General features: G+C 35.7%; 9 protein-coding genes across 10 annotated transcripts in view; 7 read left to right on the top strand and 2 right to left on the bottom strand.

The window, feature by feature from the left end:
* Window positions 1-23,167, top strand: part of LOC144433585 (deleted in lung and esophageal cancer protein 1-like) — a 23,343-nt gene extending 176 nt beyond the window's left edge. Inside the window, exons 2-30 of the mRNA XM_078121903.1 lie at window positions 1,192-1,410; window positions 1,555-1,708; window positions 1,993-2,103; window positions 2,784-2,893; window positions 3,432-3,655; window positions 4,066-4,235; window positions 4,922-5,095; window positions 5,781-5,914; window positions 6,458-6,544; window positions 7,044-7,134; window positions 7,769-7,931; window positions 8,653-8,845; window positions 9,834-10,175; window positions 10,766-10,990; window positions 11,575-11,739; window positions 12,306-12,448; window positions 13,108-13,261; window positions 13,913-14,023; window positions 14,534-14,664; window positions 15,377-15,577; window positions 16,198-16,426; window positions 17,006-17,183; window positions 18,069-18,409; window positions 19,035-19,252; window positions 19,784-20,084; window positions 20,443-20,607; window positions 21,039-21,192; window positions 21,823-21,946; window positions 22,650-23,167. Coding sequence (XP_077978029.1) covers window positions 1,192-1,410; window positions 1,555-1,708; window positions 1,993-2,103; window positions 2,784-2,893; window positions 3,432-3,655; window positions 4,066-4,235; window positions 4,922-5,095; window positions 5,781-5,914; window positions 6,458-6,544; window positions 7,044-7,134; window positions 7,769-7,931; window positions 8,653-8,845; window positions 9,834-10,175; window positions 10,766-10,990; window positions 11,575-11,739; window positions 12,306-12,448; window positions 13,108-13,261; window positions 13,913-14,023; window positions 14,534-14,664; window positions 15,377-15,577; window positions 16,198-16,426; window positions 17,006-17,183; window positions 18,069-18,409; window positions 19,035-19,252; window positions 19,784-20,084; window positions 20,443-20,607; window positions 21,039-21,192; window positions 21,823-21,946; window positions 22,650-22,773 — 5,136 coding nt within the window. The 3' untranslated portion in view covers window positions 22,774-23,167. The remainder of the gene's footprint in view (window positions 1-1,191; window positions 1,411-1,554; window positions 1,709-1,992; window positions 2,104-2,783; window positions 2,894-3,431; window positions 3,656-4,065; window positions 4,236-4,921; window positions 5,096-5,780; window positions 5,915-6,457; window positions 6,545-7,043; window positions 7,135-7,768; window positions 7,932-8,652; window positions 8,846-9,833; window positions 10,176-10,765; window positions 10,991-11,574; window positions 11,740-12,305; window positions 12,449-13,107; window positions 13,262-13,912; window positions 14,024-14,533; window positions 14,665-15,376; window positions 15,578-16,197; window positions 16,427-17,005; window positions 17,184-18,068; window positions 18,410-19,034; window positions 19,253-19,783; window positions 20,085-20,442; window positions 20,608-21,038; window positions 21,193-21,822; window positions 21,947-22,649) is intronic.
* A 3,435-nt stretch (window positions 23,168-26,602) lies between these two features.
* On the bottom strand, window positions 26,603-46,672 carry LOC144434181 (uncharacterized). Its single transcript, XM_078122635.1, has 10 exons — window positions 46,495-46,672; window positions 45,122-45,226; window positions 43,035-43,247; window positions 40,038-41,350; window positions 38,697-38,988; window positions 37,995-38,042; window positions 34,690-34,847; window positions 33,398-33,584; window positions 32,104-32,193; window positions 26,603-31,881 (listed from the first exon to the last, which is right to left on the bottom strand). Exons 1-10 carry the CDS (start codon window positions 46,670-46,672, stop codon window positions 31,682-31,684), a joined length of 2,784 nt encoding a protein of 927 aa, XP_077978761.1. The 3' UTR covers window positions 26,603-31,681.
* Window positions 46,673-48,923: 2,251 nt separating this feature from the next.
* LOC144433816 (tRNA N(3)-cytidine methyltransferase METTL2-like) lies at window positions 48,924-66,665 on the top strand. Of its 2 annotated transcripts, none has more exons than XM_078122183.1 (8): window positions 48,924-49,190; window positions 50,784-50,875; window positions 52,006-52,324; window positions 53,773-53,833; window positions 55,009-55,148; window positions 56,029-56,135; window positions 56,750-56,815; window positions 66,510-66,665. In XM_078122183.1, the coding sequence occupies exons 1-8, from the start codon at window positions 48,946-48,948 to the stop codon at window positions 66,653-66,655; spliced, it is 1,176 nt and encodes a 391-aa protein (XP_077978309.1). In that variant the 5' UTR covers window positions 48,924-48,945; the 3' UTR covers window positions 66,656-66,665. The 2 variants fall into 2 exon arrangements, with proteins under 2 accessions (XP_077978309.1, XP_077978310.1); XM_078122184.1 differs by lacking the exon at window positions 66,510-66,665 and adding an exon at window positions 63,075-63,121.
* Window positions 66,666-67,653: 988 nt separating this feature from the next.
* LOC144433964 (uncharacterized) lies at window positions 67,654-75,419 on the bottom strand. Its single transcript, XM_078122382.1, has 7 exons — window positions 75,354-75,419; window positions 74,671-74,776; window positions 74,190-74,285; window positions 72,706-73,503; window positions 71,478-71,621; window positions 70,465-70,615; window positions 67,654-69,594 (listed from the first exon to the last, which is right to left on the bottom strand). Exons 1-7 carry the CDS (start codon window positions 75,398-75,400, stop codon window positions 69,242-69,244), a joined length of 1,695 nt encoding a protein of 564 aa, XP_077978508.1. The 5' UTR covers window positions 75,401-75,419; the 3' UTR covers window positions 67,654-69,241.
* Window positions 75,420-80,683: 5,264 nt separating this feature from the next.
* LOC144433539 (serine/threonine-protein kinase tousled-like 2) lies at window positions 80,684-103,155 on the top strand. The gene is made up of 18 exons (XM_078121848.1): window positions 80,684-80,727; window positions 82,839-83,010; window positions 85,491-85,560; window positions 86,330-86,367; window positions 86,562-86,639; window positions 87,341-87,436; window positions 88,237-88,329; window positions 88,813-88,923; window positions 89,547-89,683; window positions 90,743-90,971; window positions 92,414-92,593; window positions 94,053-94,144; window positions 96,993-97,082; window positions 98,686-98,855; window positions 101,039-101,180; window positions 101,584-101,695; window positions 102,128-102,235; window positions 102,802-103,155. The coding sequence occupies exons 2-18, from the start codon at window positions 82,840-82,842 to the stop codon at window positions 102,928-102,930; spliced, it is 2,046 nt and encodes a 681-aa protein (XP_077977974.1). The 5' UTR covers window positions 80,684-80,727; window position 82,839; the 3' UTR covers window positions 102,931-103,155.
* A 10,100-nt stretch (window positions 103,156-113,255) lies between these two features.
* Window positions 113,256-125,389, top strand: LOC144434180 (uncharacterized). Its single transcript, XM_078122634.1, has 4 exons — window positions 113,256-113,530; window positions 124,418-124,552; window positions 125,019-125,333; window positions 125,375-125,389. The coding sequence occupies exons 2-4, from the start codon at window positions 124,418-124,420 to the stop codon at window positions 125,387-125,389; spliced, it is 465 nt and encodes a 154-aa protein (XP_077978760.1). The 5' UTR covers window positions 113,256-113,530.
* Window positions 125,390-125,397: 8 nt separating this feature from the next.
* On the top strand, window positions 125,398-138,967 carry LOC144434019 (uncharacterized). The gene is made up of 3 exons (XM_078122461.1): window positions 125,398-126,121; window positions 126,253-126,339; window positions 136,767-138,967. The coding sequence occupies exons 1-3, from the start codon at window positions 125,415-125,417 to the stop codon at window positions 137,668-137,670; spliced, it is 1,698 nt and encodes a 565-aa protein (XP_077978587.1). The 5' UTR covers window positions 125,398-125,414; the 3' UTR covers window positions 137,671-138,967.
* LOC144434657 (histone H4) lies at window positions 130,281-130,592 on the top strand. The gene has a single exon (XM_078123163.1). It carries the CDS (start codon window positions 130,281-130,283, stop codon window positions 130,590-130,592), a length of 312 nt encoding a protein of 103 aa, XP_077979289.1.
* On the top strand, window positions 134,725-135,135 carry LOC144434477 (histone H3). Its single transcript, XM_078122931.1, has one exon. The coding sequence runs from the start codon at window positions 134,725-134,727 to the stop codon at window positions 135,133-135,135; it is 411 nt and encodes a 136-aa protein (XP_077979057.1).
* Window positions 138,968-144,179: the final 5,212 nt, after the last annotated feature.

Here is a 144,179-nt window from a genome sequence, read left to right as displayed (position 1 = left end):
TATGTATGCACTGTCAGTTTAGTCCGTTGTAGTTGTACACAACGTTGGTCGACGGATAGTCATGAATTTCATGGCTCTAGTCTAATGCCCCATCCACCTGGGGAAATCAGTTGTTATATGAATAGTAATCGGAAGATAATTACAACGTATTAGTATGCAAAATTATATAACGAATAAGAACACATCTGTATTACATTTCATACTTCTGGGCTGGAGGGGTAAATCACAATAAATTATTATGGACTATGAATGGGGGGGGGGGGACCTGATAGTTTTCAATGGGCTATACATTAGATGATTACGGTTTCAAATATCTACTAATCTACTCCAAATATCTGGAGATTTCTATAAGGGATATTGTCTGAAATGGGACAATGCAATGTTGTGTACATTGCTTCATTATTTAATTTATGGTCAAATATATTTATAGTATATGATTAATCTTAAGTTGTTGTAGATTTCCCTAAATTTCCTTGGACATTTTTTTTTTCATTGGGAGAATATGATAATGTAATTATAATACTATTTGAAATTAATGAAGAACAAAGAAAACTCATAAATTTTACAAAAAATATAACAAATTTAATTTGAAAATTATAAATAACAACAAAGGTGTGTGTGGGGGTTAAATCATGAAAATACATTAGACATCAGATAACAAAGCTAATAATTCAACAGTGGGTGATTGAATTCGGTTCAATTTGAGGAAATATCAATATAATATAATTTTATTATCATATTACAAATTTATTTAGCGGGCACAGGTATAATTATGTTACCCTTCAATACTTTCTTCATCCATCAAGAAAATAAAAAAAAAATGCCTGAAGGTTTTGGCACAACTAGTCAAAGACTCATAGTGACAAGACCCCTCATGTGACTTGTGTTTTCCTCAGTTGAATGAAAAAAAAATACTGGGAATAATACATGTATGGACAAGTTGTGTTGTACAGCACTCTAAGGACATCATGAATACCATGTGTATGTATTTATGGTCACATGTCATATACAGTGGTTTCCTAAGGTGGAGCCCTGGTAAAATTACAAGGGAACTCGGTAGATTTTTACCTGCTTACTACATTAACAAACACAACAATGCATACCATTTTGAAGAAGAAAATTTCAAAAAAAAACCTGGACTGATATCATAGTACATGTACTTATAAGCAATATTATGTCCTTTCTGTCTAGATGTCAGCTAAAGTAACACGCCTCCCAGAGTCGGAGCCTCCCATGTACTTACAGAGACCATCATCTGGCAAGTCACAAGACATATCTCATGTACTGGCAAGTACATTCAGGGAGTTGTTCACAAGGGACTTTGTAGAACAAGAAAGAGTGAAAAATCTCAACATTTCCAGGAGTACAGATGATGAATATCATGAAAGATATGTGGAACAGCTCAGAAAAGTAAGTATTACCAAATAAATACTAAAGAAGGATCAACACAACAAAATAAAAATTTGATTTTTGTAAGAGACTCGATAACTCTCTTTTCATTGATGTAATACCATAGGGTAGTTTAAATTATAATGTACATGTTGTATACTACAGGTCCAAGCTGAGAGAGAACGCAGGATGGCGGAGGCAGCCATGTTGGAACGTCACATCATGCAAGCCCGTGCCCGAGCCATGACAGCAGATGAAAGAGACTTAAACAGAGCAGCAGAAGGATGTAACATGTATCATGATCTAGGTTTACCTCCAGGTGGGTTCTCATATTTTTTATAGTCCCTGTGCCTCCACTTTCTGGAAAAACCCAGATTATTTTACTTGAATATGGTAACAAATTTAGTACAACATGATAGACAATTATTGTCACTGTGATCCAATTCTAAAATAAAGATGTGAATTCAGTAAAAGTATCAAAAACTAGAATTTTGTACAAAATTTACCACAAGTACATTGTAAGTGTGTACATGTCCCAATTTTCCATCTGGAATTACAAGTTTTATTTTTTCCCCCCAATTTTATCTTTTTTAACATTTCCAGTGGACTCCAACTATAAGCACTGCCTTGATAGTGAAATGTTGAAGAAGCATCATTTGATAGTACCTGAAGATTTCTCTACAGCTGAGAGACCACGAGCACCACCACCAAGAGGTTAGTACCCCCTCTACAGGCAGAAATTAGTGTAATGTGAGGATGTACCTTCTCTATGGGCTGACACTGATATACCATGCGGAGTTAAAATTGCATGTAAAAATATTCAATGAAATAAGTGTGTAAATATCAGTATGTTTTCACAAGAGCTAGTTGTGTTTGGCAATGTAGTATAAAGTAACTAAGTTCCCCCAAATTTTTAGTGGGTTTCCCCACAATAATGTGGTGCAAGGTATATGTAAATCTATGTCATTTTCACCCGATTTTCCTCCCTATTATTAGAGTACACCATCAAAATTATGGTATGATTTATGGAAATCTGTACAGCTTTTACTAAAGTAACCCTCTCTTTTAGTACTGAGATTCACAAACCTTTAATAGCAAAACGCTAAGAATTGAATAACCAGTAAAGAGTTCTGGACATGTTCTGTATAAAAGAACGTTAATGTGTATTTCTTACCAAACAACAAGAGTAAATATTGTAGTCAGTAAAATGTACTGGTAGTTACTTTTGAATGGTAAATTAGAAACAATTACGACACTTCAGTCCAAATACTGCTGCTGCAGACCTTTGTCATGCAATGATTTAATTATTATCATTCATGTCTCAGAGACTCCAAAATTTTGTATATTTTATTTATGTTTGACGTTAATTTCAATTCTTTTTTTCTCATAACCAGCTGCTTCAAGACCTCACTATGCACAGCAAACTGAGACGTCAATCAAACATGTGGAGGAGGGGTCACCTAGATTAGAACCATCTCAATCAGGGAGTGGTAAAAGTAGATCTGTAAGTACACCATTTATCAAACAAACAGATCAATATTGCATTTTGCAAACAGGAAATCTATCCTGCATACAGTGAGATATTGGGCGAGTTCAGGATTCAGTTTATCCTGAATTCACCTGATGTTGATATGTTCAGACTCCTTAGGTAACAGGTAATTCTTGTTACCTGAAATAGAGTTTTATCACCTAGGTGCATCATAAAAATTACAATTTGATTTCTTGGTTGACACCATGACATCCACACTATTTGCTAAACATGTACTACAGTAGGTGTGTGTGAGAATAAGCCAACTCTCTTCAATTTTTACCCACTAGCATGAGGTAAAGTGCTATTGCAGTTACCAAGAATTGATTGAACACCAGAAGAAGGACAAATTTCAGGATGTTTTCTCTATGTAATCATGATAATACAAAAGAAAATAAAGCAAAGTTTGAGAGATTTTAGAACTTTGGTATTGAGGGAAATTGGTCTCATACACATTCTACCTAACCAAGTACGAATCACAACAAAATGACAAACTTCTTTTATTGCATTACAGAAAGGAGAAAGGAGAAGTGTTGACAAATGGCAAGAAAATATGACCCCAAAGAAAAGAGAAGTTGATAGAACTGATTTAGCTCTGCTCCATCGCAGATCCAACTTTTTACGAAACCCAAGGCACAGACCTCCCTCTGCACCAGAAGGTTCCAAAACATTAATAAAACCAGACAAAGTAGTCAAAGAACTAGGAGGTGCAAAGGCAAAGGTTATCGATACAGAAAAGTAAGTTTTCAAGTATTTTCTTTTAAACCGGAAATGTATGTGTAATTTAAGCCTTACAAGGCCATGTCTGCATATACACATATATGCAGACATATATGCAGACAGTCCCTTCCAGATTCCCAGGCCACATCTGCATATATGCAAACAGTCCCTTCCAGGTTCCCAGGCCTCATCTGCAGGTTAATCATTTGCATAAGCCCAATTTTCACCTCTTCACCTTATATCTGGGTAAATTAATATTCATTTGACAATATAAATATATATGTAATGGGTGGATAAGCAAAAAATGCAAATTAATTGTATATTTTATTATTTCTTTCAAGTTAAAGTTGATATCGTAGAGTAGGTAAGATTCTACTCTGTAGTGGAAAAAAGTTTTATATTTGTTATTTTATTTGACTTCATTTCAGACCCAAGGAACCATCCATTGTTTTCCTAGCATCTCCGGAAGCCGTGGTCTTTACGTCTTACCAAGTAGGACAGGTCTACGAAATGACTCTGGATCTAAAAAATGTTTCAGCTGCAAGTCGTCAGCTACGTGTTATTCCTCCAAAAAGTCAGTATTTTTCAGTTGGACTTGGTAAGTACACCCCAAACCCAATGTTTGACATCAAAGTGAAACTGCTGCAAAAAAAAATGATGTCGTATAAAGTTATTGGTGTAGTTTATCTTGAAGTTGATATGTTCCAAGCATGTGATGGCGAGTTAATCAATGCCATGTTTGACAAAATTGTTCTAACAGTTCTGCTTTTCCAGTTTTTGATGATATATTTTTAGCTGACGAGAACTTTATACTGTAGGATACATCGTGTCATTCCACCCTCACCATTTGACCAATGTGTGAGGGCATCCTGTCACTTCATACCTTACAGACTACCGGGAACTTCTACTGTTCTTGTACACACATTTTAGTGCTGCTTTATGTACTGCCATGGACTGGTTGATCTTCAAAATAGAAATGTTAACCTTCACTGTCCCAAACCTGGCATACTCTGGTGTGATTTCAAAAATCATGGCTGTTATAATTTGGCATCCCAAATATGGCAAATTATACATTGTGTTCAGTACAATTAGAAACTTCCGATATCATGTATAGTGAAGGCTATAAATCGTGGTAAATGTTATGAATATTCATTATTACCATTGACACTTTTTTTTAGGAGAAGGTGAATCCTTGTTTAGACCAGCTAATTAGCAATACCCTACCAACATATAATGTACTTTGATATTAACTTTTCTTTCTCATTCTCATTTAATCAATTTCAGGTAAATTTCCAGGTGAACAGGGCATAGTAGCACCTGGTATGAGTGTACAGTATAACATTCGATTTGTACCAGACTCTCTGATGGACTTTGATGATTTTATTACTGTACAAACACAGTCCAGTCAACCTCTTATTGTTAAATTATTAGGAAGAAGAAGTCCACCAGTTTTAACATGTAAGTATTCGATCAAATAAAAACCATATTGGTGCAAAATGTAGTTGGTAATACCAAACAGTCAGAAAAATCCTTTTTTTTTTCTTTTTTTTTTAAAACTTTGTATCACTTTAATTGTAAGCCTTGATAAATATTGTCTCAGTATCCAGTTGAAATGTCACTTGTTAATGGCACTCTGTCATACTATCAATTTGTATTGAGATAATAACTATTTTGCCACAAGTGTCTTGTTCTGCTTATGCATGTACTAATATGAGTAGTATTTCAGAAGGGTGCAAAAATTGTCTATATTGCAAACACTTCTTGAAAAGTTTCCCATTTCTAAGATGGAGGTTTGGCGGCTATGTGTATGAAATGACACTGTAAACCTGGACATTTTCACTAAAGACTTATTTTCATGTATTTCGCCAGAAACAAAAAACACAAAAATAAGTAGTCACTAAAATGCCTTCTTATACATGAATATGATGTACCAGTCTGGTAATTAGTAAAATTAGTCTTTGAGAACTAGCTGAAGACAGTCAAATTGCAAAAAAAAATTATATTGGCTAAAACATCTATAGGTTTTTACAGGATATATGTATAATATAATTATATATTCAATTAATTTGAGAAAAATGTTTTTAGTGTATGTATGATTTAGTGTGAATGTCTCTGATGTTTTCTTTTGTTTTCTATTTTTCAGTACCACAAGAGATTGACTGTGGGCACTGTCTTGTTGGTGGTTTAAGAATTACTCATTTTATTGTAAAAAATTTAGGAGGTGATGGCAGATTTTGTATCATGCCAAGAAAAAGTTGGCCAACAGCAAAATTTCAGGTGAGACATCATTCCTGTTGAGTAATGCATTCATACTGTACTGCAATCACTTTATTAACTTAATCTGAAAACAGAAAAATATAAGTTTTGAAAGTCAAATCAAGACTAGAAAATTCAAAAAAAAAAATGTAGTGGTTGTATGACTTGATATATTGTATATGTTTGGAAACAGTGAGAAATGATGACTTCATAATCATCACATTTTTGTGAATTTTAAAATGAGAGGAAAAGTACAACATTTTATAGATAGTTGATACTAGTAGTTGATTTTGAAGTTTTTAATTGCAATATGACAGGAAAACAGTGACTTGTTTTCAAATCTATTTATCTGTATAGTTGTCTCGTTATTTTGTTTAAAAACAAAGTAAGCAAGAAGAGAATCCCACTTGTTTTCAAATTTCTCTCTCAGAAATGTTTAATATTTGTCAATGATACAGACAAAATAGGAAACAAAGTAAATAGTAATCCAAGGATTCAAACTTTGTTTAGTGTTCAATTTTGTCGTTAAACTAACTATACATAAATTGTTTGTATATTTTACAGTCAGTATCCCAGGTAGTTGATACACAACCATTTGAAGTCAGACCTGCTGTATTTGAGCTACCAGGAAACCAAGCCATTATTATTGAAGTGAGTATACATTTATATCTAAACATTTCATGTGTTTTAGGGACAAGGTTAATAGTTCAGTGTAGGATAAAAAACTCAATTCTGTTAGTTTGAGAGTGGGGTTGGATCATATTTGTTCTCATCCTACAAAAAAATGATTGTAAAAATATTTCTAGCAATTGTCGTCAAATTGAGAAATAGAAGAATTTTTGCCATAATAGTAAATGCATAGAGCTATTTATACTTTGTTGCATACTGGCTTTGTATTCATCGAATCATAGCACTACATACTATTACTTACTGATTTGAAATTTACTGTGTTGTCTGAGACAGTTTTCAATTTTGGCTAAAATGAGGGGGGAAGGGATCTGAGGCCTGACTAAAAGAATTAAGTTTTTTATCCTACATTGAACTATTGATCTCAACCCTTAAATACGATACAAAATCAACTGTTATATTGTACACCAACTTTATCAATCTTCTTGTCATTTCTAAATCTTTTATTTTCTTCTTTCTACAGGTTGCCTTTAGTCCTACATGTATAGAAACATTTACACAAGAAATAACAGTAATCTGTGATAATTGTCAAGTCAAACATTTTACACTCAAAGGTAGGTTCTTTTACACTTTGCAATGTGTTGAATTTTGTCTTTTTTAATTTTTTTGGTGAAATTTGGTTAAAATGATAGAAATTAACACTATATTGTCTAATTTAGGGTATAATTTATAGGCTTTCAAGAAATTAAGGGTTTCTATAGTTCAACAATGTCAACAGTAGATAATTGTTTTGTTTTTTCTCCAACGTTAGCCATTTACATTGAAAGTTATATGCTAAAGTAAAGGTTTGTATTTCAAAATGACACAGGGAAAATGTAAACAAAGTTGTTTTAAAAATCCTATGAAATTCAAAATATACAAATAGAGAGAGAACTATCTGAGCTTTGTAAACTCAACACTATGATGTACAATCTTAAAATCTCAAAGCATTTTAGCAAAAGTACAGATAGACTTTAAAAAGTTATTATCACTTCGTGATAGGATTGTTGAACGTGAATCTTCAAAGTTACATCAAGGTGTTGTTTTATTTTAATTTAGTGATGATCTGTAATGAAATTGCTCACCTGATGATGCTCTGTTAAAAGGTTGAAAGCTAATCACAACTTTTGGAAATATTTTGAGTTCGACTTTTGTTGAAACCACCCAGTTTTCATTTATGTCGTTGTACTGGTGATTTCTGTACTGTAGGCATAGGACAGAATGCCGGTGTAGAGTTGGCCTCTGTGAGTGAGGGTGAAAGTTTTGCCTTGCCTGGTGAATTATGTGATGTCACAGCACAACACCAAGTGAAATTTGATACTCTGAACCCAATGACATACACTCAGAAGAAACTAGTCATCAAAAACACCACGTAAGTTATGTAATTTAGAAGTACCCGCTAGTCAATATTTTATGCCTTGTGTTGTAGACACAAGTATTATTTCACATGTTTGGAAAATAAATATGAACAGAAACATATTACGAAATCATTCAGAATTATTTGTGTGATTTGATGTTTGTATAATATGTATTGTTTTTCTGTTTTGTATTTGTATGTTTTTATATCTTTATGGAACATCTTGATGGCCTGAAATAAAGCCATAATAATAATTATAATAATAATAAATGCCAGTCACTTTGACTTTGTGAATATGAACTCAAGCACAATGAAAACTTTTCTCAGTATTCTTGAATAAATTATATTCAGCAGATTTAAATAGGAACATTGGAGATGGACTGATTTTATCTTGCTTGCATTTCTGTATAATTAAAGGAACCAGAGAAGTCATTTCTACCATGCTTGCATTATGCGAATTCTTTAAAACAGGGTTATAAAACTTGGCAAAATTGCCTTTAGGAGTGATCTGCCGAACACTGGGAAATAAAACAATGTTAGAAGCTTCTCCTTTGTTCTTACAGCTGAACTCAGCATTGTGTAGGCATTGTTTCAAGAGGTTTGTAGCTCCTAACTTTGTTCATTTCCCATCATGCCTCACCTTAGTGAGTTTTGAAAACATGGCATACAGGAAAGCAGGCATAGATTAGTCCTAATTAACTTAAGTTGAATAACATTTTGCCAATTTCTATTCCAGAGATGTAGAGTTACCTTTCCAATGGCAAATATTCAAACCACATATTGACAGCCTAATGTCTGAGGATACAGAAACTTCTAGTGTGATAGAACGCATTGCGAATAAAGAAAGCATGTTTTATGTCACACCTGAAAGTGGTGCCTTACCACCAAGTCAAACACAAGAATACACCTTAACATTTGCTCCTATGACTGTAAGTATCTACAGGTTTTCTTTAACTGATTGCTGGATGATGCATTTGCAGTGTTCTCCCCTACTATAGAGTAATCATTGTGCTGTGACTGTCCTCGCCACCAAGGTCGCTGGTTTCTACCATTGCATCCTTCAAAAGTGTTCTACCATCCTTGAGCTTTAGTAATCTCTGAATGACAATATGATGTTGTCACATGAAGTAAATGGCTGATCCCAATGTCTATTTGTGTGTGTGTGTTAAATACTACCGGTAGTATAAACATGTCGGAGTGTGCTTCAGTCTTGAAAACACGTACCCTCATGAAAATCATTGTGCAAATTTTAGTTGTGATTTGGAAACCGTTATGTAAATTAGCCACAGTCCTTGTGACCTACCCAGGGGAGAACACTGCATTTGACTGACACGTTGGCCAGCGTTACAAGCAATAAAATTATGTGTATTACGTAAGGCTAGTACTGGTTATGACCATTTTATCAATCTAGCCAGTAAACTGTAACATGTCATTGGTCTTGTTCACTTAGTTTGATTTTGTAAAACTGATTTATGTAATGCAATATATCGAATTAAATAACTGCATATCTTTCTGTTCATTCAGTAAAACATCTTGTCAGTAAATATTCATTGTATGGTACAACTAGTACATATAAATGACACTCACTGTACAGAATCTAGTACTGTAATCTAGTCTTTGGGGATAAGGTCACTGAAAGTTTTTCTCTTAATTCCTGAAATTATTTATAGCCTTAATTGATAAATAAAATTTACCTGATGTTGCCATGGCAAAATCATCGGTCACCCTGGGAGAATAAAAATAGAGCCCCATCATATATAAGGGCTATGGGGAGGCAACTAATTCTGATTTCCCCCTATAATGCTGATACAAGAGCCTATGGGTAGAGCCCTGTAGGAGATAGCAAACACATTACCGTCTCAGTTTACTAGCTGGGAAGATTGGTACTCACTTCACTTTGTATACTTCGCCCATCAGGTTGGTACATACCATGATGTCATACACCTCATCCTCCAACAAATCCCAGAGGTGTCGTGTCAACCAGATCAAGATTCAGCTGAGCAACAAGGAGATGGAGTTATGAGGACAGAAAAAGTACCCGGTCAAGAAAGTCGTCCTCAGTCAAGTAGCAACAAACCTAAAACAGCTGATTCAACTACTAAAACTCCTGAGGATGTGACTATACCAGTGAAGGATGTGACAGGGTTGGAGATTGAACTGAAAGGAGCATGTGATCCATTGAATGTGGAAGTCAAACCCTATGCTATCTTTGTACCAGGACAGTTATTGGTGACGACAACCATCAGAAGACAGTTTCTGGTGAGTTTCCTTACACAAAACTTAGAGTCCAAAAGTATACAGTAATTTATCACTTATAAAAGCAAATGTCAATTTCATAAGCTTCTCTTGTACTAGAAATAGTAGAATGAACATTAATATCATGTAATCATGAACTTTGATTTGATCAACCCTATTCTGTATGACCTAGCTGTCCATATTAGACAAACTTTCTCTTGAAAATGTATGTGTGTATGCGAGTATGTGTGATGGTGTACATGAGGATATACAATGTATATGTGTATAGAGTGTGTGTGTATGTGTATGCTTGTGTCTGCAGTGTGTGTTTGGGTATGTGTATGTATTTGTGGGAGGAGGTGGTGTATATGGAGATTATACATGTGTATGAATGGTGTGTGTATATATGCAAGAGTGTCTGTTTGACGGCATGCATGAAAGTGTACACATGCACATGTAAGTGAGAGAGTGATTTAGAGAGAGATAGAGAGTCACTGGGAGGGAAGGGAGAGGAAGATTTCATATTCTAGCTGCAGGCATAGTTTGCTGAGAAAATGTCTTTTTTTGTCGTCCTTTCACTAATTCATTCATACATGTATTATTTTTTGCATCAGATGGAAAACCACAGTATGGTTGCTGTATGTTATCGCTGGTCTTCGTTACAAGATTGTCATATTATTGAAGTAGAGGAACCTGAAGGTGAAATACTGGGTGGTGAAACACGAGAAATGAACATGACAATAACTGGTGGTATACCTGGTAAAATTGACCACACTTTAATATGTGAAATAGAACATCTAAGTGAACCACTGACTCTGAAAGTACAGGCTGAAATCAAGGTATGTCGGGGAACTATACTCCAGGAAATAAAGTCATTTTCGTAAACTATGGGTTCTTTAGAGTCATTTCATGATTTTGTATCAACTACAATTTCTTGCAATTTCAGAGTTCATAACTTCAATTTGATCTTGTGCCTTTATAGGGTATCTTTGCTGTGGGCCATTGAATGATGGGAGTCAGTAGAAATTATACATTCATGGGTGCACAATGAATATTCATGAGAGATGTTTTACACTGAAGGGAATATGCACTTAGGAGTCATGAATATTCATTGTGGAACCATGGATATATTATTTCTGCTAGTTAATTTATGGTACAGTGTTTGGAAAGCTATACCAATTTTACCAGATTGTCCCTCTCAGCTTTAAAAAAGGTTCCAAAACCTTGGCAAAAATGCTGACAAATTTATGAACATTGTCCATCTTCCTTTTATGCACAAAGTGTGAAAAAAGGAAAAAAATCAAGGCATTTTTTGGCCATCCACTTCATATTGACTGAATGTTATTTTGTTGTTGCTTATTTCACCACAAACCAGTAAATATCTACAAGTTTGTGACCTTATTACTATTTCCGAACGTTTCAGGGTCCTGAGGTTGCCGTAAGAACACCATCATTAGACTTTGGTCTGGTCAGGTCCAGTGAGAGTGCTTCACAAGAAATTGTTCTTGAAAACACATCTCAAGTTTCAGCTAAATGGACGATACAAGAAAGTCAGGAATATCTAGCAAGAGACCCATCAGGTCCAATGGTAAGATACGATTAAAAACTGATTGTTCCTGGTGTGTTTTGCCTTCTCAAAATAACTGCTTATAATGTAACACTCAAGTTCATGTTAGTTACCTGCATGCTGTAACTTTGTCTTATTTATTGTTAAATCATTGCGGTGTACCAAACCTTTACATGGAAGGGTTGAATCTTTACTACGCTGAATTAAATCTCCACACGTCATTGATGGTACCATATACACTGGCTTGATGTCCATGTGTAAACAGTCATAAAATAGGTATAGAGCATGTACTTGTTTGTCAACAAATTGTTTGTAAATATTATTGGATGCTTACAAGGCAGTCACCTGTACCTCAACAAGTACAACAGCACATTGAATACTAGTCGATTGCAAATGTAAAAATAAAATTCGGGGAACAGCTGCATGCATTATTGCTACATCATTAGTTACTTGTAAAATATCATGTATAGCATACTTTCACATGAATCAGGGCCTGACTTCATTTTCATTTCCCAAGATGGAGAACTTCCACCTCTTGGATCAGCCATAATCTCATGCTACCCTTCTATTTTTTTTTGTGTCACTAGGCTTTGTCAGACTTTGTTTTCACTCCATGTGGTGGAGAACTGCCACCTCTAGGATCAGTCACCATATCTGTGTTATTCCAACCAACAATGTGTAAACGCTATGAGACTGTGTTTGAAATCGGAGTTGAAGATGGCGTTGATAGGTAAGAAAATTACAGAAACTTAGAAAGAAACTAAGGTACAACAACATCTGTTATTTCTACTAAATGTTGTCCAGTAGAACTATTACAAAATGTTTTACCAATAATTTTAAATCATAGTAGCTGTTCACTTTGACACATTTTTAGTATATGGTTCAATAAAATCTCCTCAGTAACTGACTCTGTTTAAAAACTCTTTTAAAAAAAAAAAAAATGATAATAGACAGATGCAATAATCACATTTATATCTTTGGAATTAGCATGGATACATGATTTTGTAATTTGATAACTATTTTATGGTCTTTTTAGTTTTGAAAAGGAGAACAATTTGACATTGTTGTAAACCACAGCCTCTTTTTTACGGCACCGTCCAAAACGTGCTGCCAAGAGGTCCCAAGTACTTGTTATTTCGCAGTGTCACAGAAGAAATAACAAATCTTTTTTGCGAGAATGCAATTTGATGGCCATCTATTCATTTGATTTTTCTCACAGTCTATCTATCACATGAAACAGAGACATTATTTCTCTCTCAATTTGCAAAATTGTGCAAGTTTTCTTTTTCTACGTATCCTTTCAGCATAAAATGGTTTTTTTTCTTTCTAAAACATCAAGTTTTACTTTTACTAAAATGTATGTTTGTTTTCACTTTTTTGTGGTTATAGTTTTTTATCAGCATGTGGAGAAGTACAGCATCCACAGGCTTGTTTGTTGTCGTGTCAGTTAGAAATGCCAGAAGTCTACGTTGGTGTGTCAGTCACAAATACCATTACACTGCTCAACCAGACATTGTTGGATACCATGTATGAATGGGGAGAGGTAGGTTGGCAGGGTATCTCAGATTCAATACATGGCTTGTAAGAATGAAAATGTTGGCTACGTCTCTCAGAATTTATAAAGACTTTGCAAGGCTGAACAAGATGAGAGTATGTCTCCGATTCAAAACAGATCAATACAAAATGGAGAGAGTAGACTGCCTGTCTCAAATTCAAAACAGATCTTATACATGATGGTCAAACAGTTAGAGTGACAGGCTTGTAATGTACATGCTGCTGTTTGAACCTTGTTGCTGCCATTTGTTTCTGAATGACTTACATCAGTGGGCATGATTTGAACTACAATTGTAGTAATTGTATAGTGCCTTTAAACACAGGGTGGGAAATTCTATATGAAAATGTACCTACATTGAAATAGTTGGTAGGGTTACTCAGATTCAGTTTAGATTTTGCATGATGAAAGAATGTATGGAATTTAAATCATTCAGGGTATATATGAAAATAAAACATTTCTCTACAGTACTAATTATTTTTTGCTTGATGCATATTTCTAAGTATATATGCAAAATGTAGGTAGTACTATGCTTTTTGTCACAATGTGGAAATTTTCAGTTTTCATAATTATGATGGAATTTTGGCACACTATTAAAATGTATTGGTATCTTTATTAATTGCTCATTTATCATATTCACAGCTGGAGGGCAGCAACGCCTCAGATTGCAGCATCTCTGTTGAACCAAAGTGTGGTAGACTTGGAGAGAGGGAGAAACTAGATATACAGGTGACATTCACAGCACATCAACAGGTGAGTGTTTGACTAGTTAGTTTCTTGATTTTGTTATAAGTACAGACCATTGATGTATTAAATGTACTTGTGACCACTTCCCTTCCCTGTGATTGTGAAATGACCAATTGATGAGGTCACAATGGGACGAGCTGTTAGTTTTACAGCTTGCCCAGATTCTTTATATCTATCCCTCGCTGTTTTGGGGAAACTTACTTTAATACCATGTTATGATGTAACACTTTTGTAGCAAATTAGTAGTATGTGGGAGTAATCTATGAGAATGTTAAACTCCTCAAAGTTTCCAAGCTATTAAAATCATAGAAACATATGAGATATGTTATTTTATATGAAAGGTCTCCCATTTTTAGATATAGAAAAATTACAGTTGTCAGTGAGATTGTTCAATACCCATTATACTAGTATTTTACAGGAGGAAGTATCGTATGTAAAGATAAGTTTTACATGAAGAATTGTTTTTAAAAAGGAATGATCACTGATTCAATAACCCCTGCTATGTTTTCTTTACAGGGCCTAGTAACTGACTGTAAATTACCATGTTACATCAAAGGTATGGAGAATCCCATCTACTTGGCATTACTCTGTGATGTTTTAGGTCTGTCTGTCACTTACAGAACACCGAGGGATATCTCTGACATAAGGTAGGTAGACTATGCTGTAGTACAACAGAATCCCAAAATGCGTATATAAGTGTCAGTGTAACAATGCTCGGGATACTAGCATGAGTAGTTGTGGTGTTATCTATGCCTGTACTCCAAATATTGAAGTGAGTGAAAGTACAGCAGACACAAGAGTTAGTGCAAATACCCCAAGTACACAGAATGGTATCCTCATGTCATAGGTTATCCAAAATAGTCAAATTTCATTTTAAAAATATAACTGTACGTTCACCTTATTTCTATTAGAAGGAACACTTGCATGCTCAAGTATGTATTGTGATGTTTTTTTGTAGTGCACTGTCAGATCACACCAACATGCTAGAAATTTGACAGTTCAATGACTTCACCAAATATGATTGAACTTGAAGATATTCTTTACGTGTGTTTGGAAAATTTGCAGTCTTGTCATTTTATTCAACTGTTGTAAATTTGATGTACTCATCATTTTCATTTGCAAAGTACAGTTAAACTCATTGAAACCTGTTTGATTGTCTGGAATTATATACAGACAATGTGTTGTTTAGATACTCACTCAAACAAACATTTATTTATAGTTCCCTTCATATTTCTTACCCTTTGCAATAACATAATATGCTTTTCGTTTTTCTTAATTGTTCATCACTCGTACAAACTAAATACAGATCTGTCAACATATGCTTACTTCTGTCAACATCTGCTTACTTTTGATTTACAGATCTGAGCTTTCTGATGACACATTGATTCTTGACTATGGTCAGAATGTGGAGCTAGGCACCACTCCCAAACGATATGTCCACATAACCAACAACACAGCCATTGCAGCGCCATTCAATATGTCAGTGGACTACTTCATAGCAGGCAAACCACCTACACCACCTGAATTAAAGAAGGATGGCATCAATACAAAAACTAACGGGTAAATGATTTTGTCATCATCCCTGCTTTATGTACTCTATAATCTGTTCCTGTTCACTATGTTTCCAACAGAAGTGGACTGTCCGATACATTTGATAGATTCATAAGTGCTTCAGTTAATATAGCAAACATTAATCCATCAATGTTGCAACCAAATAGAGTAATGTTGATACACCATAAGAATCCAAATGAATTATGATAAAGGATAGATAGGTAGCGTAATGCTGAACAATTCAACTACTGCTAAGATCATCATTGATATAAATATCCATAGACAATGTGATAATTGTATGTAGTCCTTACAACACTAAATGCAGGTGAAAGCCCTTCCTCTGACATTGTTAAGCAACCTGATAATCTACTATGTATAGACTGTGAAATGTAGTACATATATGATTTTGACATTTGACCTTGAAGCAGAAGGTCAAGGTCAAATGGCATATTTTCAACACAAAGACATACCCAAATCATATCAATGATGCTGAAGTCATGTATAGTAGATTCAGTACTGCATTGACTAGTTACTAGATGATAGAAATATAATAACCTCATTAAAACTACAAAATTTCTACAAAATACCGCAGAAATTAATGTATGCCAAACCTACCATTTGATTTACAGACAACGGAGACCAATGTTGGGACGTACAGCAAACTTGTCGGACCCATCAAGTAAAACAGCTACCAGAGCACATGCAGACTATTCCAAGGCTGTACTGCGTGAGGGACATGGTGCAGCATTTGTCATTCAACCAGAAACTGGTATACTGCCCCCATTTGGTGAGCAGGTCTTAGAGGTGACAGCATACACAGATATGTGGGGACAATACAACGATACTCTCATTTGCAAGGTAAAGGTCAATTATTGTATCCACATGGAAAGCTGTAGATTGTCTTTGCTAGTCCATCTAGATATATAACCCTGTTTACTGTACCCATGTTTACCACGTATTAAATTATAGACTCTTGTCTTGTAATGTTTTAAGATAAAGTAAAACCAGAAAAATGACACACACTCTTTAATTTTGTTGTGCAAATATGACATCTGTAATATTGTTTATATATAAAAAAGTATATTTTGAGTGTTTGCTTCAATATTTGCCCTGTATCATTTATACAGTTTAAATGCTATCAAGTTTTATTGCTCATGGGCTAGGATAGATTAGTTCTCCTCCCTGTAGTTTACCAACCCCTTCTTCTAGGACTTAGCAAAAATGTATCTTCTTGAGCAATTCTAGTAGGTCATTCCTTTCCAATGCCCATCTTGTCAAAGACCATTACACCCCAAGCTCAATGCCACTACCGATGGAAGTGATACTTATGGGTATGGGTGTTTGGGAGCTTACGTTACTCCCGTGTATACATCTACATACATTATTATGCCTTATATTGACCTCTGACCTAAGATATTTGACCTTTGATCTCAATAGATTGATGAATTGGATCCAGTGACCATACCCATTGAAATGACAGTTGAGGGATGTCCACTAAACTTCCAGATGATGGCAGCGCTGAAAGACCAGATGCCAATTGTCAGGTTTGGTACCCATGTGTCTGGTGTACCACCTGTCAGTCGACCAATGAGAGTTAATAATACAAGTCCTTATGGTAAGTTAGCTAGAAATTTGAATATCTGTCATGAAATGAACACAACCATAGTATAAGCTGGTATTATCTTCAAGTTGGCAATACGCCATACTCTCTGTTCGAGGAAAGATAAAAGATTTCATGGTTTAGCCACTAGGAGTGCTGTTCACAGGCCGTTTGGTGACAGGAGTGAGGGCCAGATTAGTAGAGTATTGTAGCATAAAGACAGCATCACTTAGTCTCTATGTTGTTCCCACAGTACTGCTTTATTAGTGACTACCAGTAGCAAAATATATCTAACCACTACTGTAATCCTCTTTTTAATAAGAACATTCAGAGTTCTTTCACACACATTTCATTCACTGTTTCATGCAACCAGTGGACATGAGAAAATTTTCAAGCCCTCACTTTGCTAAATCTAGTGCACCCTCTTGTGGTGATTACCAGAGAAATGACTGGATCTTCAGTAACTGGAATATGACATATTGGGTGTATGTAGTTTTCTCAAAGGACCATAAACATTTTTCTATTCTAGCAAATTCTCTTCCTGTGGTAAAAGGGTCAAAGGGGGAGGTATTTCATAATATTGCAACACAAATATTATTTACTTAAAAACTGCAATTGATGGAAATGATATGTTCATAAATGAACAAATATTTTCTGTTTCATGGCCCTTGTACACTTCCTCCTGTAGGCTACAACAGACTTATTAATAATAATTCTTTGCTTGTATCAACTAATAGATAAACTTGAAAGTCTGTGATATGGTTGTTATAAATTGTATAGGCTACAGCTTTGTATTACTTTACTCATATGACAATCTCTGTTATGTCTTGGTTGTATGATAGTTAGAGATAACAAGACCACAAAGACATGTCATGTAACTGTTGTCAATTTCCTTCTCAGATATCCGTGTTGATTGGGAGACATTTAACCTTGCCGAAAACGACACCAAACTGATTGACTTACTGGTCAACATTGGTGATCCATTCCCTCTCCGAGATGCAAACGGTGATGAAATCATACCACCTGAAGTCAAGGAACCTGTACCAGTAATAGAACCACCTAGAGATAAGTTTTATGCCGAGACACCAGACACAGATCTGACTGTACTGGCACCACGTAGTGTCCCTACAACACATACTACAGACGACGGCCAACAACTGCCAAGACTGATCTCAGTGAAAATGAGAGAACATGAAGGCAAACCCGGCATTGAACCATTTGATGTCCAACCAAGACAAGTGGTATGTGTGTATGTGTTATGTAGATGCAATCATGGTTAACATATAGAAAGGGTTTAAACCTTGGAATACTGTTAATCAGAATTGAAGAAGCATTCACTAGTTTGTGCTCTTCATTTACTTGAAATCATAATCCTGTTTAAATGTCAAAATATGCATCATTAATTCACTACCAATATCCACATTATTTTTGCAAATTTTTTTTATGAAACCATGTATTAAATTATTACTGGTACAACGACGGTGTTCATGATGGTTTTAGAGTGGTACCATCACAGTTGTGATCATCTATACCTGTTTTTTTTTACTTCATACCAGCATAGACAGTGGGTAGTTCATCTTCAGGGAATACATTTTGGATGTACATACTGACAGATGTAGAATCCAATTTTTTTAAAAATTTACAAACCAAAGTTTCCGCTACTTTGTATGCAGTAACAGTAGGGAGATATCATAGACAAACACTTACTTTAGTGATGGTTTGGGGCATACAGGCTATGCAGCAAGAAATATATAAACTGCTATATCAACCATGTTCTGATAGACAAACCCACCTAGCTGCTATAGTAACCAAACCTGAATATAACTGGAGAAATACTAATATCTGTACTATTTTCCTGTTCACCAGGTTATACCAGCTCGTAGTCACATCATGTTGACAGCAAATTATACCCCATTTACTAATTCTATGGTGGAAAGTGGTATTGATTGTGTGGGCTATGGTTTAGGCTTTATGAGTCTGGATAACAAAAGGGTTCAGAGAATTGGTGGAAATGTTTCCAGAGAACAAGCCCTGGATGTGCCACCACTGAGACTTGATTTCACTGCACACGTCAAGCCGGCTTTGTAAGTACACTGTTAATCATACTCTCTTTATCGAATACAGAGTCTAGTAAGGATATGTTATATGACATCACAAAATTTTAGAAATTGCACCCATAGTTTGGTAGGGGTGTGCTATCCTGGTGCTAAATCACAGAATACATTTTAGACCAATTTGAGAAAAAATAATATAGTTCAGACCAAGTTTTAATTTTGCAAGATTGCATAGCATTATGAGATGGATTTGGACCAAGACTAGATGACCCAATTTTTGGAAAAAAACCACACTAAAAAAAACCCTATCTACATCCTCATTTTATACCGAAAAGGATGCCATATATATTATTATTATTAACATTGAGCCCCCCCCCCCATGCTTACTTGACAGAGGGTCACATCTACTGTACGCTCACACACAGAGGACACACACGGGTACAATTGCATGTAAACATTTTCTTAGACAGCACAGTGAGTGAGATGGCTATGATATTATTCAAAGATATAAGGAATGATCTGATAAATCTGTCTGTCTCGCTATCCATCATCTTCTGACAGGTTAACACTTGAGACTCTGGACGACGAAGGCATGGTGTACAACACAGCAGCCAGTGACCTCATGCAAGATGGCCGTCATCTCAAACAGTTCTTGAAATCACAGAGCTGTAAACTAACAAACATGACAGAAACACCATTGAACTTCAAACTGATGACTGAAGAGCCATTCTTCTTGATGGGTATGAACCCTTCAGCTGAAAACACCAGAAGTAGTTCTCCATCCAGACAAAAATCAGCAGCTAAGAAACATCTGAGTACAGAGAGCCAAGAATTTACCCTCAGACCACAGTATAACCTTCAGGTAATAAAGTCTCATATGTCACTTTTCATGTGGACAAATTTCCAATTATTTGTGGGTTTTTTTTAATCTATGCATACTAATATACCAAATTTACATAATCCAATGTAGCAGTGATACAATCAAACTTAGTGTTGATATAATTACACACAGTGGTGATCTGATCCTACATGGCTGATATGATCAATCACAGTGGTGATATGATGACACATAGCTGTGATATGATCAAACACAGTGGTAATAATTGTCAAACATAGCATTGATATGATCAAACACAGTGGTGATATGATCACACAATGTGACCGTATATATATTTTTGATATGTATGTCATCAGCATGATATATTTTTCTTCCTACACAGGCAAAGGTAGTTTTCTGTTTAACCATGGACTTGGTACATGAATATCTGAATGTTTTGGAAAGTGGAGAAGAGATTGATGGAATGTCTTTACTGGTGACTGAGTCTGAGAGAAGATTGTGTATTAGGGACAACTTACAAATGAGATTTAATAATGACACTGTGCAGGTAAGAACTGTAGTATGGATAGTTGTCATGATGCTAGTCTTGCATGGTGATGACGGTGGTGGCTGGTGGTAGTAATGACAATGATGACGATGGCACATGGCAGCGGAAAAGACAACAATGACAATGACGACAACAACAGTGGTGAAAGTGACAATGGTAATGATGATGATGATGATGGTGGTGGTGATGGTAATGATGATGACAACAATTATAAGAAAATGAGGAAAAGGTTGATGACAAATATGACAATAATAGTAACGATGATAATTACATTGGAATACTGATGTAACAAACAGTTTATACCACTTCAGACATCTGACAGATGGCAAACTTACATTGTGATCCAGTTTTGAAATTCAACAATCTCATCAAATTAAGTGTACTACCGGTATATGATTCTAATCTGTCATTTTATCCACACATGATTACAGGAACTACCACTGTATGCAACTATTACTATACCATCACTTGAACTCTCTCATGAATCGTTGGACTTTGGAACATGTTTAGTAGGACAACAGAGAGAGCTTGAAATATCCCTGAAGAATCCCACTGGCTCAGCTAGTTACTGGACTGCTATTATGGGTAAGACTTCTCTCTCATCCAATCCTGTCTCACAAGTATTACAGTTACTTTGAAATTCTGTATTCCAAAATTACTAAAAACAAATTGTATACAATAATTGTGTAAAAACATAACTAAGGTTAATTTGATTATACCTTTATGAGGACAGCCTTACTTAATTCTCTGTACCCCATGACCCAACCGACTCTATATTCTTCAATCTGGTGAAATTAAAAAAAGAATTGACACCCTCTATGCTATGATTAGAAATACATAACAACATCACTGATTGCCAGATGGCAACTCCACAAGCTTCTCCACGAGTAGAAATTATCGTTTATTGCTGGAAATTTAATAAACCAAATGATTCAAAGTTTCCTTCTGACATTAATCGACTTTTCTAAGTCATTCAGACTGTTAAGTATGATTATGAAGTGAAAGTATCATAAACATGTACTCATACACTTTGTTTAAATTTTTAACTGACTGATTGACTTATCAACCCATCATTTTTATGGTATTATGATGAGAAACATAAAATTAAGTATGAGTGGCCGAATGTTTATTACAACAATCATGACTGAATGTTGGAAGACTTTCCATCTGATGGGCTGGCAATCAAGTAATCTTTCTACTGTTATTTGTCAACAGATAAATCGGCAAGTAAATTTGAACCTGGAATGTTTGCAGTGGTACCAGCTAGTGGATTCTTAGAGGCACATGTAACTCATGTTTCCAAGAGTAAAACCTACATCAAGATACAGTTTACGGCAAAGTAAGCATTATATACATATGTTGATTGATCGTTATGGCAACATCATATGTCTGTTTCCTCGAGGAACTGTGGGTCATCCCAACACAGGCTGTTTTCCAAGGGTGACACCCAATTGTGGGACACAGTTTGTGTTGAGGTGACCCACAGACCTGAGGGAAACTGTTGTATGATATTGCATGAGAACGCTTAGTCAGCGTGTGTTTTGTAACACACCACATCATTTCCTGCATTTTGGTAATATTTCTATAAGGTGTTATATGCCAGAGGTACATATTACGTAGTACGTAGTACTGAGTATAGCAACATGATGGAAATATTTGTTAAATAGAAATATGAGTATATACATACGACAGTACAATATAGTTACTTTGGAATGGTAAATTGGAAACAAATGTGATGTTTCAATTCATCTACTGTGGACCTTGATCGATCACGCAATGATTTCATTATTCAGCGTTAATGTTTCTCTGTGAACCGGCAGAATAATATGTCTGGAGAGAAACATTAATGCTGAATAATTAAATCATTACATGATCAAGGTCTGTAGTAGACTGATCAAAATGTCAAATTCCTTTCCAATTTACCGTTCCAAAATAACTATATTGTACCTTTGTATCGATTCTTGTAACCGTGAACAATATATTCTCCAATATCTGCACAGATCTAATCTTTCTTCATTCTGTATCCTTTATAAAACTTTCAGGCATAATACGGAATACGAGTGTGTGTTTGTATTCCAAGGAATGCTGGGAGAAGAAACTAGGAAGTTGTATATCAGAGGTCAAGGGTCATATGATGGAAGACATGAAGCTTTAGTTGACATATAATAAATACAGACATTGATCACATGATCATCACATGATCCAGTTTCACCAACATCAGTTTGAAGGGTCATATAACTGAAAACCTGATGTTTTGGCACTAAAGTAATGTTGACATTGATCACATGATCATCACATGATCAATCTGACCAATCTCAGAACAATATAGTTTTGAATCTGAATTCCGTCCTGCAAGAGTGTTACTTCTAAATCTCATGTGTAATTTGATGTATACTATAAATACATATACAGAATCTGTACAGGAGACTTTGATTTTAACTGCATTTTGATATTATGAATATGCATAAATTGATGTATATGTTTGTATGATACTTGTAACCACTTGATGATACATGGTTGACATTTGTATTATAATATTAGAAGTGTAGAAAAGTTTGTTCGGAAATAATAAAGACTTTGTCTACACCTAGGGTATTATTATGTGTTGTGTGGCATTGGTGTGCATGTCATATACTGGCATGTATGAGAGCCAGGACACTGATAAGATTATTTGAAATTTTTCCGAGGGAAAATGCCACACCTACCCCATTCCACTGTACTGAGTTATAATCCATAATACAGTTGAAATGGGGTTGGTGTGGCATTATACTGATATAATGACATTTTACACACACACACACACACACACACACACACACACACACACACACACACACACTCACACACACACACACACACACACACTGCTCACTAACCCAAAATAAACAATTCTAGAGATGTTTACCAGTATTTACAGAAAACAATTCAAGCCATTAAATAAACCATCAAGTACATGCACAATCATTTCAACAAGCCATGATTTCTACTGTACAGTAAATGAACAGCAATGCACTTGTTGATTTGATGTACAGGATCCTGCTGTATGTGCATGTGACCGTGTGTGTGTGTGTGTGTGTGTGTGTGTGTGTGTATGTGTGTGTGTGTGTGTGTGTGTGTGTGTGTGTCTGTCTGTCTGTGTGTGTGCATCCATGTGTGTGTCTGTGTCCCTACACACACACACACGTGTGTGTGTGTGTGTGTGTGTGTGTGTGTGTGTGTGTGTGTGTGTGTGTGTGTGGTGCCTGTCACAGTTAGTTTAAAATATGTGTCTATGTCAGAAAGCATGTTATCATTTCCTATCAGCGAAATAAAACATCAAGGAGCCCATGCAGTTGTTGGTTCCTGACTTATAGCCCCCACCACACCGATGGTTAATATCCCTTTTTAACTAAATGGTGACATCTGAGTCACAAAATAGTGTGAACATAAAAATACAAACAGTGCAATAATTATCTTACAGATGGAAGAAAAAGGGCTTCTGATATATTTTTAATTCTGAGAGGAGTTAGATTTTGTTATTCAGCATGACGTTTTTCCCTCAGTGTTAGCTACAAACCCGACTTGGTGAGTCAGCAAGTTGGGTATAATAAACATTGTTTGCATCTCTAAACTAAAGCTGATTGCAATGTCACTGATAATACCGGTAGGTCGATACTGACCCTCCACCCGTAAAGCAACTGCGGTAAACATCAAAGGATATCTGAATGTTTGCAGTACAATGTCCGTTTGCATATATATTTAAGCTAAATAGCTATTTCCTGCACGCTATTTGAGTTGTTTACACCACAGAATAAAGAAGCTGTGTTTACACTCAGTGATAGTCGCTCGTTATCTGTGTATTTGTTTCACTATTAAAATTTACCCAACATCTCGATATTTTCAACTGGTTGAAGACTCCAAGAAGATATATAGTATTTTAGGTAAGTGCATACACTGTTTTTGCCGTACACTGTTTTTGTTCTGTGAGACTGTGGCATGAATTTATTGCGTAAGGTGACCCATATTGTTTACGACTGTTGTGCTTACGCGTTGTTTGAATATAGTGTTTCGTTCGTCACGTCTGTAACCCGATTTCTCTCAATAGTTAGAAATGATTCCTGAACTTTTGAGTCCATTTATTGATGCTTTTTATCAAGTTCTAATATTGTAGGCTGTTTTCTATGCCCAGGAAGAGGTACGTTCTCGAAACTATGTCGAAAATAAATGTAAACACCACATGCTTGACATACATGTGCATATCCATTTTCGTTGTGATACAATCCGATATTTGTTTGGGAATTTTCCCTGTCCAAAGCAATAACTCAGACATGCTTGAACAGATCTCATTCAAAGTTGGTATTAGCACAGTGTTCTATGACATACATGTGCATATCCATTTTCGTCATGATACAATTCGATATTTTGTTTGCGAATGTTTCATGTCCAAAGCCAATATAACTCAGCCGGACATACTTGAACAGACTATAGCTGCAATAATTGTAGCGTCTTGTTGCTGTTTTGTGGGTTTTTTCGTCTGTTTTGGTGACTTTTTAAGTTTTAGTGTTTAACCCGCACCTAACGTTAGGTGCGGGTTAAAACAGAGTAGTGATATCAAAAACAACCATATGAGGCCAAACAACATTAACCAGGTTTGAAAATGACAACATAAACTGCCAGTTCCTTAAAACCCAATCATAGCGGGGACTATGTCTTTTTCAATTTCTTGTTTTCAGCATTTTTTCTGTGCACCGAGACACACACAGGTCATATGTATCATGTACAAATTGTTTGTGAATGTTGTAGGATGGTAACTTGGGTACACAAATTGTTAAAAATCAGTCTGTTTGTTTCATAGAATGAAAAAAAACTTTCCAAATGAGACAAATTCCCCTTCAAACAGCTGCACTGTACAACATTTTACCCACAACTTTCTCTGATTTGTAGTGTTGGACATTACTAGTATCTCCTTGAAGTCAGACAAATCTCACCAGTGTATAGGGTTTTGTAAAAACATTTTTTCCATTTGGCAACCGTTAAATTGCCACTGATGAGTTTCTGAATACCCATTTTCATCGGTTCTGGTATCAGTGATTTATTGTAGAAGGTGTAGCAATTTTAGGAATTTGTCAGCAGATTTTCTTGAAAGACATGCAGAATATTTGCGACGAAACTAAGGAAAATATATGCACCTGTTATGACTTTGCCAAAGATATAGATTTATTTGAATAGGTATGACAAAAGAAATTTACATACTAAAACTCATCATACACACTACCCAAGTTATTGACACTTTGACAGTGAAAAGTGTTTTATTCACAGCACATGCTTAATTTAGTTGTTAGTTCATTTTTATACAAAATTTAGAACTTTATTTTTGATTCCTAAGCGTTTTTTTTGCTACATATTAATTAAACTTAATTACTATGCTTAAAATGTTGAAAAGTATGGATTATTGAAAAAGTTATAAAATATGGAACCTTCAAGCATACCAATCAGAGAGAGTTGTGGGTAAGATATTGTACAGTGAGCTGTTCAGATTGTGTGTCATTCAAGAATATTCAAATATGCGGTATTTGCATGTGAAAAACCCTGATAGGGAATGTTTATATTTTGGTGATTACTTGCCAGTGAGTCATCACAAGTTCTCCACCTCCAAACATACAGTCAGTCATATGCAAAATAGGGTCCCAGGCACCTGCAGTTCTGTGTTTAACAATATAAAATCAACCCATAGAAAACCTGGGCGATATTATTATTCATTATTGTATTAATTTTGTATTCAGTATTGTAGTTTAGTGTTTTATAGATATGTATATCTAATATTTGTTGTTGTTTCTGTATGTTGTTTTTGGCTCTAACCCATTCTTTAAAATATATTGTAATACTCATATGCATGGATTATGGATCTAAGATAGAGAACAAATTAACTTTATCAATTCATGGTACAGTTACTATTGTTTCAATCATCCATCTAACACTATTACTGAAATATAGTGTGTCACTTTGGTCACCCGTCAATACATACTTTTTGTTATCATATCACTTTATTTTTTTTATTTTTGAATCACTTCATATTAGGTTGTTACATTGTATATAGCGAATGAGTACTGGGTGATCATTCCACAATTTAATAGGAAGATTGTCAATCATGTGATTTATTGAATACATTTATTCAGAACTTTAATTATGTACTCTATATTCCCTAATTTTTTGTATGCAGACGCCAAACTTTGTTGCTATCCACCATGCCGTACAAACTTGGTATGGGATATCGTGTGAAGAATATAGTGAGGAAAAAAGCAGCTGCAGCTAAACAACGAAGGGAATTAAGACAACCAGTCTGCCATTTACAAAATAAGACCAGTACTAAAGAGCAGCAATCAGAAATCCATGTTGATCAGAATTCATCAAGTCCAGCCCCAGTGAGTGACCCATTATCTCATCAAGTGACCACGACCACAGAGCCAGATGAAAAGATGACTGTGTTGTCCTTATCTGTGCCAAGTATACCTGCAAACCAACCACCTTTTCCAAATACAAATACAGCTTCAAACTTCCCACAACATAGCTTCATATCGTTGGCAGAAAAAAACACTTCATTAGAACATAACTATGTGGGTGTAATACCCAAACCACCACCACTGCTTTTTTACCTAGTAACAAGTCTTCCCTACCAGCTACCATATCAAGTCATCAGGGATGGTGTAAGGAGATGCATCCTTCCTCCAGGTTGGTTTCAACAGTCAGATGATGTCTGCACTAATATATTCTACACAGTCACAGATTTCAAAAGTCATACAATAATTGCAAAAGAAGTGGTGTTTTCCTCATCTTTGCAATGGAATGTTAACATATATGGAAAGGACTGCAGTAATAGCAAGGCACTGACTGAATTTCCATCTACAATCACAGGTGCTTCTATGGTACTTCAACTTATTGACACTCTTCACAATTGCACACTGTGTATTGGAAACCCTGAAGAAAAATTCAATGAAGTTGCCAGTATCAGAAATGGTGTCTTTTTGAGTGTAGGCAGAATGGGAGATATCATTGGTTATAGACATGATGTTAATGTAGTGAACCGCAAAAATGAACATTTCCAGTCAACATTGAGATCCACGCAGTGCCCAATGATTCTGGATGGAGACAGAGACAGATGCAGATCATGCTGGGTGTTCCGGAACTCTTTGTTCAGTCTAGTGAGCCGTTATTCACAGAGAAAAAATGTTCCAGAGAACACACCAGAAAAAAATTAAACACAGCAGTGGAACACCATTGTATCAACTAACTAATCAAGAACCGTATCAGCGAACATAAAACATCATCAAAGCAAAACACAGAGTTGATGTCTGTAAATTAAGGCTTCGTAGCATTAAAGAGGATGGTGTTATGCTGAAAGTATATGCAGTTTAAAGAGTTTAGCTACAGAAGGTGAGGGCGCTGTAATGAAAGAATGTGAAGAAGGAAGTTTCCAAAGATTATTTGGGTGGAGGGTCTATGGTCAATACAACTGAAAACATTAACTGATATATTATTGAGCTTAGCTTTGCCTGATATGATTTACTCCTTGAAAATAATCTTGCGCTTGTGAACTACACTTTTGAATTACAGTGATCATGGAGAGAGAAAAATAGTTGCACAATAAAATATGCCACTTGTTCTTTTGTTAAAATAAAGATGGTGGGACTTTGACTTGCAAAATGAAAATTAACTCAAACTTTCGGGAATTTGTTTCGGTATTGAAATGCCCGAAAGTAGTACCAGTAAGCAAGAGAAACATTTACAACTGTTGACTTGCTGTTTAAGTAAGAGTGCATTATCACATTTGTAAATCTTGGCAACAGACACTACTTAGTGATAAGAAAGATAAGAAACTCCACTTGCTTGAAAATCCTGTAATGATATGCAACTTCCATAATAATGAATTACATATGCAACCTGTACATTCATATTTTGAAAATAAAATTCACTAATTATTCTTCGGCCAACAGAAATTGAATAATAATTCAGTTTTTGATATTTTTTTTCCAAAAATCACTGTCTTACATAGACTTAAGATACGTCGTGACGTTTCGCCCTCACCGGCCTCCTCTCACACTGGGTGTTAGGGGTTGGCCGATGTTTGAGGGCGTCCCGTCGCGGCGTGCCTTACAGACTATGTCTTACAAGTCTTGGACTAGAATTATTTTCAAATACAAACCATGATATTTATTAAGCTATTTTTGTTTCTTTTCTGCTCAAATAATATAACACACATGCATGACACCAATATACTAGTATTTAATATAGAAAGCCACAGAATTTGTTTTCATGTTGTCATATCAAAATGTATTGGACATTAAATACTTTTGACTGTTTTGAAAATTAAATCAACTTTGAATATGAACCATCTAATTATGGTTGATTGACCTTTGAACTGATAATAAAATCCAAGATGGCTGCCATAATTTTTACTTCACTGTAAAAAGATCAAATTCTGTGGAATTAAGATTTTGACAAAATAATGAAATATAACAGCATGGGCAGTAGTATTGAAGCATAATTCAACCATAATTTGATTAAATCTGATGTTTTTTTCTTTGTAAATTTACAAGAGGGTCAACTTTAAGAAATATACGAAATATATATGAAGAGATTAGGTCAATTCACAGAGAAGTCAAATTCACTCCATTATCGTTACTGCTCACTAGATATCATTGAAACTTCTGAAATCTCAATCACTATATTTGTTTTAGTTAACACACTCATAATATTTCAATTCAACAATAACAGTAAATAGTTTTTAAATGAATAGAAAACCAAAATGTCAATGTTTCAACTTCAAAATCCTGTTAGTGTAAAATATGAACTTGGAAAGAATATGTGAGATTATTAAAAAAAAGTTTGAGTGTGCAGGTCTGATTTAAACCATATACCAGTTACCCACCTTGCTGTCATTTTTTAAACAAGTGTCTCAAGAGGGCGCCCCACATGATCAGTGAATATACATGGCTATTACAACGCCATGATTTCCTCAACATTACATCTTTAATGAAATTTAGCAGAAATGCTTGGTTGAGAATACTGAACTTTTGCCATGAAATACTAGGAAATCTTCATATTTTTTAAAGGAGTTAACTTTCATGATGTTCCACTTCAGTTGATCCAAAGGTTGCTGCTGAACAGCACTCCTAGTGGCTAATCTATATAATCTTTTGTCTTTCTGATAACTGGCCCATGGCATATTGTGTTTTACCATGTAGGGGCTGTGGTTTTACTGGTAATTAAAATACAATTTTGTTTGTCATAATTTACTTTACCTGACAAAATTTGCATGATTAATAATATACTAGTATATATATTAATACATCAATGAACATAATGGAACATACCATAATGAAATGTTTGGTATGTGTGTTGTTCAAACACAACCCTCTACCATAATGAAATATTAAATGTATATAACAATACTGGTGTGTTTATTGAGTCTGGTTTGGAACTTCTGAGTAGAAATGTTACCCCAGGATTAATTTCAAAAACATAACAGTTATACATACTCTTGGGTTTTTTATGTTTTTTTTCTTTTCTTTTTTGTAACTAAAATTTTTGTGCTGAGGATTGTTCCCATTTTTTTTTTTTTTGATATTACACTAAAAGGCCACAATATTCTACAGAGCTCTGATTCAGGTTTGGAAAGGGCTATGTTATACAAGCACCATCACAATTTGCTTTGGAACTGTCTAGGCTTAAATTTCCCAGTCAATCTACAGCATATCCTGGATTTCCCCAGACCCATCAACACATAGCATATGTGGGCTTCATATGAGTAATTGTTGTCAACTGTTTGAGTCACCACTCCTGGAGGCCCTTACACTTTGCATTTATCTTATGTGCTTCAGTAACCCAACTGTATAATTAGGGACCTGGTAGGATAGCGGTTGCAATGTGAATGCTTTAATCCTATGCACTTATAAAAAGGCTGCAATGGATTGTATGCTCCTTAGGGAGTTGGGAAAGTATAAAGGGTTGTTGTGCCACTATAGATCTACCCAATGAGTCTGTAGAACACTGACCCTGGGTTTGTGAGTGAGACATGGCTGAGTAGTACAGACTACCCAATGAATCTGTGGAACACTGACCCTGGCTTTGTGAGCGAGACTGGGCTAGTAGTACAGCCTTCCCAATGAGTCTGTAGAACACTCACCATGGGTTTGTGAGTGAGACGTGACTGAGTAGTACAGCCTTCCCAATGAGTCTGTAGAACACTCACCATGGGTTTGTGAGTGAGACGTGACTGAGTAGTACAGCCTACCCAATGAGTCTGTAGAACACTCACCATGGGTTTGTGAGTGAGACCATGGCTGAGTAGTACAGCCTACCCAATGAGTCTGTAGAACACTGACCCTTGCTTTGTGAGTGAGACATGGCTGAGTAGTACAGCCTACCCAATGAGTCTGTAGAACACTGACCCTGGGTTGAGGCTGCTCCAGTAGATTTGAACTCATGACCTTCAAAACTTATAGTACTGATTTTTAACTATATCACTACGTGAGGTGATAAAACACAAAATAAATCTTGAAACCTTCACATTACAGATGTATAAATATCTTAACTAAATTGAAGGTTCCATTGATTTGTGGCATCATCAAAATTGAATAAAATAACATTCTGTTTCTTGATTACAATGATGGAAATCCAATGCAATGCTATATATTTACCAAGTCTATAAACTTGATGCCATAATGTACACAGTATTTGTTCTGATCAACAACACAACATGGAAATGTCACATTGATTAACTGAAAAATCTTAGAACAATTATATTGATCATGATTGCTGTTAATTTTGTACACTTTACAGTCAGTTGGACTGATGGCTTGTGTACAACCTGTTTGTGACATTAGGTTGCAACGTTAGTCAGAGTCTGAACTCCTTGGTTTATGTGTGCCCGCTAATTCCCAGTTGTTCTATTTTTTTTTTTTTAATTTTGAAAATGAAAGTGATGTATTCTCTGCTAATTTCAGAAAATTACATTCTTTCGACTCAGGCACTAAAGGATTAAGCTTTAAACTTAGGTCACTTTTTTGTGTTTTCTGAGACTTTCTGAGAATGTCCCCTATTCAAGCAAAGCGGCACTATTGTTCATTTCATTGAACACCAATAGTTTATAGAGGTTACCAACGGTGGCTTCAGCTCTGCTCTGCCACGTATGAAGAACTTGTTCTGCAGGGTTGGATTTTTGTTCCCATAATTTGATGTACAGATTCATATTGGGTATATTAATGGCTTCAGCTATGATTCTCCAGTCTTTGGCATCTGGAAAGGAAAGAAATTAGTTTTTGGTATTTGTTTGTATAAAATATAATGCCTGAGTACATTTGAAAATACTGTGAATAAATTAGAATATCAAGAAAAACATTATTTTTTATACAAAATAATTATAGAACATAGAACTTGGTCCTTTATCAATGATTACACAATCATGTTAAAATGCCCAAATTATTATTTAAACTTTTTAAATCTGTGCATAATACTTACCAGGTGATGGTACTGACAATTGATTGGTCAATTGGTTTCTGATTGAGAATGGAATGTCTTGGATTGGTCTTCTTCCTTCTAAGAGAGTACCTGGTTCACCATAAAAAATAAAGGCCAATGTCAGATTAAGAGTACAATTTAGGTGTGTAAGTAGTACCAATCTGGTTTTATTTGTTGTAAGAAAGGACAATGTCGAACTCTTAATTACAGACCACAACAATGATGAATTGTTCAGACTAGCTAGAAGAAATGTGTGTTGTTGTCTGTATAATTATGTTGCTTTTAAGTACAAAGACACTTACGTTGGTTTCTCGCATTCTTTGTGTTATGTTTAGCTAGTAATTCAAACTTGCCCATCCAAACGTCCACTCATTGTCCCACCTAGACTGTACAATACATCATGTCACTCCGTCCTCACTGGCCTGCTTTGAAAGGGATTTGAGCGATGTGAGAGGGCGCCCTGTCACAGCATAGATTACAGACTATGTCCCACCATGGTTGACTTGAATCGCATTTGTTTTGCAGTCATATTCACATCACATATTGTTAGCAGTCCAGCTCAAAATTTTGATAAAAAGCTATAAAACATTCACGATTTTTTGAGATTGAATGGCAGCTTGAAAGTCTAAAGCCAAAGACATAGATTCTTCACTTTGCATTTTTCTCAGGAATTCATCAGCCTGATGACAAGTTGCCATGTATATTTATATCATTGCCATGTATATTTATATCGTTGCCATGTATATTTATATTGTTGCCAACATGACAATGTTCGTCTGTATCTGAACATGACAAATTTTCAGAATGGATTGGAAAATGGTCAGAATGAGCAATTTCTTTTTGACCTTGAAGATCAAGGTCAAGTTTAAATCTTTGTGTTTGATTTCAAAGCTGAATTCTATAATCATAAATGCAGCCACTTGAATGGTGCCTTTAGGCATGAAACTTCAAACGTTAAGAGGTATTTGCTATTTGACCTTGAAGATGAAGGTCAAGGTCAGTAATCAAGGTATTAAAAAAATCTTACCCCTGATAATATGGATGTAGACACTTGAAGAGATACCCTTTGTATTTAGCCTAACTATTGAGTTATAGTTCAAAGACAAATTTCCGCTATTTGACCTTGAAGATGGAAACCAAGGTCAAATGCCTTATTAGAAAGCTCATCATTGATAATGTGGGGTTAGACTACTGGCATCTGCATGTATTAAACTTTTGGAGGTAAGAGGCAAAATAGGGATATTTGACTTGTAAATTATGGTCAAGAAAAATGACAAAATCAGCGAAGACTTACCAATTCTACCAGTGCCTCTTGGGATGTGTTTCTTAAATATGCCCACAATATCCTGCCGTTTAACATCTCTCAGCATCCGGACAAAATCACTGATAAGTTTACATTCTATCTCGTTAGTCTGCTCCAATGGCCTAGTAGCTTTCTCCCATACTTTGCATACACTAGCAACATTAGTGGGTGTCTTTGTCTGTAAAAGTACAAAATATACCTGTCTTACAACTACTAAAAAGGTGAAAGCATTTTCTGTGTGGCAATGCAGACATATAGTCTTCAGACCGTATAAATTTGTGCAGGGAGTTGCTGAGGTTTAGACATACCTTAAGTTATATAGAAGGAAAGAGAAATGCCTCATTAGAGATTCCAAATTTACCATACATAACTGGAGGCATATATGCAAAGACGTACATAATTATGTTTTCAAGGTGTATCTTTAGCTGTTATCAGCTAGTACACCTTAACTGTAACACATACCAGAAGCTAGAAAGCGAATGACTGCACAAGAGCAGAAGTGTGACTGAATATAAATTAACACCTCATGTGTAAACTTAGTGAACTACCTGATATTAACATAAGATATTGAACATAAAAGATATTGAACATAAAAGTAGCCCCAAAATATATAAATCTTCACATATATGTCTCCAGCTCCCTATAGATTTACATGATAAATGAGAATATTAACCCAGAGATGTAGTGACATGGTCTTTCCGATGCTGCCATAGAGGGCGCCATTTTAAAAAAAAGTCTGATTCAAGAAATAGTCAGTTGGGTCATAGAGCTTGAATCTGCAGCCTATGGCTACTTGTAGAATTGAAGGACTATCGCTACTAGTACTACACTATTCCGCTATCCTAACTTTACCTTACCTGTCGTCTTGAAGGACTATGCTACTACACTATACAATCGTGATCTTTTCATTCAACCCATTGTAGATTCATACAATCTGTTCAATGAAGACCTATGAAATTTTGTTGACAACAATTTGTCTTGTAGAGTTTGAATCCACAGTCAAGGTAGAATACATACCTCACCCACACGACTTATAATCAGTGACATTCTAGAAGAATAATACTCATTAGTGTGTTTCTTGTTCTCAAATTTTTTCTGACTCTCTATTTCTTGTTTCTTTTCTATTTAGAAAGGATGTTACTATGGTAACCGTATGGTATGAAGATTGTCAACTTTGATGCCATTATAACATCAAATCATTATCATAATCATATCAAATATCATCTGATTATTGTAAACTTCAAATTTCCTGGAAACAAATCTTATTTGACAATGATACACACCTCGTGCAACTCCATCTGTCTTTCAGAGCTAAATTTTAATTTTTTCACCACTGTTGTTATTTCATCATGGCTGAAATGCTTCTCCTCTAATTCTTCCAGGAACTCATCTTGGAACAACTTTTTCACTTTCTGTCTGGATAGTTTAATAGGCGCTTGAGCTGTGAATGTCAAATACGACATATTCTGGTTATTAGAAAGATAAAAGAATTCATGGTTTTTAGCCACAAGGAGCACAACTTGTTATCTATGAATTTGTGTTGAATTTGACGTTAATGACGTTAAGTGATTTATATGTCCTGATCAGTTTTTGCAGTCAGGACCCAAATTTTAACTTCTACGTTTGTTAATAATATTTTAGCCAAGTGAACTGTCTAAGCTACAGCTTCTATTGATTTCCATTGGTCTAACAGAATATCACTTTATCTGTTAGTCTAGATATAATTGTCAGGAGTCTATGTGTCCTAGACTACTACTAATTTGGTAGTCTAGATACAATGTTTAGTAGTCTGTGTGTCCTGGACTACTGCTGATTTGGTAGTCTAGATACAATGTTTAGTAGTCTATGTGTCCTGGAATACTGCTGATTTGGTAGTCTACATACAATGTCTAGTAGTCTATGAGTCCTGGACTACTGCTAATTTGGTAGTCTAGATACAATGTTTAGTAGTCTATGTGTCCTGGACTACTGCTGATTTGGTAGTCTAGATACAATGTTTAGTAGACTGTGTCCTGGACTACTGCTAATTTGGTAGTCTAGATACAATGTTTAGTAGTCTATGTGTCCTGGACTACTGCTAATTTGGTAGTCTAGATACAATGTTTAGTAGTCTATGTGTCCTGGACTACAGCTAATTTGGTAGTCTAGATACAATGTTTAGTAGTCTATGTGTCCTGGACTACTGCTAATTTGGTAGTCTAGATACAAATGTTAGTAGTCTATGTGTCTTGGACTACTGCTAATTTGGTAGTCTAGATATAATGTTTAGTAGTCTATGTGTCCTAGACTACTGCTAATTTGGTAGTCTAAATACAATGTTTAGTATTCTATGTGTCCTGGACTACTGCTGATTTGGTAGTCTAGATATAATGTTTAGTAGTCTATGTGTCTTGGACTACTGCTAATTTGGTAGTCTAGATATAATGTTTAGTAGTCTATGTGTCCTAGACTACTGCTAATTTGGTAGTCTAGATATAATGTTTAGTAGTCTATGTGTCTTGGACTACTGCTAATTTGGTAGTCTAGATATAATGTTTAGTTGTCTGTGTGTCCTAGACTACTGCTAATTTGGTAGTCTAGATACAATGTTTAGTAGTCTATGTGTCCTGGACTACTGCTGATTTGGTAGTCTAGATATAATGTTTAGTAGTCTATGTGTCTTGGACTACTGCTAATTTGGTAGTCTAGATATAATGTTTAGTAGTCTATGTGTCCTAGACTACTGCTGATTTGGTAGTCTAGATATAATGTTTAGTAGTCTATGTGTCCTGGACTACTGCTGATTTGGTAGTCTAGATATAATGTTTAGTAGTCTATGTGTCCTAGACTACTGCTGATTTGGTAGTCTAGATATAATGTTTAGTAGTCTATGTGTCCTGGACTACTGCTGATTTGGTAGTCTAGATATAATGTTTAGTAGTCTATGTGTCCTAGACTACTGCTGATTTGGTAGTCTAGATATAATGTTTAGTAGTCTATGTGTCCTGGACTACTGCTGATTTGGTAGTCTAGATATAATGTTTAGTAGTCTATGTGTCCTAGACTACTGCTAATTGGTAGTCTAGATATAATGTTTAGTAGTCTGTGTGTCCTAGACTACTGCTAATTTGGTAGTCTAGATATAATGTTTAGTAGTCTGTGTGTCTTGGACTACTACTAATTTGGTAGTCTAGATATAATGTTTAGTAGTCTATGTGTCCTAGACTACTGCTAATTTGGTAGTCTAGATATAATGTTTAGTAGTCTGTGTGTCCTAGACTACTGCTAATTTGGTAGTCTAGATATAATGTTTAGTAGTCTATGTGTCCTAGACTACTGCTAATTTGGTAGTCTAGATACAATGTTTAGTACGGTAGTCTATGTGTCCTGGACTACTGCTAATTTGGTAGTCTAGATGCAATGTTAAGTAGTCTGTGCCATGGACTACTACTAATTTGGTAGTCTAGATATAATGTTTAGTAGTCTATGTGTCATGGACTACTGCTAATTTGGTAGTCCAGATACAATGTTTAGTACGGTAGTCTATGTGTCCTGGACTACTGCTAATTTGGTAGTCTAGATATAATGTTTAGTAGTCTATGTGTCCTGGACTACTGCTAATTTGGTAGTCTAGATACAATGTTTAGTTGTCTGTGCCATGGACTACTGCTAATTTGGTAGTCTAGATACAATGTTTAGTACGGTAGTCTATGTGTCCTGGACTACTGCTAATTTGGTAGTCTAGATATAATGTTTAGTAGTCTATGTGTTCTGGACTACTGCTAATTTGGTAGTCTAGATACAATGTTTAGTTGTCTGTGCCATGGACTACTGCTAATTTGGTAGTCCAGATACAATGTTTAATAGTCTATGTGTCATTGACTATTGCTAATTTGGTAGTCTAGATACAATTTTTAGTAGTCTGTGCCCTTGACTATTGCTAATTTGGTAGTCTAGATACAAATGTTAGTAGTCTATGTGTCTTGGACTACTGCTAATTTGGTAGTCTAGATACAAATGTTAGTAGTCTATGTGTCTTGGACTACTGCTAATTTGGTAGTCTAGAGATGATATTTAGTAGTCTATGTGTCCTGGACTACTGCTAATTTGGTAGTCTAGATACACATGTATAGTAGTCTATGTGCCCTGGACTCCTGCTAATTTGGTAGTCTAGATACAATGTTAAGTAGTCTATGTGTCCTGGACTACTGCTAATTTGGTAGTCTTGAGACAATATTTAGTAGTCTGTGTGTCCTGGATAATTGCTAATTCTGAACCCTGAACTAAAACATAACTGCAAACAAAGGTAGATGAACATGAAGATATATATAGACTGCCACTTGAATTCAAGTTTAACAACAGGGAACAGGAGGCACATATGTGAAGATTTACATATATTTTTGACTATTTTCATGTTCAATAAAGATGATACTTGCAATTGATTTCCAATGTTTATCTTTAGCTGGTATAAGCTAATTTCTAAATTGCTAATTGTTCAGCTACACTTTGATCACTTGTGTAAACATTCATCGTCTAGCTTTGATTTGTTTGTCTTCACATATATGCCTACTGTGCCCTGTGGTTTAGTGATATCATGCAATGTACATACCTTGTGCAGAGTCACTATAATCCAACTGATCACTGACATGTGATAATTCTATGTATCAAGAAAAAAAAGAGAGAAGAAAATCAGGATATCATGTACTTCAGTCATCATCAACATAAGTTACACAGTACTGGACCACATATTTGTTGCAATGGTAATTATGAGTGTTCCTTATTTAAAATCATGTAGAATATTTGTTGCTATGGTGAATAGTAAAGATGATGGATAGACATAGAGTCATTCGGTATCAATTCAGTCATTATCTAAATAGTAGATAGAATAGTAAACTAAATGATCCAGGTAATCCTTTTGCTTATATAATGTGCTCTCTAGATGAGTGGTTAAATAAGCGGACAAATGGCTGGACCTTTCAGACTAGTGGGAAGTTATCCAGAATATCAATTCAGTCATCATCAACATAACTTACTGGACAAGGTATTTGTTGCTATGGTGATCATGAGAGTCTGTTATTTAAAAGTCATGAAGTGTAAAACACAAAGGGTATGCTCATTATGTTGCTGGTATAAACCAAGAGCAATGCAACAAGTGATTCTAGGAGTGACCTAACAATGATTCTCTTTAAGTTTACTTTGTGCATGTACTAAGTTATTTTAGGAGTTTATACAAAAATGAATCTGTATTTCATACAGCAGTAGTTATATAGTTTTCAAAACTTTTTATAAATTGAAAGGTTTAAATACTCACTATCTCCAAACGCTTGATAAACATCATAGACCAATTTATTGTTGTGTAGCTCCTTTAGTTTTGTGAGTACTTCACCGATATCTGCCTTATTTCCCCTGATTTTTGTGGCCCAAGTGTTCAGCATAGCATACTTCATCTCTTTGATATTCCTCACATGTTCGTATTCTATTGCCTCAATTTCTGCATCTGATATTGCCAGCTTTCTTGCCAGTGGTTTCCAGTCTCTTGGTGAAAGTCTGTCACAAATGAAATCTAGGACTTCACTGAATGTACTTGATTCACGTGTTATGCCCTGGAGAAATATAAAGAATTTACATTAATATATATTAAAGTAATTCAAATATCAAACATCAAAATAAATAAATATAAATAAAATAAAAAGATAAATAAATAGATAAACTAACAAACAAACAAAACAAACAAACAAATAAATAAATAAAATAAATGAATATAGAAATAAATAACTACACAGATAAATACATAGATAAATAAAAAATACACAAATAAATGTATGTACATACATACATACATACATACATACATACATACATACATACATACATACATACATACATACATACATACATACGTACATACGTACATACATACATACATACATACATATATACATACATACATACATACATTTGCAAGCTTGACCTTTCAATTACAGTGATTTTGACAGTTTAACTCATAGTTTGAATAATGCAAATTTCAAACCACTGATGTGCTGTCATAATGTGAGACAACCAGAAAATAATAATAAAAATAACAATAATGTTTGTTTTATATATAGCACCTTTCCCACTCTGTGCTCAAAGCGCTTTACAATAATTACCCCACTGGCACGGATCTTTAGCAGCACAATGACCCTTTACTTCCTCAACTCCCTGGGGAGCATACAATCCATTGCAGCCTTTATAAGCGAATAGGATTAAAGCATTCACATTGCAACCTCTATCCTACCAGGTCTCCAAAATATACAGCTGAGTTGACCGAGGCACAGTCGTGGTTCAAATCTTGCCAAAGGACTTTAGCCATTCAGAAACAAGTGGCAGCAATGGGGCTTGAACCTGCAACCTGCAGATTCAAAGCAGGCCACTCTGACCATTTCCCATCACAACTCCACGTAAATACACCAAATACTTTAAATTTGTGTATACATGTACATGGTTGCAATTTAGTTTTATACTTTGGAAAGTGAGTTTTATAAACAATTTTAAGTGGAAATGTAACATAACCATGGCAACAAACAGATGAATCCTTGTGTGAGAAAATAATACAAAAATGATGATAATACATGAAAAGAGAGAAGTGGAAATAAATGTAATTATGACTCACTTGTTGGACACTATACTTTGATGAGCTGTTGTCAGCAGCACGGTTGTTACTCTCTGCTAGTTCATTTATCTGTCGTCTTAGCATTTCTTTCTCAGCTTTTACTATCCTAAGTTCATTCTGATTATCATTATAACATTCCAAACCAGCTGCTAAACTGGAATCAGTTGGCTTGACCTGGGCGTTGTCATGGGGATCTCTCTGTCTTTGTTCCCTCAACTCCTGAAGTCTGTTAGGATGGATATCAACCTCACCGACATTGGCAGCCCCACTTTCCATTTTAGGACCTTTTTCGACACCAGCACCAGCACCACTACCACCAACTGCATTTTCTGCATCACTACCAACTGGTTGGTAGATTGTCTGGCGGACTGCTGCTCCTTTGTCCTGTACATTAGAACAAATCTCTCTTTCTGTAACTGCTGGTGGAACAACATTCTGTTGAGATGTTTCATTGGTAACCTTTGACCCAGTATGCTCTTGTACAACAGGATTGTGTGGCTTCGTGGCATGTCCATCACCTTCTCCAATCTCTGGTTTTGCCCCTTTTTCAGCTTCCTCATTTTGAGGCTGGACGCTGTTGACCAATTCTTCCCCATCTTTGAAAGAAACAACATCAGCTTTCAGATCTGATGAGTTACCGCTCTGTTTTGCCTTCTTACTATCTTGAGGCACATCCTTCTTCTTCTGATTTGTCTTCTTCTCCCCCTTCTCTTTCCTTTTTCCTTGTGGAAGTGTTTCCGGTACCTCTTTTGAGTCTTTTTTCTCAACGGTGATGTTTCCAACTCTCAATTTCTGAAACTCTGATTTCAGCTTCTCCACATCTTCTGAATTTCCACTGGCTTGCATTATCTTACTGACTCTGTGGAGTTGTTCTTTAAGGTGTACATTCTCGGCCACAACATCTTTGTTCTTGTCTTCAAGTTCATTAATTATCTCATTGTATGTTTTTATTTGGGTAAACCTTTCTTTCTTGCACTTTGTTAACTTATCACATTCATCTTTAAGTTGAGTTTCCCTTTCTGCCGCCTTCACCAAACGATACTGTAAGTTTTCAATCTTTTGTTTTAAGAGTTTAATCTCTTCCTCTCTTTCCTCATCTGCTTTCACAAGATTCTTCACAGCTTCTCTATCTACAGGACCAGTCACATGACCAGTCACATGACCAGTCACATGATTTCTTTCACTTGGTTTTTCCATCTGTCTCTCACTCTTGAGATATTTTACTTGTTGAACTAAGAAAATATTCAGTTCTTCCTGGAAGCTACCACGGTGAGGTCGGGCATTCCCAAAATCCAGTGAATAACTTGTAGTATCTAAAAATATCAAAGTTAAATCATAATAATTTATAATTAATAATATATTCAAATGAAATTCAAATGTCGGTGAAACTCTGCATCAGATATCTCTTACTTTATCTACATCGAATAACAGGACATTGACCTTGCTGACATTGACTTTGCTGACATTGACCTTGCTGACACTGACCTTGTTGACATTGACCTTGATGACATTGACCCTGTTGACATTGACCCTGTTGACATTGACCTTGCTGACACTGACCTTGTTGACATTGACCTCGCTGACATTGACCTTGATGACATTGACCCTGTTGCCATTGACCTTGTTGACCTTGACCCTGTTGACATTGGCCTTGTTGACATTGACCTTGTTGACATTGACCTTGTTGACATTGGCCTTGTTGACATTGACCTTGTTGACATTGACCTTGTTGACATTGACCTTGCTGATATTGACCTTGCTGACATTGACCCTGTTGACATTGACCTCGCTGACATTGACCCTGTTGGCATTGACCTTGTTGACATTGACCTTGTTGACATTGACATGCCATATTAACAAAAACACAATTTTTTTTTTTCCACCTAAGTAAAGGATAATTTCTAGTCTTTTCTATATATTCAAAAATTCAACATATGAGTAGAACTCTCAGTAGACCCTCAGACAAGGGGGAGGGGTTATTTTTATCAGTTTGTTTCTCAGAATGAGTTACATATACACAAGTTACTGCTATGAGTCAGTATCACTACATGCCATTTGGAAAATCTCTCTGTGACTGGATATATGTCAACAAAATTTCTATGCTAAAAATAATTTTTATATGAAAGTTTCATTTTATGGATAACATCTCAAATACGTACCAGAATATAACAGATAGTGTAATGAAACTATTTCCGTGAATGTTGTTATTAATAGTAATGACTTCTGAGAAAAGATTGCATCAGTGATATCAATAATTAACTTGTGAATAATACTGCTGTAAAGTTTTTCACACAGAGCATCACGAATGATTTAAATCTTTATTATGAAATATTTTTCTGTTACAATGTACAAAAGTCTTTGCACAGATTCTAACCTTGGAAATGTGTGTGTCTAACCATAAACACCGTTTCTTGCTAAATACTCAGTAAATTTGTTTTCATAACTCTATTAATCATTTTCATTATTTCAATCTTTAGAGAAAGAATCACAATTTCCTGTATTGACAAGTACAGTCAAGACTTGTGGGATTTGGGAAGTACACAATGTTTGTATTGCAAGTTTTGACAGGATGTTGACTGGACACCAAAGTGATGTGGGTGTATTTCAAAAGTAATTCAAAGTGTTCTCGACAGGTAAAAAAACCCACACACAGTGAACTATGATCTTCTAGGCTTGCCATTTATATTTCAGTCTATAGATTACAAGGTTTGATTCTCTTAATTGAGCTGCAACAGAATTAGTTAGCACAAAACAATGAAGGGTTAAAAGCCCATGTCAGGTTAAGATAAAAATTTATGTGAGAACAGTTGTCTGGCTATGTTAAAGAAAAAGTTGGTCAAGAACAGAAGAATGGTCCTAGAATCCTTATGGCTCTGTTGATAAATACTAAAGTGAGAACCCGGGATTGAATTATGGGCCTTTAAGTCGTTGAAGCTACTGCAAAACCATTGTACAAATAAGACTTGAAAACACAGTTTAGTATAATATTGCACCTACCTGTAGTATGGTAGTCTTTTGGAACTCTGTACAACTTTTTCCTGATTTCTACACTTCTCACTCCAACTTCTCTGAATATTGACTGAGCTGATCCACAAATCGCTTCCTTAACGACGCCAATTGCAGAGTTGGGGATTACCAAGTTGATAATATTGCTTGAGCCACAACTGCTGCTGGTATTGTGCTTTCCGCAATAGACGTGACCTTGGTGACCTGAACAAAGGTCAAAGGTTACTCACTTTTTACTGCAATGTGGTCATAATCTTGTCTCCTTGACTAAAGCAAGTGAGTGAGTGGGCAGGGAATCCTAACTGCGCAAATCTAAATTTTGACATCAAATTTCAAACTCTGAAAAATCATTAGTCATCATGGCCAGATTTATATTTTTAATGATGAATTTTAAATAAAAGCAAAATCTATGCAAAACCAAAACTGTCACTGGGAATGACCACAGTTAATTGTGACTCATTCATTCATCTTCCTCATACCTACAAAGGTCAAAGGTCAATGAGATACCTTGGCTGAGTAATAATGAAGAAACTTAGAGAAAATGGGAAAAAAATGTACCTCAGAAAAGTACCAAAAAGAGTATTTTTCTGAAAATATATTGGAATATCTCTTCCTGGTTTAATTATTTTCAATCTTAGAAATAACATCAGCTTTCATGTTTCCTTGACAACACAAGCCAACTTAGATTAAACGAACAGGAAATTGTACAAAAAATCAGTAACATATCGTAGCAGCTGTAGGCTTTTTTCTTAATGTCAACATGTTAAGTGGCACAGTCTGTAACTGCTACCTAATTTTAACTAAAGTCTGTACATTTGTGAAATTTATTTTGAAGAAATTTAATCTTGCTTGAAGTCTTGGAAAATGAGAAGTATTTCTTTAATTTTTGGCACACAATAAATCATCTCATTTTGTCATTTCCATGTGTGTCTGAACCAGTGAGGGCAGTATACTAGGAAGAGTTGCAATAGTGTAAAGTCATAATATCTCAATATGATGCAAAAGTGAATGACCTGTGACCTTGAACAAGAAAATCAAAATTATCATTAAGAGATGAAGCCATAAACCAAGCAACCGAGATAGACAATGTTCTCTGCTGGCTCACCAAGTCGGGTTTGTAGCACTTGAATTAATGGCTAATGGGGAAACCGTCATGTGTCAGTTCAAGACAGCATTCGTTTTTGTAAGTGACAAATCACAAAATTTGATACCCTCAGAGAATGAAAACAGCAAAAGTCACTGTTATTTCACAGTTCAACTGATAAGGTAATCCAAATATTTGAACCAAAAAACACACAACTTTCCTTTGAAAATCCGAGTCAATGTTGTTCCATGAACTGGTTTTGAAATTATGATGGTCAGGAAAATACTTAGAGTACATATAACAGAGTTTAGAATCAATATTATTATATGAACTTACCATTCTATAGAGAGGAAGAGAACAAAGCTTACAATTTTAAATAATTCTCTGACAGTTTGATAAAAAAAACCAGTAAAGTGACAATAAAGACTAGTGAGTCTTGTATGGTGTATGGATTTGCACATTTTGTTATAAAATTTAGATTTTTCAAAAAAAAACCAGTTAGTTTATATTATCGATTACTTTATCATTTAAATAAATATGACTGACTTTATAATATGATAATGTGGGGCAATCCATAATTTCATATTTTTCAAATTTGGAGATTTGGATATCTAATTTTTTGTCGTCAATTACTACAGGAAGTTGAAAAATAAAAACTATGAGAAATGATAACAAGAATCGACGAATCAAGATGTTAACAAACCAAAAACCAAGAATGGAAAGACATTTTTTCCACATTATCAAGTTTTGAGAATCACATTAAATGTTTGTGTGAAATATCATATTGGTAAAATTTTCTATTACAAAGGTATGATGCAATGATCTGCTGATCCTGTATCACTACTAAAATTACATCCACACAGTGATTTTGAGGAAATAGACAGAATCATTTCATCTTCATATCGAATTTTCCTTGAAATTTGATATACCATGAATCAAAGTCAAGTTCAGGATATTTTTCACTTTGACAGTAAAAAAACAATGCAAATTTTACCTTTGGCATAGAGTATTGTCTGCAGAATACACCGGAGAGCCTCATATGATGTCAACTTGCCTAGTTCTGTCAGTGTGAATAACACTTCCTCTTCACACAGTGGATCTATTCATAGAAAAGAGGAAGTGTTCTAACAAACAAACAAACATGTATGCTTGAGCCAATACCAGCCCACGAGTATAAAGTTGGCGTCAGATTCAGATTCAGATTCAGCTAGCATCATATTGAGCGTCAGATTCAGCGTCAGATAGCGTCATATCCGAAGACACTCGACGGACTCAATGAAACCTGAAATAATACTGTTGAGACTACAGGGAAAGATTCCGCTTCACAGCCTTTTGATGGAAGTTGGAATGTCTCTGCTTGCACAATTTTTATTTGGGAAAAATATGTGAAATAGAGTTGAAATACTTACAACCGAGACATTGATAGCCCCAAGTTCAGTCACTGTATGTTCGTTGGTTGATACGTTTTGCCAATAATGTACATGGTGTCAGTAAAAGCTAAGTTTACGTATACTAATATGTTGTCATTTTTAAAAATTTGAATTTAAAATTTAAAAATTGTGCAAGCAGAGACATTCCATCTTCCATCAAAAGGTTGTGAAGCAGAATCTTTCCCTGTAGTCTCAACGGTATTATTTCAGGTTTGATTGAGTCCGTCAGGTGTCTTCGGATCTGAGGCTATCTGACGCTGAATCTGACGCTCAATATGACGCTAGCTGAATCTGAATCTGAATCTGACGCCAACTTTATACTCGTTACCAGCCCATACTTTGTATCCCTTTGCAACAATGATGGACTGCTACGACATTTCACAACTGTAATAGGTACATAACATGAATAGGGAATAGATAACCAATATATTTCAATATGTATGATTTGTGTTGCACGAGTTATTCATTTTTTCAGCACATACATTATCCACCAGGAATGGGTTCACTTTAAGGTAATTCAATAATCACCTTGACACTGTCACCCCCCCACCCCCAAAAAAGGGAAAAAAAGGAAAAAAGACACCAAACAATAATAATAATATACATGTATATACTATAGTATTTCCAAACCATTCCACACAAAGATTAGTAGTAGGAAATGCAGAAAGCAGAGGCTGATTGCATGGTATCATATGTATCAAATTTCTTTGTATCATATTATTGCAAGTCGTTGACCTCTTTGACATGTCAAATGCTTGTTTTATAATAGTAATACTGAACACAATAATTATAGGAGTGCAAGTAACTCGTTATAAATACTTTTTGCCTGAACACAATGTATGAGGAAACTTTTGTGAGAGGCATGATTGTATGAAATAGGTATGACAGCCTATTACATATAACAGTTGTAAATGTAGAATTTTTTGAAAGACAATACCTGGTATATGTGTACAGTTGCTACTATCAAAGCTACTACTACTGGAAATCCACTTCTCATCATTAGGATGACACTCAGTAGCTTTTTCATCCTGACACTGTATTCCAATATGACTTGACTTGTCTGGACTATGTATTCCATCACTGTCACTCTTGATATATGAAGACATCTCTGCCATCTCCACTTTATTTGTTCTGTTGGTTTCTTCTTTGCTACAAATGCTTCTTGTTTAATTAGCTGTATGATCCTTATCAGCTGTAGTGTCAGGGTTGAAAGACAAATAATACACACAACACATGAACACTTTCCGGCACACATGATTATTTATTTCCTGATTGAATTCTCATCCTCCCAGTGCCACTTTCATTCTGACTGAAATGATATCAGCATCACACATATTTCCCCTATCCCCCCCCCCACACATACATGTGCATGCATAAACAGACACAGACACAGACAGATGCAGACACAGACACACACAGACACACACACACACACACACACACACACACACACACACACAGATAGATAGATACACACCTGGCACCCACATACAGCAATCAGCAACCGGACATCATAAAAAGACACCATATAACTATATACTCCATAACTGAAACTATGCCCCCCCAACAACAACAACAACAACAACAACAACAACAACACATACAGCTAGTAGCATCAACAAGATCAATATATAAACACATTCTATCTCTGAAACTGCAGGACTGACATGCAGTAGTAATATTGATTTCAATAGTTTGACACTGCACACTGGAAGTGGGAAATTCCCATTCCCCATTTAAAGTGACGTCATACTTATTGTATTCAAGACACTATGACATGTCACAACAGATTGAAATACTTTTATCCATCAACGTACTGTATATGATTGTTATGTGGTGCATACGTTATTTCAATCAACCACACTCGGGTAATTACACGATTTGAATGATAAAACAAACTTACAAACGTACATTAGTTGGGGGGCCAGAGTCCAGGATTGAGTCTACACTCCGCACAGTTCAACACTTTGTTGTTGTTCAAAACACAAATATACGTTGGGAATATGTTCTCGAGGAAATAAACCCACAATTTTAGCCGCATATGCTGCAGAGCATAAAACAATTCGTACATAAATAATACTATGCTTCTTTGAAATGTCTTCGTTTTGCATATGGTCTATGGTTGAGATAGCTGTGTTCTAAAAATAAACATCGGGGAACGGGGGGATTCCCCTTTGTGTTTGTTTGTTCGTTATGCGTCGCCTCCAGTTTATTCCCACCTCATTATTATTCACTGAAAATGCATATTTCGTGTCAAGCAAGCTTTTCACTGTTTGTAAGAAATAAACATTTGTGGAGGTTCACATTGTTTTGTCATTTTGTTCCACAAACAAAACTACGAGTACACGAGATTAGACGAGATATGCCAGTGAAGTTACAATCAGATTCATTTTCGGATTCTTACATAGTAGGATTCAAGTCAACGCCGAATCTTGATCTTTCTCAAGCCTATAGCCGAAAAAGACCACGTGACCACTGTAGTTAAAATATATACTGTTTTTGTATAGTCCTCATTCTTAGCCGAAAAGTAAAGGCAAAGGAATATTTTACCACTATCTTATGTGTAGAAAAAACTAGTCATATATCAACGATATAACCCTCCCCCATAACACACACACACACACACACACACACACACACAAACACACACACACACACACACACACACACACACACACAAACAAACAACACACACACAAACAAACAAATAAACAAACAAACTGTCTACTCATTTGAAAGTAGTCACTACAGGTGAAATATTTTCTATATTTTTACGAGGAGGTATAACAAAATAAATATACAATCCCCATCCATATGGCCACTTTAAAGTGTCCAGACGGATGAGAAAAACGGGTATTAATTTTGAATGTTTAGTCCATTAATGTTAATCTCTTTGCTTGAAATCTATATTTATATGCATTTATATATTGGTCTGCGGAATTCACATCTATGGACTGACAAAAAAAAATTAGGTTGCGAACTTCTCAAATCTATCTATTAAAACTGCTAAGATGATGTTTTTACAGTGCCAATACATAATATTGACAAATACATTCAGAATCTAAAAAATTTTGAGGTTTAAACTAATTAATAAATGTGTTTATTTAATATCTTACAAGTTTGAAAACTTACATACAGGAGTACACAATTTGTTATATCAGCTTTGTGATAACTGATATCCTAAACATATTTTACAACGCAAATTGTATTCTAAGTATTTATGTTACCACAGTAACACAATATGGTATTGGTATATTAACGTTTAAAATATGTTGTTTTGTTTTTTAAAGATATAAAAGTTTTGAAAATTACAGTGATTCAAATTCATTTATGAATCTGAAAAAGAATATGATTACTAGAATGACGTCATCACCGCCGTACACGAGTTATGAGCAGACGGCTTTTGTCATGTGCATCATATCTCCGTTCAAACACTAACCATATCCACTTTCGACGAATCTCCAAACGTGTCCCACCACCATCTAGTTGTATGGCAGCAGTATCTGGGGATCAAGAGACCGAAGCAACGGGGGGTCGGAATCGCGCTGCCGGTGAAACTTCTGCGAGACCACAGGCCCCGTTTGGGACTCGCTATCTCAAGGATCCGAGCAAGGTTTTCGAACACAATGCATGGTTAGTATGTGAAGAGATTTGATGCGATATTTAGCCAACTACAAACTTCATATAAGACACGCCATTAGTAGAACTTAAACTAGTTTTATCGTAGCTGTTGCCACAGACACTTGTGACCTGATAAATGTTTCAGAACATATTTGGCCGATAATAATTGTGACACTGACAGGACGGGTAGTACTATTCTAGGATCGCGATCGCGTAAGTCCACACACCGCGCGTAATAATATTACAATATGAAAAAAAGTACGGCAAAGCACTGTAAAACACTAACAATCGCGAAATATATAAACATATTATATTCATTAAATTCAGTGTCATTCCTTTCACACATACACACACACTGTACATGCATGTGTGCACGCACGCACACATGCATGCACACACACCTATACATACAATGATACATACAATGATACATACAATGATACATACATACATACATACATACATACATACATACATACATACATACATACATACATACATACATACATACTATTACATACACATTATTGATACCAAACTGATAGACATCTGTACAACAACCAAGGGGATAGAAAACTATCTTGTCTGTATTTATCAAAATATTGTGAAGAAGAATTTCATGTCTGTATAATTTTTTTATGAATCTTAGGGAAAGGTTTACTCTAAAAATGTTGATATTGTCCACTGTCCAGTGATAATTTATTTTGTTTCTACAAACCATTAAATACTCAAGAAACTTTGCACAGTCTATTTCCAATGTATGTTACAGCAGTGTGTGACCTGAACATTTCATTTCAATTTTAATTTGTGTATTTTTATGTTCATTTTTAGTATCCTCCTGTTTCATAACTTTTCATTTTAAATAATTTCATTCTAACCAATGTCCTATAGTATCTGACTGAAATTATTATTACTATAGTGTGTACAAAAAGAAATGTCTTTGTAAAGTTTTTAGAACAGGCAGTAATGGCACAGGGGATCTGAGAAAATAAATATTTAAAAAAAAGAAAAGAGAGATTCATGTGTAGGCTGTTCAAATGAAGGATGACGTGTAACTCAATCTGGTCGTACACATGCACAGTAAGGATTTCTATGCCACCCAAAACAATAGAAAATGAAGGTCTTACATCCACACAACTCAGCAACTGTAGCATGCCAATAGTGATGATAAAATAGACATCAATAATCAAGTGAGAAATTGTCTGTGTTGGGTATCAGAAGGTAGAGATTGAGGTTTGTGCAGATCTGTGACCTCAGGTCAAAGGTCAAATTCTTTTGGGTAGCATTAGTAGTGAGCACAAGTTGAAGATCTTATAAAGTGTATGGCCAGCTTGAGTTACATACCACACCCTTCAGTATACATTTCTTTTTAATTTTTATTCCCCTCAGATCTCTGACACCACGTGCATGTGGTATTAGTTGCACAAGGAAAGAAAAGTATACACATAATAACACTTTCACTTCTGTAGAAACCAATTAATCAAAGAGACATCACACTAAATATGTTGTGTAGTAGGTCATTAAATGTGTTTTATAAAGTCATTCTCTAACCTTTTTCTTTTTGTAAAATTTGAGAAGAAACACTTTTTGACATTTTTTTTTCAGGGATCATGTACAGTGGGATGAGGAACAAGAAATTACTGCCAAGAAAAAAGTAGAAGAAAACTCCAAATCTTTGGCAAGTGAAGAAGACAGAGGTAGGTTATTGAAGCCATTTACATACATCATAGTTTGGATATGAGTAGTTGGAGGACTTTGAGGATTTTCATATTGATTCAAACAAAATTCAACCTGATGTTAAATAATTTAGAAGCTACCTATGGGCTTGATTTTCTCTGATCTCTCTCCACATAAAGTCAAATGAACATTGTCGAAATTTACACTTCTCACTAAGCTGTAAGAAAGCAGTTGGTTCTACAATATGCCATGTTCTAGTTAACTAGTTTGTATCCGAAATTGGTTTGAGGGGCTTCAGATTGGAGAAAATGAGGGTTAAACTGTTCATCACGTACAAATGAGTGAAAGTACAAGAATCAATCTGTGAAATGGTTGTAAGCAAACTTCATTTGTAATTGTACCTAAAACTTAAAGCATCAATAACAAAGAAGCAGACTTGTTTAAATTAACCAAGAATGTTATCCACTTTCGCCATGAAATGTTGGGAAAGGATATGATTCTGGCAGTGCTGCATGCAACTGTACATTTTCAATAAAATCTATTGTGAAACAGCGCCCCTAGTGGCCTAACTGTGTTATCGTATTCCTATGTCTTTCTGATAACTGGACTGTTGGATACCAAGGTGGAATTAAATGTTGTTGTTGTTGTTGTTGTTGTTGTTGTTGTTGTTGTTGTTGTTGTTGTTGTTGTTGTGGGCTCTCTTTTAATTGTTCCCTCTAAAGTACATACCACAGATCATTATCTTGGAGTGATTTGAAAAGTATACATACAGCAATGAATCCTTCAGTCAAGCAAACATAATATGAATGTATAACTCAATCTTTAATGTTTCATAAGATGAAAAATACAATGTTTTTCTAATTACAATCTCTCACTATGCATGTTCTGTTTGATACTATTGTGTATTTATTGTGTATATAATAAATGTAAGCAGTGACTGTGTGAAAAGACATTGAATCGGCTATTCAAGTAACTTTTGACATTTTAAACCAAATAGGCATGTGAACCTTATTTGAATAAGTCAAAACTATGTAGCTGCTGATGAACTGTATTTCAATTTCACTCTAATTAGCCGATACTAGTCTGCTATAACATACTTTTTTTTTGCTTTTTTTGAAAACACAACAAAAAAACATGGTTTTTTTTGCAGAAAAGTATGAAATAAATGCAGACAAGTTCTGGGATGAATTCTATACACAACACCAAAATAGATTTTTCAAAGACAGACACTGGTTGTTCAACGAATTTCCAGAGCTAGCACCTGAAAATAAAGCAGAATCTTGTAAGAGTGAAGAAGCTGGATTAGAAAGTACATTGGAGAAAACAAAACTGTGTGAAAATAAAAATGATGACTCAGAAAAGTGTGAAGAAAAGAAAGGCGATTTTGTAGGCTGTGATGCAAGTACAAGGATATTAGAAGTGGGTTGTGGAGTAGGGAATACAGTCTTTCCAATTCTACAAACCAACAAGTAAGTATCATAAGGCCAAACAAAAATTGTATGATTCCGATAATGCACAATTTCAAAATAGGGTGGGTGGGTACTAAGGTAGGATTTGATTTTTTTTTTTTTTTTTTTTTTTTTGAGGATCTGTTCAAAGTTCTCTTCATATTTACAGAGGTCAACAGAGACTTCTCATCGATGTAATCATACTTTCTGTACTATACGCAGAAGATATCATGTAGTATTCTATGCTGTATTCCACCATGTTGTTTTGGTCACACCGATGTAATCATACTTTCTGTACTATACGCAGAAGATATCATGTAATATTCTATGCTGTATTCCACCATGTTGTTTTGGTCACACCAGGCAATGATGTCTTCAAATCTCACTATTTCCCGCGTGACTTTGCAAATTTTTTCCATTTTCCGATAATTTTTCGAATTACCTAAAAAAAAGTTTAGGGTGGCAGCAAAAAACTACTAGGTTGGGTCGGATTACTGGAACCAAACAATTTTTTTAACAATGAGTAAAATGTATGGTATCAAGAGAAGTCAGCCAGGAGAATATGGCCAGTAATGAAACCAGATACCACTATTATGGTACATTAGTTCAATATAAATGTCACAAGCATGAACAAAGTCTTGAAGACAATGTGTACATTTTTTTTATCGTAGTGATATGACTGCTACAATTTTCATCATAGTTTACATCATATGTAAATATGTCGATGTTGGACTTGTGAACATTCATTGGGGAGAGGGGGTTTATCCTAAATGAACTAAGTTCGTTTTTTGAGCTTCTGTGACATTGTACGGTTGTCCCTAAGAAGGAATAAAATATCATTGACTGAAAACTGTATTAATAGTTCACGTACTATCACTACTAACAATTAAGTCCAAGTTTATGGGAAAAACAAGTACATATACAAAGTACGTTTACGCTATGCAGTGAGACATGGATTTATGCCGCCATCTTGCTTACAAGTCATCTCATGCAACTGACCAATCAGAAATCAAATATGGCTACCACTGATGGCAGTGATATATTATGGACATTGAAGGTTAGGAGCCTGATATAAATGTATGTTTTCTACTTTGTACTACATACTTTGGTCACAGTGTAGTCATATACTTGGGATATTTGCATATATAATGTTCTCTGCAGCCATACTTTTGTGAGATTAGCTTACAACCTGGCTTGCACATGATCTTAAACAATTGTTTATACTTGTCCTCTTTGCAGTGGTGCAATTTTTTTTAAAAAAGTAGTTGAAAGAAAAATGTTCCAAAATCAGAAGATCTGTATTTGTATGTAATCCCCTATACAAAAGTGAATAATTTTTTGAATTTGTGGTATTTTTCCGAAAAAGACCTGTGTTCATTTTCCCCTTGTAAAAAGTTCTTACATACATTAAGTATCAATTTCAACATCTCTATATTTTTACATTGTATGACCTTCTGATTGTTCCACAGTGACCCAGGTTTGTTTGTTTATTGCTGTGATTTCTCCAGTACTGCAATAGATCTTGTCAAGGCAAGTAGTCATATCTACTACGGGTAGTCAACTGATACTCTAGCAAATGTATCTGTATTTCATGAAACTATCTTTATAATTATCGATAAATTTCTTGGATCAAATATTTAAGTTCAAAATTCAAAGTTCATGAAGTATATTGATATACATGGAAAACAGAAATTATTACTTTTTCATAAAAGTCATATTAAAAATGACTTTCAATACTTTTGTAGGACTATATACAATTTAAATCTTATCATTGAGTCCAAATTAAAAATGGGACTAAGTTGATTATTACATATGTACCAGAGATTACTTGCACCTGTTGTGTGTGCACACTAGTGGTGTTGGCACTGTAGATCCACACTGAAAACAGTGTTGCATACCTGCATGCAAATGATATGCAAATGAGGGCATAATCATTCATCGTACACAAAACTGCTAGCGACTGTAATTTTTATTGAAATATACTTTTTCAGATAAACATATGTAATGATTATAACATCACCACATACCATGTGAATTCCAGTGTGGGTATTCAGGGCTATTTGCACTCATTCTTGCCATGTTTTCTGCTTCCCTTTCACGAGCTATGCTCTTAAAAGTATGGCTGCAGAGAACACTGCTAACACTCATGTAAATACCCCGAGTACGCCACACTTGCAATCTTGTGTCGTGGGGCTCTGTCAGTGTCATATTGTTGTCTTCTGTTTAATAACTGTGTGAATCTGGTTACATTTCTCGTTTGTCTTTGTCATTGTCAACTTATATTTAGTAAGAATGGTCAGGATGGGGTGGTGTTAGAGTAAATGTAGATGTGGGTATGGTGGGTTTCAATAATGACATGAGCATATCTGTCCACGATGATAAAACGGATCTTGTAACTAGCTTTAGGTAAGACTGGGACTATGGCTTTAAACATTTCTCAGGTGTGAGTGTATATGCCAATGTGTGATGGCACTCTACAAATACCACAAAGTAAACAAATTGCACAGCATGAAGCCCCACCAACATTGATCATTCATATTTAGTTCAAAGTGAATTTAAAAAAACATGATGTCACTAGTATTTCCACATCAATAGTTGTCATGCACTACCAATCAAAAGTTAAGTTTTTGTTTGATTTCAGTGTATGGACAGGCTCTCATTATTTCCTGTTCTCAACAACTTTCCTTTTTTTTTCCTCCTGACAGAGTCACGCAGACTACAAAACAAGTAGATGCCATGCATTTGTATGTGACATTGTGGATGATACTGCTGACCTACCGTTTCCAGAGAATAGTTTAGATATAATTGTGCTAATATTTGTATTATCAGCCATACACCCTGACAAGTAAGTCCTGTGTTAATATTTGTACCAGTATTATCAGCCATACACCCTGACAAGTAAGTCCTGTGTTAATATTTGTACCAGTATTATCAGCCATACACCCTGACAAGTAAGTCCTGTGTTAATATTTGTACCAGTATTATCAGCCATACACCCTGGCAAGTAAGTTCTGTACTAATATTTGTATTATCAGCCATACACCCTGGCAAGTAAGTTCTGTATTAATATTTGTATTATCAGCCATACACCCTGGCAAGAAAGTTCTGTACTAATATTTGTATTATCATCCATACACCCTGGCAAATAAGTTCTGTGTTAATATTTGTATTATCAGCCATACACCCTGGCAAGTAAGTTCTGTGTTAATATTTGTATTACATGTATCAGCCATACATCCTGACAAGTTAGTACCTTGAAATCAATAAACACATCTCATTGTGTGGAAAAGTCTGTAAGGTATGCCTTGACAGGGTGCCCTCACAAATCACTTGACCGGTGAGGATGGGTCGACACGTCTTATCTTACAGTCTAACTTTGGAACTACTGTGTGCTATTCATAGATTTTTTGCTTTGTCTTTTAATTGTTTAATTCTTTGTGAGTTTGTTTGTTTGTTCCATTACTCTGTCCTCATTAATTCAGTTTGTCTGTCTGTTTGTTTGTTCTCATCACTTTGTCCTCATGGATCCTATTTATTTGTTTGTTTGTTTGTTTGTTTGTTTCATTACTCTGTCCTGATTAATTCAATTTGCTTGTCTGTCTGTCTGTTTGTTTGTTCTCATCACTCTGTCCTCATGGATCTTATTTGTTTGTGTGTTTGTCCCAGGAGTGCTGGGACAAACACACAATCCTTCCCATGGATTCTGTTCATTTGTCTCATTACAGGATGCAGTTCACCATCGATAGACTCTCCAGACATCTGAAGCCAGGTGGGTTATTGTTATTTCGAGATTATGGAAGATATGACATGGCACAATTACGCTTCAAAAAAGGTGAGTAACGATTTTCAGAACCACAAGTTGAAGTTTATGTAATATACATCTCAACTTAAATACTATTTTAGTTTGTGAAAGATTTATTACAAAATGTAATGACTGTGTAAGGAAAGGTAAACACCATTCTGAAAATTCATGCTTATTAATTTATTTTCTTTGTACTTTGATGGACTGGTTATGACTTTCTGTTTTATTTTTTTTAAATCATCTGTTTAAATGGTATGAACAACCATACCATTTTTGTTGAATAATTTTTCAAGAAACCTAGCCATACTTATTGAAAATCTGTATTCATACAGTCTATAAATAGAATTATTCATCCTTTGCATGTTGATACCTTATGTGGTCAGATAATGTAGGGCTGAAATTGATTAGATAATGTAGGGCTGAAATAGGTCAGATAATGTAGGGCTGTAATTGGTTAGATAATGTAGGGCTGTAATTGGTTAGATAATGTAGGGCTGTAATTGGTTAGATAATGTAGGGCTCTAATTGGTCAGATAATGTAGGCCTGAAGTTGGTCAGATAATGTAGGGCTGAAATTGGTCAGATAATGTAGCACTATTTCTTTTCTGGATACATTTCTAATTTTTTTTTCTTTTTTCACCCAGGAACTTGTTTATCAGACAACTTTTATGTAAGAGGAGATGGTACCAGAGTTTATTTCTTTACCCAAGGTGGGTAGCCCATTATAATAGTAGAGTATAGTCAATCAATTGATCAAAAATATTTATTATTAAGCATGTGAATCTAGTACACAATAATGTTCAAAGGCACTGAACAAGTAACCAAGTAGGGGAATCTATAGGTGATTAAGAGTATTTCATACTGTAACTGTATCCTGTAGTGAACCAGTAACTCATGTAGTTCCATGAGAGTTGTAATGCACTGTGATTTCTTGATGCATGACACAATCCTGACTGCAGTGTTTAGTGCATGTTGCAATTGTGCAATGTCCGTAGACGGTATATTGTTACCTTATCTCAGAATATAATTGAAATATTTTTCATCAAGGAGGTTTACAACTCATGAAACAATGTCAAATGCTGAAGCCAGCTGTAAAAAAGAAAAGAAGCTCCTAAGGGCCAATCACACAAATGTCACACCAGCTCAACAAGCGAACTTCCTTCATTTAGGGGAGGGGTTTAGTGTCAGTGTGATTGCTGAACTTCATTTTTGCACTTCTAACTAAATTCCAATGAAAAAGTTCACTCCTTCAATGATAACAACTTTTGTATATACGACTGAGACGTTGTTGATAAGTTTATAAAAATTTACTTCTATTGTGGAGTTAGTGCTGTCTTCTGGTAGTATTTTAATGTGTTTACAATCATGTTTTTACATTACATCGATCGCAGTGGTGTGACCACTACAGTTTTCATCATACGTGTAGTTTAACATGTACAGTCATGTATAAGGAAACTGTAATTCACTTTTTTTATTTCCCCCAGTTATGAATAGTAGATGCCTCTTGCATTCATCCGATTTTTTGCAGTCACTCAGGTTATAATTACCCACAGAAGAACACAATAAATTTTGTGTTTATTAAAAGTTATTTTTATTTGAATATTTGAATTACCAAAATATTTCATATCTGATTATTCTCCTTGGTTACTGTATGCATAATGTTCACATGAATACACACAAATGTTTGTATACTTGTAAAAAAATAGTCAATGATATCAAGTCAGGCAAAAACCATAAAATGTGTTGATAATAATTCCATTACAAAGAAATACACCTCAAATTTCATGAAAAATGTTCTATAATTTTGAAAACAGTGAAAAAATGAACAGTATGATGTCAAACAAAACTACAAAAATCTATCTCCCCAAAAAAATCATTTACAGTGAAATACACCTCAAAATTAAACAAATCAGATAACATTTCTTACAATACATGTTGACACTTATAGTTAATGAAATACACCTCAAAATTAAACAAATCAGATAACATTTCTTACAATACATGTTGACACTTATAGTTAATGAAATACACCTCAAAATTAAAAACATCAGATAAAAATTCTTACAATACATGTTAACACTTACAGTAAATGATATGCACCTCAAAGTTATATATACATCAGATAAAAATTCTTGCAATACGTGTTAACACTTACAGTAAATGATATGCACCTCAAAGTTATAGACATCAGATAAAAGTTCTTACAATACATGTTAATACTTACAGTAAATGATATGCAACTCAAAATTAAACACATCAAATAAAAGTTCTTACAATACATATTAATATTAATAGTTAATGAAATACACCTCAAAATTAAAAACATCAGATAAAAATTCTTACAATGCATGTTAATATTAATAGTTAATGAAATACACCTCAAAATTAAAAACATCAGATAAAAATTCTTACAATACATGTTAATATAATTATTAATAGTTAATGAAATACACCTCAAAATTAAAAACATCAGATAAAAATTCTTACAATACATGTTAATATTAATACTTAATGAAATACACCTCAAAATTAAAAACATCAGCAGGGATCACTCTGGGCCGCGATCACGCGCTATTTGCGCTGTAAAAACAAAAATATCGCGTCCAGAAAACTCAATTGGGACACAAAATCGCACCGTCGATACTAATAGCGCGTCACTGTGATAGATACGCGACATCATATCTAAGCTTTTGTTTACTACTAACGTACAAGGCGCATACTACGCATGTCTGTTGCTGCCCTCAGGCGGCAAGGTTTATCTGCATCATGCCCCTTTCAAACAGTGTCTATGATTGGTTGCCGACATGAAGGCAGGCGCTCATCGACAAATCAACGGAGTTGATACAGTAAATGTTCATTACTGATTAGTCACACGTACATGTGTACGTAATGGAGCTTTCAAAGACGTCGGGTGCCAGTACGAGTGCAATCTGATTAAAATCTGATATTAGATAGGCTGGTTTTCCTGTATTTACCTTTATTCCATCGTTATTGCGTCTTTTTCGTGAGTTCGTGGGGAAAAAAAACTGGCATTCGCCCGGCGGAAAAAAACTCACGAAAAAGACGCAATAACGATGGAATAAAGGTAAATACAGGAAAACCAGTCTATCAAATATCAGATTGGTACGAGTGGGACCAAGAAACGCAAATGCTCTATCTTGGACTATTGTACAAAAGTTACTCCTTCGCTGGGAACTAATCTGGATTCGACTACATTCGCTAGTGAGGACGAAGAATGGGTATGTCCTGGTGTAGGTCGCAAGACAAACCGGAAATTTCAAAATAATTGGCTGGCTATGTATGGGTCGTTTTTGCGTCACGATAAGGACAAGGGAGAAATGATCTGCTACCTTCGCAGAAATCTACAGTTAAGGACAATGATGTACAATGCAAGACAAGTATAGGAGTTATAGACCGTTGACGTGGTATTTTCCTATGAAATAAATGTTTCATGAAGTTAATATGTTGATGTGTATGTACTGTGTTTATTTGTACAGTAGCAAATTCTAGTATGAAAGTTGATATGAAATCCATAGGCTTATGATCACAATTATATATATATATGTGTGTGTGTGTGTGTGTGTGTGTGTGTTACAGTGTATACCAGTATAATATACACATGACGCACATACAGTTGCCATATTTTTACTTCCGTCCCACACAGTTTTCAAATTGTCTCACTCATTTTCTCCAAATGGGACATTGGCTCATGCAGCTCTGGAGCCAGGGTGATCCCTGCATCAGATAAAAATTCTTACAATGCATGTTAATATTAATAGTTAATGAAATACACCTCAAAATTATAGACATCAGATAAAAATTCTTACAATACGTGTTAACACTTACAGTAAATGATATGCACCTCAAAGCTATAGACATCAGATAAAAATTCTTACAATACGTGTTAACACTTACAGTAAATGATATGCACCTCAAAGTTATAGACATCAGATAAAAGTTCTTACAATACATGTTAATACTTACAGTAAATGATATGCAACTCAAAATTAAACACATCAAATAAAAGTTCTTACAATACATATTAATACTAATAGTTGATGATATGAATTCAACTGATTACTAATTGTTTTTAATTTCTTGAAATAGCTTTAACATTTTGTGTATGATTTCATATGCAAATTCTGCCTAAGTCATCCCCTTTATGATAAAATAGCACCAAAGGGCATGAAGACTTTGTAAATTTCAAATATTTGCAACTCTGTTAACTCTGTTCTCTGATCTCAAAGCAACTTTTAATTTCTCCCAGAAAAGTCTCTGACCAACTTCATTTTCAGTCCATTTGATATATTTCTGGGTTAGTAACATCTTTCGTAAAACTCTTGGCATGTCATCGTCAGGAATTTCACGTAACAACACAAGAAGGAGAAGATTTCTCTTCTGTCGAAATAAATGATCTTGAGCCATTCTCATCTCAAAATAACACCACTCACTTTGTGCAAAGCCAGGTGACAGTATCAACATAGTTTTGTGACTAGTCTCTATACTTTCAAGAATGTTTTCAAAAATATCAATACCTGGCATAAAATCACGTTCATGTAAACAGAGTTTGAAATTAGGTGGATCAATATTTTCCAAATGAGGAACTAATTGCTGCATGATCCAATCTCTGTCATTTTCATTGTAACAAACAAATGCATCATATCTCAAGTTCAATGGCTGCTCCTCATCATTGACTTGGAGTTGATAACCACCACGCTTTAGTTTGATGAGGAAACAACCATAGCGTATATACCAACGAAAATAAACACAACATACAATACAAATTGCTGAAAAAACAAAAATACAAGTAACAGGTACTGCAATCATAAATGCTAGATTACATTTCCATCCAAAGGTCAAAGTTAACACAGACTTTCCATTCATATTATACGGCTCTACACATTCAATATGGGATGGTAGAATCTGAATTTTTCTGTCAGTTTTCATCCATTCAACAAAATCCTTCATCTTACATTCTGAGCAGTCTAAATGATTATCCTCAAATGTAAAGGTTGTCAAATTATGTAAATTTGTCAGAGCTTGCGTATGAATTTCACTGATTTTTGTGTTCACAATTGTCAGAATTTCCAAGTGGGACATTTCTGGTAGCAAATCCACCATGACTTTATTTGTCAGGTCTTGCATACCAGTGAGAGACAATTCTTTTACATTTGGGAATATTTTTATAAACTCAAAAATATTGGCTACATTTTCAAAATAGCTATCGAATTGAATTTCAAAGCGTACATTTTTGAGTGTTAATGATTCTAGAGAAGAAAGTAAATCGTTTTGACTGACATCAACACATTTGTTCTCAATAGTAAGAGTTTGCAAATTGGACATGCTATCAAAAGAATTTACAAAAGAAGTGCAGGAATCAACTTCTTCTAAACTAAATACAAATAAATGTTTCAGTGATGGAATTTCTAAATAAAATTCCCAAATATCACCTATAGTCATCCTTAGTGTCTCAAGATTTTTAAGTTTCTTCCATTGAATTTTACGACTAATATAATGATATGCAATGTCCTCACCACTATTTTTAACATTTAGTGACTCCAATGAAATCATTTGAGAGAATAAACCGTAATTCAGGATATCAAGAGTGTTATGAGACAAATCTAATATTTTTAGTTTAGTCAATGAAGAGAAAGCCCCAGAATGAATGGAAGTTATCTTGTTATGGGACATATCCAACTCTATCAGAGAAGTCATGTGTATAAAAGCATTGGAAGGAATTTCACCTTTTAAGTTGTTGTTATCCAGATACAAGTATTGTAAAGTGTTGAGATTCTGTACATTTTCCAACAATTCACCTATTGTTGTGTGTGATCTCCTAAATGTATTCTTCTGTATTTGCAATGTTGTCAGAGATATCAGATCATTAAAAACTCCACTTGGAATGTCATAAAAGTCATTCTCTTGTAGTCTCAAAGTGTCCAAATTTTGTAAGCCATCAAACATTTGTGTTCCAAGTTTAAATTGATGATTTCCAACTAATTCCAAAGTTTTCAGATATGGCATCCATTGGAAAACTCCAGCAGACAAGTTAGTTTCAACATATGTACTTCCTATAAATAGTTCTTCTAACTTTGATGTTGTCAAACCTTTGAAAGTGGTATTTGTTATATTAAATTCTGGCACAAATTTGTTCCCCAATTTCAGAATTTTGATGTCAGAATGTTCAAGATCATAGAGTAACTTCTCCAGACATTCACCATTGATTGAATTATAAGTCAGGTCCAGCTTTGTAGCTCTAACTGCATTAAGTGTACCATTAATTGGACATTTCAAATATGTGTCGGATAAATCAAACTCCTCCAGTGGAAAATCCCCAAATATTATTCTCTGTACATTTGAATCATTGATGCTATTTCTGTTAAAAGCAATTACCTCTAGTTTTGGAAAGTCTCCCAAATCAATGTCACCACAATCACTCTCAAAGATGTTGTACATATCTGAAAAATTAATAATTTCAATATTTGTCAAAGGACTCAATGATTGACTCGGAAAACAGACAAAGTTGTTCCAACTCAAATCTAATTTTCTCAATTTCTTCAGGTCTATGAACATATCATTAGGTAGTTCAACTAGCTTGTTACTATTAAGATGTAACTCTTGCAAATTTACAAGTCCTTTCAAGGAGAAAGATGATAGCATTTCAATTTCATTAAAGCTCAGGTCAAGTGTTATCAATTTTGTCAGGGGAGTGAAATTATAATCTAAAATGGTAAATAAAACGTTCTCTGACAGGTCCAGAATTTCTAGTTGAGAGACATCGCTGAAAGCATATACCTCGATATAAGAAATAAAATTATTTGACATGTCCAGTACTTTCAGTTGATGAAGTCCTTGTAGAGACTTAGAATTGAGAGTTTCTATATCATTGCTTTGAAGTACAAGATACTCCAGTTGTTTTAGATTTGCCAAACTGCCTGGTGGTAAAGATGTGATCTTGTTACTATACAGATCAAGATCCGTAGCAAAGGATGGTAAATTCCCAGGGATTCTATCCAATCCTCTCTCACTGCAGTCAACATAAGACTGGTTGCACACCTTACATATTGCATCTGAGATGACCACAGGAATATCAACAATCAGAAGTAAGATTCCCAGCTGGAGAACTGTATAGTATGTCATCGACATCTTGTCAAGTTGGTTGTTTAGCATCAAACGACAATATCAGCTGTATAAGAAGAAATCTCTCAGATTGTGTAATTGTACCTGGTGTAATATTCCACAGCTGTATAACTGGACAAATCCTGCAGTAAACTGAACAGAACCTGCCTGGGTTTTTCCACCAACTTCCTTATGAGAAATGATGACATCATTGTGTATTCTTACATTTTATTGTCTGCTTTAATAGAGTAACAGTAGACTGTAAGATACTGTATGTCCTGTCACTCAACCCTCACCAGCCTGCTCTATGAAAGGAGTTGACGCTCCACCCTCTCTGGCCTGCTCTATTTAAGGGATTGACCTGTCATGGTGTACCTTAAAGACTAGTGTAACAATGGCTGTATGAAACCACTTTAGTGGACCTTTTGATATTTTAACAGGGGTGAACACTGGTTGACCTCCCAGGCTCCCAGTATAATTTACCTGAAGCTGTTGTACAACACCCTTTGTGTTTGTTGTACTGTGAAACTTTTATCAAATGCAAATATAAGTGTGTGCTCTTCACCCAATAGATATTATAAAAACCGTAAATAATTATTTTACTCTGAAAAACAATTCTTGCATTGTGCAAAATCCATTAAAGGCATTTTTCTGTATTTGCAATGTTGTCAGAGATGTCAAATCATTAAAAACTCCACTTGGAATGTCATAAAAGTCATGGTCTTGAAGCCTCAAAGTTTCCAAGTTTTGTATTAGCCATCAAACATTCGTATTGCAATTTGAAATTGATGATTTCCAACTAATTCCAAAGTTTTCAAATATGGCATCCATTGGAAAACTCCAGCAGACGAGTTTAATAGTTTCTTCAACGTACAGATTTTGTATAAACAGCTCTTCTAAATTTGATGTACTTAAACCTTTGAAATATTAAATTCTGGCACTCTGTATCCCAATTTCAGAATTTTGATGTCAGAATGTTCAAGATCATACAGTAACGTCTCCAGACATTCACCATTGATGGCATTACCAGTCAGGTCCAGCCTTGTAGCTCTAACTGCATTAATTGTACCATTAACTGGGCATCTCAAATCATTGTCTGATAAACTCAGCTGTCGTAGTTGGACATCCCCAAATATTATTGTCTAGTTTTGGAAAGTCTCCCAAATCAATGTCCTCACAATCACCCTCAAAGATGAAGTACATATCTGAATAATGAATAATTTCAATATTTGTCAGCGGTCTCAATGATTGACCTGGAAAACAAACAAAGTAGTTCAAACTCAAATCTAATATTCTCAGTTTCTTCAGGTCTTTAAATATACCATGAGGTAGTTCAGTAGCCCATTCATATTAAGATATAACTCTTGCAAATTTACAAGTCCTCTCAAGGAGGAAGATGGTAGCATTTCAATTTCATTCAAACTCAGGTCAAGTGTTATCAATTTTTTCAAGGGAGTTAAATTATAATCTAAAATGGTAGATAAAAAGGTCCAGAATTTCTAGTTGAGAGACATCGCTGAAAGCATATGCTTCAATAAAATTATTTGACATGTCCAGTCCATTCCGTTTTTTCAGTTTTTTCACCAACTCCCTTATGAGAAATGATGACATCATTGTGTATTCTTACATTTTATTGTCTGACTTAGAGTAACAGTAGACTGTAAAATATGTCCTGTCTTCAACCCTCCACTGTCTGCCCCATGAAAGGGATTGACCCATCATGGTGTACCTTAGAGACTAGTGTAACAATGGCTGTGTGCAACCATTGTGATGGACCTTTTAATATTTTAATAGGGGTGAACACTGGTTGACCTTCATTTCATTTATTTATAAATTTCTTGACAAAAGTTTTTCGTATTTCAAAAGGTGCTTGAAATTTAGGATTCTCTAATGATTTATAGCAAAAATATCACAAGAATAAGACTTGCATCATATTTTGTATTTGGAAATGCACAGCCTCTCTGACACACATTCATATCTTTTTTGAGAGTTGGCCTTAACATACATTATTGCAAATTTGAATTTTACACACTATATCATATGCACATTTACAGTTTGTTAACTTAGGAAGCTGGTGGTATTGCCACAAATGTAGAGTATCACATGGACGTGGTAAATATCATTGAAAACTTTTAATCTGTTCACATGGTGACAGAATTCCACCTGTTGCTCAAAAAAGTTACAGAAAACCTGTGCCCTGATGTGTTTCAAATTGATGTTTTGGATTGGTACAAAGTGTTGTTGCACGCCACATGCATGACATGCAAAACTGGTTATAATTCACTCCTTCATTGGATAGAATTGTTATAATTTCTTCATCTGACATTAACATTGTATTCCATTTACCAAATGATAATCAGTCACTTTGGCCCAGCCAATCATCTCATAGAACACACTATGGCCCAGCCAATCATCTCATAGAACACATTGTGGCCCAGCCAATCATCTCATAGAACACACTGTGGCCCGGCCAATCATCTCATAGAACACACTGTGGCCAGCCAATCATCTCATAGAACACACAGAGAACATTATTAACAGCTGAATATCTGACTGGATGAAATATTATAAAATAAACACATGGTTACAGAATACAGAATTTTCTGATAAATATATTGAAGTGCAATTTAAGCATGGCGGGTTCAAAATGTGGACATGTGAGATTAATTTTGTAAATTTCTATGACGTGATTGCAAGAAATTGACAATGGATTTTTTTTTGCATAGAGAGGTGTAGGTTGGTTTGGAAATTCCACTGATCACTGAATTTGAAAACCATTCAATTGATGGGGGGAGGGGGGCATTGGCATGTTTCATTTCACAAACTATTAGCTCATTGCTTCAAAAAAATGTCTTCATAGTATGATATACGTGGTAAAAATTGTTCAATACAATAGTTGTTGTTCATCATGATAGAATTTATTTTTTTTCCAGCCAATTGGTTGCACCTGATGTCAGTTACCAAAATAAATCTGCCAAAAACAGAAAATTACACATATCAACTTGCCATGAACAAATCTCTTTAGACTCCCCATAACACCTGGCATGGTTCTTTTATTTTGTGATTGGGTGTTGAAAACTAAGTACTTGCATGGGAAAAGTGGATTAATGAAAAAACGCTATCATCAGTAGTCCGGATGCCAACGTGGTCTCTAACAAAAGTGAGTGGAGGTGTAAATCTTAACGATACCGACGTCCGTGTAGGAACTAGACTATCATCAGCATCTACGTAAAACCACTTAGCATCTTTACAATAATGTACTCTTTTTTTTATTGTTCCTTACAGATGAACTGGATGAAATGTTCACATCAGCTGGGTTGGTACAAGAACAGAATTCTGTAGACAGGAGATTACAAGTGAATCGAGGCAGACAACTTAAAATGTATAGGGTGTGGCTACAGTGTAAATACAGAAAGCCACTTACATCATGATCATTGTTGCAGCTGATTATTTGAATAAATTCAATGTAAATCCTTGAATAATTAAGTGTGTGGAGTCTTGTTACTTTTATGAATATACATAAGAACATTTGAAGTGAGGTATACTTGATGGTGCGTCTGTTTGCAGTGTTGTCACAAAATCTGACAAAATACAAGATAGAAACAATCAGTAAATTCTGGACAATCATGAGTATACGAGATTCCACTTCAAAACATAACGTACGTACGTACGTACATACATACATACATACATAGAAATGCATATGGAACTAATAAATCAGTCCGTATAAATAGCTGTTAATATTATACATACATACATACATACATACATACATTCATAGTAATCCTACATTCATACACAATTACGTACGTATGTATGTACGTACGTACAGAATTACATACGTACGTACGTACGTACGTACGTACATACGAATGTACGTGCATACATAAGCACACACATACATACATACATACACGTACGTACGTACATACATGCACATACAATGTTGCACATACTCACACAGTTCTAGCATAAAATTAACCTTCAAACAACTTTTGAAATACTTTTGATTTTATTGAATATATGCATTCAAGTACATAGTATACTAGTGACATTTACAGATCACATAAAGCACCTTAATTTGTTGTTTTTCGAGTTGTGTTTCACAATTCTCACCTCTTATTCTGCATTAGTACATATGTTATGTTCTTTTCAGAAATATGAATTACAACATTAGTAAACACACCACTTTGTCAGTGACAGTTTTCTGAGAAATTAAGACATGGTGATGTATTCAAACAGACCAATATTTGCATGTTGGCCATTTCACAACTTAATAGCAGTGAAGAGGTATGTTGCCATGGTAACATTTTGACAATCTATAATGGTTTTTTTCACAATAGTGTTATAATAATGCTCACTAAAGCAAGAAAATTCAATTTGAAAAAAAACTCCTTTTTGGAATATTTAAAGACATACAGTCTGACAATTAGTAAAACGCTATCATGTAATTCAGCTGCATGGTTATAGTTTTAGCAAACAATCTAACACCATTACTGCAAACTGCTCTTAGAGAGCCTGAACAACATTTACCAAACAAACCTCCAAAACAAAGTGGTTTGAAGTAAATTGTTACTAAACTTCTACTAAAAACTAACTTCTCACGGAATAGAAATTTATGCATGACTGATAATATAGATTTTACCTTGTTTTAGTCGAATTTGATGTTACTATGTTACTTTTGTCAAATTTGATAAACACCCACAGGTAAATAATTCATAACATCAATGCTCAGCATAGTTTTCCCATTTTCAGAAAAATTGGAATTTTTATTAATATTCATCAATATGTCCATTGACTGCCCTGTATTTGATGTCAGATGACGACCAAGTAGTAAGTACTATATTAGCAATAACCACATCATAAATCGATTTTTCCTATAATGCAGCATCTTAATTTCTAAACTATTATTCTCAAATGTGTATCATACTAAAAGTTGCATGATTCCATACTATGTCAAGATTATGTGTAGTAGTTTAATGTTTATATAAGTTATCAAACTTACAATCAAACTTGACCAATCAGAATGCGAGATTGGCGACAGGTGACACATAACTTGACTTATGTAACACACACCATAAAGAGTATGCAAGCGTTTTTACTAAGGTTGGGGAACCAAGGTAACAAAACCATGGTAACAAAGAGGTGGAAATTAGTTAAAATTGGAATGGACGCCCATACACTATACTGTGGTTTTGTTTGGAAAACCCAGTGAAGTGACTGGGAACTACATGTATTAAGATAGGTTATACCTACTTACCACCTATTGCAAAAACACTAGTATGGAACCCTGGTAAAATGACTGGGGAGCTCGGGTAGATTTTACCTTTTTATCTCCCTTAACAACAACACTGGTAGGGAACTCTGGTAAAGTGTCTGGGGAACTCGGGTAGATTTTATCTACTTACTATACTTAGCAAAAACATGAGTAGGGAATATGATAAAGTGTCTGGTGACTCAGATACTCTTTAATTACTTCCCATTCTTAGCAAAACTTTGGAAGGGAACCTAGTAAATGACTTGAAAACTTCGGTAGGTTTTACCTATTTACCACACTTAGCAAATACACTGGGTGGAACCCTGGTAAAATAACTTGGGAATTCGGGTTTTACCTACCAACCACCCATTGCAAATTTACACTGATAGGGAACCATGGTAACATGACTGGGGAACTTGGGGATAGATTTTACCTAGTACTGCCATTAATAAAAACACTGGACAGGTAGGGATCCCTGGTGAAGTGACTGGGGAACTCAGATAGGTTTCACCTACTTACAACCCTCAGCAAAAACACTGGTAGGGAATACTGGTAAAATGACAAGGAAACTTATAGGGTAGATTTTACCGACTGACCATCCTTTAAAAGTAAAAACACTTGTATGGCACTTCTGCAGTACAAACCAATATTTGGTCTGATAAAATTCACAATGGACTGAACACTCAAAAGTAGCGAGTTATTTTTGTGGAATACCATTTGCATTTCACATTCTGAAATGGAATACTGACTCGAGGAGAAATCACTGAAAAAAAAGAAGGGCTGCATCGTTGACATTATTGCCACCTTTCTTTATATACTCGGCAGCTTTATCTCTATCTGTTACACCTGTACACTCCATGAATTCAGCTATCATGCTATCCATCACTTCTTTTACTGGATCTTCAAGTGCTCTCCTTGTCAGTAGTGGGGGTAACGGTGGCAGAGTGAATGGCACTGGAGTTGGGGGAATCAATGGTTGGGGTAGACTTTGAGTTGGGGGACTGAACGGATTGAATGGCATTTGAGTTGGGGGTGTGAAGGGCTTCGGAGGAGGAGGGTCAACTTTCTTAACTGTATCTTCTGCCGCAGGTGGATTCTCGGTACTGTCAGTATCTGTTTTAAAAACAACAACGCAGAGGACAAGTTATCAGTAACCCTCTAAACTTACATGGTTCAAAAAACATTGTTTGTTAGTCAGGACTGTTTGGTAACTGTGTAAATGCAAACATGTACATGCTTATAAACATTCCTAAAACCAACCATCCTGAAATAGGACAACTGCATGTAGAGTAACATGACCTTCAGTTGTGTAATATTAAAAGGCCTGACAGTTTAGCAGGTAGACTACATGTAGACTATATGCAGTTACTGTACATAAGTTCCATGTATGTGTAATGTATTTTGGAATCAGTGTAGTACAATAACTCACAATAACTAATTCAGTTAAAGGCAAAATAAAAAAAAACTATGTACTTCCGATAACTGGACTATATAGTTCAAGCCTCAAACCCTAAAAACATTTTTTTTAAAAGATAAGAAATTCTTTGTCTTCTTGACCTTCATGCATGTTTGTTTTCTTTCTCCAGCAATGTCTGTACATATTTCATCAAACTATGACAGAAGGGGTATTCTGACTGACATTTTGTTTGTTTTTGGGTTGAAGCAATATTTTTCAAAAATAAAAACTATTAAAAAGACAAATAATATAAAATAAAATCTCGACCTATCTACCCTATTTTCTGAGGCCTTGTTTAATCAGAAACACATAAATGTTTTTGCCTAAACAGAATGTTGAACCCCCAAAAAGAGGACTACTTTTTTTCAGCGAGCAAAAATTCCCAACAAAAGTAGCAACAAGTTAGAGCTATATGGATATTAAAAGCAAGGATCACTCTGTGATTATTTGTTGTGAATAACTAAAACCACTGAGACAATAAAATCTAGAAAGAAGACCTTCAAGACTGCTAGGTGTTTCACTCTCACCTTCCTCCATTTCAGTGGATGTCTTGCCATGTTTTCTTCCCTTTATGGCTGGTTCATCTGTGCCTGAAGCTATCTGTGCAAGTGGTGGTTGTATCGAAGCAGCATCTAGTGATCCATAGGTTTCAAGGTATGCTACCATTAAACTCTCGACCTAAACACAAAGTTAGTATCAAATATTTGGTGAAATAAAAAGTATCATACCATCCATGTACCAAGTTGAACAGAAAATCTGGAATATATACTCTGGTCGTTCTATGTCATGACAACGCTTGTCTACATCACTGGTTCTGCTGTGTTCTAAATATGAGTCAAAACATTCAAAATTGCCATTACTTTCCCTGATTTTTCTTTGATATTACTGGCACCAATATAATTGTTATTCTCCAATATTTTTCTTTATTCAGCCAGAAAATATTTGTGACCTAACGGTTGTCACTACAAGACACTAGATGAGTAGTGACAAAGGCCCCTTAGGTCGCTCATATTTTCCTTGGCTGAACGAAGAAAAGAATATGGGAATAACAACTAAATATGCAAAGACTTCAGGTCATAATTTACTTGTGAGTTTGCCAAATATTTAGGAATTGAATGAGAGCTGTGAGGGTATAGCACTAAAAGAAGGCACCCATGTTTGGCAAAGTGTTGGCTAAAATGGTCGTTAATCGTATGGCAATATGTACACAATAAATTGTGCATAAATCAAGGCTGAATTACACAGGATCCTTAGAGTAGTGGTTTAGACATGTTTGGTTACTGACAGTACGTTGCTTGAAAATAGTTAATCAGGAATAAACTGAAAATGAGTGGTAACTCCTTGTGTCTGATGTCTTTATGCTACGATACTCAACTATTCTGGTCATCACTTCCATCCCTAAAACAGCCTATGAACAGCACCCCTAGTGGCCAAACAATGAAATCTTTTATTTTCTATGACTATGATATTTTTATTTGTAATGAATGAATAAATTACTCAGAGTGATAATTTTTAGGCTATAATAATTCAATTTAATTACCTTACTAATAGATTCTTCATTAGCCTTACGTAGTTGTAGTTTTTTGTGTTGACTTTTTAGATATTCTCTGATCTGTATAGCTTGTTGATCAGCTGCTGTCTGGCCTCCTCCTCCTGGCACGTCACTGTCAACATCTCCATCTCCCTAAGTTGTTGTTTTTGTTTATAGGATAAATAAAACATAATTAAGAGTGGATACACCTTGGAAATACAAATCTTTTGCTGTTACTGTATTCAAGAAAACTCAAACACATTCTCAGTTAAAATCGAGAAAAAAATCAGGGGGTCACTACAAATTTTGCCATACTGTTGTTGATTTCTACATAATTAGACCCTAAAAGTAGGGTATTACCATAGGGGCCAGCGAGCATGTAATTGATTGATCGACCGATTTATCAATTTATTGATTTATTTATTATTTGGTTGAATGATTGATCTCTTGAATGACCATTTTTTTTTGTGATGCAATATAACTTATTTTGTGCGTGATATTGATCAATTGACTATTTTTTTTTTGGTGATATAGAACTTTTTTCTTCTTTCCCTGGCTACTTTGCTCTCCTTCAGTTGTATATGATTCTCTCTTTAATGACTAAATAAAGACATCTTGTCCATTCTTCTCCTCTTATCTAAATTAAAACACCCATAATCTCATTATTAGCATGGATCAGTTACCACGAAAATTTGCTTTATATCTAATCTTCTGAGAGATTATTACATGAATATATTAAGTCTCTGGTCGACTTACGGTGATCCTAAAGCTACAGTGCATCAAAGTTATGTCCCTTCTATCCTTCATACTAGTTAATGCATAAATGAGTGTGATAATCTCCCAGAAGATAAGAGATAAAGCAAACTGTTAATGTGAGTGATCTCTTGCCAATTATAAGATTTGGGGTGTTTTGATTTAGATAAGAGGAGAAGAATGGACAAGGTGTCTTTATTTAGTCAATAAAGAGAGAATTACATACAGCTGAAGAGAAAAGTAGCCAGGGAAAGAAAAAAAAGTTTTATATCACCACAAAAATCAATGAGTCAATTGATCAATATCACACACAAAAAAGTTATATTGCACCACAAAAAATTATCAATCAATCATTCAACCAAATAATAAATCAATCAATAAATTGATCATGATTGATCAAGCAATCAATCAATTACATGCTCGCTGACCCCTGTGGTATTACATTAGGCTTTATAGGGTTAAGTACATGAAGATAAAAACACACCTGTTCTGTTGTGTCCGTTTTATCTTTTGCCATGGCCCTCACTTTACCACCATCACCTTTTTCTTCAACTACCTCTTTTTTGGGTTTAAACCTGCGATGTTTCTTTTCTTTCATACTACTTCTAACTTCTTCAAGTTTACGCTCATGATCATCGTCATTCTGTGGTTGCCACGACACTGGTCGTCCGACAACACCAGATTTTGTATGTCCTGCTGCTTCACCAAACTCCTTTGCATATTCATCACCCTCCAACATGGATACGTCAACCTCATCACCGAATTCTTTGGAGAATTCTTCTTTGGTCATACCAGTTTTGAATTCGTGAGATAGATCTGAAGCATCATCGTCTTTCATGTCAAATTCATGGGAGAATTCCTCCTTTGTTAGATTACTTTCAAATTCTTGAGACTTTTCTTCAGTTTCAAATTCTTTAGACGTTTCTTCAGTTTGATCGACCCAAGTTGATACTGTACTGGTTGGCCATGGAGTTGTAGTGACTTTAGTTGCCTCATCCATAGATTTCAAAGCCTTAGCCTTCCTACCATCAGGATGTGTGGAAGTATCAGAATCCTTGCTTTTGATTGCTGGATCTGGTTTATCTGCTTTGACTGGAGTAGTTGGACTTTTGGTATGTTTACTTACAACTGGAGTTGGCCTCAATGATGGTAATCTCAAACTTTGCTTCAGAGAGGCGTTCATATCTGGCTCTCCAGATTTGAGTCGATATGTAATGATGTACTCCGGCATCACTCTGTGGTTGTTGTACACAATAAATTCATCTTCACCTGTTATATTCCCCTACAGTAAGATATGATAATCAGATATTATTCTCCAATTTTTTTCTCTGTTCAGCCAAAGAAAATAAGAGTAACTGTGGCTCAGATACTGTAAACCTACATATTTTCGCAACTAGAAAATTTTGCAATTTTTTAATCTTCACCTAGTTCTCAAAGACTAACTTTTACTAATAACCAGACTGGTACACTGTGTTTATATACAAGAAGGCATTGTAGTCACTTTCTTTTTGTGTGTGTTTTTTTTCCCCAGCAAAATAAACAAAAGTAAGTCTTTAGCAAAAATTTCAAGGTTTGTTTACAGTATTTCATCAAACTTAATCATGCTACTGTAGTAATTCAAATTAAAAATCGTCCCACCTAGATGAAAGAAAAAGTGCTACAACTGGAGTGAGATACACATTTACATGTATGTATCCAGAGAACACGCCAACCTACTTTCTTTGTGTACAAAGACAAGACGTTGAGGAAAATGTGGGATTTGCTTCCAAGAAATTGTTTGACTGTGAGTAAAAATTTTCATTACTATATTATTATAATTATGAACCCAGGGTCTATAAACATTCATTCTTGTAATGAAATTGTTATTTTTTGTATCTTTTTTTCTGAATTTTCAATGATTTAATTCATTGGTCAATTGCAAGATGATCAGTCACATGACAACCTGTTAGGTATGCAAGAGTGGCCTACCTTCACAGAATCGTAATATCTGGAATATCCTGGTTTTTCTGTTTCCCTCATTGGTTCCTTTCTCAAGTTTGGATTTTTTTCTCCCTTTGCATAAATCTGAAATGAAGGCAAAGAAGACTGACTAAACTCCTACTATATTATACATTCATGGAATGAAATAAAGAGATTGACAACAAAATTGATATTTCTTGGTGTAAAGATTAAAGAAAGCCTTTCTTGAAGTTGCTTCTCCCAACATAACATAACATTTTGGCATTACCTACCTTTGCTCACCAAACAATTTAGATACAACATTTCAGAGTTACCTACCTTTGCTTCACCCAACAAGGCATAACATTTCAGAGTTTCCGACCTTTGTTTCACCCATCAAAACATGACATTTCAGAGTTACCTACCTTTGCTTCACGCAACAAAACACAACATTTCAGAGTTACCTATCTTTGCTTCACCCGACAAAACACGACATTTCAAAGTTACCTACCTTTGCTTCACCCAACAAAACACGACATTTCAAGATGTATGGTAGCTCAGATGGTGCACTGCCATCAGCATTTGCAGAATAATTTAAGGATTTGTTAATGTTGTTACTGTAATTGTATGGAGTGAGAAAAAAAGTAGAAGAAATAAGTTTTTAAGGATGATTATTCGCTGTAAAATGATGGAATAACCAAAAATATAAAAAAATACACAATTTATGGGTTTGTAATGATTGTTCAAAAATATTGAGTATAAGTCAACAGTTTATTTACCCCAAATAAATGTAACAGTAAGTAAATGGGGAGTCAGGAAATAGCTTACAGCTAGTCTGGGCCTGTCCCCTCACATATCTATATATAGAAATTCACAGCGAGGTACTCAATATGACTCAAAATATATAAATGTATTATGTACACACGATTAAAATTACAAATATACAGTTGATCAGTTATACTGTGACAGTAGAAGTTGTTTGAAGATTTGTTTGAAACGATATAAAGAGTGTATACAATTATTGTTGACAGGGATGTCATTCAAAATTTCTACACCCTCTAAAAAAAACGTCACCGCATCATTTTTGAAATTTCCCTAGGATGAGAAACAAACTCTTTTGTGTTTTTTTTTGCCCTACCAAATAATGATGACAGTCAGCCAATAACGTCAGATTTAAATAAAACAATTTCGTACCTTAGATATATCCCTCTACCAAAGAATCCAATTTTCCCTAGCCTCATATCAAGACCTTCCGAGGCAATCCTTGGTTTCTCCACTTGTGTTCCATGGAATAAGTAACACTCATTCAGATCAGCATCTATTAAAAATAACATTGCATATACAACCCTTGCAACAGTTGTCTAGAAATGCTGCTGATCAGAACATCGTTTTAACAGTGGTGGACAGTTAAAACTATCTTTATAGGTGCCACAAAGTCTTCTCCTATACTATCAAACAGACATACATTGATACGAAATAATATTGGAAGCCTCTTATGAAGGTTCATACCATATTCTTATCAATTTGTTTACATCTGGATAACAGTAAGTTAGTCATATATTGCCAAATATACCATGTGACAACTTTCACAGACATAAACAAAATGATAAAAGCATTTTATGATATACACTTGCTTGTGTTTATGTATCAATGTACAAGTCAGTTTGATAGAATGAGGGGACCACTTCTCTGCACCTTCAAAGTCCACATCACAACAATGTTCTGATTGGCAGCATTTCTAGACTAGTGTTACAAGGGTAAATTTCATAAAATTTTCTGTTCATGTAAATCATCAGATCTTGATTACACATGAGCTTGAAATTATAGGTAATATCAATTGTACAAAATATCTTATAAATTGTATAAACAGGTCTCTAAGTTCCATTGTAGTATACTATGTGAGCATTACAATTGATGATTATCAATCAATCAATCAATCAATCAATCAAAATTTAAAAGACTTGCTAAGCTACACTGGGTGATGATATACTGTATGCTTTGATGATCAACTATGGTTTTAGTTCTGTTTTAAACTTTTTAAAGCTAGGCCTGTCTTCTGTCTTGTAGTAGAGATTATACACTCAAGTTCCAGTTATGGAGCAGCATATGGAGCCAATATAAACAATGTGCTTTATTGAGAGTACTGTTGATACCAACCTCGTATTGGGAAAAGGTATATATTGCGCACACGCACACACACACACTCATACACACACACGCACACATGCACACGCACACACACACACACACTCATACACACACACGCACACATGCACACGCACACACACACATACATACATACATACATACATACATACATACATACATACATACATACATACATGCACACACACGCATGCACAAATGTGTGAAAACACTGCTTATCTGCTGTGATAAAAACAGAGCCAAATCTGCAAAGCAAAAATTGTTCTGTTATATGGAGCTTCCATATGAGAAAGTGTGACATCCATAAGTAACTTCCTTGTGTGCTATTTGTAGTTGTGAGCAGATATTTTTCTGACAAATGAGAACAAGATGGTTGAATAAAACTGCATAGATGATGGAGTCAAGTTAAGCTGTAGACCAAGGTCAATGTCTCATGTATACAAATTCAAGTTGTTAGAGTGACAAGAATTTCTTCACCATACACTTACCTGCTGGTCTATCTCTTGCCATCCTTGCACTTTCAAACAAGTATTTATCCCACAAGTCTCTATTTTCCAATCTCTCTATTTGAGCGATTTCAAATTTGTCTGTTTGCTTAGCAAACTCAGTATGGATACTACAATATTCATCAGAAATATTTCTCAATTTGATAAGATAATATCCCCCAGGACCTGACCATCCATCAGTTGCCCAGTTGCTAGGGCAACCATCCTCTTCTTGACTGTCTTCAGGTGTAAGAGGAGGAAGTTCCCTGATCTCTGTCTTTTTGACAGTATTTTTCCTCTTGGGAACTTTTGGGGGTGTCTTTTTTGGCTTTTCCTCAGGTGTTTCTACATCCTCCATCTTCAATGGTTCATCACATTTTTTCACATCAATGACAACCGGTGTTGTGTCCGACTCTTTGCTCATTGTCGTGCCCGAATCTCTAGTTATTGTTGTGTCTGAATCTTTGCTTACCGGCAAAGTTGTTGATTCGGATGGTTCGTCAGTACCACCAGTAAGCCATGTACCTTCCCATCTTGTTGGTTCAGTTTTCACAAGTAAATCATCAGTGCTACTCATAGCAACAGCTTCTGGACCATCTGTTTTGTCATCTAATATTCTTCTTCCAGAACTGACAGGCGGGTCTGGTTGGGGTTCACGGAACACACTCAGACCCTTTTTCTTAGGTTTTAAAGTGATGCTTTTCATGATGTCATAAGTGTCACTGTTGTCAGCCATATTTATGTTGACCTTTGAACCGTACTATGGTGATATTGAAGACTGAATAAATGACAAATATACATAGATTTAGATGGAAGTCTTATGTCATCATCTAAAAGAAAAAAAAAGAATCAAAAGTTTTAATCTCAAGAATTTTCACGGTTCATTATTTGAGAATTAGGAAGCTGTGACAGTATTATACACCGATACAGTAGTCGTAATTGTTTCAGAAGAGTTGAAAAGAGCTGGCAAAGAAAAACTGTCCACAGATCATTGTGATCTGGGCAAAATCAATCTATTCCTACGTCTGTTCTGATATCATTTGAATTTTGTTATTTATAAAATGTAGTTAAGCTATTCCAGGCAATTTTAAATAGTGGTTGAAAATATACCAGCTGGTATACAATTTAGGACAGAACTCTCAACTGAAAGGTGAAAGTCAATATATCTAGTGGTGGAAGGCCCAGGGGAGGTCTCCTTTCAGGAAGAAAGGAGAGTATATGATTTCTTGGCACTGATCCGTGAAAATGCCATATCAAATAGTAATACCAGTATTAAAACTTTGTCAATGATTCAAGTGCTTGAATAGGTTCATTGGCAAATATATCAGAAAACAACTGTCGTCTATTGTTCATTATAGTTCTGTCCTCAAATCTGAAAATTTCAGACATTTACTTATGTAATATTTGTATTCAGATAGATCAAAATAGCTTAGGACACTCATATTTAATTCTATGTTTCTCATCATAACATGTGACCTTAAAAATGATCGTCGATCGGTCAGTTACAAATAGAATATTTAAAAAAAAATAAAGTGTATGTCTAAATGTTACTGATACTTTCAATTCATAATCATACTTTAACAGTCTGAATGACTTACAAATATAAATTAATGTCAGAAGGAGTCTTTCAACCATTTGCTTTATTTTAATTTAAAGTTCCCAAATTTCAGCAATAAATTTAATAATGTTAATTTTTGCTCAGATACACACTTGTGGAGTGGCAAGTGACAGTGACATATCGGGATTTTTCTCTCTCATGGGTAGACTGTCAACAGTCGCTCGCGCCTTTTTTCCCCCTACGTTTTATCTAAACTCTGATCTGGCGCAACACTAGTCTAATCGCAAACTGATATCGAGGGCCGAAGGCCCGAGTGATCAAGGGCCAAAGGCCCGAGCTGCCTTCGCAATTCAGCCCTCGAAATCAGTTTGCGTTTATACTAGTTTTGCGCCGGACCGGAGTTTAGATAAAACGTAGGAAAAAAAGGCGCGAGCGACTGTCGACAGTCTATCTCATGGGATCAGTCAGGTCATGAGAAACGTATAGTATGGTTGCCCTTAGCTGCATTACACTTTGACCAATATGTTCCACTGATTTTACCGAGTAATGTGATTAAAATGCTATCATGATGGCAAACATATGAATACATTTCTTTGCATAGACTATCCTTATCTGTTATAATAGACTATGAAAGAGGTAACTTTATTGAAAAGTTGAAAATCAGAATTGAATTTAAAATAGACTGGTTTAGAATAATAGAAACATTACCTTCATTGATGGGTATTGCTGACACCTTCAAATGTAGCACCTCAAGTTCTGATAGTTCAATTTTCTATGACTGCTTCTCTTTGTTTCCCAATAATAGCCTTTTTCTCACCATAAGATGATCAGGGTGACTGATGTGTCAAACTCCATGAAATCTGTTTATAAAATTGGTTGATAATTGAGAGTAGACTCTATTGCTGACTTGATTGCATACACTGCTTTGCCACATGCACAGATGACATTTGTTATTATGAATGGTTCCTACTATAACTCCAAATTTCAATTATATATAGATTGTGATAGGTATAAAAAAGACACGTGAATATTGATTTACACTACCAGCATATTATTCTGTCCATTGTTATTTTGAATCATCAAAGTTGGTGAAGAACCAAAATTGTAAAAGGGAATTTTGCATGGGTTTATCATTTTGTAAATAATGGGAATATTGAATGTTTGTGCATAGTATTGCAAGTACCATCTGTTTGTTTGATATTCTTTACATAATGCTTATAATAGGTAACAATGGGTGAGTGGGTGAGTGGGGGTAAATGAAACTGAGAAATTAGCATAATAAAAGAATGTTGACTTTGTTATCCTCTGTGGAGAGCTTCATGATTCCTTCAGTAATCACACAGAGCAAACATGGTAAACAAATTTGAAACTTTCATATTCACTATTCAACGTATGCAATTATATTCCTCCCCGGTAAATGTTTTTTACTTTTCCTATTTGGAAAAGGATTCGACTCGGGATTTTTACTCGAAGCCTTAGCATATACCTATAGGCCCAGAATTGTAATTCTGTATTTGAGTCTGAGAAATCTTATACCCATAGTTCCACTTCTGTCTCTGAAGCTGGATGTATGTAGTGAACTTTGAACCTATCCCGAACACCGCCATTTTAATTTTATACCGTACGATGCAGAGGAAAGATTTTGATATGTGTTTTGTAAATTGGGCTCTCGTGTTAAAATATTTCAGTGTGATATAAAAGAAAAAAATCGTGACGTTGCTTGAAAACGAAAGTGACGGAGCGGAGAGCGGAGCCTAGACTCATGCAACTAAAACTTTTAGAAAAGCACAAAAATGTAGCGTATTATTTCCGAAAATATCACATGGGGCGATAGCATTTCATGTCCGAACCATGTTATTTCGAAGGGTGTAAGCTATGAAACCATGCTAATACGTCCATGATGAAACTTACCAGATTGACTTTTTAAAAAACACGATGTCACATCCCAGTGTCTATATACCCGGAAGTAAATAGGGATATTCCCGTTACCTGCCCTCACCCGGCGATGGAACATGATTGGTGGGTTATTTTTAGAACCAGACGAGGACTTGCCTAAAACCGAAAGGGGGCGATCTTGACCGAAAGTTGTGTTGGAAAAATCGTATTCTGTATTTTGAGAAATCTTCCTTTTTATTCGAGTTTAATAAACTTATTTAACATTATCCATTAAATCATTTGTAAATAGTGATGCATTACCTAGAACTTTTCCGACCAAAGGCGGAGTTTAGGTAACCTACTTACATTCTGAGGTCATCCGGAAATAACCGAATGAACGAAGCATTCCGATGATGACGTCTTCGACAAGGTGAAAATACACCAAGAGTGAAAAAACAAATGAATTTGAAGAAAAACAATCCAGGTGAGATTTTGCAATTTTTTCGGTGTATCCTTTAAAATTAATGCAGGGTTTGCGTCTGGGAAATAAAATGTCCTGTGCAGTATATATAGTTTGTAGACATGTAGTGTAGCTATGCTGTGAATGTTGTGTGAGTGTTGGCATCACTTAGGGCATGACACCAAAACGCCATCTTGAAAAAACTGCAGAACGTGTATGAGCTGTCCAGATCAATATCTCAGCTGTTTTGTAAAGAGATTAGCCGTAGAAAAAATTAGAGGTTTCCAGAAGAGTTAGTATCAACTACGTATAATTTGCTTACTTGCGTGTTATGTGATGGTTTCATTTTATACAGTAGTACTTTGCTATTGTTGGATGTTGACAAAAGTTCGTATGTTGGATAACAGTTAATCGATTCTGGCAAAGAGGCATATTTTAATACCAACCAAGCTGTTATTTATACATTTTCATTTTCATCATCTTTGGAACACTTTTTTTGAAAAAAAGAAGAAGATCAGTTAATAGGAGGTATAGCAATGCCTTTGCGTTTTTGATATGACAGATTCAGACGAACTGATTGAAGTGTCCGGACACGTACGCGGAAAAAATTAAGAACATAACACGTAAACAGTTCGTCAGATGTTATTGTTCAGTTGCTTATTGTGCAAAAAATTGGGCTTTCAACCGTAAATGATATATATTATAAGCAAGCCAGCTTATGAGAAAACATTCTGAAATGTTGCGTACGACCTCTGTTTGAGGTATATTTATTGACCGATAATTATAACATTGCAATGAAAATGACTTGACAAATGTACAATAACAATACATCAACCAAATCAAAGTTGACGTGTTGACAATATATCAGTGGTCAACGACTTTCGAAGAGTACTAAGGCCAGGATTATATAGGAAATTGTATGTCCTACCATGTTTTCTATTTTGTTAACTTGCCTGTTTTGAATATTTTATTTTTCATAAAATTTCACAGATTTGACCATGGGGGTTGCTTTCATTGTATACATGTACACGTTGTCATTGTCGAATGGTTACATGCATGTCTAGGCAGTATGAAAAAACGAAAATGCTTTTATGATATTGTGTTATCATGATGTCAAAAATATACTTTTTCATTATTTTTTAAGGAGAACTGCGTAGGAAATTGTTATTTTCAAGGGCAATTTTGGATGCTTGGTATATTACTTGATTAAGGATATTTGTTCTTCTACATGTTTGCATCTGTTTAGCTTGCACAAAGTAAAGTGTTACGTTCTTGCATGTTTTTCACAAATTGTATATTTGTCAAGTTCAGATATTAATGGTAGTTGGATATCATTTTGATAAAACTTTAAGATGATAATTTGCAGAAGCCTCTGTTACTATTATAATGGCGTAACTTAAAAGCTTGTTCAGTATGTGCTGATATTGAAGTTTAAAGAGAAGGTGAAAGATCATGTTTGTAATGTAATGTGATAGCTCCCTCCTTTCCAATCATACTGTACTGCTGTTGTTCACTTGAAAGTTACACAAAAACATGTATGCATTATATATCCTCATTTGATTGTCCTCATTTAAATACAATGTGCATTGTTTCAGGACTTGTCCATGTCACACTCCATATGCTACTCTAATAGATGTGTAAATCCATAGAATATTCTTGCCCTAATGAGTATGTAAGTCATTTTTGCCACATCCACCACTTCTTGACTTGGGGTGTGGTACAGGAAATATCCATAGCCTTTACTGTGTTGAGTGTTAGTGGTAAACATCAAATTCCACATAAGCCACTCTTGTATCAAGGAGTTCCTACCACAAACAGTGTATAATGTATGACAAATAGCATGTATTTTACCAGTTTACACAATGCCAAGATTGTTTCTAAGAACTGTTAATGCAACAAGAAAGGTCATTGCTTGCACTGTGGTTGTAATCGTGTGACCATTAATACCCAGTAACTCAATGATTGTAATACTTTTACTCTGAGACCCTTCGTTGGGAATACATTGGTATATCCCTATATGTTAATATTCATGTTGTACCAACCATTTATTTTAATACCATAGAAGTATGTGTTGTGAATAATATGTGATGATAATTTGTGGTTATCGTATCTCTTTTTGTCCACTTTATTGATAGGATGGAAGAGCTGAGGAACACTGACCCTCAAAGACTAGAACTTTTAGAAGCAAGGTTTTTTGGGTCTGGGGCCAGTAGAAGTTCATTAAGAGAAACCTCATCCATCAGCATCCACTCAAAAGATGACTCTAATCTGAGCAGTCAAGGATCTCTCAGTGATAAAGATGTTGATGTAGGTGTCTATATTACTGTAAAATTATAAATGATGTGCTCCAAGTATTAGTCTGTAACAACAACCTCAACTTGCCACATGGTGACTGGCCTAGAGACTTGATATGGTTAGCTTTCTAATCTGTTGATCCTATCCAACATACAACAGATTTCAAGATATTGTTCAGTTGCTGTGATTGATAGTCACGTAGAAACCAATAACAAACTGCATATGCTACACTTTAAAGTTAGCAAGATTGAATGAATAGTTTTTTGTCACATTTTGTCTATCTTGAGTCAACCAAACCCTTGATTGCCAGAGTAGTAAATTTATCAACCCACAAATCAAATTCATGTTAGCCTAGCCCATGCAATTCCATATGCATGTACAGTTGTAAATAGATGTGAAATGGGTGGATGGTGGTAACAATTACATATCTTGCACTGAAAATTGAAGCCTATTCATTTGAGGAAATCTGGTTGCTTATCTTGATCAGTGTATAAAGCACTGATTATTCTAGCACTTGATCAACACAATATGAAGCATACATACATGTGACATGGGTCCGATTGATATCAGCAAAAAGCATATTGATTTTCTTTTCCAGTGTACACAAATATATGGAAATGGAAATGTGTTCATTTGATGATGCAGTTTAGTAATATAAATAACTTTGACCATATACAGCATAGTATACTGCACTGCAGTGTTCATACTAACGTGATGTCATAGACAGGGAGTTTGGGAAAATGTCTGACTTAGTCACATTAGCATACTACATGTACAATGTACATGCACAGTGTGCTTTATACATGTACAGTGACATCCCTTATCAATTCTCATTTTTGTTGTCAAAGGAAGCATAAATTACCTGCAGCATGAATCAAATTGTAAGATCATAATTAATTTTGAAAAATACGAGCAAAGGTGGTTTTGTGTTATGTAATGTGTATAGAAATATTTCACAATTTGAAGAAAAATGCAGATGTTCACTGCTTGTTGATGAGATGAAATGTTAAATCAGACAATGTGATGGACTCAAAGGAAAGGGTTTATCCATGTAAGAGTACTTTAATCAGTTTATGTCATGTGAAAGTAACAGGAGAGGGAACGTGTACTAACTACTAATGAAGAGTTTGTCTGGTAGGGTGGCATATATTGGGGTGAGCAACCCCCCATTCCCCACCCACTCTAAACATTATATTCATGTAAATCAATTTATGTAGTACTGTACTAGTATATCATATTTTACATTTGTTTATGGTATTCTCAAATTCTTAAACTATACAGTATCTTGTAAGTAGTAGATACTCTCACAGTCCCTACAGCATAATCAACATTATAGTAACCACAGGCCACTCCTCTGTCCCCGATCACCTCAAACCCAAACCATCATGTAAACTACATATGCAAAATTGAGTACATTTTGACCAGATTTTGATAAGTGCTTATCAGGGTTCTGAGGCCTTGGTGAAAAACACTGATTGATCACCAGTTACCATCATTTGTAATCACAGCAAAGCAACAGTCTAATACATGTCTTAAATTATAAATAGCACTGTTGAAAGAATACTGAACAGTGTGAATATGTATGTGTAGGTGTTAGCATGATACTATATTCCACCGTGTACTGAATTTCATAAGCTTGCAGTTGCTTGATTTGTTGCCACTTCATGGTTTACATGGAATAACCAAAAATAGTGTTCAGAATCAGATCTACATTTAATATCATTATTGATATGTTACATATTTTAGTTCATCTAATATAATGGTTACTGGTTGATTAGTTTGATAAAAAAAGACCTTCACTTCCCCTGATAATTTACAGTATGAATGCTTCGTGCATGTTAGGTATGTGTTCCTGTAGACAACCATCAAAGAGTCTGATTTGCATAACATCATGTTTTCAATGTAAATGGTATGTGGTTTTTCATGACATTCTAGCAAGGCTTCTTATTCTGCTTTTGGAAGAATTATACAGTAATGAGACATATACAAGTATTTGAATTCCAACTGGAATTCCTCTGGCTTGTGAAAATTCTAAATGGTTGTATTACAACCTTATGGCCAGTGTGTATGTAGCCAAGTTCCAAGGGCGAGTCAGGAGTCATGGAGTGAAGTTAATTTGACGAAGACATGTAAATTATTAGAGAAGTAATTAGTCTATTGTTTCAAGTATGTATTTGAATAACTTGTGGCCAAAGAATTGACTACACATCAAAATAATACTCTGCATGACTTGCCCCTTTACAAAAGGATTAAACTGTATAATGAAGCTATAAATAACTTAGATCCATCAATGTTAGATGAACGCCAGTTATCAGATATTACTTTCATCCGTGTAGAGAGTCAAATATTGACATGTAATTTACCATATTTCCTACAGTTCAAAATGTTAAACAAGTTGATTTTCAAGTATATCTGCCATAACCATTCATAACCTTATTATAAATAATAAGAAAATAACAGTGTCATGTATTCATTTATTTGTATATCTGTAGACTCCAGAGAAGAAATCTGGTTCCGAGAGAAAACGGAAACGGAAAGGAGATATACTTGATCCTAATACTGGTAAGTTGGCCAGTCATGCTGACATTCAAAATTTGTAAGATTTCATACTCTACGATAAAATCAAGTAGATTCCAGTGATCACAAATGGGGTTTTCAAACTACTGTTTTTCTAGAGAATTTTTTGGACAACTTTACATTGGCTTATACATATTTACCTGTGTGTGTCATGTACACAGTGCTTTATTCAGCTATTGAGCTATAGATCGCATTCTCCAGATCAGCTGGGTATGAATTATTTATATCAGATACAAGTATTTTTCATTGATATTTCATTAATCCTACATACACAATTTATACAAAATTTGTTGTGATGAATAAAAAGAGGGCTACGAAAATAAAAAGAGAAGAAAGGTAAAACTATTTCTACGTGGTGGTATATCATAAACATAGATTGTAAGATTGTTGTTCTGATATATATCTTAACTTGCACAGGAGTATAGATGGACTTGTTGCCAGTTCCAAGATGCGTTGTTTGTTCCCCATACAATGCCATTTAATATGTACGACAGAGGGGTTTGAATATGTTACTCAGGGGGGTGGTTGTCACCTGACCGTACTCTGGGTTTACCAGTAAAATCCATCTCTGTCGTTGATGATGTTTAGTCTTGTTCTATAAAATCACAAAGTTCAACATTTCTTTCCATCATTTAACAAGAAATGTAGTAAAGACAAAATAAGCCTAAGCGTAATAATATAGAAGCGACGCCGACAGCATGAAAATTGACTGTTGCTCTTCTGATCATTAAAATTAACTTTTTTTGTCCATCAGTTGCAGGTCAAGGAAAGAAAATAAATGAATATTTCAAGGTATGTTATGATTTACAGCAATCCAGTAGAATTATCAATCTGTCAAGTGTATTTTAAGAATGATATTCTTTGTCACTGACATTCATTTTGTGTCACCATGATGATTTTGCTTCAATGTTTTAAAAATCTCTTAATCAAAAAAATCTAAAAACCACAAATGATTTATTTTGTCTCTCTTTCTTTCCGTCTTTTAGTATTCATCAACAAGTCCATGTAGAGGGAATGCTCTGTTTAATAATCCCAAGTCTCCTAGTGGTAGTAGTTTTCACTTGGTAAGTTCACTTTTTGAATATTTAGATAAGGCCTAATAAAAGAGTTGTTTGGTTCTGGTTACCCGACCCCACCTCGTTTTTCACGCCAACCATAAACTTTTTTTCCGGTATTTGAAGAAAAAAAATAATAAAATTGCAAAAATCAGGAAATCTTGCAAGAAATACTAGTGGATGCGGAAACTGACATCAACTTAAAAAGACAATATAAAACTGTTCTTCCAATCAGTAATGGCTGTACATCTGATGAGAAGTAACCAGTAACACAGAGACCATATGGAAAACAACGGAAAACATGACTATATGAACTAGACATTCACATATGAAAAAAAAAGTAATTTTAAAAAATAAAATAAAAAATCTGCCTACCCCACCTATTCTAAAATAGAATGTAATCAGAACCACGCAATTATTTTTTTTTACGCCTAAGGATGTAGTAGTCTAGCTTTTATGAATAAATAGTCACATATGTTAGTGTCTGGAATATGCATAAATTTCAAGAGGAAACCAGTTTAATATAGTTCATATTACTTGCAGGTCAAGTTTGACGTATGACTCATTTGCAGCACTGTGGAGTGAATTATGTAAATGCATGTTGTGATGTAGAATGACACAGAAAATAAATTGTGTATTTTCTGTCCAAACACATAACACTTATTAATAATGAGCATTGTTATTCTAACAGTTGGTATCCTTTCTTACAGTTTCCTAATTCTCCTCCTGGTAATAGCATAGATGTTAGTAGTAGTTTATCACATTTATCTCAAAGACGAATTGATGTATGTACAGTAGAAACACAGGTAAGACAACGCTTTAGTTTTCATTATTTACTTTGTTAACCTCTAAGGCATGCTGTCGATGGCAGGAATGAAAACCACTAACGATATTGTACAAAATATCAGAAAATGGCATATTTATTCTTCAATTCTCGTTAACTGAAATAGAATTTTACTTCCCAGGCAGGTCGTAGAAATGACAATCATTTGATGTCTGGTTGACATCACTTCCATTCTATACTCTACACATGCATGGCTGTAGATGTACATGAAAATAAGTCGATCTTCTTGTTCTATTTTGACATTTTAGCATGAGGTAAATTGCTATTGCAGGAACTAAGAATTGTGTTTCATATCATAGTATGTGAATTCATAGGGGTAAACAGTGTGCCCTCTAATGATAGCCAAATTTTGTAGTTGTAAGTCAAAATGAGAAAAATTAGGATTTCTTATGAGTCACCACATAGTAAGAGATGGGGGAACAGTAAATTTTGGTGCATCACTCAAAATAGTGTGCGTCAGTGGTGCGTCAAATTTGCACACTGGTGGTAAATATGCATATTTGACACCTTTCTGTATATATCATGTTTTGATGTGGTGGTCTATATATAAATGAAACATGTCTAAACAGGATGATGTTCAAGAACAAGCTGTATAGTCGTATTCAGACAATTAGCAGTACAAGTTCTCTCTGTTTTGTTCTTGGCTCTTGTTTTCAAACAAAGGACATAATCAACAGCTGCCTATAATAGTTGTTGTGACTTTCCTATCAGAGTTCACTGTTGGTAATTTGAAGGTGCATAAGAACTATTGTTGTCTTTCAGAGTCATTTGTCAATGCGAGATATTGCAGATTTAGAGATCAAAGTCCAAGATGACTTACAGAAGAAGGAAAGTAGAATAGATGAATTACTTAGGGTAAGTCATTTCTACTCCTATCTTTGCCATTCTGTGTTCAATATTTCCATCAATGAATCTATTGCATGCATGGTATATGTTTTTCTTCCGTTGTACAAATTTGTGAAATATAACAGTTGTTTCACCATGGACAGTGAAATATAGTCATTTTGGAACAATAACTTAAAAACTTTTGTGATGTTTCAATCCATGTGCAGCTACAGATGCAATGGTGTATCAACATGTCAATTTCATGTGATAATCAATAGCTGAATGATGATTGGTATTTTGATTATTCTATCAGCGGAAGGATGTAAGGTACATGTATTTACATGTGTGAGGATATGAGGTAGAGATCATGTCTGTCACTATGCAGCAGCAGTCCCCTTCTACAGTACAATGTAAATGAACCCAGAGACGATGTGTATGTTCACATATCAATGTGAAGTGCTTTGAAATACTTTGCTGTGTGTGTTGATAATTTTCTCTCATTTCACTTGACAGACAAATGTACAGTTGAGACAGAGAATAGATTCTCTTGAAACAGCTTTAGAAAAGCAGAAAGAAACTTGTAGGAAATGTATTGCAATGAATAAACAGTTACTCATAGAAAAGGTAAGGAGATATTTATGATACACCTTGTTTAGCACAGATTTCATTGAATACACTAGGTATAACTCTGGAAGAAAGAAGGTGAAGTGATGACTTAATTCAAATGTTCTGTTCTGTTCTATAATTCACCAAACTGATCAGGAAATGTTCGATATTATACCAAGAGGACACTAAGTTGAAATAGCAAAATACAGTCAGGCTGGTAAAAATAATTGTTTACTCAATGGGTTGCATCTCAATGAAACAATGTAGTGCACACATTTTGTCCAAGTCGCTAGTGTCGTTGACTGTAAAATTAGATGGACGCAGTACATGAAAACTGCAAGGAATTGTGTGATTAGTCTTCAAGGTTTTCTTGCTGCCATGGAAACAGTAAATTAATAAATGATGATCTGAATAAATTAGATCATCAGAAAAAAATGGTGGTTTTGTAACAAAATAGTGTCTTAGAGTGAGACTTCATATTTCTGTACTATATACTTGTAATGTTTCCACTGCATTGGTTTCCTGTGTCTTGTGCAGCATTGTACGTTTTTCATTGTTTCAGGTTCATGGCAGACATTTTGTAATAGTCAGCAGCATTACACAATATGATAAGTCATTACCATGTCTTGTTTACGTTACAGTCGATACAAGAAAAGAAAGAAATTAGACAACGTAGTATGGAAAATAGATTACGACTTGGTCAATTTACAACTCAAAGGCAAGGTGCCTCCTTTGTAGAAAGCTGGCAAGATGGGTTTTCTTTCACTGATCTTATGAAGTAAGTGTACACTGACAATTTCTATCAATGCATATATTTTGGAGCTAAATGTATTTGAGTTTATTCAGCTGAAACAATATTTGTGCCAAAATAAATGTGTGTGAAAATGGAATCACTTTGACTGGTATAAATTCTAAATGAAGACATATTTGTTTCAATTCAAGACCGTTAATCACAAAATGATGTGTCTGTAAGTGCACTCTTGTCAAAAAATGGTTATCAACCAAAATAGAGTAAAGCCAAAATGGGGAAAATTGTCTTTCAGCTCAAGTTTGTGTGTGCCAAAATAATAAATTCACAATATAATATCCAAGGTCAGATGTCATAATCAAGCTTTTCCTTGCATGTCACACTGTTTGTTGTATTTTAGTGCTGATTTCTGCCAAATCTTATACAATGTATACAAGTGATACATAACATTGGATATATATATATATTCATTATCTTGAATTATCTTGAAGCCCACAACATGAATGATGGCAAGGGGTGTATTCGATTATGCAACCATAAAAGCCTTCAGACACCTAAATTTGCCTCAAGTTGCATTCGATTATTACATGACATCATCATACTTGAGGTGTCCGAATCCAACTCTCCTCACAGGGCCTGTGTTATCATTGGGATTGACCTGACTTGACCCCAAGGTGGACAACGACATGTGATTGATTACTTTTATCAATTCCAAAGAATAATACCATATTTTGAGGAGCTCTCTCCATATTTTAGTGAGCAAAGTATTTTGGAAAGCCAGACTAATTTATTTATCAAGAATCATGGATTTAATCATTGTTACCACAAATGTAATAAAATGTATTTAATTTTCACGCAACCCGAGGCGCCCAAGTGGCGTTAGTAACCACCCCAGTCCAAGGCTCCCCGGGCATGCATAATCGAACCCTAGATTTGTCAGAACAATGTACTTTAGTGCAATAATGTGGGCTGTATTTCATAAGATTTAATCCATCCCATGATAGCACAAGCTTCCTTGCAAACAGCAGGATAGTTGCTGAAAACTGATAGAAATTCGGTAATTTCAAGTGTTGTTTCCTTGTTTTGAAGGCAACAAGAAACCATAGCATCAGAGAGGGAAGATTTAGAAAGGCACCGTAAACTGCTACTCAAGAGAAAACCTAGTACTTCAGCACAGACTTCAAGTAGTAAAAGTGCTAAGCCTAGAGCCAACGGTAATGAGGATGGTTTCCTCAAGCCACAGGTACCACAACTTACAATACAGGAATACTTTGAACAAGAAGAAATCCTAAAACTTAGAGCTGCTGCCCTTAAAAAGGTAAGTACTTCATATTTGCTGTGTAGAGAATTGGGGACATGTAGAATTCTGTGTTTGTGAAATGTGTCAGATGTGATGTGTCGTGCTACAGTGGTTAAAGCTTAATGACACGATGTACTTTACTGTCTATGAACTGTGTAGTGGCTGTTTATTGAGTATCATACAAGTTAATGGTATGCTAGGGAGTTTAGCCAATTCCTAGCCGTGACCTTACCCTACTCTTAACTCCCTAGTGTGAATGCAAAGGTGCATCTATTGTACAGCCAGTCCACTGTTCTATAATCATACCATACTTTGTAAAATTTGGACATTTGGAACATTTTACCAGAAACGGGTTATTGCTACTACATCAATTGATCATTTTCAGGCGTGTTACTGTATTGATAACCACCTCAGAACAGTACGGGGTCTTTAAAAGCCTCAATGGCTTCCTACACCACGTAAATTCATGGTATATAAAATTCACAGTAAAAAATGTTCTTGCTAATAGAATATAAATCTAAAAATCAAATTCAACATAAAATATAAATGACCTACATTGTATTCCAGTACAAAGTTACACAAAATATCAACGAAATATAGAATTTATATCCTGAAATACAACAAATTTGCACGATTCATTTGCAGCTTGTGAAAACACTTTTCTATGCCCCATATTGTGTTATATTAACTATTATGTCAACAAGATGTCAATATATATTTTTTTGAGTGAACAGATTGCATTGAAATAAAATCTGTGATACAAAATTACTAGTGGTAGATCTCAAATGGTGTTGTACTCATCGGGTAATGTAGATTAGTGAATGGAAATTGAGAATTTCAAAACCAGCTCAGACGAGTCAGAGCTCCATACCTTGTATCATCATATTTTGGGGTACCTCTTTTAATGACTTAGGAACTTGGATAGATTTTGCCAACTTGAACTTGTTTCTCAGGTCCACAACAGTCATGTAGTGAAGTTTAGTGGTCTAGGATAACCAAGCTTATTATTTTATCAATGCTATATAGAATGATACAACCATTGTCATTAAATACCCCTCCCCCTTGAACATGAACAAAACATAGCCCCTTGTCAGTGGTGGTGGGGGGGGGACAAAATATCCTGGCAGGGTGCAAATCAGTACACTCTAACCTCTTTCTATTGGATTTGTTTAGACAGAGGTTTATTATAATGTAGAGTTTCTAGTAGTAAAGCGTGTACTCGATTCGAAATACAAGTTTGGGTAGTCTGTGTATGGCACTCTTTATGTGTACTCTGTTATCTCTCATAGCAACACCATATATAAGCCCAGAGTTACTGGAGTTAGTCAGCACCATTAACAGGTGAAAGGTTGGGGGGCATAAGAGTGTATTTGTTGTAACAGAATTTTCACTAACAGTTCTTTGTAAAAAAAAAATGTTACAGTGGTGTAGTCAAACTTTTCATTTTGTTTGAACCCTAGGAGGAGCAAGACCTTCAAGTAGAATTGGAGAAATTAGAACGAGAACGCAACCTACATATACGAGAATTGAAGAGGATACACAATGAAGACCAGTCTAGGTTTAAAGACCACCCAGTCTTGAATGAACGCTATCTACTATTACATTTACTAGGAAAGGGGGGATTTAGTGAAGTACATAAGGTGAGATGTCATCTAGATTACATTACATTTCATACTAAGTCATTGAAACTACACGTGTGTGTGTGTCTGTTTCACTTCCTGACATTGTCACCGGTTATCAAAACTTACAGGTATAAGTTTGAGATTGGTTACTTATTGTTACTATATGCATATACCTTTGATAGCTAAAAACTCAATAAGATAAGCATTCGATGATTCACTTTGTAATAAATTTTCATTTTCAAACTAGGTGTTGATTTAACCATGTTTTACATTTCAAGTGACTCTGTATGACAGTATGAAAGTTTGTTCAAGTTGATCGTAATCACCCATAGGTATTATAAGTTGACCCTACCCACCCACAGGAAGTAAAAAGAAAACAGGGTGATGTCATAACTAATATGACGTCACCCACATATCATTAGTTTCTACAAGAATTCTTATGACAACAGATTTCCTATACATACAGTGTATGTCAGTAAATGACTGCCATAAATGGGTATATATCATCTGACAATATGAATTGTAGACTGTAAAGATTTGATGTTGGTTAGTGTTCCTGCCTTTTATCACTCACTAAACATATAGGAGAAAAGTACTAACAATGATGAATATTTCAGTCTTTTGAATTTCAAGGCATATGATTATACAACAAAAGACAAATGTAATACAGTTGATTAGATAATGGAGATGACCTCAAAGTCTTGATAGCAATTGTTGAAAGGGGTAGGATTAAAATTTTGGTGAGAAAAGCAGTTGTCTGGCAGAGCTATAGAAATTACAACGAGTAACACTGAAGTAAAACACTTTCTCTATATGCTACTCATTTATAGCATTCATATTACAATGAGTAACACTGAAGTAAAACACTTTCTCTATGTGCTACTCATTTATAACATTCATATTACAATGAGTAACACTGAAGTAAAACACTTTCTCTATGTGCTACTCATTTATAGCATTCATATTACAATGAGTAATACTGAAGTAAAACACTTTCTATATGCTACACTTGTTGATAGCATTCATATCAAGTGTAAAAGTATACTGTTTCAATTGGTTTATTTACAAGTCTAGCATGTGGTCTTTCTAATGTTGTCAATTAGCAAATGAAACAGTATACTTTTATGCTTGATATGGATGCTATACATGATTGTGATACAAAAAAAATGCTTTACTTTGGTGTTGTGGGTTGTAATGATCCTTTACGAAAGAATGATCATATCTATGCTTGTGGCTCCACTGATATGATAACATACTACAAGAATCTGGAATTGAAGCCCCTCCCTGTCCCCTTTAACAAACGAGTGATCCCATCAAATCGTTATGCTTCCACTGATAAGATTATACTAATGTGAGAATGTGGGATTCAAAAATTGGGCTTTAACTTTTTGAGAAAGTGAAAGATCATACACTGTTGACCCATGTTAGCTGTGTACTTACTTTCATGGAAGTGATCATGATCTTTTTTTGTATGCAGGGTTTTGATTTAAAGGAGCAAAGATATGTTGCCTGTAAGGTACATCAACTCAATAAAGACTGGAAGGAAGATAAGAAAGCAAATTACATAAAGTAAGTCATGAATTTATTCAAAAATTTGTATGTGTTTGCATTGAACACTAAACTAAGCTCAAAGGTATCAGTGTATTAGTAGTGTGCATAAAGTTGGTCTCAGATTCAGAATCAGATGGGAGACTAGTCTCATATTGAGCCTCAGTGAAATATTAACATGAAATCTATATATTGCTTTCTTGTGGAAGCTTTGATAAATGTGAATAAAATGAGCATCTTGATCAATAATGTAGTCTTCAAAAAATTGATGCTGTACCCTGGTTTAATAGGCCTAAAAAAAATAATATGTTTGGTTCCGGTTACCTGACCCCACCTAGCTTTTCACTGCCGACCCTAAACATTTCTTTGACGTATTTGAGAAAAAAATTATAAATCGCAAAGATTGTGAAGTCTCACGAGAAATAGTGGATGCGGAAACTGCCATCAACTTAAGAAGACACCCCAAAAAAACTAGACACTCACACATGAAAAAAAAAATGTAATAAAATAAAATAAAAATCTACCTACCCCACCTGTTCTAAAATTGAGTGTAACCAGAACCACACAATTTCTTTTATTGGGCATTAATAATTGATTTTATTTGGCAAAATGAATTCAGTACATGATGGAAGCAAAATTGTGAGAATGAATGTTCATTGACTCTGGGTGTATAATTTAAAGTGAACATTTCTACTTACAGAGTCGAACAGAACAGTCTTTTGGAAAAGGAATCTAAGTATCAATTTAAACACTGAAAAACATAGCAAACCAAAAAGACAGTGTTAAATATCATGTGCTTAGAATACAAAGTTTATCAAACTCATTGTCAGTATTATTTTCTCATATAAACAATGATGGCATTACTATATCTCAGTAAAGTGATGAAATTGAAATGCCAGTCGAGTCCTCACATTTTTTCAGCATACATAAATATTCTATTTTAGACTTAGTGCTACTGTCTCATTTGTTAGAAAAGATACCATCAGAAATGATGTAGTCAGAAATGATTTATGCCTTCAGACTTCAGAAAGTACATCACAGGAGATGACCTACATGCAGAAATTCAATATGCCTAGGTCAAAGGTTAACTGAGTAGTGTATAGTACTGTGACAGTCAGTGTACAGGGGTGAACAAATCACTTTGTGAACTGGTGGTCCCCGGACCAGTGCCTTAAAAAATCCAGTGGTCCTGCTGAAAGAATTAGTGTTCCCAGGTCCTGCTAATGTGAAACATTAAATCTTGCCAATGAATAAGTATATTCAGACGACTTTTTAACATAGTTTTTAGCACAACTGAACTTGTTCAGTAGTGCTATAGGGATCGCCCGGCGTCTGTCTGTGTGTGTGTGTGTGTGTGTGTGTGTGTGTGTGTGTGTGTGGGTGTGTGTGTGTGTGTAAACAACTTAAAGTCAAAAACTGCTGAACCGATTGCCATGATATTTGGTGGGTCCATAACCTTGGGTGTCTAGTTGGGAAATTGTTCAAATCAAAATGATCGCATCACAGGTCTGTGATTTGGGTAAAAAAATGTGATTTTTGGTCAAAAAACTTAAACTCAGAAACTACTGGGCAGATTAGTGCGAAATTTGGTGGGAACATTCTGAAGGGGGTGTAAAGTAAGATTTGTTCATGACATGATGATTCTATCAGTGATATGCAAATTAGGGCTAGAAATGTGTCTTTTTGGTTAAAAATCTATAATTCCAAAAGTACTGAGCAGATGGGGCGGAAATTTAATGAGAATGTATCTAGGGATGTATGGATGAAGAGATATTAAGCATACAGTGAGTCCATGAGTGATATGCAAATTAGGTGTAAAAATGTTCATTTTTGGTCAAAAACTTATATCTCAAAAACTATTTAGTCACTGAGTCTGAAACTTGGTGAGATGTTTCTGAAAGTGTTATTCTGCAGATTTTCATCAAAACATTTTGACAAAATTGGCCCTAGCAACCATGACCACGCCCTTAGCAACGACCAAATGGCAGTATATTTTGGTCAAATGCCAACATCATCTGGTAGGCAAATGAGTAAACATTCAAAAAATGTATGCAAATACCGTAGCAACCATGACCACGCCCATAGCAACAGCGAAATGGTCGTGTATTTCACAAAGATAACAGGGATTAATAGACAATTGAATAAACATTCAAAATATGTATGTAAATTTGCCTAGCAACAAGACCACGCCCATAGCAACAGCCAAATGATCACATATATTGCAAAGATAACAACCAGGATTGATAGACAATTTAATAAACATTCAAAAGATATATGTAAATATGCCTAGCAACAAGACCACGCCCATAGCAACAGCCAAATAATCACGTTTATTGAAAAGATAATATCAGGAATTCATACACAAGTGACCGAAAACATACAAAAATGTTTGCAAATATATCTAACAACATGACCACGCCCATAGCAACAGCCAAATGATAGCATGTATCGTAAAGATAGCAACATGGTTGGATAAGCAACTGGGTAGCCATTCAACAAATGACCACTTATTGTTAGCATGGACTACCATATGGATAAACATTTTTAAAAACTGTACAGTTGTGCTACAACGCCATTGGCGGTATTTTTAATTAACATTATAACAGTAAGGTTGGACCAGACAAGGTAAAATTTGTGTGATCCACCCGAAAAAATCGCTAGTCCCGGACCCAGGACCAGTGGATTTGTTCACCCCTGAGTGTATACTCATGTATTACATATCAAGTAGCTTTGTACTCCTGCAGTAAAGTTTGAAAGCCTTGACAAATAATGAGTGGGGAATCGAATATCACTTTTAAAATCTTTACATGAAAATGACAGTATATATTATATGAGGTAGACTAACTTTACAATTGTGTTTTTTTTGCAGGCATGCATTAAGAGAATACAACATTCACAAGACACTAGATCATCCAAGAATTGTAAAGTTATATGATGTCTTTGAAATTGACTCCAACTCGTAAGTTACAATTATAAAATTTATCAATGTTGTATTCCGTGATCCTAGAATGACCTTTCTGTGTACAGTATTATCTTATAAACCATCATCTCCAAGGTCAACAACTAGTTGTTTCATGTTGTTGGTTATTGTGTGTCAAGCAGTATTTTTGCTAAGGGGAGGGTACACCCGTACTAGAGGGGGAAGTCAGTGTGTTTGGTAAGGGGAGGGAACACCAGTACTAGAGGGGGAAGTCAGTGTGTTTGGTAAGGGGAGGGTACACCAGTACTAGATGGGGAAGTCAGTGTGTTTGGTAAGGGGAGGGAACACCAGTACTAGAGGGGGAAGTCAGTGTGTTTGGTAAGGGGAGGGAACACCAGTACTAGAGGGGGAAGTCAGTGTGTTTGGTAAGGGGAGGGAACACCAGTACTAGAGGGGGAAGTCAGTGTGTTTGGTAAGGGGAGGGTACACCAGTACTAGAGGGGGAAGTCAGTGTGTTTGGTAAGGGGAGGGAACACCAGTACTAGAGGGGGAAGTCAGTGTGTTTGGTAAGGGGAGGGTACACCAGTACTAGAGGGGGAAGTCAGTGTGTTTGGTAAGGGGAGGGAACACCAGTACTAGAGGGGGAAGTCAGTGTGTTTGGTAAGGGGAGGGTACACCAGTACTAGAGGGGGAAGTCAGTGTGTTTGGTAAGGGGAGGGAACACCAGTACTAGAGGGGGAAGTCAGTGTGTTTGGTAAGGGGAGGGAACACCAGTACTAGAGGGGGAAGTCAGTGTGTTTGGTAAGGGGAGGGTACACCAGTACTAGAGGGGGAAGTCAGTGTGTTTGGTAAGGGGAGGGAACACCAGTACTAGAGGGGGAAGTCAGTGTGTTTGGTAAGGGGAGGGTACACCAGTACTAGAGGGGGAAGTCAGTGTGTTTGGTAAGGGGAGGGAACACCAGTACTAGAGGGGGAAGTCAGTGTGTTTGGTAAGGGGAGGGAACACCAGTACTAGAGGGGGAAGTCAGTGTGTTTGGTAAGGGGAGGGAACACCAGTACTAGAGGGGGAAGTCAGTGTGTTTGGTAAGGGGAGGGAACACCAGTACTAGAGGGGGAAGTCAGTGTGTTTGGTAAGGGGAGGGAACACCAGTACTAGAGGGGGAAGTCAGTGTTTTTGCTAAGGGGAGGGAACACCAATACTAGAGGGGAAGTCAGGTAAACTAATACAATTTTTATTATCTTACACTTTAATTTGATGGAGAATTTCAGTTATATGACTATTTAGTTTGGGAGTATTTTACCTACTTACTATCCTGGGAATAAAACCTGCCAAGTCATATGTTTCAAAAATTTATTAGGTAACTTCACTATTACTATCCCTAAGAATGTTCCCACCGAATTTCACACCAATCTGCCCAGTAGTTTTGGAGTTAAAGTTTTTTGACCAGAATGACATTTTTTTACCCCAATCACATGCCATTGATGCGATCATTTTGCTTTGAACAAGTTCCCAACTATTTAATTTGAAGTCAATCTTATTTGGCATGTTGCAAGAACATTTAATGTCATTGATTCATTTTGCGATTATAATATTGACATTAAAATGTATTTCTTAATGATATCAAATTTGGTCTTTATCCAGGTTTTGTACAGTTTTAGAGTACTGCAATGGTAATGATCTGGATTTCCACTTAAAACAAAATAAAATAGTTCCAGAGAAGGAAGCTAGGTCTATCATCATGCAGACTGTTAGTGCCTTGAAATACTTGAATGAAAGAAAACCACCAGTTATACATTATGATCTTAAACCAGGTAAGTGTATTTATGTAAGCACACAAAAAATCAGAATAACTATGGATATATTTATAGGTAATGATGGAGTATTTGTGTTGATTGTAATAATTGCTGATGTTACAAATAGTGTGTGTGTTGTGTTAAAATGTGTATTACTGTAAACCTGGAAATTTTCACTAATTTAGCTGGAAAACAAACAAAAAAGCAATAGTAAGTGGCAACTAAAATGCCTTCTTTTACATGAACACAATGTCCCAGTCTGGTAATTAGTAAAAAATTAGTCTTTGTGAACTAGCTGAAGACTGTAATATCGCAAAAATTTGTAGTAACGAAAATATAAAGGTTTATGATATTAGTAACAGCATATTGCCTTTTTAGAACTACACTGTTGTAATATGGTAAACTAATAACAGTGTTCATTCTAAGTTATAGCCACTCTGCCTGAAATCACAACCCTTCCAGAATACTAGCATAAACCATGTTTATAAGCTAAGCAAGCTTTCAATTCAAATACAAAGTTTTGACCTTGACCTTCAAGGTCAAATAGCAAAGTGTTCAGTGACTGGAAAAGATTAGTGTTCAAAATTCAATATACTGAACCTTATTCATGTGAAAGTACATTGTAGTTGATATTAAATTCAGGTGAAAGAATAAAGCCTGTGTATTGCTACGGATCTTTTCTCCTGTGATGATTGACTTGTATTGAACAAAATTAGTCTTTTGATGAAACAATATCACTGTTCTTTGTGAAAAAGAAGTGATATTTTTTTGGAGCTGTAATACATATACTGTTATTCATGTCAGGTGATAAGATTACTATTAAACTGCTCGTGAAATAGTTTGATCACCTCTTTAAGTATTACTTTTAGTCCCGACCCAATTCAGAGTAATAAAGGAAACTATATTAAACTCAGCTGTGCCACACAGATTAAGTATTTTATTTATGTCATCATGAATTTAGAACAGTTAGGGACCTGACTTTACTATTACAATATATGGCTATTCAAGCTAGGTAATAAGGGTGAGGGTTAGGTTAGGAATAGAGATAGGGCCAGACCTCCAAGAGTTACCTGATGTGTATCATTGACAGACAATGCTTGGCCACAGTTCTCTTTTATGAAAAGTATGTATACATGACTCCGTATAAGCTCAATTATAAGAGATAAAGTACTATGAATGTCCATTTTAAAGAGAATACTAGTATTGCACAAGAGGAATTTTATGACCTCAGTCAAGGCAGTGAATATAGAGTATTAATTAATTTACAACAATACCAACAGTTTAATACAGAGTAAGTAATTTGAACTAGTAAGTATTTATCCAGTAGTAGGAATTTGGTATATTCTGAAACCGGTAATTTTTCAACAGTGGTGGATATTTAGAACTTGTTTCAGGTAGTCAGTTTAATAAAAAATCAAATGTGTTCTCTGTGATTATAATGCGTACATTAATAGAATTAGAGGATGTACGGTATGTTGTCCGGTCACAGATCTGTTGTGAAAGTGGAATGTGGAATTCACAAGCAGCAGGCATAGCAGCTGTCAACAAATTGATGTCACTGAACCGTGTGTAGAGATCAAGAGGTCACTATGGCTAACCTCTCTAACTCTGTAAACAAGTCTTTAGTAATAGGCTGTCCTTTCTTATCTCTATACCAGAACAATCAAAATCACCTTGTTTTTGTGTAATTGTAAACAAAACAGGGTTTTAGTGTATATTTTCAACAAGGAATTTAGGTCATGTCCAGTGGGTAGTTTGTGTTGCTGACGAACTTTGTATACAAGTAATAAATTACATGTCAGGATTCAGATGTCAGAATTGCTGCTGTTGATTTAAGTAAATTACTAAATAGATTGCCAAACATGACCTTGTTTAAGCAGAGGGGATGTTTACTAAAGACTGGGATGACTGTCCAAGTCCAAGAGTAGGACAGATACTTAACACAGATAATATAGGAGAAAAAAATATACACAAGGATTACTTTTAGTGCGCATATCACTTTTTACTTGAGTTTGGAGTAACAAATCAAGCTATATTACTGCATAACTCCAAAACTTAAATACATAGAGAGTCCATTCAAGTGACTAATCCCATGTAATCTTATGCAAGCTTTCTTGTCATTTACTGCAGTCAATCTGAATAATAAAAGTTAAACTTATTGATTTCAAATAAAAAAACTATGTCTTTGTCCAACTTCTCAGGTAATATACTGCTTGGAAAAGGATCTGTGAGTGGGGAGATTAAGATTACAGATTTTGGATTATCTAAAATCATGGATGAAGATAACTTTAATTCAAATGATGGTGGAATGGATTTGACTTCACAAGGTGCTGGAACATATTGGTGAGTAAATCATTGTTTACTTATAGAGAAGCTTTTTGGCCTTACACTTCCTCAACTTGCAGGGGGGCATACAATCCATTGCAGCCTCTGTATTTGCAGAAGACTAAATCCTTCACTTAGCAACCTCTGTCCTATACGTTTCTATTTATACAGCAGGGTTAATCCTCATTCTACTAGGGAATATTTGTACAAAAAGAAAACTAAAGTTAGGAAAAACAGGATTAACTTTATGTACCGTTGTGGTCCAAATCTGTCCCAAAGATTTGTTGCTTTTACAGAGAAATGCCATGGCAGCAACAAAGATTGAACCGGCAATGTGCAGATTATAATTATAAACCAGCCTTTCTGACCATTCAAAGATCATGACTCCACTCAAAATTGTGTATACATGTATTCATTGCAGGTATTTACCTCCTGAATGTTTCTTGGTTGGCAAAGTACCACCCAAGATATCATCCAAAGTTGATGTTTGGTCCGTAGGAATTATCTTCTATCAATGTCTATATGGCAAAAAGGTAGGTCAGCCCTAACATGGTACCATTCTTTAAAGATTGCATTGGTTATATCTAGAGGAAAGAGTATAAGTACTTCAATGGTTGCGATAGTCAGCTATAACTGAAAGGCAGGCATCAGGGTGTAAGCGCTTTCAAGATTTCAGTGTTTTTAGGAAAGGATGATAGGTTGTTAAAGTTTACCTCTTTCCCCAGATGTTAATGTTTTTACCAGTTTCTCCAACAAAATTGTACACAGTATGGAAAGCAATGCAAATATTACCATATTTCCCCCTTTTGTTTACCAGGGTTCACAAACCTAAAAGTAAAACTAAAAAAAAACTGGCTTCTTTCTTGTGATGTCAGTAATAATACAAAGAGAGTATATTTACAGACAACTCAACTAGTTATAGTGATATTCATGCCTCTGTATTACATTTACACATTTTTTTACAGCCATTTGGCAATAATTTGTCTCAAGCCAGCATTCTAGAACAGAATACAATTCTGAAAGCAACAGAAGTAGATTTCCCACCAAAGCCAGTAGTTAGTGCAGAAGCTAAGGTAAGTTATCAAAACCTCCTTTTTACAGTGTCTAGAGCAGATGTTTCATTGTGATTCTGAGAGGAGCAATAGGAGATGGAACACAATTCATGTCAAGTGTGTGTGATTGTTAAAATGTGTAAGTTCTTCGAAGCGTTAAATACACATTGCGTGATGCTTTATATATAAAAGTAACTTACTACAATGGCAAGATACAGTATTGATACACTAAGACAGGCTCAACATAACATTTTTATATTGTGGCATGAAGTGGATCACGTAAATGGTTCATAGTGCTGCCTTGTTGATGAGGATATAATCATGTTGTAGTTGTGATAGGTGAACACTGGAAGTCAACAAAAATGTATACCCAGTATCACAGTCTGGAAGTGTACAAAATGTAACACTGCATGACTCTTTCCCAGAAACTGAACCATTCTTTCATGACTGTTACTTCTCGTCGAATTAGGTGCAGTTTTTAAAGTGGATACATAGCAGTTGTCAATTTAAAAACCAAACTGAAATACCAAATTGTATTTTGCAATCAAGCAACCAATTCAAGGTACATTGAAATGTTTTCTCAACAGCAATTTATCAGACGATGTCTTGTATACCAGAAGGATTCCAGAGCAGATGTGCTAACACTAGCCAAAGATGGATATTTGCAGCCAGGAATCCGTAATAAAGCACCTTCTACAAGTGTAGCCTCTTCATAACACAGATTTCCAGGATGACGCCTCCATGTTCTATTGTAATGTGTGTGTACAGGATAATGAAGTTTCATATATGATATGATGTCAGTGCTGTCATATTTTACATCCCTGTGGTGCTCTTTGAATTCAGTGTATGGGGTCGATTAACTCCTTGTGCAAGTTCTTAGCTGACACGCCAACTGGTTTGATGTAGTTTCCTGTAGTTTGATCATGTGTTCGTTATGTAAATTGATAGACAGTTTCCGTTTGTGTATTATGTACATAAGTATGCATACACAGACACACACACACACACACACACACACACACAGTGTGCCCTCTAACGATAGCCAAATATTGTTGTTGTGAGTCAAAATGAGAAAAACTGGGATTTCTTGTGAGTCACCACATAGTAAGATATAGGGGAACACCAAATTTTAGTGTGTCACCAGAAATTGTGTGCGTCAGTGGCACATCATATTGGCTTAGAGGACACACACACACACAGTGTTACACATACATACATACATACATACATACACTCACATACATACATACATACATACATACATACATACATACATACATACATACATACATACATACATACATACATACACACACATACACACATATATATATACATGCGTATGTATGTATGTGCACACATATACATACGTACTTACATACATACATACATATATACGTACGTACTTGGTGTACTCATGTTATTTCCTATAAATATGGCTTGGAAATCAAGAAAAAAAATAGAGATTATTTGAGCTTTAATTTTAAGGTATTGTGAAAAGACAACAAAATGGAAACCATTTTGAATCTCAACTCAGTATGAACTTTCTTAGAATACGGTATACATATACACAGACCTGCATGTACATCACACTATGCTGGTGATGAAGTAATACACTTTATAAAGTTTATTTATTGTTGAAAATTTAAAAAAAAATTTTATTCACCTAAAAGGTATTATGATTATCTCTGCTGTGCTGGTGTTGTACTTTTTTAAACCAATTTGACACAACGATTTTGGGACACCGTTATCGTCATGTGCTTACATTACATTATGCAGCAATAAATGCACTTTTTGAGTTCATCATCAGAGCCCACAGGGAGTAGAAATGCCGGGGAGCACGGTATGCCCACCCTGAGGTTCTTTTGGATGGAAACCAGTCACTTATACTCCAAAGAACTACACTGCCATGAAGACATGTAATTTACAGAACTTTACTAATGTACTCATTCTTTATTGCAAGATTTGTTACTTTTTTGCACCCAGGTTTAGAAAACTGTACCCATCCTATGTGTCCACCAAATCTACCCTAAACAATAGACAACACAATACAATATAATACAATATATCTTTATTATCCCAACGTGGGCAATTCTTTGACTGAAAAAAAATTGTAATTGTAGGCACTCGTTTAATCTCTCTGTACACTACTGATTACATTTGATTGACAGGGTTGTTATGACTACAGTGATCATCATGAATATGTAAATTAGATCACAAGCAGTCTTACTTGCATCGAACATCAAAGTGGTAGTTTGTGGATATTCACCACACCAATATACAGATTATGTTCAGTGGGCTTAGGAGTTATTAAAAGAGCGCCCTCAACGACAAATATTTAAAACTTATGGCAAGATAACAATGTACTTGTATCTACTGTTTTAGGATTGAGGGTGTCAGTATTGATTGTCAGAGTTTTAAAAAAAAAAGTTCAATCTTACTCACTGCTTGATTAGTTGATGAAATGAATTGACAGTATCCCAGATAATTGTAGACTGAGCAGAACTCGGTTCCATAATGTATTTGTTTTCTGTATGTAGTAAAATTCCAGAATAGCCAAATTGCAAAATCTGTTTGGAAAGCTAGTTGGCCAGTGAGCATCGTTATTAGTAATACATACATTGTTATTTTTTACTAACAACAATACCCATATGTAGGATTTGTATTGTGGTGCAGTGATTAAGTATACGTGTATTGCATTATGTATGCAAACGCTAGATTATATGACCATACGTACATTAAAATGTTCATGTATTCCTTTCATTGTATGTTGTTATTGTCTATTACTGTCTTAGTATGGCTGAGAAAACATACAAAATATAAGAAATTGGCATTATATGTCCTTTTATGCTTGAATGCTGTGCATGACTCTTAACTATCCCTAATGTGGTTATGCCACTTTACTATCAAAAGAACAGGTGTAGATTTAGTCTGGTATGCCATGTCTTGTGCCACATCATGCATCAAGCCAAACCCTTTCACAACTGTTAAGGGCAGAGTGACATGATATATCTTACAGTCTAGTTTGTCCACAAGTTGTTATATCTATTACCAAAAGTAATAGCATGCTATGTTGATTCGTCATACAAGTTCTATCATAATGTTGGCCAGCGTTTTGGGGTTTTTTTTTCATTTTTTTCGAGAGATGAGAGATGTAGTGTTAACAATAAAGGACCCCTTCCTGGAATGTAAAGATGATTGAACATAACGTTGTAGTCAGTACTGTACAGATCATAATGCCGTGTTATTCTTTGGTTTGCCTTTGTGCCAAGTTGCTACTGTAGTCTGACCTGTTCCGAGCATATTCTTAAGTCTGAAATACGTTTTATGGAATGTAAAGATAGAAATCAAAATCTATCCAAAAAAAAAATGTCGCAGATCTTGTTAAACAATTTTATGTACTTGATTTGTGGATTAGTGACATGTATTCATAGCCATACTGAGGTCAAATTGACATTTACTTTTTCAAGACTGAGTTTTGTTTACATATGATATGTTTCTTTTTTGTGTGTGTTTCATGAGTCATGGATTGCATATATGCAGAAATATGTCTTTTTGTTTGTTGGATTTATTGATAGGCTTGTTTGGAGCCTTTATATGTATACTGTTGTTGCCTTCCCCCACTGTGAGAAAGAACTGAAAACTGAAATACTTGTAAAAAAAAGTTTTAAAAAATATGCCCTTAATATTAGGGCCATTTACAATTTGGCCCACCTCTGCTAGTCTGTAAGGTACACTGTGACGGGGCGCCCTCACACATTGGTCAACCGCTCTCAGGATAGAGCAGGCCCGTGAGGGCGAAATGACAACGTATCTTACACAAGTTACAGTCTACTCTAAGTTTAAAAATTTTGCTGCATGTCATATTGACCTTTGAACTTGTATGGCTTCCAATATGGCTGTTGGACTGTGAATTCACTTTTTATTAGTCTTCCTTGATATGAGTTCTTGTGCCAGCATTCTTTGTGGACTGCAAACTGAAATATTACTGAGATAGTTTCAATAATTACTATGTTTACATGATATGAATAGTGTAACTGATGTGTTGACACTTTACAAACCAACAACACAACCTTGGAACCTTCATGTAGAAGTTCCAAAATCTAAATTTGTAGGATTATAACGTCTTGTACTTTATGTTCTGTTGAGGTTTTCAGGATGAAGATAAGATCACAATGTGATTGCTTGTTCTATGAGGCATTATGTGCAGTGTACTCTCTTAGGAGTAACTGTAGAATGTGTATATGTGTGCGTCCATACATAGTCTAGAGACTATCCATGGCTTTCATTCTCTTGAAGAAAGATTTTGAGATTGGAAGACATGGAAAGCTTGTAGACTAGTCTAGTCTATACATGAGTTTATGGCCATATCCTTGTATATACAGTGTATACAGGTAGAGACCTCACACATGTAGGGTGTATAGTTGTAGGTAGCCAGTCTACTCGTGGGATAAGTTGACTTTTGTAATGGTCACACCAGATGTAGAATGACTGTTGCAGAGTGACTTATCCTGTCAGTATAGACAGGTTCAGGATTAGGGGGTATACTAATCAAATGGAGATTGCTTGACTGTCAGGGAACAGTGTAGTCATTTAGGACGTCTTCAAGGTATACAATATATACATGAAGTATATATGAAGGTATACAATCTGTAGTGAAGCAAAATTTAGCAGTATATATTATAGTGGCGCAGGAAGAATGAAGTGACCAGTATTACCAGGTCAAAGTTATCTGTCCCTGTATCTTTGATTCATAGTCACACTGCGTACAATGACTTTCAACTGTATATATGTATACATACATTATAGTTAGTAAAGAGAAGAACCAGTAGTCAATGCAAGCGTAGACAGAGCTAGCATTGTCTGTGTCATGTATAAAAATAATATGTATGCTGCCAACACCTCAGTGTTTGCTTTTACTCATGAGTGTTGTTGTATCTTTGAAAAGTGTTCTTTAATCTACTGATAAGTTATCGGTAGGAAAACTGATTGAATTCAAAAGAGTTTTGAATAAGAATCAACATTTGGCAGTGAACTTGGACATTTTTTTCGTTGGTGTAACTTTGCATGTATGTATGGCCATCAATATAAGGCATAATTCTTCTATAAAAATTATTGACATCGGACACAAATACTCAGCAGTGTTAGGCATAAAGCCACAGTAGTTACAACTGTATGCTATTTTCATTTGTTGTGCATCCCTATATAACATACAACACTTGAAATTTAGTATGAATATTCAAATTAGACAATAAACCCCACAGTGTTAGGGGGTCCTTTTACACCCCCTGGTAAGCCTTTAAGAGTACATGTACTCACTTTTAAGAGATCTATGTCACATCCAGTACCTTTTCATGTTAGTCTGTTTTACAGGCATTGGTGTGGATTCAGTGTTCATCTCCCCATTACCGGTGTGATTTTCAAATACAAGCTGATTCCTATAGATGTATATACAAATGTTAAATTCACAGAGATTTACAGTTATCTTCACAATGGCAATGTGGAAGATTTAAAGAGTCCATTAGGCAGGGCAGTGTTTTTATATTTTGAGTGATTTTCATTAGAAATGAAATGTGAAGACGCATTCATATAGAATGGTACATTTTAACTCGCTGTACAACAAGTAAACATCACTACCACATATCCAAAGCCAGATAAAACAAATGTTATTTTGTATATATCAGTGTCTGTATTTTGTTTATGTCAACTATTACAGAATCGTTACAAGAGATTTTAGATGCTATCTAGACTTACCTTTCATCTGTTGTGTAAAAAGGATATTGGTAGATCTCCAGGCAATCATGCATACACTTTTAAGATATGCTATGTCACCCCACCATTGCCAGCCTTCTGGTAAGTGTGAGGGCTAGGCCAACAGGGAGGGAGGATGCCCTGACATGGTACATTATACAATCTAGCACTAGCTCACACCAAAAAAAAGTAATGTGAAATGTAATTGATTCTCTAGACCTACTTTGTGTTGTGTAAAAAAGGATACTTGTATTAGGTCTCCAGGCAATCATGCGTGCACTAGCTTAAATTGTAAGATACGTGGTGTAACTCCCACCCTCACCAGCCTTGTGCACATGTACTAGCAAATTAAAAATGCCAAGGGTTATGGCTGCCGTTGCTGTTTTATGATGAGTGAAAAGTACATAGTTTCTTGCCTTATCTACAAACTCCCCACCTAGTTTTATATGATAGAGTAGTGTAAATAGACATTGTCTAAATCATGTCATGGTGTCTATACTACAACACAAGATGTAACCTAATTATCTGCTGTGACATGTCATTGAGAAGCAATGTTGTATCTTGTCATTTCAAATTAAAACCAGCTAGGAAGTTTTTAATGCTGGCTCTTTTTTCCCTTATGATGTATAGAAGAACAACTTGAACTTGAAGCAATTTTTTTTTTCAAGTGAATAAATTTCAAGTACTACAAATATCATATGGTGATTGAAGTCAGTGTGTCTGTGTTTAGAAAGATTTAAAGTGGAATAATCAAAGTCTATCACAACATGCAAAATTTGGTCTCTCATATATCACTAAAATGGTTGCAAACTTGAGCTGTAGGACAAGTAAAAGCTAATGTGACAGCGGTTACCTGTTTCCCAGGGTTCAATTCACGTTCATCCAGAGCCCCAGGAGATTAGAGGAATGTCGACTGCTCCAAAGCAATTTCTTCTCTTTTTAGGAAAGGTGTGTGTGCCGTAAAGATGATAAAAAAGAAATTCTCCAGCTAAAACATCCATTACGGATCTTGATGAATTTATGCTAGATTCAGCCATACTTAAAAAGTCAAATTTGTGAGCTGTTTTCCTTGATTCATATTACTTACAGAGAAACTGAAGGGGAAAAAAGTAGTGCAAGCTGACATTACAGTGATGGCGGGTAGGGGCTATTATAAGTATGTGCTTCCCAAAGGAATCTTGTGAACTATATTATAACATCAGTTTGCACTGTCTGAAATGGGGTGTCCATTATGTTCATGTCCTATCTGAAAAGATTTGCGACTCTTCATGTCCGAAATTGGGTATGGATTCTCTACTTGTTAGTGACAGCCCCCTCTATCGTCCAGCAGCATCTAGTATAATGAAAATATTATTGTTGACCATAAACGTTTTATAGTTTTCACTTTTGAAGTGCGTCATTGCCAAGAAGCCAGTGATTTTAGCAATGCCAATTACATCCCTTTGACAGACCAAAATGATAATATGTTGTTTTTAAAATGTGAATTGTCTAGAAACCAGAACTGTAAATTGAAAGCCATAATCTGGATAAATGAAGAAAAGATGGTGATATTAACCACAGTATGTGCTTGGATGATACTTTCTTATAACTTTAGATCAAATATTTTCAGGAATATAACGTGGCATTCCTTTAAAAAATCACCGATGTTGTGAGAATAGTACAGGGAAGGTGGTTTCGTGTAAAACGTAAGGTTACAGTGACACACACACAGTACTCTCACCACTTCACATGACCAAATTGACAATTGAAGTTTACACATTTTAACCCAATGTCAAATCCCAAACAAACAGCAAATGTGCGCCCTCTATAATCATATCTTCCCATGCCAAAATATCACGTGTTCATTGGGCTGAACCTAAACCAGGTGGTAAATTTCAAATGTTTGGACCAACCCAAAGTTCGACGGGGTTAAATTCTTTTATACTAGTGTAGATGAAGTTCGGAAAGTGTCGTTAAAATGTTTCGTCTTTTGAATGGTTTCATTATATTCACTTTTGTTGATAAATAGACTATAACTTAATCTTCGGCATAGTGATTTTCTCCTTCTTTTTAACTACATGTACATGAGAATCGCAACTGGGTTTATTCGCTCTATTACCTTCAAATGATTTTTTCCCTGTCAAAAGTCCACGTATGAAAGGGCAAAGACGGTCATTAATCTTGTGGATTGTGTAAATTTCTGCCATAGAACCTTTTTATTCATCTTAAGGAGCTAAGCGAACTTTGACAACAACGGGCAAATAATAGTTGCTGGGTGATCCTGACAGTTTCCATTCACAGCACCGTTTAATTTCAACAGCTATAATTCAATTGAAGTGGGTGAGTGGTCCGGAACGATTGTGTTCGGCGTCCCCGTAAAAGAGCAGTAGCGAACAGTTCATTATTGTAAAATGTATTGTCGCGTGAGGTGAATTTCACGTACCCGAAATATTCATAGAGTTCCTGAGCTACCAGGCGGGTGCTTGTTCCACGTTAGCACATATAACTTTGCGAGTGGACCACTTTACGCGTACTGGTGCGTTTTAGCGCGGCAAAGTCTATTATTTGCTAAGTGTCAACATAAAATTGACTTTTACAGGTAGTCAAATATCTTAGCGAGGTTTATTAACGAGAAGCCAACCAAATTTGCAACACCAAATAGCAGTAAAAACACGGTTCGTGACCAACGTACACAAAAATCAACACAGCCACGTCGGTTTACTCCGACGTATATACATTTTTTCTTCGTTGTTCAATCCGCTATGGAGACTACCCCATTGTACATGCTTCCGTCCTTGGAATTTTACTAAATTGTTTTCCTGCTGGATGTACAAGGTTCATATATACTCTAATACTTCGGGGAGAGTACGGTAACCTTGTGTTGTTATCACTACAGGTACTACTAGGTAGCTGCTGTCATCATACGCGGACATCGTGTAACACTTCAGCTCTGAGAGCGATTCCAAGCATCGAGACTTGACTGCAAGAATCCGGGATGTAACAACTTGAAGGAAATTAAAAACGTACCTCGAGGTAACTAAAAATGCCGATACACACCAGCCAAGGAATATTACCAACGTGATTCAAGTTTATGTTTCTATAGGTCTACAAGCAAGGTAGGTGTATTGTGATTCGTTTTCGGGTACGGTAAGCGGATAACCAGTACATTATCACCAAATTAAGCTTATAGTCGACCATGTTGCTATAGCAATCCTAATTATAAGTAACAAAACCTATAAGGAAGTGTACGTCATGTGGAAACAGGTAATAAAAGTTAACACTAGGCCACTTGTAATACGAATGTATTAGACTGGCCATAACGACAGAGTACTTTTATTAGCCCGTTTTCCGTATTTTGCAGTAATAAAGCTCTGGGGTTAGACAGGGGGATGTTCTTTCTCCCACTTTATTTTCGGTATACTTAAATGATTTAGCAGTCGAAATTAATGACCTTCACATTGGCATTCCAGTGGGTGATCGGATGATTAGTGTCCTACTTTATGCTGATGATATAGTGATTGTATCAGATTCCGAAGATAAACTTCAAGGAGCAATCACAGTACTCGCCCACTGGTGTCAAAAGTGGCGTATGGTCGTTAATGAGGCCAAAACACAAATTGTACATTTTAGGGGTCCAAATATTGAGAGAACAAATTTTGTTTTTCAATACAACGATAAAGCATTAGTTATGGTTCCTAGTTACAAATATCTTGGGGTTGTACTGGACGAATTTTTAAATTTTGATGTAACAGCAGGTACACTATGTGATGCAGCGGGCAGGGCGTTAGGAGCTGTAATCTCAAAAATACACAAATACAGGGATTTTAGATTTCGCACTTTTACCACTTTATTCGACTCTTGTGTTATACCAATTGCAGATTATTGCTCTGGGATATGGGGTTATGTTGATAATATGAAATGTGAATCTTTACAAAATAGAGCAATAAGATATTTTCTTGGGGTGCATAAATTTGCACCAAAACTTGCCATAAATGGTGACATGGGTTGGACTTCATCTAATGTAAGACATAAACTGAATATTCTCAGATTTTGGAATAGAGTGGTTAAGATGTCAAATGATAGAATCACTAAAGCTGTCTTTTTGTGGGATTACAATTTAAGAGATAGATACAAGAATTGGTCTTATGACATAGCTAATGTATTCAGAAATATTAATTTACAAAATAAGTTTTTCAATCTTGAAGCTTTAAATTTGGATGATGCCTCTTGTAAGTTAAAAGAGACTTTTGAAAGGAAGTGGTTTACTGATGTGTGTAGAAAACCCAAGTTAAGAACTTATGTTTCTTTCAAGAAAAAATATGAAACAGAAAATTATTTACTGCAACCATTGTCAAGACCGAAACGCTCTATTCTCGCTCAGTTTAGAACTGGCATTTTACCTTTACCTTTTATACTAGTGTAGATGAAGTTCGGAAAGTGTCGTTAAAATGTTTCGTCTTTTGAATGGTTTCATTATATTCACTTTTGTTGATAAATAGACTATAACTTAATCTTCGGCATAGTGATTTTCTCCTTCTTTTTAACTACATGTACATGAGAATCGCAACTGGGTTTATTCGCTCTATTACCTTCAAATGATTTTTTCCCTGTCAAAAGTCCACGTATGAAAGGGCAAAGACGGTCATTAATCTTGTGGATTGTGTAAATTTCTGCCATAGAACCTTTTTATTCATCTTAAGGAGCTAAGCGAACTTTGACAACAACGGGCAAATAATAGTTGCTGGGTGATCCTGACAGTTTCCATTCACAGCACCGTTTAATTTCAACAGCTATAATTCAATTGAAGTGGGTGAGTGGTCCGGAACGATTGTGTTCGGCGTCCCCGTAAAAGAGCAGTAGCGAACAGTTCATTATTGTAAAATGTATTGTCGCGTGAGGTGAATTTCACGTACCCGAAATATTCATAGAGTTCCTGAGCTACCAGGCGGGTGCTTGTTCCACGTTAGCACATATAACTTTGCGAGTGGACCACTTTACGCGTACTGGTGCGTTTTAGCGCGGCAAAGTCTATTATTTGCTAAGTGTCAACATAAAATTGACTTTTACAGGTAGTCAAATATCTTAGCGAGGTTTATTAACGAGAAGCCAACCAAATTTGCAACACCAAATAGCAGTAAAAACACGGTTCGTGACCAACGTACACAAAAATCAACACAGCCACGTCGGTTTACTCCGACGTATATACATTTTTTCTTCGTTGTTCAATCCGCTATGGAGACTACCCCATTGTACATGCTTCCGTCCTTGGAATTTTACTAAATTGTTTTCCTGCTGGATGTACAAGGTTCATATATACTCTAATACTTCGGGGAGAGTACGGTAACCTTGTGTTGTTATCACTACAGGTACTACTAGGTAGCTGCTGTCATCATACGCGGACATCGTGTAACACTTCAGCTCTGAGAGCGATTCCAAGCATCGAGACTTGACTGCAAGAATCCGGGATGTAACAACTTGAAGGAAATTAAAAACGTACCTCGAGGTAACTAAAAATGCCGATACACACCAGCCAAGGAATATTACCAACGTGATTCAAGTTTATGTTTCTATAGGTCTACAAGCAAGGTAGGTGTATTGTGATTCGTTTTCGGGTACGGTAAGCGGATAACCAGTACATTATCACCAAATTAAGCTTATAGTCGACCATGTTGCTATAGCAATCCTAATTATAAGTAACAAAACCTATAAGGAAGTGTACGTCATGTGGAAACAGGTAATAAAAGTTAACACTAGGCCACTTGTAATACGAATGTATTAGACTGGCCATAACGACAGAGTACTTTTATTAGCCCGTTTTCCGTATTTTGCAGTAATAAAGCTCTGGGGTTAGACAGGGGGATGTTCTTTCTCCCACTTTATTTTCGGTATACTTAAATGATTTAGCAGTCGAAATTAATGACCTTCACATTGGCATTCCAGTGGGTGATCGGATGATTAGTGTCCTACTTTATGCTGATGATATAGTGATTGTATCAGATTCCGAAGATAAACTTCAAGGAGCAATCACAGTACTCGCCCACTGGTGTCAAAAGTGGCGTATGGTCGTTAATGAGGCCAAAACACAAATTGTACATTTTAGGGGTCCAAATATTGAGAGAACAAATTTTGTTTTTCAATACAACGATAAAGCATTAGTTATGGTTCCTAGTTACAAATATCTTGGGGTTGTACTGGACGAATTTTTAAATTTTGATGTAACAGCAGGTACACTATGTGATGCAGCGGGCAGGGCGTTAGGAGCTGTAATCTCAAAAATACACAAATACAGGGATTTTAGATTTCGCACTTTTACCACTTTATTCGACTCTTGTGTTATACCAATTGCAGATTATTGCTCTGGGATATGGGGTTATGTTGATAATATGAAATGTGAATCTTTACAAAATAGAGCAATAAGATATTTTCTTGGGGTGCATAAATTTGCACCAAAACTTGCCATAAATGGTGACATGGGTTGGACTTCATCTAATGTAAGACATAAACTGAATATTCTCAGATTTTGGAATAGAGTGGTTAAGATGTCAAATGATAGAATCACTAAAGCTGTCTTTTTGTGGGATTACAATTTAAGAGATAGATACAAGAATTGGTCTTATGACATAGCTAATGTATTCAGAAATATTAATTTACAAAATAAGTTTTTCAATCTTGAAGCTTTAAATTTGGATGATGCCTCTTGTAAGTTAAAAGAGACTTTTGAAAGGAAGTGGTTTACTGATGTGTGTAGAAAACCCAAGTTAAGAACTTATGTTTCTTTCAAGAAAAAATATGAAACAGAAAATTATTTACTGCAACCATTGTCAAGACCGAAACGCTCTATTCTCGCTCAGTTTAGAACTGGCATTTTACCTTTAAAAATAGAAACAGGTAGATTTCAACAGCTACCAGTGGAGGATAGAACCTGTAATTTTTGTTTAGGATCAGAAATTGAAGATGAGAAACACTTTCTTTTTGATTGCTGTCTGTATAATTCTTTAAGAGATACCTTATTTAGTAGAGTGTGTGCTTTATACCCAGATTTCAGTGCTTTTCAAATTATCGATAAGATTGAACTATTGATGATCAAAACACCTGACCTGTTGGCAAACTTTATCTTTGATGCTTATAATAAGAGAAAGGAGAAAATGTATAATTTGTAAGATATACTCCTCACACTTGAAAAAAAAAATGTTTCTTTCTTTGTGTATTTATTTATTTATTTTGCAAAAATTGGATTTGTGTCTTATAAGCCCAAGGGGCTGGATATGGCAAGTGTTATGAACAATTGTACCAGATCATATAAACAAATGTATACTTTAAGTCCACATAGGACACGTTAATAAATAAAATACAACAACATACAACAACAACAACAACAACAATAAACATTTACCGCAATGCAAAAGAAAAAAGGTTTTTAAATACCGACGCATTTCATACAACACTCGAGAATCGAGATTTGACTATTTGTGTCTCAATAACATACTCAAACAGACTAGAGTCCGTTCTGGCGAACGACATTGTCGCGCATCCAAGTCTCTGGATTGAAGACTTCAAATCAGTAATGTACCCTCAAAGTCTCTGCAAAGAATGTTGTACTCATTCGTAGGCTTCGTTTCTAAAATTACGCATTACACTATTTGTTCATGTCTTCATATCATACCGTGCAGTACATGTTATCATGATCATCGTTAAACCGAACAATTTAATCTCGGCTGATCATACAATGACCTGTCTATCGTTCTTCATTAAAGACCTGCTAATAAACCTTGGTATTTCTTCGTCAAAATACTTCGGTAACTAAGAAGAAATCAGATAAACGATTAGTGTGAATGCGAATTCGAATGGTATATTAAAGGACGACGCATCTCTAAATATCAAAGTCCTGTGCTTCATGTAACTGTTTTGTTCCTCTGGCCTAACTACGCAACAACAATAAGGTCAAATGTCAAATATGGTCTAATATGGTCTGATATGGTCTGATATGATCCGGTGACGGTATTTTTTGAGTATTCGTAAATACCTAATGACGTCATTATTTTGTGTTATGATCATCCTAGAAAAGAATATTATCATCCTGGAATAGAATATTAGCTCACAAGTGACTATCCTATTATGGTACGGTATCAATATTTGACAAAGCTGACCGCCGCAATGACGAATGACAAAGTTTGCACGTACGCAATCAATATGTGGCAAACTTTCGGGGTATTTTTAAATGGATCGATGTGCATGGTCGCAGTTTGGTGTACTCTCGTCTATATTCTTGAAACAGATACGGCTTGGGTTAGCGTAGAATTTGCATTATAACACGTACAAACGTATATTGTATCAGTCGACTTTCGAATAAATAGTTCTAGATCTGTGTCAATAAAAAAAACCATCACAACCATCCTTATTCAAATCTAGACAAGTTTTTTGTGTGCACCATGATAAATTAGTCATTATTGAAAAAAAATGTTCTCTGTCACGTGACCTATTATATTTAGAGTACTATCAATAGAAATGATTAGAAAATTGCTTCTCAAACACTAGTACTGGTCAATGTATTGATCACAATTTTGCACCTACTCTGCCCGGAATAATGATAGATATATTCACAGCACATTCTTCGTGTGGCACTTAATGTAGCCTGGTATACAGTGCCTGTCAAACTTGACCTATGAATATTAAATTTGTAAACCTGAGAAATATTCTATAATTGTATTTTTTTTAAAACATGCGGCTGCCATGGTCTGATTTACGATATCGACACTTCATCAAATATTTGATGTTAATACACTTTATTGAATAATTATCTCTGTATGAGTCGTTATTATCTTCCTCCAATAATGTTTGGCATGTAATGTTATATTTGCTGACTTTCCATAAATTGACACGTCGTGAAGTTTGGTAGTACCATGGTGGTAGAGTGGGATATACGTATAGATAGTAGTACATGTAATTCGACAAGACACGGTGGGTGTGGTTATCACACTATTTAATGTTTTCTTGTTTTCTCTAGTGTTGTTGGTTAATATCAAATATGTCTGATTTCAGTGTGAATGGGAGATCTCTATCGATTTCTTGGACGTTGCAGTTCGAAAAAATTCGACGCCAAACGCTGTGTCCAAGTTTTTGGCACTGCTAATTTTTTCAAGTTATAGGCACTACTTGTGTATAGTCTTACTACACATAATCATAAACGGACGACGGAATTATATTTTTATCGAGTGCCTTTGTCGCCCTTTTATTGAACTTTGTGTTTGCTTTCAAAGTTTCAAGACTAAAATATGCAAACCTGTCGCCTGTACATTTGTATGGTGTTCTTCACGAGGGGGTTTGTGGCCTCGTATCCCTAGTACATAACGTTGGGGTCACATTTAACTTGATAATGTCGTTCGCTAGCATGTCGTGCCAGACCGGCGTGCCTGATGATAACCAAATATATGGGCTAATAATGTAGTTACAAGGAGGGCAATAATATCTCACACTTGAAAACTGTGCCAAGTACTTCAAACATTCACTGAATTTAGAGTACATTATACACTTCATTTTCACGTGAATAACAAGAGAATCGCATGCCATTGATACAATATGTACAAGGACAGTGTGTAAGCTTACAAACATATACTTTAAAGTGCAACAAATATAAATATATAGGCTTAATTTGATGATTCATTTGCAAAGGGTTGAAGTTGCTTTTCGAAAACAATCTTAATTCATAATAAATTTCACCCGAATACAGTAACTGAGCAACCATTCATTCCTTCACAGTGTAAGGTTGAGCTTTCTGCAGTACAAAATTAATAGACAAAATAGTTATTTGATACAATCCATAAAAATAAAACCAGTCTTTACATTTTGATCACCCGGTACAGAGACGGGAAATACAACTTCCACTTGATTGGTTAAATTGTATGTGTGACGTCATTTATCATTAATGTCGTCAACGTGATACGGAGGAACTATTATTACAAGGTCTGATTAAGAACGAAATGTCTAAGAAATGTGTGATATATTCCATGTCAAAGGCTGGAAACATGGCGTTGTAGCTTGGCTTTTTCGAGCATTAATTCTGTCGCACAGATTTAAATAAAATGCGAAAATTCGGAATTAATGGCGGAGGCAGGCAACTGAAGCGACGGAGACAGTGGACCGGGTCAAATTAGGGTAAGGACGAAAGAACAAAAACGAACAACAATGTTTTCAAAACTCCCAAACGGAGAGAACATACATGTATAGTAAGCGATGCCACCACTCTCATTTATAATGGGATATATCACCCACTGGGTGATGACAGATAACAACAAATATTCATATATGTTTATTTTGCCCTTGTGAATTTTCGTTTGGTCATTGAACTCTGGAGAGAGAGGCTATTGAACTTATTAAGAATGGATTAATTCCATACAGTAACAACAGCATCATAGGTAAGAACTGTACATAACCTTTTTTGAATTAGCAGTTGTTTACTTTCAAAATTATTGAAATACAGCGTCTTTGAAAAGTCTTAGAATCTTAACTTGTTGTTTTCATGTTCACACTCAATTGGCACTTGTAACTCTTTCTGAGCACGACAAACATCCGAGAGATATAATTTTGTGCCTTTTCAATCAGCGATGTTAATCACATCACAGTTAAATCCGACAGTGATTTGTCGAGTATGACTAGTGAATGCGCAAAATAAACTACTATAGTCAGTGGTTGACAAAGGCCAGTGTCGTATAGTAATATGTTCACAAAGGGGTTCTTCTCTTGTATTGTTTTTCTTTGTTTGATGTGGCCACTGAAGACTGACAGCCACGGTTTATCATATGTCATAGCGGCCAAACTTAATAACGGTCTCATGTGTTATATGAAGAGGTGTTTTTCTCTCAATTTTTTTTTTTTTAGAATTCGCAAGTTGAATTCTAGACTTTAGAGAGTCTCCCGTCTATGAAGTAAAGCAAGCTACACGTAACCAGTACGTACTTTCATTTCGCGAGTACATTATTGAAAGTAGCTAGTAGGAACACCACTAAAACGGCACTATAAACAAAAAATCAGTAAAGTCTGCGTTATTTTTTTGAGAAAATCTTAAGCAAATGGTCACGCTATGTTTAACATATACTTCTTACAGATTTTATGGTTCTTTTCTTATCATACGTTCTAACATTGTCCTGCCTATTTGTAAGGATGGGCGGACAAGACCTATCATTTATTAACATAACAATGGCGTTCCATTACAAACGTTCCTCTGTCCCCTAGGAAACTGATGTCTTAAGGATCATTCTACCTGCAATTAAATATAGAATAGAAATAGCCTGAATATCTGTACTTATTTGCCCGGTCATTGAGACCTATTAGATATCAGGCTTGTTCTGTCTAAATGCACCAAACATTATTTGCAGAAAATCCAATGAAGAAATTCTTAACGGATGCAATGAAGTTTATAATCTATATTTTTAATTGTAGTCTAGTTGCTGACGACCGTGTTCCGATTTTACACTTCGTTATATCTTCACACGTTACCGATTTTACACTACGCTATCTTCACATAATGTGTGAGGATAACGTAGTCTCAAATCGGAACACAGTCGTCAGCAACTCGACCATATTCATATCTTGAGCATGTGCACAGCGCGAACTTCTCAAACTATAGTAGTGAAAATGTTCTCATGTAGGAGGTCAACAACTGGGGTTCTTATATAGGATCGATTTGAATGATGTAGTATATGAGTATTGGCATAACGTAAGCACATATACATGAACATCAATTGGAGATATTACTACCACAGTCTGGGCAGCAACACATATGAAACTACATCATCAGATATGCAAACGAAGCATCAATTGACTCATACAGAACTTAGGATATTGTACTTCCACAGACAATGCTTATTTCCTCATTTGGTCTTTTTTTTTAAATGTATGGTGAAGGTGCAGATGAATATCACAACCGGGGTTTTCGGTGGGGGGAGGGGGGAGCAACACTCATGCGTTTATCAAAAGAGTCATGCTCGACCCTTGACCTCTGATAATTATTATCAATAACCATAGTAACAGATCTAGATTGGTGCAAACACGTACAATTACGCGGAGGTGGGGGGGGGGCGCAGAATTAGTGCATACAGAATCTTTATTGCATCCGTTAAAAACCACATTTCTTCATCGGAGTTTCTGCAATAAGTGTTTGGTGCTAAAACAAACTAGTAAATATCAACTAGAGTAATAATAGGTAACAAAATTAACAAAATAAGGTTGCAAACAAACGAATTGCAGTTCAAAAACCAGCCACACCCCCAATACAAGTGTGTTGGAGTTTAATTGCATAGAATCAATTGATTATAGCTTATTATCAGGGCCAGGTTTACCATTCACCATGAAATTTGTACAGGTCAGAGACCCCACTTACTCGTATTTCATATCGAATTGTTTACGTTTGTCACCTGCGACGGACTCACACCTTGACATTTCATAATTCTGTGTTGACGTACTAATACCATCGTAAAACATTGTCAACAAACCACTCAGTAGCCACCGTTGCCAGGTCTTCACACGTCAAGTTTTTTTTTGTAAAGTTGTCGGATAATAGTGTACCGATGACCAAAAGTTCTTTGTTTAATATTAAACGTGTCAGTAACAAGTGGGTTTCTGTTGTGTGGTAATCTATAATTTTGTCCCGGTGACGAAGTGCAGCAATGGTGGTATTTTATAGTGCGACATTACAATACAATACATTAATACAATACAAACATTATAGTGAGTGGTAACCAGGTGTATAGTGAGTGTTAACCGGATTTTTCAACAACAAAAAATACTGACATTACTGTACAGTACTTGAAGACAGCTTATGACACGGACTGTCAGGTTCGTAAGGCACAATGATGAGGGGTAGACGAAGGCCTTTCATCAATAGCAAAGCAGTAAACGATGACTTGAACATCAAAACACACCCCCCCCCACACACACACACATTCATACATACTTGTACATGCATACACATACACACATATACATACATATATACAGTCATATCTTCGCGTATTTTACCTTTAATTAGAACTTGAAGTGTGTCGTTCTATTCCATAACATTTAGATATACAGTCAGGTGATGACCTACTATATATCTTGCCTTGATATCGATATCCGCAGAGAAAGAATATTGATTCGAAACGTCAGGATTGAATTCGTTTATGAGGACTGATCTACTCATTACTTTTGCACTGTTACATACATACATACATACATACATACATACATACATACATACATACATACATGCATGCATGCATGCATACATACATACATACATACATACATACATACATACATACATACATACATACATACATACATACATACACACACATACACACACACATACATACATACATACATACATACATACATACATACATTACATACATACACACACATACATACATACATACATACATACATACATACATACATACATACATACATACACACACGCACACACACACATGCACGTGCACGCACGCACGCACGCGCACACACACACGCACGCACGCACGCACGCATGCATGCATGCATGTAGCATTACACAATAAATTTGTCTTTAGTTTAATAAAATAATCTACGTTACAACCCTGGATCTCGATATTCGGTACCTGAAATCGACTTTATCAATCAGCAGACTTCTTTAATGCCACGTATATTTTATCCAGGGCTTTCAAATCCCAGACTTCAATAAAGTTTAACCATACGAAATGTTGAAGTCGATAATTAGAACTAATAGCATTTAATTGAAATGTACCTACCAGCAGGATATTACAGTTCCTCTATTTTCAAACACTGGTACAATAACATTTTAATTAAGTTACTCGTAGGGCCATGAGTTTCAGTAGTTCGAACATAGCGTAACTAAATCGTGGTGACATAGATTAGTCATGCGTTCGTTGTTACAGAAACGAAATCGTCATATAGTTCTGAATTCAATTTAATACCGTGGCATGTAAAATATCTGTATTGAGCTCTCTCCAATTCATTTGATAATCCATTCACGAGGTTGAACACGTCACGGTGCATAACATAATGAGCTGTAGAGAATAAAGTGTATGTTAGTACTATTCAGCAAGAAAATACATATCACTATCTAGTCGATATACTTACTGTAGGCTCTGAAAAGTACGATGTTATTTCTGCGGGAACTTGATCGAAAGTAAGACAAACAGAAATCCATAGTATTCGCAACAATGGTAGTATAACAGGTCCATGATGTGTGTAAATTATTCGTCATCGATCTCTTGGTACAGAGGAATGTTAGATCTAGATCGACTGTGGTGTTTTCATTTTCAGTCGTGGCTGTAGGCAAACCAAGCGATTCGATGGGATTTTGTGAGTACACTATACCATATATGTATTGTACTAATGTATGTGAAATCATTACAACGTCCTTTTATGCATTTTCCGGATTCTACTTTTACAGAGTTTACAGACAAAGACAGTTTTAACAAAAACACACTTAATGGTCATGTTATACATTGTGGTTTTAGTGCCTGTCGTTGGGTAATTTATAAGCGTACCGTTGATAATAGATATTATTCCAAAATGACGAAAATCTGGCATTCGAGTGTTTACAATTTCACCAAACTGTTGATCGTGTGCAAAACGAGAGAAAGAGAGAAAGAGGAATCGCAGCATTAACGAAACTGTATACATCTGTACATGTATCCCCGTCATCATCTACACGGGCATTGAATAGTGTCAGGCTCTGTAGTACTAGTTAAGGTAGTTCGATATTCCAGGATACAGATTTGTTCCTGTGTCTCAATTGTCATTTTTTTTGAAAATGAAAGTGTGTATACACTCTACACCCGTCTGTTACTTGGTTTGGCCTGCCACTGTTATTCACCATGTCAATATACAGAACAGGTATGACACGAATTTACGTTTTGTTGATGGTGGCGATTCAATTGAATGACTTTCAGTATTTTTTTATCGATAAAACATGAATTTCCCAGTTTGTAAGTTTAGAAACGATATTCGTGCCACGCCATAATAATCAGCTATCACTCACGTTTAGAAGCCTAACTAACTAAACAATGACATACCTTACAACCTAAAACATTCCCAACACATTTTGTTCTGTAATTTTGTCAGATCTCGTGATTTTTCTTAACCCACAGTCACGTTTTCAAACATGATAGAATAAATTATCAAGATTAGATATCAAGTAATTGTATTTAAAGTATGACAAATAACGCATGGACTTGTGGTGATTTACGAAATGACATTAAAAGCATATCAAACTAGAACTGACGTTGTTGATTGATGTATTGGTACACACTTTGATATAAAAATATGAGTTGTTTGGGGTAGCATTCTGACGTAAAACTGAGGAAAAAAATCCGTATAACTTATCATCATCATCATCATCATCATCATCATCATCATCATCATCATCATCATCATCATTATTATTAGATTTTATTTAAACTCGATAGACTATTGGGCCAAAGGCTCTACTCACACAGTGTCGTCGAGATAAGAAAATATACTAAAACATATAGACATTAGCAAGACACAGCAGTAAATATACAAACATACAAAGCGATGAAAGAGTTGGCTTGACACAAACATTGCGGAATTTAAAAAAAATGATATTTCTTCAACGAATTTTGCCGAGATCTTATAACAATTTTCTGAATTATCCGAAAGAATGTTATGATGTGCCTTCTACGTGTATTTTAGCTGACAAGGTAACACATTTTAAAACATTCGATGAGTCAATCCCGTCAATTGTTAACGAAAGTTGACAACATAGGAGAGGGAAAAGGGTCGCAAAAACTGTTTTTTAATTTATTTACTAGAATCGGTGAGTCTAATAATGTCTTTTCAGTCGTACATCAAATTACAGCATTGAAATCTGCTAAACACGTACTCGTGACTTCCTCTTCGAAATGTCATTAAGAATAATGGTCAAAATTACCTTCCGTAATAAAGATAACCACACAGTTTGTGGATAACTACAGGAAGGTGTACTTTTATGAAGCTGGACTATCTAGATCATAACATAGAAACACCTGTAATATTAGTTTTCAGTGATGGAGATGTATGTATGTATGTATGTATGTATGTATGTATGTATGTATGTATGTATGTATGTATGTATGTATGTATGTATGTGTGTGTGTGTGTGTGTGTGTGTGTATGTGTGTGTATGTATGTGTGTGTGCATGTGTGTATGTATATGTATGTGTGTGTGTGTGTGTGTGTGTGTGTATGCGTATTTGCTTTATAGTAAACTGTCAATGTCTAAAGGCCCTTCGTGTGCATGTTCTATAGATGTACATTGTTCAATCTACTTTCAAATGTTTAAACCATGCGTCAGCTTTATATCCGTCACCACCACAAAGCATTAGTAATTTGAATATTGAACAACATGTATTATTTGAGCGGACATAATGAGACAAAATCAATGAAAATCGTTTCCTGATTTTCTTCGCCCTTTTCCCCCACATCTAGATGAGTTCAAGGACATCGACTCTGGCGTCACGTCGTTCAACTGCTTCCATCACTGAAGATAAAAATACAGTCATGAGGCGACAGTTGGCCGAGTTTCGAGAGAAGCTAGAAACGGGAGCCGAAAACTTTTCAACGGTAAGAAATAGCAAGACTGAGATAGATCCGATAAACACAAATGTGTTTTGCGTTTTACAATATTTGTTCATCTTTTTTTTGTACTCATAGCTAAATGCTGGCATTTCTATGTCTATCACTGCACTTTTGTAGCAACCAAATCATATACCATATTCCTTTCGCCCCAAAACAACATGACGGGGAAAATCACATATGATATTTGTTTTTATTTCCATGTTTATTAAATTCCGTTGGCTACTCAGCAGATCTTATAACCATTCTGCTAGACTATGTATGTATGTATGTATGTATGTATGTATGTATGTATGTATGTATGTATGTATGTATGTATGTATGTATGTATGTATGTATGTATGTATGTATGTTTGATTATTCACTGAACTTAAAATAGTTGTAACTTTAGTGTGAATAAGTTTTTTTTGAATTTATTTACCAGAGATTGATTTTCTTGTTTCTTTCTCTCTAGCTCACCCTCCATTACTGGTTAAAATTATTGACGGAAAAACCCGAAATTTCTTATCAAAACAAGTTCATAAATTCGTTGTCTCATTTACATAAACTGATTGACTGGGTGACAGGAAGGTACAGGGGTGAACATAAACCTAAGGCCAAGGATTTGGAAATGTTAAAGTACTTTGAGTGGTTCTTCGGCTACGTTGAATACCTTCGGGAACTCTGTGATAGTTTTGATAAGCGTGTCTTCAATCCACTCTTTGACTATTTCTTCGATGATGAAGAAGATTTCCGGGACGAGGATGACGACGATGATGAAGATGGCGACGTTAACGGCAAAACGATACAAGATAATGGTAGCCATGACAGCGGACTTGGTCATGAAACGATGGCGATCGAAAACGCCTTCATGCAGCCTAGTGCCAGTCAAGTTTTAGTCCAACTCTCGCGGGAATTTAGCGACGTTGACTTTACACTTGACAATAAAGAGTTAAGGGCTACTGCTCGTGAATTACACGATCTCGTGAAGAAGTGGCGTGGGGTCATGGCCATGGATAAAGACATCAGCGCAAAACTCTACAGTAAAGAGAGTCTGGAAGAAGTGGCAAAATTTCACAATGTCGGACATTTCAGACAGTTTTTGAGGTTTGTTCCCGACGTTTTATACAAATCCAGAAAGGCATTAAGTCTTGCCGAACATTGGATGGATGTAGATGATAGGAAAATGGCGGAAGTTGACAAACAATTGCAACTGGTTGAAGAAATTCAAACTCGAATGGAAATGCGAGTGATTAATGTTCTCAAGAAAATTCAACAGCATAAACAAGAGTTCGACCTAAAAAGTGACGAATTACAGATGCTTTTGAACCGAGAGGACAGGTCGAATGACTTGAATGTAAAACTATCCTTTGTAAAAAAAGAAATAGACTCTCTATGTGATCAACTACGAGAGATGTACAGAGAAAAAGATGCAATTATCTACAAACTGCAGAGACTCAAACGAGAAAGGAAGGAAGGTACATTAGAGTTTGAAGAATGCACTGAAAAATTCGAACAAAACGAACTGCACACCAATGACCTGGAGAAGCGATTACAACTGGAGAAGTATAAATACAGGTGAGTGGCCGGCAGTGCGCCCTCAGGCGATCACTGACATTTGTTGTAAAAAACTGTTCCAATCATATTGCAGTTCCGAGCCAAACTTGTTTTCATGTCGCACATTGTCATGTTTCTTTTATCATTTGTAGATTGGTTGAAGAAGACATGCTGTTAGAGTTAGAGGTCAAACCAAGTATTGTACGGTATACTAACCAAGTTGAAGACGACTGCGAAAGGTATGTAGCACATGCACTCGAATCAATCTGTATGATTTTTTTTAAAAAAATGTATATTACTTATTTACTAAATTAATACACATTTAAAAAAAAAATCATAGTATCATGGTCTAACAGTTAGCACAGTCACTTGTGAGCTAAATATTCTGTTCCAGGCCAGGGTGATGTATTCTAATCTTGGATGGTCACAATGCAAGATAATGACGTTTGTATTGGGTATTTTACGAATATTCAAACAAGCGACCTATCGGTCAGAATAGCTCCGCTGTTTGTTTTTTTTTATTTTATTTTTTATTTTGGTGACATGTAGAAGTGGTTCAGTTCTTCAGCTCTTTACTATGCAGTTTTGTTTTAGCGATGCAATAAAGTGGTTAGTGGTTTCATATGATGTCTCACTATAAAACACATTTTACACAGAAGTTGGTAATGTATTGTACTTTTATACCATAGTCACCATTTTATAACAAAAATCTACAGTTATGAAAAATTGCACAAAATCTCAGAAAAAAATGACTGGGAAATGCACACAAGAAAAAGAAAAAAAAGAGGATTTTGAGGTTGGCTATAAATAATTCCAGTGTCTTACAGCTTTAACCCTGGAAAATTTTAATGATGAATGAAATAAACTAGGGATCTAAAATAATTTTGAGGCAATTTGAATTTCAATTTTCTAACAAATTTACCAAGTCAACAACATTCAACTTGTACTAGTTGTAGTAGATATATATATAGGGAAGAAATGTATTAATCGCCATCTTAGTTTCCGTACGGCGACAATCCCCAAGTACCCGAAAGAGAGTCATTCTCAGCCATTGACAGGGTTCGACACTGGAGTAAAAAAGTCACTATCCCACAGGACTAGTAAAATTGATAACGTAGTAGTCCTGCAAAAAATCTGGTGGTCCTATCTTTAAGTGCTTTCGCTTGTTCACTTAGGCTCTTCATCTCTCTTAGTTTTTGCTCAACTTCTAATTCACTTTTCCAAACCCCATATTTATTTCAAACCGTGTGTTGTAATTGAACTGTCTATTTCTTTGTAGTTGTTTGTGCATCATCAACTCATTACTGTAATTTTATTCTCTTTTTTATGTTTTGGAGCTTCTTCTCTTTTTTGTTGCTTTCTGTGAGTAGTTTGTCTTAATTGGGGGGGGGGGTAATAAGATGTTATGTGGTCTTATTTCTAGCTCATAACATTTCTGGTACACATTGATCTAACTATTGCATTTTTAAAAGACAAAAAATTACCTTCCCATGGAGCAAGTCTTTATAGTGTTGTCCTTAGTGCATATTAGAATGTATTTACAACATAAAAATAAATAAATTTGAAGGTTACCAGCAGTTACAGCAAAATTTTGTTACTAATTACATGTACAAGTCACTTCGTCTATTTTCGTGTCTATGTACTTCCGGGTTGACATAAACGTTAAACGTGATACAGTCGGCCCTATAATTACTAAGAAATGACAAAACCGTTCGCAAAATAAAGTTCAGGATTTTAATTTTTCAAACTGAATATCAATATCCACTACACATTCAATAACTGGTTTCGCGTATTTAGAAATGTGCCCCAAAACATGAACACGGAACACGGAATCGTACCGTGTCAGTGTTACTAACTAAGTTAGCAGTTTCATTGTAGGCTGTAAGTTGTACCGGTAAAAAAACGATCATCACATCATGTAGGAAGTACAAAAACATAGAACACGTTGTTTTCTTGCTGAATAAACTCACTGAAATAACAACACGGTCAAATCGCGTCTTCGATTTTGACAGCCACCATTGTTATGATTGAGCTTCACTTACTTCCGTTGAACGTGGCCAGTACAGTGTAGAGGCCAGCCTTACCCTTATTATACACAAATCATCGTACAACTAATTTTATTGGCTATAATATTAGCTACATTTGAAAGGTCTCACTTGATTGGCTCATCCTTCGCTATTCCCGTTTTCAAGAGACACCCCGCCAGAATAAAGTGCCACGTAGTACAGCTATGGCGCGAGATCGCCTGTTGGGCGACTTTCCCACCGGGTGTGCTTTTCGAAAACTACACAACACATGCTTTTATGACACGGAATCATAGAAAATCTACCCCGTTTCCAAACTAATCGTAATTTTATCGCGAATAGACAACCGGAGTTGGTCAAAATAGCAAATTAAAAATCAAATGAATTTTACTATGACCGTGAATTCATCATATAGCCGGTGGTTTGAATTCTGAGCTCCCTACTAATATACCTATCACAGAAAGTTACTCGACTCGCGGGATAGCTAGCGTGTACGTGTATGTCGAACCCTTGCTATACGTTACAGCATAGACCCTCCTGGTTACAGTGGTAACACTCGTTCATGTTCGATTACCTTTCATAAAGAAAACACAACGAAATGGTTGAAGTGATCTTTTTTTTAAATTTCTTTTCATCACAAAAACAAAATCTGTGTGATCAAAAGTGTTGTAAACTAAACCAGAAAGAATTATCGGACTGGCTAAACTTCCCGCTGAACTCGATAGTACGTGAGCAAATCGTCTCAAACTCATGAAACTAGCGATACAACTTTCAAAATATAACTTGACATGTCTTCATTTGTTAGAGTTATTCAATTCAAGACGGGTTTTCACTCGAAAGAAACAATTCTGTGAATAATGACATTCTGAACACAGCGATTTCTCGGACGATGTTAACACTGTAACGTACGGCTGGCAACGACTTGCTTCCGGGTTAGTCCCTCGTACATCCGGGTACTTGAGATTGTCGCCGTACGGAACTACCACATCGGCAATTTTGACGCTGTAATTTTGCCACCAATATTGATCGTACAAAAACAAAACTCCATAAATGAACCACCCACAAAGTACTTTCCCTTTCAAAATGTGGTAATTTTAGAAAGAGTATTATCGTTTTTATTGACGACTGACTCTGTCAAAAATCGTCCCATACACTTCAGTTCACAGGCATTCAAACTTGATCATGAGGGAGGTGCATATACTGGAATGAACCATTCTGTAGGAGGGGTGGATGGAGAATTGGATTTGAAGTTTACAACCCTTTTTCGAACAAATATTTGTCATTTGGGCGCACAATGCGTAGAATTAAGACTATAGCACATATTACATTGCTTGTTTGACGTCAATAGTGTCTTTTGAAAAGTTGCACTTTACCTAAAGTCTCGCGGAGTGATTTCCAATATGGCGTCGGTCATTATACTCATTAACATATTCATTTTTTTTTTCAAATTTCAAAAAAAAAAATCATAAAAAATAGAAGAGAAGACGTGCTGACTTGAAATTAACAAATCTAAGTAAGGTACCCTCTGTGCATCAACACACCACATATCAAAGCAATCTGACTTAAAGTTTATGAGGAGTTGATGAAGATGTCATTTTTGGAAAAAAAATCATAAAAAATTGAAAATGGCACAGATCAACTTGGCATGAACAAATCTGAATAGCCTCCCCCCAGGGAACATGCACACCAAATATCGAAGAATTCCGACTGTCACTTTCGGAGTAGATAGTGAAGATATAAAAGTTTGACGGACACCTATGATTCACTCTACTCTCTATACCTCAATACCCACCTATACCTAAAACTACGCTTTCAGCTTTCGCTGACAGCGGAGCTAAAAATACCGTCTTCTGTGATTGCATCGGAAAATACTATGCAATCACTGGTGACATCCCGGGGTTGACGTACTTTTTGACATCAGTCTCGATTGTTTTCCGCTATCACATGGACTAGATAGACTAGACAATCATCCTTCCTTGACCTTTGATCGGACATAATTATTATTCAAATACATGTAAAAATCATGCCCATATAAAGAACAACTCTACATATCTTACTATATGCAAATATACTGTTTCCTACTGCGTTCGCATTCACATAATATAAAGAGATGAATTCAAACAGTCAAGTATCAGTTACTGCAAATTACAAGCAAAATGTCTGGACGTGGTAAAGGAGGCAAAGGTCTAGGAAAGGGAGGCGCCAAGCGTCATCGTAAAGTTCTTCGTGATAACATCCAGGGTATCACCAAACCAGCTATCCGTCGTCTTGCCCGTCGTGGTGGTGTCAAACGTATTTCTGGTCTCATCTACGAAGAAACTCGTGGTGTACTAAAAGTGTTCTTGGAGAACGTCATCCGTGATGCCGTCACCTACACCGAGCACGCCAAGAGAAAGACCGTCACCGCCATGGATGTCGTCTATGCTCTGAAACGCCAAGGCCGTACTCTGTACGGATTTGGTGGTTAGATAAAGTTAACTACAAAACCCAAACCAAACGGCCCTTTTCAGGGCCACCACATCCTCCAAAAAGAGAACTACCCAAACCTGTATCGCCAGTCATGTAAGCACAATGCCACGGACGGTGGCAAATTACAAGCACTGTATTGCACTCTTCATAAAGTGACAATCACATTAGATCTCATTTCAACATGATGTACGTAATCGTATGGAAAAATGCATTGTGCATTTTCACCTTATCTAAAGAGGTGTATTGACACAGTAGACAATACAAATATTGCAAAGCTTGGGCGGGAAACATTCTTCACTGAGCTGTCTATGATTACACTTTGTAGTCCATACTGGATGGATGTATAGATCCATGGTCCGTCCATATTATCAAGGAAACATGTACAGTGAACTTGCGCATTGCATTGTGTAGTTTCCTTTACGCTTTTAGTTTACGATCACTACTGTTCGATATAGCTCCACGAACATCGTTGAATTACGTCGACAGGTACACTAGACATGATCATATATTTGCGATGACAACTAAATATTGACATTGTAACTGTTCCCTCATACCATGGATGTATTAGTGATAATACATCCATGCTCATACATAAAGGCTCATCATTTGTTGACGTGTTACTTCGATCATGGAAGTACGTATGCTTATCTTTGCATGGCAGTAACACGTCAACAAATGATTAACCCTATGTAGTCAATGTACACGAATATATATACACCATACAGGGATATTCGAGTACAATTATATGTAGATATCGATACAAACCCCTTTAGGGGCAACATCAAAAGTTCAATATAATATATCTAACTGAATAAGCAATTAAGTTAGATATATTATATTGAACTTTTGATGTTGCCCCTTAGCAATGCTCTGCTCTGAGGACAGAGTCTAGTGATGACGTACGACGTGTCTGCATTTCCCCAAATAAGAGCACATGGCACGCATGCGTACTTAGTTATGTTTACGAAAACAAACAACTATACAAGAATTGGCAGTGTATGTTTTCTAGGCTATATATGATATGCAAAATGATCTTGTAGGGTATGTACATACCATTTCGCATATATACTATAGGAAAACATATAGTAATTCTTGTAGTTGATAATGATTTGTAATTACTCGCTTGTTGATGCTTGTCAATATTTTATTTATTTATTATTATTATTATTATTATTATTATTATTATTATTAAACTTTATTTCGGGAAAGAAAAGAACGCAAACACGCTCATAAACATCCCATAGATAAAAACTATACATAAAAACAGCATTTTAAAACAAGTAAGACTTTAAAAAGACAACCTGACAAATACACACATGAACAAATAAAAGCATTTAAAAATACAACAAATCTCTATACAGTTTATGAATCCCCGAATAGAGGATTGTATTTGAATTTAGCACTGCTGCAATTAAACTATTTTGACTGTTTCCGATACGTTCAAAAAAGTTGTACATCAATTTACGTCTTAGAGTATGGGAAGCCGTTCAGGCCAAAAGTATTTTTTTATTTTTGCTATAGTATTTTATATTTTTCGTACTTACAAACTAATTTTAACCGTTTATGTACTTTTATTCCATGTTCACATTATTTTAATTGAAATAAGTTTGCATTTATTTGAGAATATTGTTTTATTTTTCGTCAAACCAGAATTATTTTAAGGATTATATATAATTGAAAGTCAAAATATATTTTTTTTGTTAAAGTTTTTTATTTTATTTTTTAAATTCAAAAAACAAATTTCAACTTTTTTTTTTTCTTCCCAACTTTTTTTTTTTGGCCGAGTCTGCTGACCAGCGCCTGTCACGAGTACGTCGTGCTCGTGACAGGCATGTCCTTCGACATCCATTACGACTTGTTTCGGCGTCAAATACACCTTCTCATTACCTTCGAAATTGGTCGCTCAAACATTATATTAGATCTCAAAACTGTTAATTTACGTGTGATAGTATCTGTTTTTTCCAACAACCGCGACTTCAGCCGCGTACATACATGTGTACACCGTCACGTTAAGGTTATGACCGCATGTATGATGTATTACATGATGTAGTACGTAGGACACGACACGATCCATGTGCAAAGGGTAATGGTAGTTAATCTAAAACAACTAAAGTTTGTTGCATCAATAACAATTACATTCATTATTGTGAAACTGACCAGAATTGAAATAAGATGGTACACTATAATCATGATAATGTGAGCGTGAGCAAAACAGCTTTAGGAACAAAAACGCGAGGAAAACGAACGCGTATTTCCAATGGGTCAGTCAGGTACTACTTCTTGTGCGAGTGCACATGTTGACGTCGACCTGCTGTATTACATATCAACCTAAACGGTACCAGCTTTTATCGCCTTGTTATCATCGTCGTCGTCGTCGTCGTCGTCGTCGTCGTTGTCGTTGTTGTTGTTGTTGTTGTTGTTGTTGTTGTTGTTGTTGTTGTTGTTGTAAAGATTCAGTTTACTTCATCGTACATTGTAGTATACATTCTCTCTGAGTACACATGCATATATCATGAAAAGTTGAGAACAACACGTCTACTAGACTGTCGACAGTCGCTCGCGCCTTTTTTTCCTACGTTTTATCTAAACTCCGGTCCGGCGCAACACTAGTATAATTGCAAATTGATTTCGAGGGCCGAATTGCTCGATCACTCGGGCCTTCGGCCCTCGATATCAGTTTGCGATTAGACTAGTGTTGCGCCGGATCGGAGTTTAGATAAAACGTAGGGGGAAAAAGGCGCGAGCGACTGTCGACAGTCTACACGTCTACGTATGTAATACAGCAGGTCGACGTCAACATGTGCGCTCGTACTAGAAGTACCTGACTGACCGTTTGGAAATACATACCTTTACCCGTTGCACATGGATCGTACGCGGCTGAAGTCGCGGTTGTTGGAAAAAACAGATACTATCACACGTAAATTAAGAGTTTTGAGATCTGATATAATGTTTGAGCGATCAATTTCGAAGGTAATAAGAACGTGTACGTAATGCCATGGATGTCAAAGGTCACGCCTCGTACTCGTGACAGGCGCCGGGTACAAGCACGACGTGTTCTACACCGGCGCCTGTCAGCAGACTCGGCCAAAAAAAAAAAAGTTGAGAGAAAAAAAAAAAAGTTGAAATTTTTTTTTTAAATTAAAAGAATAAAATAAAATAACTTTAACAAAAAATATATTTTGACTTTCAATTATATATAATCCTTTAAAAAATTCTGGTTTGACGAAAAATAAAACAACATTCTCAAATAAATGAAAACTTATTTCAATTAAAATAATGTAACCATGGAATAAAAGTACACAAACGGTTAAAATTAGTTTGTAAGTACGAAAAATATAAAATACTATAGCTAAAATAAAATAATACTTTTGGCCTGAACGGCTTCCCATATTAGAGCCCCAAAAGTTTATTTAATGTTTTTTTTTTGTTTTCGTAAACATGACTAACTGTAAGCCTGAGTCAGTGAGTGCCTTGTGATAAAGACGCTAGACGAGTGGCAACTGAGGGCAAACTGATCTGTCCTGTATTTTGCAAAATGTAGAAGTTCATGTGATAGTCAGTCAATCGTGTGTGTCTAAACCACGGGCATTTGTTTCCCGAGTTATGTCTCAGAATATTTCTATCAGAATACAATAAAATGTCGCGCAGGTTCACTCACCGCGAAAGAAGTGTCTTCAGAAACAAGTGTAATTTTACCCCTTTCATATATAGTTGGCTAAATACGTCAATATTAATGACATTATCGACATTTTATTGTATTCTGATATATTCTAAGACATAACTTGGGAAACAAATGCCTGTGGTCTAAACTGCATTTTGTCACGGCATTGCGATGATTTATGTATACAAATACATCATAGAAACGTAAGTAAATATGAATGTATATAGCATGCATGGTACACAACATTTGAAATTTTGCAAAGTAGGGAAGATCGTAAAGATCTCATTGTGTATGCATTATTGACCAATCAGAGATCCGTTTCAAGTCATTATCGTTTTGACCAATCACAACGAAGCCTATTATACGCCTTTCACCAATTATTAAAGTTCGCGCCAATTTTGAAATGGTATAAATGTTGTAATTTCAAACGTCAGGGCATACATTCGTAGATTCTACATAGGAGATACAAGATGGCACGTACCAAGCAAACAGCACGTAAATCCACCGGAGGTAAGGCTCCACGAAAGCAGTTGGCTACCAAGGCCGCCCGTAAGAGCGCACCAGCCACCGGAGGTGTAAAGAAACCACATCGTTACAGGCCAGGAACAGTCGCTCTCCGTGAGATCCGTCGTTACCAGAAGAGCACTGAGCTCCTCATCCGTAAACTCCCATTCCAGCGTCTTGTCCGTGAAATCGCTCAGGACTTCAAGACCGATCTCCGCTTCCAGAGCTCAGCCGTCATGGCCCTCCAAGAAGCTAGCGAAGCTTACCTCGTCGGTCTCTTCGAAGACACCAACTTGTGCGCTATCCACGCCAAGCGTGTCACCATCATGCCCAAGGATATCCAACTTGCCCGCCGTATCCGTGGCGAACGTGCCTAAGAAGTGTGCCTGGCATACACAAACCAAACGGCCCTTTTCAGGGCCACCACATCCTCCAAAAAGAGAACTACCTATACCAATCTCGTCACTACGTACCATGGAGGTGATTAGGGGAGACTCCTAATACCTCCATGATACTGTCATTGTCAATTTCAACGTTGTCAGTGGCTATGCATACCATTGTTTTATTTGTAAGCACTAAACAAAGGTTACGACCTTCAATAAATAAAAACATGCCCGCCAAAATATTACCGCCTTTTCAATTGTCCCGAACAAGCTTTTGTTTCAATACTCAATGCGGCATTCAGTTTGAGGCGTAATATACTAGAAGTAAGGAATTTCGCAAGTCGTGCTCTTGTGTGCTTGCATTGTGAGTTTGGTCATACCAGCTGGTGCAGATTCATTCAAATTCATTGACATTCTTTCTGAGAATTGAAATTTGTGAGTTTCACTGCACCGGGATATGACGTAGTGTAGATGCCAACTGTGGTACTTAACCACTGTAAACAACAATGCCAATGGACGTGGTAACGATACTGAATATACAGGACTAGACTAGATATCACGAGGATAGATCCAAGATATATGGCTAGGTCAGTGTATATCCCTTTTGTTAGCATAGACCTTGTACCTCGGATAACTAAATAATATAGCTCGTATATATAGCATAACCGTAAAGGACTAGCCTCTAGTACTAGCAGTACTGCGTTATTTGCTATCCTAATATGCATTAGTAACAACACATTTTTTATGTATTTTATTTTGCTTTCCACCATTGCTGTAGCATACGTAGACAGTGGGTCAGTCAAATATTGCATGGGCTATCACATAAATGAATGCCCTGCAGTTTGAAATTACACTAGACCATTTCCAACTTGGCGCGAAATTCAATAAGTTGACCATAAATAAATAAATCCATAAAACCAAATACCACATTCTCAAATTCACCACAGGGGGCGCTTTACAAAAGTGACATGGTAAATCCAGGGATTGTAGTTACACTTACAGTACTACTGTACATGTTCCAGTAACTGCAGTAACGCCCTGCATTTAGAATGTTCATGGGACAATATGATGTTTATATGCTTGGATGTCCTTGGTACTAATTCCAATCTCAAATATTGAAAACGAGGCATAATAGGAAGTAAACAAAGCTATGGTTCTTGTCCAAAACACAATGCTAATTTTTCCATGTGTCCGGGTCCAACAAGTACAAACCATATTATGTATCGCAAGCTGTAGTCTCGTCCCCGGGAGCGCCATTGTGATAGTATATCAAGTCACCTTTGTTTTAGTGTAGGCATAATGGAGACCTGGCAAAGTAACTTGTGAAATAATGTGGACGTTTATGATTACATAACAAAAAACATTTTAGTAAGTCTTGCGTAGTTTATGCATGTAATAATATATACCACTGCCGCCAGTGTCAAATATTTGCACAATATTTGTGTAAGGTTGTCGGTAACAGTATGGTCGTATTTACTCGTTGCATCTGACAATGTGATTATTCTTGATGCAAATAAGACGTCTTCATGGTCTTGTGTTACATACAATTTGTTCACATAAACATGAAAGAATGCCAGAATATTTTAAAATATGTAGTTTTTGTTTCTCTATCTCTCTCTCTGCAGAATCGAACAATACTTGCAGGAGGAGAATGCACTGAGGCGAAAATTGGAGAAGGCCCTGAAACCTTTAAGTTTGAAGACTGGACGAGACGTCAGCGAAATTCTGAAGTTCGTCGGATCGCACACTCCACTGTCACTGTCCAGGTCAACAGACTTGGCCGTTTCCTCAGCAACATCATCGCGTCTCCCTGTTTACGAAAGACATACAGAGTTGGAGAGTGTTCTTGAGGGTGACGAAGTGCCGCTAGATGGCGCTGTTGTTGACGAGTCACCAGTACCTGTGGAAGAACAGGAACGCGATACGCTTAGTCCGAAACGAGACACCAAAAAGGAAGATGAAGGCGATAAAGAGAATATACTAAAGACTAAACTGCCTGTCAAGGAACACCCAAGCACAGTAGCACCACCTGTCAAAGTCCAACAGAAAATTAGCAACGATTCGCGTCCTGAAAAGAGTCGGACTGAGCGTTCAAAGAAAGCTGAGCAACCAAAGGAAAAAGCAATAAAAACAAAAGATGCGGTACAGAAAAACAAACCAAACAAAACCAAGAATGGGAAGGTCGTATCGAAACCCACTGCTAAGAAACCAATTGTAAAACCTCAAAAGACCAGAAATAACGAAGCAAAGAAAACACCATCGCCGAGACGAAGGGTACCAGCACCTGCGAATGAACCGAAAGTTGAGTTGCCATGGTACCGACGACAAAATATTGTACAAAAGAGAACACCGAGAATCCCCGAACCCATTCGAAGTAGGGAAAACTTAGAATGGATGTACAGGAACGCAGCTGAACGACAAAATAATTTAGAGGTCGGTGGTGTAAGTGGAACAAATGTCAGACTCCATGCAAGGAGTCGACCCACCATCGCTGCATTGAGAAATTCCACTGGATTGAGTTATCTGTAGACGATAACCTGCACTGTGGTTCATCTACATCATCAAATATTCGAAAGGTGGCCGACATTTGTTGTTATTTCGCCTCAAAACGTAGACTGGAAATTGGTCATCTTCAGTGACAAAGTCAGGGCTAGAAATGTCAGATGAAAAATACTTAGCCTTACAATGCAGGGAGATCTGGGTTCATGCTTAGTAATGAAAATTTTGACTCCCAGAGTCACTTAGAATTATTTAATACGCCATGTCTTCTGCGTCGTCGTCGTCGTCGTCGTCGTTTCTCTCTATGGTAAAAATCACTTCGCTTCAATTCAAATTACTTTTGATTTCTGCAGCCAATATGAAATGTCGTCAAATTGTGGCCAAGTATTTTAATTTATTACTAGTATTTAAAATAAAGAGTAGGGAACAGTACGATGTATACGTTAGGAGCCTAGGTAATATTACCATTTATACTGTCTTGACAATAACCGTTAAGCTTAGGGGCGTTGTTGTTTACAAATTAAAATGTGCATGATGTAGTTGGGAAGTGCCGAGGAATTGCCTTTGTCACCACGTCAGTGTAAATTGCATAAACGTACAAAAATTAAGACAAATTTCTAATATTACGAACAATATGAGTTTTAATCAAGAACGGAACAGTTTTGAAGCGAAAATACTGAATACTGTAATTATATTCGTACACACTCGCTATGTACAAATTTGTAACTCGCTTGTCTATTATGAAAATCATAGTGGTCATATAGTACTCACCATGTACACTTATTATTCAGACAAAGACATATATCGGCAGATCGACCTTTTAGACCTTAACTCTCTGGGGAACATACCACTCATTGCAGCCCCTATGAAGCGCATATGCCGAAATCCACCACGTCAGGCCCAAATCTTACCCAAGTCATTCTGAAACAAACGGCAGCGGCGAGATTCGAGCGGTCCATCTAGTCATCTAACCATTCGACAACCATGACTCCACTCGTCAATATATCTAGTTGTGGCTTGTGTCCGAGATTTACTGCCAGTGGTTCCGGAAACCATTTAATTTCCTAACTGTGGTATATAGATCACCAAGTCTGCTGTAATGACAAGAAGAATTCGTTTTGGGTGAAAATGGTTGTAACTAACTTAGCATACAGAAGAAATTTTACAAATTAATTATACTACAGGCCAAATGAAAGTAATCAGAAAACATAGCAATTGTTTTTACAGTGTATCCAAGGTGACGTCACTTTATGTGAATGTTGAAAACGTGCCTTTTCACTTTTAGAAGTAACTGTACAACATAAATTGGTATTCTATCCAATAGTATTCCGACTTAAAACTTGTAAACAGTAAGTTTATCGTTTATTCTATAACTTTTAGTGGTTGGAATAGTTAGTAATAGAATATTTCAATGAATGTGAAAGCTTAAAGAAATCATGAAATGTAATCACTAAAGACCTCAGCGTTACGGACTGTGTCCCTTTAATATAAACGACAACTAAAGTTATAACAGCCTGGGTTCCTTTAATCTCAAATATTTACTGGAATACAGTCATCAGCTAATACCTTGCCAATCTGACATAGGGAGACATGTGCAGCATTTTGTTGATCACGTGACTGTAGTGTTTTCGTTTGTCAAAACTTGCCGAAAGTTACAAATGAGAACTGAGCCTGAACTGCACTCGGTCAGTTACATATTCATAAGGACTTGAACTGAACATAAAGCAAAATGTAACATGCCGATGTGTCATTGTAATTTTAATATGTTTTGAAATTATTTTTGGGGTAGTGTAGACCATCCGTATGTATGTCGTGCAGTCATATCGGCCACCGAGAGGGATGATAGGGCGCCCCACACGGCGTATCTCACAGACTATGAATATGCTGATCAAAGCATATGGTATGTCGCTATATCTTTCGCTATTGTACAATTTGTTCATAACAGTACTACATTTTATGATTTTTTTGTTAACTTTAACGAGCCAATATACTTATATGTCAATTCTGAAGTAATCAGAAGATATTCCATCCGGGAAAATGTCATGGAGGGCTCTCTACTGTCCTCTGCCAAGACCTCTCCGTTATCCATGTTGGACACAGACGTATTCGCGACGCCCTCTGGAGAGGCAAATTAGATATAATGATTCGTAAGAACTATCCCTTTAAGGGATAGTTACATGTGTAATAATTAGAATATAGGATATGTTTCAAGCAATCGACACTTTATCGGTGTTTATATGGCTGTATCAACAGTTTCGCAGTACAAAATTAATGTATTTGTACATGAAATGTTGAGCGTCGAGTGAGACAAACTTGTAAGGTGGAATAAAAATACTGCTGAAGTTTAAAATTCAGATATCTGGATTCCACTATAATTAGATTAATTTAAACTGTATATTATATAAATATTAATTTATTAGTCTAGCTACTAGACCCCTCGGGCTTTTCTGCTTACTCTAAAAGTGACCGAAGGTCGCCACTGACAAACTCATTACTGAAAGAGGTACTCATATACATGTGCCCAGACAGAGGTACAGTCGTCACCTTTCAGCTTTATTCAGCAACCACCAATTAAGGCGTATACTAGATCCAGTGTCTTGTCACAAGACTTATGATCTACATGTATGTACAAGAGTGACAAATGTTTTTACCTCGGTGCATGTATACGTTCATTAGTCGAAATGACACAACTCGTACGTGTCTATATTTTTAAACTTAAAAGTATACTAGCTATTATAGATTATATCACCAAAGACATACTTTAAAATAAAGACTAACATGACATTTACACTCTGTAACGCTTTCTTTAAAAAAAAAAAAATACAAGGAATAAAAAGATGTTTCTAAACCAGCAAGGAATGATTGTCGTGTAAATTGATTGTCAAGTTGTTTTTAAAAAATAAAATTGCCCATTCAGGAATGCAGTAAGTAGTAGGAATCCGTGAACATGTACGTGTAACAGAGCTCGGGTGACACCTGTGGATACTAACATAACAGCAAGTTCTTTGCCGCTTTTGACAACAGCGCCCTCAACGTATCATGACAAATGCGGTATTGCATGTTCAAAACATCAATATTAATAGCGCGTTGAGTCAAGACATACATCCATCTATTCTGTATGTTGCACGTCATCGACTTTTTATATTTCACCGACATACAACTATTTATCTATAGAATGAAAACGGGTTAACCAAATCACCTCACTAGGTTGTCATTCAATGTCCACGTTGTGATAGGCTGGTACATGGTACATACATATACAACGGGGAACCCATACAGCGCTGAAACAAACGTTCACATTATATTCGTACATACCAAGGTAGCTACGACCCTTAATGAAAATTTAGTTGATCTGAAATTACAATTGGAATCACGAAACCTGAAAGAAAATGTTGACTGGCTTATCTTTATAGGGTCGACATAGACAGAGGGCGCACTTCTCAGCAGAAGGCCTGAATTACTAGTATATAAATCACATTAGATGTTGGTGTAATCGGTTTCGATGCTATATATATAGTCCGGAAAGAGAAACTCATTCAACTATGGGGCGGATGGGATAGGGAGTGACATGTTAACTCCCTAAGATTGGCAAATGCTCGACCATCATGTTTTCACTAAAGAAGACATTCAGAAAAATTAAATCTCTCTTTAAGTAATCTTTCATTTGAATCTCGTCGAAATTGATAAGACTAAATTAAACATTTTTTTTAAAGACTTAATGCTCGTTTTTCAGGGTCTTTAAACTCTCACATTGGAAGCACGACAGTAGGTATACGTATTAAGTTGGTCAGGGTACGATGGTGATTTAGCCATAACAAGGTATAGCATAACGGCACCATTGTTGTCCACCTTCCCACTACAGTACTGCTGAATAGAAATAATAGTAAATGTATATGTCTAAATGTTGAGGCTTATGTGACCATACTTTATCATGCAAAAGGTCTTAGCAAAGAATGCAGTTGTTATTCATCAGAGAAGCGTTTATTTTTTTCTTTTATAAAGTACTGGACAAATCCCCTTAATTAGAAGCAGTCTGCAGTGTGGTGTCATGGGCCGGTCATAAGATCGAGATACCATGTCAGGGACGCGTCGACCCATCCAAGTCGTACATCGACACGAAGTTGTGAACCTATATAGCTATTGAATGCAAAGACCAGTTACCCAGAGTGCATTTCTCTTACAAGTTGCCAAGTGAAGCGGGGAGGGGGGGGGGCAGTCAACATTGACATTGACATAAAACTATGAACATTGGAAGAAGTAGTCAACATACTTGTAAAATGTTGTAGGTGTGTTACCTACCGATCTAACAATATGTTCATCCACTCAACCATCCATCTACCCACCCAACCACCTATCCATCCATATATCCATCCACCTATTCACCCGCCCGTCCGTCCGTCCATCCATTCATCCACCACCCACCCATCGTTCCAATCCGACCCACCACTTCCAGCAACAGCGGTGATTGTCTTCATTTTCGGAAGAGAGTTTTGACGGAAGAAAACAGGTAACGTGAGTACATAAAATAAGAAAAAAAGATATGTTCCTTCGACATATATATTCACAGATGACAAGATACCAAACGAAGTACCGCAATCTGTAAACATTCCACGAAGAATAAACGCACGCTTGAGTAAGTACAATCAAAGGTGAAGATAGCATTGTATTAGCTTCTATCTTTTCTACCACACCCGTTTCTTGGTATGGATGAGAAGGGTCAGAATCACAGACCAGGCAGACCATTTTAATATTGCTCAATCATTAGCAGAGAGAATAATACACTGGATAATGTAATACGTAAACAACCCCAACTTCCATAACATCTTTTGTGGCGTCTTGCTGCACTAGACGCCCAGTTTTACACCTACGATAGCTGACAGAATCAGCACTGTTATTGAAGTCGTCATTATATACATATATCAACCTTTAAAAAAATTTACCTAGATCCATATACTAGTATTGCTTTATTAGTTGAAATACCTATGAACATTTGTTTGGAAAAAAAATTACCAAAACCCATACAATCACAAACTGTGCCCCTTTGAAAAATGTATGTGTAAATTCTAATTCGTTAATTAAACAATAATGTACGCCCTCCCAGCCCATAATGGACGAAAGCAAACTTTGAACGACATAATGGGCGAGGCGACAGCGGCAGCCGAGCCCATCATGGAGTGCAAAGTTTGCTTGAGTCCATTATGGACTGGGAGGGCGTACATTATTGTTATTATTTTATAGTTTTGCCAATTCCAGTGAATTTATAGACCGAGAAACGCAAAACAACGTATAATATACACAGCGCTGAACATCGTCTGCCATGTTCGGCCCAGAAGCTGAATACTAATCATAGCGACACACGTACACACACACACACACACACACACACACACACACACACACACACACACACACACACACACACACACACACACACACACACACTTCAATGAACTGCTGTACACAAATTTGTTTCATGAATGCGTTGTATTTTTAAACAGTGGGAATGACAATAATAAGTAACAACGTACATTTCGAAAAAATACCTCGTCGTATGAAGAAACAGAACAAACAAGCTTGTATTGTTATGCTCGTTCCGGGGCCGCGATGCCCAATAACGGAGTACATTATCAGTAATAATGTACAGCGATGACGTCACAAAATTCACGGGAATTGGTAATGCTATAATATAATGCAAGATATAGGCGAAGAATCGTTATCTACTTTCAAAAGTCAAACTCTGATAAGCAGATCGATGGAAACTTTCCACAGCGTATGTATATCTCAAAGTTATGTAGATTTCAATGTACATTACCGATTCAATTTCAATGTAAAATGTGGAATCGTCCTTGCCAATTCGTAGATAGGCCAACGTCTTGAATTCAACTCTCCTCGACACTGATACGACCCAGAAGTCAACGACAGATTGCATCTGTCATGCATCATTGCATCGCCGCTTGGTGCTCTATGGAGACTGTTGTTTTGCATGACTAACAGATAAATGGGGAAAATAAATACCAAAAGGTCGTGACACACACAAAAAAAAGACTTATTCTCCTGGACGTTTAATTTCAATTCATTTAATGTGTTTTCGTCTCAGTCGGGTATTCTAACTGTACATGTAATGGTTCAGAGAATGCACGGATTGAGTTCATCCGATCCAATTGAACATGTTGAGTGGGTAACCCCATTCGCCGGGAACTTGTATGCAACGGCGTTACCGCATTTAAAAAAAACAACTAAATACAGTCATGCATTTTAAGATAAAAAACAACTCTATGTTCAGAAATGTTCCTCGGGTCTAAAATAAAACTTATGAGTGACAAAATGTGACAAAACGAATAATGTTGGTCAAATGATGCTGACGAAAGACGACGTTGCCGCCATTTCTATGCTTTTTTTTTCTAAATGTGTGTTGTTGTTTTTATAATAAACATAAACTCTATGACATTATTCGTAATTGCTCCTATGATTACAGTCTAACTTAAACCGAGTTGTGTCAAAAAAGTTTGTTTTGTTTTTTTAAATACAGAACAAGTTTG

This window comes from Glandiceps talaboti, chromosome 4, assembly GCF_964340395.1.
Source record: "Glandiceps talaboti chromosome 4, keGlaTala1.1, whole genome shotgun sequence".
Taxonomy (NCBI): Eukaryota; Metazoa; Hemichordata; class Enteropneusta; family Spengelidae; genus Glandiceps; species Glandiceps talaboti.
Note: the sequence above shows the minus strand (reverse complement) of the source record. Positions and strands in the feature narration are given on the sequence as shown.

Bases quoted from the DNA above. Each gene is read 5' to 3' on its own strand.
- LOC144434181 (XM_078122635.1), bottom strand. From the start codon at position 46,672: ATGGCAGAGATGTCTTCATATATCAAGAGTGACAGTGATGGAATACAT. The intron at 45,227-46,494 runs GTATTGTCTTTC...TTCTATGAATAG, and splicing joins CAACTGTACACATATACCAG to ATCCACTGTGTGAAGAGGAA. The intron at 34,848-37,994 runs GTATGTACATTG...TGACATTCACAG, and splicing joins TTATAGTGACTCTGCACAAG to CTCAAGCGCCTATTAAACTA.
- LOC144433816 (XM_078122183.1), top strand. From the start codon at position 48,946: ATGAGCAGACGGCTTTTGTCATGTGCATCATATCTCCGTTCAAACACT. The intron at 49,191-50,783 runs GTTAGTATGTGA...TTTTTTTTTCAG, and splicing joins GTTTTCGAACACAATGCATG to GGATCATGTACAGTGGGATG. The intron at 52,325-53,772 runs GTAAGTATCATA...ATTGTTCCACAG, and splicing joins CCAATTCTACAAACCAACAA to TGACCCAGGTTTGTTTGTTT.
- LOC144433964 (XM_078122382.1), bottom strand. From the start codon at position 75,400: ATGAGGCTAGGGAAAATTGGATTCTTTGGTAGAGGGATATATCTAAG. The intron at 74,286-74,670 runs GTAGGTAACTTT...CCTTCATTTCAG, and splicing joins TTTTGTTGGGTGAAGCAAAG to ATTTATGCAAAGGGAGAAAA. The intron at 70,616-71,477 runs GTAATTAAATTG...CTTTGTGTTTAG, and splicing joins ATGAAGAATCTATTAGTAAG to GTCGAGAGTTTAATGGTAGC.
- LOC144433539 (XM_078121848.1), top strand. From the start codon at position 82,840: ATGGAAGAGCTGAGGAACACTGACCCTCAAAGACTAGAACTTTTAGAA. The intron at 86,368-86,561 runs GTATGTTATGAT...TCCGTCTTTTAG, and splicing joins AAATAAATGAATATTTCAAG to TATTCATCAACAAGTCCATG. The intron at 88,330-88,812 runs GTAAGTCATTTC...TTCACTTGACAG, and splicing joins GAATAGATGAATTACTTAGG to ACAAATGTACAGTTGAGACA.
- LOC144434180 (XM_078122634.1), top strand. From the start codon at position 124,418: ATGAGTTCAAGGACATCGACTCTGGCGTCACGTCGTTCAACTGCTTCC. The intron at 124,553-125,018 runs GTAAGAAATAGC...CTTTCTCTCTAG, and splicing joins GAGCCGAAAACTTTTCAACG to CTCACCCTCCATTACTGGTT.
- LOC144434019 (XM_078122461.1), top strand. From the start codon at position 125,415: ATGCAGCCTAGTGCCAGTCAAGTTTTAGTCCAACTCTCGCGGGAATTT. The intron at 126,122-126,252 runs GTGAGTGGCCGG...TATCATTTGTAG, and splicing joins CTGGAGAAGTATAAATACAG to ATTGGTTGAAGAAGACATGC. The intron at 126,340-136,766 runs GTATGTAGCACA...CTCTCTCTGCAG, and splicing joins GTTGAAGACGACTGCGAAAG to AATCGAACAATACTTGCAGG.
- LOC144434657 (XM_078123163.1), top strand. From the start codon at position 130,281: ATGTCTGGACGTGGTAAAGGAGGCAAAGGTCTAGGAAAGGGAGGCGCC.
- LOC144434477 (XM_078122931.1), top strand. From the start codon at position 134,725: ATGGCACGTACCAAGCAAACAGCACGTAAATCCACCGGAGGTAAGGCT.